This window comes from Felis catus, chromosome A3 (assembly GCF_018350175.1).
Source record: "Felis catus isolate Fca126 chromosome A3, F.catus_Fca126_mat1.0, whole genome shotgun sequence".
In the NCBI taxonomy this organism is placed as follows: Eukaryota; Metazoa; Chordata; class Mammalia; order Carnivora; family Felidae; genus Felis; species Felis catus.
The window spans coordinates 137,665,520-137,800,510 of NC_058370.1; the positions used below are offsets into that span (position 1 = coordinate 137,665,520).

General features: G+C 44.1%; 5 long non-coding RNA genes and 1 pseudogene across 7 annotated transcripts; 1 reads left to right on the forward strand and 5 right to left on the reverse strand.

The window, feature by feature from the left end:
* Window positions 1–36,478: 36,478 nt before the first annotated feature.
* On the reverse strand, window positions 36,479–45,030 carry LOC123384644. Its single transcript, XR_006596067.1, has 4 exons — window positions 44,972–45,030; window positions 43,017–43,105; window positions 40,417–42,050; window positions 36,479–39,858 (listed from the first exon to the last, which is right to left on the reverse strand). It is a non-coding gene; the product is annotated as an uncharacterized LOC123384644 (long non-coding RNA).
* Window positions 45,031–45,417: 387 nt separating this feature from the next.
* Window positions 45,418–46,748, reverse strand: LOC109498457. 2 transcript variants are annotated; one of them, XR_002155313.3, is made up of 2 exons: window positions 46,392–46,748; window positions 45,418–45,849 (listed from the first exon to the last, which is right to left on the reverse strand). It is a non-coding gene; the product is annotated as an uncharacterized LOC109498457 (long non-coding RNA). The 2 variants fall into 2 exon arrangements; XR_006596069.1 differs by having other exon boundaries at window positions 46,164–46,748.
* A 9,748-nt stretch (window positions 46,749–56,496) lies between these two features.
* Window positions 56,497–79,096, reverse strand: LOC123384645. The gene is made up of 3 exons (XR_006596070.1): window positions 78,699–79,096; window positions 71,340–71,386; window positions 56,497–59,057 (listed from the first exon to the last, which is right to left on the reverse strand). It is a non-coding gene; the product is annotated as an uncharacterized LOC123384645 (long non-coding RNA).
* Window positions 79,097–81,675: 2,579 nt separating this feature from the next.
* LOC111559985 lies at window positions 81,676–81,852 on the reverse strand (annotated as a pseudogene).
* A 25,389-nt stretch (window positions 81,853–107,241) lies between these two features.
* Window positions 107,242–110,754, reverse strand: LOC123384646. Its single transcript, XR_006596071.1, has 2 exons — window positions 110,643–110,754; window positions 107,242–108,740 (listed from the first exon to the last, which is right to left on the reverse strand). It is a non-coding gene; the product is annotated as an uncharacterized LOC123384646 (long non-coding RNA).
* Window positions 110,755–111,281: 527 nt separating this feature from the next.
* On the forward strand, window positions 111,282–131,559 carry LOC109498458. 2 transcript variants are annotated; one of them, XR_002155315.3, is made up of 4 exons: window positions 111,282–111,412; window positions 119,277–119,352; window positions 130,888–130,997; window positions 131,235–131,559. It is a non-coding gene; the product is annotated as an uncharacterized LOC109498458 (long non-coding RNA). The 2 variants fall into 2 exon arrangements; XR_002155316.3 differs by having other exon boundaries at window positions 130,891–130,997.
* Window positions 131,560–134,991: the final 3,432 nt, after the last annotated feature.

Consider the following 134,991-nt stretch of genomic DNA (forward strand, 5'->3'; position numbering starts at 1 on the left):
TCAGAACAAGTTACCCACATGCCCATCTGCCCCCTGGGGCTCCAGCTGGAGAGACTCCCAGCGGTAGTTCCTGGTTCATCGGAGAAACCGGTAACGAGGGTCGGATGCATCTGGGATAAAACCCCACCAGGACGACAAGGGAGAGATGGAACACAGAGCCTCAAGGGCGAGGTCCAAGAACCTAAGGAAGGCCGGTGTGGTGGAACATGGTGGGTGAGGGGGAGGGCGGAATGAGGTAATTCCAGGGAAAGACTCAGGTCCTCGAGGATCTTACAGGACATGAGAAGCACTTTCCTTTTGCTTCATTCTTAGTGCCCAGGAGGCGGCTGGAAAAGCTCCAGCAGAAAGGCGAACTAACACGCCTTAGGAATGGCAGCAGGAGCGGACGGGAAGCCGGCGAATTTGGAACCCACCGTGGGAGTCCAAAGAAGTGGCTTGTCTGTTACGAAAGGGGTGAAGGTATGGTGTATATTTTAAAGGAAAGAAAAAGGACTGAACGACGGATCAGAGGCAGCTGGGTGGCTCAGTTGGTTAAGCGTCCGACTTCGGCTCAGGTCATGATCTTGTGGTTCGTGAGTTCGAGCCCCGCGTCGGGCTCTGTGCTGATGGCTCGGAGCCTGGAGCCTGCTTCAGATTCTGTGTCTCCCTCTCTCTCTGCCTCTCCCCCACTCACGTTCTCTCTCTCTCTCTCTCAAAAATAAATAAACATTAAAAACATTTTTTTTGAATGACGGATCAGATGTCATGGAAGCTGTGAGCAACGCTCACAGTCTCTGCTTCCGGCTGTTGTCCCGTGAAGGTCCTGGGTCTGACACTGTGTTGTCGTGCTTCCGTATCAAATCACCCAGTCTCTCGCTGGTACAGAAATGGGTGGAATTGGCTCTAATTCAATACGGTACATAATTAGATTACAGAATTAGAACATATAATTAGAACATATTCCAATATTCCTTCTCCTTACAAATTTTCAGTGACTAAATGTTGGCTGAATAAATTGAGTCGATTAAAATGCATGGAACCCAGAATTTTGGATGAAACAACTAGATGGTTGGGATGCCTTGTTAAGCATCCAACTCTTGGTTTGGGCTGAGGTCATGATCTCATGGTTTCATGAGTTCAAACCCTGCATCAGGCTCTGTCCTGACGAGCGTGGAACCTGCTTGGGATTCTCTCTCTCCCCCTCTCTGTCTCCCCCTCCCCAACTCATGCTGTCTCTGTTTCTCTCAAAATAAATAACCTTGAAAAAAAAGAAGCAACTAAATGATTGAATGATGGAACCATTTACTGTTGGGAAAGACTGAGAGATGAACAGGTATGAACTGGGAACGTCTTCACAGATGTTCTGACTTGGACATATTGTTTCAGATTCCCATTACGCATCCCTAGTGGATTCCAAATGGAGATAGTAGGTAAGCAATTACACATGAGAATCGAGGACTCAGGGAAAAGGTTTGGGTTAAACCCTTACACTTCGGAGTTTGTAGCTTACAGATAATATGGAGAACTCTTTGGGTTTTCTAAAGCAAAATAACTCCACGAGGTGATACATAAATACCGATCGGGAAAAATTATTGCGCCTCAGTTTATTCACAGTGGGAAAGAAGAAAAAAAATGTCTTGCCATCTAAAAGTAAGCAACTAAAAATAATGGCAGAGCCATGCGGCGGAATCATGTGCAATCGTTTAAAAGCATATTTATAAGCGTCCGTAATATTTAGAGGAAATGGTGATAATATAAAATTACATAGAAATCTTATGTGTAAACAGTTTTTACGTGCTTTTTTAAGTTTATTTATTTATTCGGAGGGGTGGGGAAGGGGCAGACAGAGAGACTCCCAAGCAGGCTCCACACTGTCGGTGCTGAGCCTGATGTGGGGCTCGAACTCGCGACCCATGAGGTCATGACCTGAGCTGAGGTCGAGGGTCAGACACCTAACGAACTGAGCCACCCAGGTGCTCCAAACAGTTTGAATTCAGTTATAAAATTTTAAAAGTCTACAAAAAAAAAAATACTAGAAAGAGCTCTAAGAAAATAACAGAAATTCCCTCATCATGATGGAAACATGGGTGAATAAAACATAAGTTCTCCATATATTTTGAGTGTTCAAGATATACTCCACTGAATATTTGTTAGTTTTATGTTAGAAATTATTTTGGAGGAAGAAAAAGACAGCTTCTGGTTACCTATTATAAACAGCGCAAGATGAGCTCCTAATAGCGTTGCTTTGGCACCTGCTAAGGGAAAGCAATAAGACAAATTGTGCAGCTCGTGAGAAAAAATGTAATAAATAGAAAACGCTGCTGATGGATGGCATCGATTGTGTTTTATTGCAATGAGGTTTCCAGAGCCCAATTGACCAATGTGTAATCAGCTCCATCTTCATTTCGATGTTAATAAATATTTGACTTCTCCACTCTGGACACTGCCCCAACGGTCTCACTGCAGCATTGACCTTGCAGGCAGACACGGAGACCCTTGACCTTTGTCATCGATCGCTTCTCGTGCGGATCGGCCAGACTCACGTGAAAGCCAGCACCATTTCTTTTTGTTTAAAAAAAGCTGCACTCAGTTTAAATCAATAATGCAAGCGTGACCAGCGTGAAGGAATCTCATGAAAAGATTCATTGATTAAAGGAATTGCAGAGAATTGTTGCTTCTCTGATGTTGTGAACTCACATGTGCCGCAGGAGGAGGGCCGTGTCCTGTGAGGGTTGCAGCAAACAACACGTGATGACATTAGGAGGAATTAAGGAACCGTGTCTCATTAGAAACCACCACTATCGTTGGGCATATTGTGACTCTGGAGTGACAGCGTCTAGAGCTCGTGTCTCTCATGAGAATGTGATGACCTATTTGGAAAAACATGGCACCCAGTCTGCCTACAGCAGATGACAGTGACTTCCATTTTATCTCCATATTTTCCAGATCCTCCTTCCAGTCCTCTAGAAAGTTTTTAAAAAGAAATAAATTTTAAAAAATAATAACTTGCCCTGGGGCACCCGAGTGGCTCAGTCGGTTAAGCAGCTGACATCAGCTCAGCTCATGATCTCACAGTTGGTGAGTTCAAGCCCCAAGTCGGGCTCTGTGCTGACAGCTCGGGGCCTGGAGCCTGCCTCGGATTCTGTGTCTCCCTCTCTCTGTGCCCCTCCCCTGCTCGCTCTCTCCGTCCCTCTCAAAAATAAATAAACATTAAAAAAAATAAAAATAATAATAATAAGCTGCCCTTTTGATCCCTTCCTTCAAACTATTTCCCCATTTGAATTTTCTATGTCAGTATGTCTATTCTAACAATTGCTCACATCGAAAACTCACTTTGTAGCCAACGCGTCAGCAAGTATTTTGGCCTCCGCCTTTAAAATGCATCTGTAATCCAACCTTTCTTCGTTGGTTATTGGACCATCACCATATTCTGGTCCAAAACCCCATCGTCTCTCCCCTGGATGACTGAAAGCTCTGATGCTGCTGCTGCTTCCTCCTCTGGCTTCCCTTCTTTCCCTAAAGGGACAGCAGCTGGAGTGATCTTGATAAACCACAAGTCAGATCACTCCACTCCCATTTCCAGAACTCTCCTGTGTCTTACCACCACACACCAGGTAAAAGCCCAAAGCCCCTGGGGTCGCCCATAAGGCAGACTTTGGTCCCAAATGTCTGCCTCACTTCTGGGCGGCACATGAACTCTGGCGACCATCTCTTTCAACACCGAAGCATTACGGGGAAGCAGGAAGCCTATTAAAGAACAAGGAAGAAAAGAAGGCGACGGGAGAAAAAAGAAGAAGTGGGAAGCTAGCCTGACACTCCTATGTCTGTTCTTGAGGCATTCTCTCCTTTCCCCGGGCTCACACAAGGCTTGTACAACAGCCTCTGCGTGGCTTTAGAGCTCTGGAGTGAGAGCAAGCTTCTCGATGCCCCTTTCAGGAACCAAGCCAGCTGACGAAGAACACACTGAGTTCTCCTGAGCGGCTCAAGTGTGAAAGACTTTCTCTCTGATAGAAGAAAGATCACTCCAAACAGAAAGATCTGAGGAGTTAACACACTGCTCCATTTGGGAAGGTTACTCAATGTTACAGAAAGCGTGTGTGTGTGTGTGTGTGTGCACGCATGCGTACTGTATTCTAGCTATGACCACCCGTGTTATCTAACCTGGGTGACAAGGAGGGCTGTGGCAGAAATGGCTGCCATACCGAAGCCTCATTGCATTTCTGAACGATGACAAGAGATCGCGTGGGTATCCGTAGACCCTTCCAGAGCATGGATACTTTGGAGTGTATTTCTGAAGAGCAGCCTGGATTTGGTGACACTTTATGATTGTGTAAACATGTCCAACCACTGAGACCAAGAGATAGCCTATTACAGCAATCCAGAAGTTTCTTTTATCAGTCCAAATCCCTTTCCCAAAGGTAACTACTATTCTGAATTTTATCACCACTCATTAATTTTACTTGCTTTTGAATTGTACATGAAAGAAATCATATCCCATATATTCTTGTATGTCTGGGTTTGCTCTTTCAAATCTATTACTGTGAAATTCATGTATGTTGTTCATATGGAAGTTTGTTCTTTTTATTTAAAAAAAAAAATCCCATGGGGCGCCGGGGTGGCTCAGTTGGTTAAGCGTCCGACTTCAGGTCATGATCTCACAGCTCATGGGTTCAAGCCCCGCGTCAGGCTCTGTGCTGACAGCTCGGAGCCTGGAGCCTGCTTCGGATTCCGTGTCTCCCTCTCTCTCTGCCCCTCCCGTGCTTACACTGTCTCTGTCTCTCTCTCAAAAATAAATAAAAACATTAAAAAAAATAAAAATAAAAAAATAAGAAAACTTTTTAAAATCCCATAATTTATTTATACATTTTGATGGTGATAGACATGTTGGCTGTTTTCAGTGTGGTCTTTTATAAAGCTGCTGCAAACATTCGCATACATTGCTGGTTTGCATGTTTTTAGTCATTGCAGTTAAGTATATGCCCAACTGAATTGCCAGATTATGGAGGTAGAATGTGTTCAGCTCAATAAAGACCAAAAAATGTTTTCTGGGATGCCTGTACCAATTTCGTCTATCGTCAGCAATGTATGAGTATTCTAACTCTTCCAGATCCACATGTGCTATTTTCAGATTTCCTGTTTCTTTGTGCTTTTCTTTCTTTGGTATTTTTCTTCCTTTTTAATGTATTCATCTGGTGGGTGGTGGGTATATTAGTATCTCATGTTTTTATTTGGTTTGTCTCTGATGATTAATGATGTAATAAATATTGACATATGCAATTTTGTTTATATAAACATACTTTTGCCTATTTGTAAAAAACAAATCCATCATTACTAGGTTGGCTATCATTTTCTGGACGGTATTAGATGTTCTTATAATTTGAATAAAGCTTTTGTTGAGGAATTATATTCTGCATAGCTTCTATTCTCTGACTTGCCTTTTCCTTCTTCTCATTTAATCTTTTGATTAAAAAAGGTTTTAATTTTAATGAAATACATTATTTCAATAATTCTCATTAGTACTCCTTGTGTTCTGTTTAAAAAATTTTGCCTATTCCAATGTCATGAAAATATTTTTGTCTTTTATTAGCTTGATTATTTTGCCTTTCAAATGTAAATATATTCATTCTGGTTTTGTTCCTATAGCTTTTTGAATCTATGGCGTAATGCATTTTTTTCAGTTTGTAAAATATTGCTTCTTCCCTATTCCTCTTCTTCTTTCCTTCCTGAACTTGAATTACATACAAATTACAACTCTCACCATGCCCCATGGGTCCACTACCCTATTCTGTTGCATTTCAAAACCACTTTTCCCCTTGTATGCTTCAATCTGGACATTTCTTCTGGCTGATATTTATGTCCCTTAATTTTTGTTTTCTTCATTTTGGTCATGCAGTTTTCAGTTCTAGAATTTTCATTTGATTCTTTACAATAGATTCAAGCTTCCAGGTGACATTTTTCATTTTTTCTCCTTTTAATATATCGACCATTATACTTTGAAGTCTTTTTCTAAAGAACTCTTGGATCTGTTTTTGTTTAGTTGATTTTCTTGTTCTTGCTCTTCGTTTTTAGTTATTTGGTCTTGTCTTTTTGTGGGTCTGGTAATTAATTTTCTGAGTTTCAGATGCTTTATATGAAAAATTGTATAGGCACTGAATACTGCTCTTTTTTCTGAAAAAAAAATCCTTTACAGACAAATAACTTGCAGATCACGTTGATTCAGTAGAGGTGGAACTTCAGGTTTACTGTCTTTTTTTGTTTATTTGTTTGTTTGTTTGTTTGTTTTCTGCAGAACTCTTACTCCCATGCTATACCTTTCTCCCCGGTAGGATTTTCAGGTTTTCAGTCGATTGACTAGAGCGTTTATTGAGACCTCTCCATTATAACATTCCTTGAAGTCCAAACTTTACTACTTAGCATTGAGAGACTGTAAATCTTCGTTTATGATCTTATGCCCCCAGATAGTTTTTCCTGTTACAATTATTGTTATTTATTAAATGAGTTTTACTCTGTACATAGCTAGATTTGAAGTCATCAGTACATCTAGATCACACCTGACTTCACTTATCTTTGTTTCTTTAACCTATACCTCGATTTTCCAACTCTTAGACAAACTCAGAATAAAACTCTCCCTAGCTGAGCAAGACTTCTGTAAACTCCTGGATGATGGTTTTAGTTTGTTTCTATTCCATGTAAGGCAAATTGTCTCTGGTCCTAACAAGTGAAAACAAACAAACAAAAAAACAAACAAACAAAAAAAAAACAACACAGAGTGTGGGCAATTTTATAGGATGTTTATTTCTCTCTGACATTTGATCCTTTGTGCCCACTCTTCTTTCTTTGTACTTTAGTATTTCAAAATAGCTACTCTATGTATTTCATCTAACCTAGGCAGGAAGATTAGATAAATACAAGCCACTGTGTAATGGACAGAAGAGAAAGCCTGCTTCTCCCATTATTTGATTTTGCACTGAGGGAAAAATAGCTTTTAATAAATTACATCATAATCTTCCAGCAAATATGCATGTTTATGAAACTTCTGTAATAGATTTGATGCTTTTACTCAATAATTATATGTTCATATGAATTTACATATAAAATATTTATTTTAAAAATCTTTTTCTGAAACAACCATGAAATAAAAATAAAATAAATACAATAAAAATCTTTTTTTTTGAGTGCCAACTGTGTGCCAGGTTTTGAATTCTCCAGAAACTCTAAGATAAATAGGAAATAAACTCAACCTTAAGGAGTCTAAAATTTATTGAAGGAAGCACGTTAGCATTACAAATGGGTGAACAAGTTGCTGTGGTGACCAGAAGGAATGGACCTAGCCACCGAAGAGGGCTTCCTGGAGGAAGTGGCATTGCAATAAATTCTAAAGTTTAATTCGTAGTCACATAAGGGTATGTATGAGTTTGGCAGCAAGGCTTAAGCCTGTGGGTTTGTACACGAGGGACTTCCAAACGATAGGAGTAGCATTTGCAAAACACTGGATGTGAGAGAAAGCATAGATCATTTTGAGAGACGTCCAAATGGTATGGAAAGTCAGAGTACAAAAGGGAAGGTTAAGAATGAGCCTGCATCAGACTGTGGGGAATTTTTTATGTCATGGCGGGGAGTTGGGACTACAGTCTGACTGCTATAGCTATCAGTTAAGGATTTCAGACAGTGACATAATTAGATAGAGATATTATTCTGGAAGTATTGGTGAATTGGGAAAAATCGTGACAAACCAGTTCAGAGCCTGTGGCTGTAATCTAGGCGTCAGCTAATTGGGTCTTGAACCAAGGTTGTGAATGTATGATTAGAAAGAAGTGAAAAGTCAGTACATCAATTTTTTTCAGCTTTTTATCATCATATGCTTGAAAAAGTCAAATTAATTATGTGTTCATAGAATTAAATCAATGCACATCTCCAAGACAACAGAATCCAAGTTAATTAAAGCTGTGGGAGCATATGGAATGCTGTATAGCCTATTTAAACTTACTGTCACTTCAACAATGACATTCTTGATTAGTGCCCAGAATAATGGTTACACGGGTCTAAGGAATATTAAATTTTTTTATTCCTTCAGTAGGCCAGTATGATTAGATTAATGTAATGATAGAAACAACCATCTAAATATTATAAGAACTAAAAGGGAAAACATGATAGTAAAATTAATTTAAATCAACACCATCTGAGACAGAACCGTAAGTGTAAGAATGATATAGGCTATGTTTTAAACAGCCAGGTAATCATGCGTTTTCCGTGGTTCATTGGTTCTTGGCGGCAAAGGAGTTCATCTCACTTAGGGAGCTTTTACAACCAAGCAACACTACTCACCCACCTACTCACCCGCCACGGACACACTCACATGTTTACTGCACTTAACAGTCACTTACAGCATGTAGTAACATGTATATGCCAAGACCCTATTTATGGAATTCTGAATTCCATAGTTATGGGAAAGGACAAGAACTGCGCATTTTTAAGAAACATCTCAGTATTTTGATACTCATGGTTTTCCAGATCATCCTTTCAATGTTTCATTTATTTTTGAGACAGAGAGAGACAGCACGAACGGGAAAGGGTCAGAGAGAGAGGGAGACACAGAATCCGAAGCAGGCTCTAGGCTCTGAGCTGTCAGCACAGAGCCCTACGCAGGGCTCGAACTCACGAACCCACGAGATCATGATCTGAGCCAAAGTCGGACGCTTAACAGATTGAGCCACCCAGGCGCTCCCAAATCGTCCTTTCAAAGACACTATTCTAGGAAGTGAAGTCTTGTGTTTATGTAATGTAACAAAAGGTAAGTTTCAGAGAACGAACAAACCTAGGTATTTCCAAACTAGTAACACATAAAAGTTATTTTGAAAAATGAACCGGGGGATGGGGGAGGCGCCTGGGTGTCTCAGTTGGATAAACCTGCGACTTTGGCTCAGGTCGTAATCTCATGGCTCGTCGAGCTCCGCATGGGGCTCTGGGCTGACAGTTCAGCGCCTGGAGCCTGCTTCGGATTCTGTGTCTCCCTATCTTTGTGCCCCTCCCCTGCTAGCACTCTGTCTCTCCCTGTCTCTCAAAAATAAAATCAAAATTGTTACTAAAAAAATAAAAATAAGTAAAAAAAATCAAACCAGGAAATGTTCAAGGGCAATGTATGTGTATATTTAATTGATCTGTAGATGGAGAGCTATTTCCTAAACCTGAGCTAACTCATAGGGTTAGATTTGATAGAAGTTAGACAGATTTGACTATATAAAATTTTTAAATATTTGGGAATTGCAAACATTAGAAACAAACTTAGCATGCAAGCAAACTAGAAAAAAGTTGTAGGTATCTAAAGTGTCCATATAGTTTAATGAGAAAAACCAATAGAAATAATAAGCCAATAGAAAAATAAACCAATCAAAAAATGGACAAAATATATTAACAAGTAAGATATAGAAGAAAAAATAGAAAATTGGAAAATATGTTAAATGTCCAATTTCGCTATTGAAGAAAACAAGGTTAATGGTAAAAATGGGGTAGAATTTTCTTCCTTTCAATTTTGCTAATTTTTATTTTAATGATAATACTTAACGGAAGAAAAGATGTCAGAACCATGGTTGTAAATTATATTAAGTTTTCTGCTTCTGAGCAAGCAATCAGGCAGGCATAGACTTTTATGGAAAATTTGGAAAGACAGTCAAGACGTCGTTATATGTAACATTAAATTGGATATCTCACAGTATTGAACAGTGACGTCTAACGCATAAGAAATTACAGCAGACTGACAGAAGAACGGTAAGAATCTTAAGAACAAAGCAGCGACAAAACAAAACAAGCAAAACTCTTGTTCAGTTTTTTTAGGAGTGTTAAAAATTCAGATCTCTGAGGGACGCCTGTGTGGCTCAATCGGTTGAGCGTCCGACTTCGACTCAGGTCATGATCTCACGGTTTGGTTTGTGAGTTCGAGCCCCGCGTCGGGCTCTGGGCTGACCGCTCAGAGCCTGGAGCCTGCTTCGGATTCTGTGTCTCCCTGTCTCTCTGTCCCTCCCCCCGCTTGCACTCTGTTTCTCTCTCTTTCTCTCCAAAAATGAAACAAACATTAAATTTTTTTTTTTTAATTCAGAGCTCCGAGGGACTGGGCCTACTTCAAATCCACAGAATCATAATTTCTGGGCACTGAACCTACATATCGACAATCCTATTAAGAGGACTATCCATTCGTTTGTTCGTTTGTTTCAAGATATTACAAACAGAGAGTCCTTGTAGGAAACTACTTTATTTTCTGTACTTAGCGGCTGTAGTTACTTCTTAGGAAGCATCTACTACGATGTTCATGCTCTGTAATCCAGTTGAAACGCGGGCTGTAGGACCTTAATTGCAGTGAGTCTATCTGATTTCACTTCACAGTCCCTGGCAGGGTCTCTCTTGCAAGTGACCTTTTGGTGCAAAGAAAATAGAATCCAGGGAATCTTCTTCTTTGTCTGCTAAGTCACGATCTAAGCCACATCAAACCTCTTACAGAACGAAGCCTGGCATTTATTTTCAAAAAGAAAGTCTTCGTCTGAGCCTGGGTGGGGACAGTTCAGACTTGTTTGTGGTATCCACATCCCTTATTAATGCATCAAGAAAGAATTCTGATATTGAGCCTTCAGTGGCGTTCTGGGCATGGAGGGACTTGCTAAGCATTTCACACTGTCCAGCGACAATTTGCTTCGGGGCACACTTAGAGCTTCGTACTGTCACGTTAGCCCATCTGCTTTAGGGTGGTGACGTATCAGATGTGATGTTCCTAAATTATCACTTACATCTGAATGAAACAGTGGAAGCTTGTGGTCAGAAGAAATGACATGTGACAACCTAAGTGGCAAGTAACCGTGGCCGAACTCTGATGTGGAGACGGATGTAGGACTATTTAATTTTATTTGGGTGAATGTATTACAATAAAAATTATGCCCCCAGATTTGCCCTTACAAAAGCAATCTACGCAAATCCTTAACCAAAGATTCTCGGTCCCTTTGTCCCCTAGAAAGTAAATTGTTGAATATTGTTGTGTTCATCATTTGAAATGTTCTAAAAGATGCCCTGTTGTAAGTCAGATGAAAGTTCAGGGTTACTTCACTCCAACAGTTTCTGTCTATGCTGAAAGCGGAAAGACTAAGACAATGTAACCCGTACCATTTGGAGAAACTGTCACTTTTTCTCTCCACGTCCATCGCCCAATGTGTGTACTTTTCCAGCTAAGCTCATGATGTGTCTCTGGGACAGGAGTCTTCACGATCAGGGATTAGCAGTGGTGAAGAGCCCAGGCTATCCGGACTCGGTATAATCTTCCCAGGTATCGAAGCAAACGTTTAGCCCTATGTATTGAGTAAAAAGGAGTCTGGAGAGACAACGTGGTAATATAATTAAGGAAGCGGCCGGCCACCCTTAATGGAGATGCCCAACGTGTATTGTGACGTGTTAGGAAAGCCAGATCGTTTGTGCAACCCGTCTGCCGTTGGAATAAGCACGCAGACACGTTTCATCGTGCCTGGAGCTTTGTTCTGAGGACGACTTTGTTCACACGAAAGGTTTTTGGTGCTTCAGAGACCTCCAGATTTTGCCACAAAAGTGGTATTGGTGGATCCGGGAAAGGAGCTACCACACGCGTCTGGCTTGTAGTATTGGGGAGTGTGGGCTATCGTGGGGAAGAGCAGTAAGGATTGGTAAAATGTCAGGTGAGACTGACCACCGGGTCTACGTACAAAAGCCACAATCCCTCATCACATTCAAGTAAAGGTCTTTTTCTGAAAGTATCTCTGGAAGAGAAAGGGCAATATTTTGTCCCAGCTTCGGAAACTTACAAGATGTGTACAGGGAAAACAGACAGTACACAACAGGCCTGACATTGTCTACGTAGGAGAAAGCTAGAAGAAGCCATGAACCTGAGAATCGGAAACGCACAAAGACATGGTTATAGTGACACTGACCTCCTGTGATGGGCAAAGACTGCGTAGACGGTCGCTGAGCTGGGCACCCCGGGCTTCCCTCACGATGCAGCGTGTGGAGCCAGAAGCCTCAAACATCGGTGGAGTATTAGTTACCTAAACACGCTGGCTGATGGGAAGAAAACTCCAAGAGCCAACAAGATGACACTCCCTGAAATGAGGTTTCTGAAACGAAAGGCTAGATTATTAGGCTAGGACTAAGATTGGTCTAAAATTAAAATGATTTTCTTTAATATTTAAATCTTTTTATTTATTTTTGAGCAAGAGAGAGAGAGAGAGAGAGAGGGCACTAGCGGGGGAGGGTCAGAGAGCGACTGAAAGAGAGGGAGACACAGAATCCGAAGCAGGATCCAGGCTCCGAGCTGTCAGCTCAGAGCCCGACTCGGGGCTCGAACTCACAAACCACGAGATCATGACGTGAGCCGAAGTCAGACACTTAACTAACTGAGCCGCCAGGTGCCCTGAATTATTTTTTTTTTATATATTTTTTTCAACGTTTTTATTTATTTCTGGGACAGAGAGAGACAGAGCATGAACGGGGGAGGGGCAGAGAGAGAGGGAGACACAGAATCGGAAACAGGCTCCAGGCTCTGAGCCATCAGCCCAGAGCCTGACGCGGGGCTCGAACTCACGGACCGCGAGATCGTGACCTGGCTGAAGTCGGACGCTTAACCGACTGCGCCACCCAGGCGCCCTGATTTTTTTTTAATTATACATCTATGACCTATGAAGTGAGGAGAAGTAAATCGCTAAGAAAATGAGTGTAGAACAGATGAGAATTCAGCCCCCAGCCACGTGTCACTCTTGAGGAGAAACAAGAAACAGAAACTGAGCCGCAGCAGCTAGTTAAACAATGGCTGTAAGGGGCCCGTGAGATGACCGGAAACCCTGGAGTCTGGGGTGCCCCGGAATTGGAGTGAAAAATCACAAGGGAAAGCTGGTGTTGACTGTGCCAAACGCTGCTCGTGGACCAAGTCAGATAAGGGTAGTCAACCGTTGAATTTAGCAGGGGAGAAGTCATTTATGGAGACGGGTGTCCCCTTGGATTGTCGGGAAGGAGAACGGAGAAATGGACAGGCACCAGAAGCCGATGGGAAGAGGGTTTGGCTTTGTTATGGTTGCTGTTTTGTTCAAGCTGGAAGGTCACGGCCGTGCTGATAACGGGAGTCATGCAGGAAGGAGGGGGGAAGAGAAGCAGAGAAGACCGAACACTCCGTTGCAGGTGCACCGTTCTCCAGGAGGGTAGAACAGGCGGATTCCTCGCACGAAGGGAGGGGCTGGGCCGGGGAAGAGGGGGGCGGCTCTGCAACTGGAAGGGAGGTGGCCGCTGGGAAGCAGCAACCCCGGGGGAAAGTGTGCACCTTTTCTTCTATTGCTTCCGTCTTCTCTGTGAGTCGGGGAGCAAATCGTCTGCTGAGACTGAGGGTAGACGCGGAGGAGGAAGAGGTTTCTGGAGCGACAAGAGAGGTTGAAACGGCCTTCTGAATCAGGAGAGTGACGGGTCGAATGGACTCAGGAGTCCGCGAGCGTTTCTAGGTGACGCTGGAGGCTGGCTTGACGCGGAGGGTCATCCGTGTATGAGGTAAAACCGCCATCGGGGCTTTGCGTTTTCTTCAAGGACACGTGAAAGCAACTGTGAGGTTGCGTCCTTATTCTTAAAGAAAGAAAAGCCAGGACCGCATTGCTGCCCTGGCTGTGGCCACCGTGGTTGCGGTTCCGCCGGAAAATGACTACGACCGAGCGTTAGCAGCAGTGAGCGGTTTCCTCATCTGCTACCCCCAGTGAGAGAGGCTCTGTGGGGTACGTTCCAGCTCCGGAAAAACATCCAGAGACGCCTCTGTAACGAATCACCTCTGACAGGTGGAAGTTTTAGGATCAAACTGAGGACCCGACACAAGAAACTAGACCTACAACGAATTAGCTCTGTTTCCTGCGAAGGCTGAGAGTGAACCCTGTCCTGGATGCTGCTCTGCATACATACGCAGAAGTCCTGGGATGAGATTCAGTGCAGTTTCTGAAGAGTAAATCTTCCAAAACATTTAATTACGCCTCTGGTCCCTGGTCCATAAAAAGCCCGTACACACCATAGATCGTGTCTATGTGGACTTCGCTAGATATTTTGTCGACTAGAATAAGCTTAAAGCTGAGTCCGTTTCTTTGCTAAAAATTCACTTTCCTTTTCTCTCCTGTGATGGCAATAATAATTTATACAGCTTTTTTGACATTTAAATAATGTATGTAAGGCACCTACTGTGGTGCCTGAAGCGTATCAGGTACTCAATCTTTGTGACTCTGTGTTTCAATGGATTGGCTTCATTGTGGATTAAGGAAGATAAGCTGCCATTGACTGAATGTGTGTGCGCCAAATTCCTGCGTTGAAACCCTAACCCCCAATGTCATGGTGCTTTGGAGCTGGGGTGTCCGGGAGGGGATTAGGTCCCGAGGCTGGAGCTCAGTGATCTTCTTATGAGACATGAGAGAGCTTGCTTTCTCTGCTTTCTGCCATTTGAAGAAACCAGGAAAAGGGCCTTCCCCAGAACCCACCCAAAACGGCACCTTCATCTCAGACCTATAGCCTCCAGAAACTGAGAAATTAATGTTTTGCTATTTAAGCTGTCAGTCCACGCTATTCTGTTTATAGCAGCTGCAGTGGAGACACAAAGGAACCTATAGTAATTCTCTGAACTGAGGTCCCATTGTCGTAGCACCTCACAGTCTCAGAACTGGACAGGACCAGAATAGAGCAGGAGCCAACCGCAGGTAAGATTCTTAGATGGCCACCAGTGTAGTTTCCCAGTCCCTGCTTTTTCCGTTTGCAGTTTCTGCAGGACCGAGGATAAGATTCTTCCCTTTGCAAAGGGGTGATAGGGAACGTCAGGAGAGGCGTGAGGTTGGTGGCGAGAAGGGAACGAGGAGGCGTGCAGATATGGCACTCTTGGGACATTGGTCTCGACCCCAAGAGTACAGAGCCGAAGACAGGGACGCAGGTACGTAAAATACTGTGGAAACACATTTTCATGCACACTCACAGGTGCGTGGTTTCAGAGTCATGAACCAGACAAAAGGAGACAAAAATTTCTACTAAATGAAAGAAAGAAATGGTGCCTGTCAAGCCAATGTGCGACAGAAGCAACCTGAGACCGTGGACACACCCCCCACGTCTGCCAATGTAAAGGTCAATTCCCCTTAGTTTGAAAAATCATTTTGTCTCTAGAAATTTACGACCAATCTGTTCTCATCCTTTTCTTCAGTGAAATGAAGTAGACCACAATCTTTTTACCGAGGAAAGACTCAAGGTACATCCGAAGCCATATGCGCTTTTTGGAATTAGTATCATGAACTCTGGCTTTGTCCCACAGTCAGTGACCACTTCCTTCAGAATCATATCACCTTGGGTATCATTCTTGAGCATCAAAGCAAAATTTATAGAATTGTACAGAGATAATAGAATCATTCAGAGTGTTTCAGGCTGATCCATTACCCCTACGCGTTCCTTAATATGTTCCCAGGAATATTTTTAAACTTCGTACAAAAGTTGTTTTCACATACAAATGTACCTTTCTGAAATAAGAAATCTTCATTAATCACACTCAAAGTCCCTTTAGTTATCCCTACTAAAGCTTGCTATTTGAGGTTCCCAAACCAAAGGAAATGTGATTCTCATTCACTAATTCAACAAGCATTTATCAAATACACTCAGTATGTTTTGGACTGTGCTAAATGATCGGGAAGACACAAAAAAAATCTATAGAAACAGGATCTACACCATCACGGCTCCTAAAATCAAAGATACCGGGAGACATAAAAAATAGCGTCATTCAGTTAAAAGGCAGAAAATGTAGTCCTCACTTCAGTAGCTCTGTGATACCCACGAATCACAACACTCTGCCTCAATTTTCACAAACTCAAAAAGTGAACTCCAATGTGGAGAACTTTTTCTTCTTGAACAATTAGAGACAAATCAAACTAACAAATGTGGATTGAAACCACGTTGTACCACACGAGTCCACTTCTGTGTTGGGCTGATTTTACAAAGGGGCACCGCACATCTCTCCACATCTCCACATCTGCACCCGCGCGAGACGTGCTTCACTCAGTGTCCACACGAAAGTCTCTGCTCCGTTTGTCGTGATTTAGTCCAGCAGCCGCTGCACCGGTCTTTTGCTTCGTTTCTTACGAAACGTCTGTTTCCACGTGTCGGGAGCTTGGGAATCACCACTCTGTCCTAACATCGAAGTACAACGCTGAACAGACCAAAAATCAACAACTCCGGTCAGACCCATAGGAGACGGGTCCTCCTGCCCCCAAGACTGGAGAGACACATGTCAATACAGAGACCTGTGGCTTCCCAGAGCTGACCTGCCAGCAGGCACCACGGCCAGTGCCAGGGAGGGAAAGTGAAGTTGCAGAATTTCTGGAGTGTCAGTGTGGACAACTCTGAGAGTTGAAAACTCCGAGAGGACCCAGTCACGGTGGCTCCATAACACTGTAAAATTCACCCCTAGGAGCTCCCCAGGTGCTCACGGTAAATACTGAAGAAAAATCTCTTGTGTTTCTGGCGGGGGAAGGGGGAGAGAAACCATTCCAAAATACCCCCCACCCCCAGCGCTCTGTTCTTAGCAAAGCCTGCCCTCGGGGGAATCCACCTAAGCAGAACCTCCCCTGACAGAGTGAGGTGATGATCAAAGCCCAGCTGGCCCGAGGGAGGGAAATACCCAACTCCAGCCCCTCCAGCCAGCCATCTTGTTGCACCTACGGGGAAAGAAAAACCAGAGAAGCACTTGTGAAGCCCACAGGCCAGAGGCACAGCCTCCCTGGAGGACTGAGTGAGGCCTGATCTCAGGACCGTAGAACACTGTCCCATCCCCACGTCTCACCACCACATCATCAAAGGCCTGTTTACAGCACGTCCTTTACCGGAACATCCTGTTTGGCTGTCAAGAAAAAAACTACAAGGTATACTAGCAGACAAAAAATGCAATTTGGAAAGACAGAGCATCAGACCCAGACACGGCAGGGATGCTGGAACCGCCAGACCAGGAATGTGGAGCAACCATGATGAGCAAGCTCAGGACTGTAATCGACGAGGTGGGCAGCACGCGAGAGCAGACGGACAACGTGAGCAGAGAGTGGAAGTTCTGAGAAAAGACAACGGCAAACACACGGTAACAGAAATGGAGAACGCCCTTGACAGAAGCATCAGTCATCAGTAGGCTGGACAGAGCTCAGGAATCTCTGAGAACGTCTCGTTAGAAACCCTCATGGCTGACAAGCAAAGAGAACAAAGGCCAAATAGAATAGAAAAGGAGATCCAAGGCCTGTGGGACAACTATACGTAGACATGTGTGGAATGGGAATGGGAAAGGAAAAGGAAGAGAGAAAGTAGCAGAAGAAATATTTGAAACAACAAGGACTGAGAACGTCCCCCAAATTAATGTCAGACACCAAACCACATATCCAAAAAAAGCAAGGAGAACATCAAACAGGTTCAATGCAAACGAAACAAAACTGCACCTCGATATATCATTTTCAAAGTACGGGGGGAAAAAAATAACAAAATCCTAAAAGAAGACAGGAGGGGAAAAAATGCTTTACTTATGGAGGAACAAAGGTAAGAATCGTATTCAACTTCTCCTCGGAAACCACGCGAGCAGAAAGACAATGGACTGAAATATTTCCACTGTGAGGGGAAAAAAAAAAATCACCAACCTAGAATTGTTCTCAATTATCTTTCAAAAGTGAAAGAGAAGACTTTCTCAAACAGTCCTGAGGGAATCTGTTCCAGTAGCCCTGCCTTGCAAAAAATGTTAAGAGAAGTTCTCTAAAGAGAAGGGAAATAATATATGTCTGAAATTTAGATCTACATAAAGAAAGGAAGATCAGCCCGGGGCACCTGGGTGGCTCAGTGGGTTGAGCATCCGACTCTTGATTTTGGCTCAGGTCACGATCTCAAAGTTCATGTGTTAGAGCCCCACATCGAGCTGGCTCTGTGCTGATGGCGCGGAGCCTACTTGGGATTCTCTCTCTTTCTCTCTCTCTCTCTCATTCTCTCTCAAAACACATAAACATTACCAAAAAAAAGAAAGAAAGGAAGGAAGAGCATCAAAGAAGGAGCAAGTAAGATAAATAAAGTTTTACTTTTTTATTCTTACTTGATCTAGCATGTCACAGTTTGTTCAAGACAATAAGGACTACAATGTATTTGATTACAAATGCCTACATTATATATCTCAGGTGTGTGACATATAAGTACATATACGTGCGGATGCAGGCTTACATGTACATGAGATAAATGGCAGCAATGACACAGGGACAGGAGGATCAGGATTGTTTTGTCATTATTAGACATTCACGCCACCCATGAAGTGGTCAGAGCTATTTAAAAGTGAACTTGGGGGCGCCTGGGTGGCGCAGTCGGTTAAGCGTCTGACTTCAGCCAGGTCACGATCTCACGGTCCGTGAGTTTGAGCCCCGCGTCAGGCTCTGGGCTGATGGCTCGGAGCCTGGAGCCTGTTTCCGATTCCGTGTCTCCCTCTCTCTCTGCCCCTCGCCCGTTCATGCTCTGTCTCTCTCTGTCCCAAAAATAAATAAAAAAAAAAACGTTGAAAAAAAAATTTTTTTAAAAATAAAAGTGAACTTGGATTAGATGTAAACAGACATTGCAAATTCTAGGGCGGCCAGTTAAAAAAGGTTAAAAAACCAGTTAGTTGGTACACTAGGCAAGAAAGAAACAGAATCATATGAAATGCTCAGTTCAAAACCACCAAAGATAGCAAAAGAGTAGAAGACGAAAAAAAATGGGAACAAAGAACAAGGGAAATGAAGAGAAAATGGTGACAAATATGGTAATTATTAATCCGACTATGTCAATAATCACCTTGAATGTCAGTGGTCTAAACGCCCCCATTAAAAGACAAGAATGGTCAGGGTGGATAGAAAACAAGAACCAGCAATACGCTGTCTACAAGAAACCCACTTTACATACAGAGACACACACAGATTTAGGGTAACCGGACGGAGAAAGCTGTGCCATGCTAACCCTAACCAAGAGAAAGCAGCTCTGGCCGTGTGAACTTCAGACATGAAACAACGATAGACCAATGCGGACGCCAAGGAATGTGAAGAAAACTTAACGTCCGAATTTCGCCTTATTTATCCAAATAGCAAGTTAGGTAAAAAAAAAAACACATATTCACGTAAGCATTCCATTTCATCTCTGTGACAGCCCAGACCCAAGAGACAGCCCGGGGGTCAGGGACACCGAGTTTTCAATTTGCCCTCACGGGGAGTCCCCGTTTCCGCACACAGGTAGAGGGGCAGGCTCTGGGCCAGAAGAGATTTGGAGCAGCTCTGAAGCCCGTTTGGGGAATCGTTCTCATTTTCCATCTCAGGTGCGCGGTCACATAGAACATTTCACCAGGCTCACGGCTGCAACACAGCCACGGCTGAAGGAGAGAGAGCATGAGAATGAGTTACCTGCCTCTTTTTTAAAAAACATTTATTCATTTTGAGAGAGAGAGAGAGAGAGAGCAGGGGAGGGACAGAGACAGGGAGACACAGCATCCGAAGCAGCTCCAGGCTCTGAGCTGTCAGCACAGAGCCCGACGCGGGGCTCGAACTCACGAGGGGTGAGATCCTGACCTGAGCCGGAGTCAGACGCTTAACCGACCCAGCCCCCCAGCCGCCCCCACAATTTTACAATTCTAAATGTAAAGTGTGCGATACAATGTTTTAAATGTATACATAAGGGCGCTCAGTCAATTGGGCATCCAAATCTGGATTTCAGCTCAGGTCATGATCGCACTATAGGATCGAGCCCTGTGTCAGGCTTTGTGCTGAGTGCATAGGCTGCTTAAGATTCTCTCTCCGCCCCTCCCCTACTTGCATGGTCTCTCCCTCCCTCCCTCTCTCTTTCTCTCTCTCTGTCAAAAAAGTGAGAAAAACGGGAAAAAATGAATTTCCATTAATAAAGAATTAGCATAGAAAACTGAGATACCTTCATATAATATGCCCTAGGTTCTAATAAAATTGGTGATTATTTTACCGACAAATGCAGAGTTCCACAGCTTGTTGTTAGGTGAAAAGTAAGAGTTATGGAAAAGTAATCATTACACGACCCGCTTATAAAACGTGAGAATGCGCAGGGAAGCAGTTCAAGGTTTGGTCATCGGAACGTTACAGAAGTTTTCTCTAGACGATTGTGTGATTTTTAGATGTTTTTTCCTTTCCTCATATTTTCTTATCTTACATTTTTCAAAGAGCACATATTACGTTTCCAAAACAAAAAGCAATCATAAAATAAATAACATTTTTCTCACTGGGAACATATATCCTTAGTAGAAATTTTAGAAAATGAAGCAAGCTCAGGGAAGAAAAATTAGAAATCACATAAATCCTACCATCCTGAGAGATCGCCTCTTTCTTTTGCTTATCCATCTACATATTTATATACATGTTTTTAAATAAAAAGAGAAAAATGGTATACCTATTCGTAACGACTTCATTGTTTCATCTTACAAATGGTCATACGCGAATTTTAATGTTAGTGAATATTCTCGTGAAATGTACTTTTTAATGGCTACACACTGTAAAATATACATAATTCATGTAACCAACTACCTATTACTGGACAATTAGGAGGAGAGCTGTGTGTTAAAGCAGCCATTAGGAGTTAATGAGCTAGGTTTGCGTTCTTTCCAAAACAATACAAGCTCATAAAAAGACACAGCCTTTGTGCATGCTGTATTCTGTTAAAACACCTAACACGTCAGTGATCAGACAAAACAAGGTGATTCCAATCCAGCCAAGATCCAACACGCTCACGGACACGGTGGAGATCTGGTGCCATTACAGCTAGGGAAAATGAAACACTTTTCCCCATTCTAGACATTTCGAAGCACCCTGAGATCAGCTAAGATTGACGTCAGGCACGTGGCTATATTTAGGAAGTGAAAAGTTGTGTGCACAGCACAGAGGGTTCTGAGCCAAGGAGCTGGGAGCCGGATTTCTTTTAAGCCCCTCTAATAGCTCGAAAATCTTGGACAGGGTATCCTACCTTCCATCTCGTAAGGGCATCTAGAGGATAAGCTTAAGTGATGCTTTAAGTCCCAGGTACGTGGTTGGCTCTCAGCATATGGCTCTTGTCACTACATACTGGGGCTGACGATACTAAGAATAACTAGCACAGCAAGGAACACGCTTGGATAGTTGACTATTATTATATATACACCTTTTCCAAATAAGCGGTTAAATGTTTCACTTCGAAAGTAAAGTGAGCCTTGCTGTTCATTTCCTAAAACACCGCTTCGCAGAGTTGTTAGGACATTTCTGATGTGCTGTATCTTCCGGGAAGATGATTGCTACCATACTGTGGAGGGCTAAGCTGAGCCGCAGTTCCTTGCAGCTGTGTGATACCCAAACCCAAAGACAAATCTGCGCCCCGTGCATCCAAGGTGCCATGGCGGAGAAGGAGCAGGAAGGATAGGGACGTTAAAACGGGCGTTGGGGAGGGGGCGCCGAAACCAGCGCTCTCCGGTCCTTAGCAACGAGGAAAGGCCGGTGGAGAGAGAGAGCCCCCACCCCGCGGAGCTCCTCTGAAGGCCCAAGGTTCTCCGCGGACGTGGACGTGCAACCACAGCCCGGCCCTCCAGGGGGCGCCTCTGAGCGGCTCGTGTCCAGGTAGCTTTTGGACTCCAGGGACTCTACCTTCCACAGGCTATTGCAGACCAGACTTCGATTTTTCTCAAACTCTGGTAAGTTTCCAATTCATTTGCTTTCAATTACATGATGAGTAACAAAGCCCTACGTACGTCCTCCCCTAAGCAGACTGTCACATCTTAGGTTCCATACATTTCCTAGTACCAAATTCTCTATCTCTGATGACACTCCATGGACGTTTCTCTCTCCCTGAACACAGTCCGTGTGTCCGAGACCCAGGGCCGGTGTGCAGGTGCTCAGAGACAGGAAGGACATGGGGGCAGAGCTGCCTCATTATTCTAGGGACTCATTTCCTAAACGGGGAGACGGCATACAACATAGGCAACTACACGTTTGCACCATGCGCATCGTGAATTCTCATATTTTGGATGGTAGCCTGAGCTGTTTTTCCAGAAAGCTCCTTTCCCATCAATTTATAAAAATGCAGCCCTGTTGCAAAACCAGAACTTTTCAGAGAAATCCATGAAGGAAAGAGAAACTAATAAAAGTCAGGTTTTTTTCCCATAAGCCGAGATCCACTTAAATTGTTAGATTTGGGGGCTTTCGATTCTCTAAAGCTACTATATTAAATATTAAATAACCTTGTATCTCGCAAGAGTATTTTGAGTTGGTAACATGAAGAAAATCCTATTTTGTTCTTCCAAGAAGATCGTTTGGGAAGTTGATTTTAAAATATCATAATGTCTTAGGGTCAAAATTCTTTCTAGAGGAGCATATTTCAAATTCTTATGAAAGCCGCACGTGACCTCGGGATTTCAAAACTAGAAATCTGCTTTACAGAAACTCTGCAGAAAATGATTCCACAAAATTTACATGTCCTGCATTTTAAGAGCATAACTTATAAATAAATCCTCTGGAGTTTCCCAAGACTCAATGAGAGTTTAGATTATATCAAAATAACACTACAACCTAGACCTCACTGTTTCCCACCTACATAATTCAATTCTTAAAGCTTCACAGGAAGCTCACATTCATTTTGTAAATTGACATTTGTGTGGCCACTGACTTTCTTATATGTATATAACCGGTCCCTTCGTTACAATGCACAAAAATTTCACATTTTATTTTTGTAACTGGCACAAAATTACACAAGTTAAATTCCTCTTAGTTAATGTAGCAAATTACCCACGTCTCAGACGTTCACATCTACCAACAATGTTGTGTTTTAATTACAGAGGCCATTTCTTTAATCTGTTTGTCATATGCAGTATTTACAGAGTAAATAGGAAAAAGACAGAAATAGCTGTTTTTCTTTTTAAATGCCTATTCTTTCCCTTTCTAAACAGTGCAAACTTACTCATCAAAGTATAGCTGGAAAGCATAGGGAATCAGAAAAAACAAGCCGCCTGTATGAAAACAACTAATTACGACCACTTTTCACATTTCAATGCATGCTCTTCCAGTTTCACAGTTATAAACATATGGCCCGCCTGCTTAGGACGATATGTTATCGATGAGCATTTTGTCTTCAGCGTAATCTTAATGGGGCCTCCGTATTTCAAGAAGGACATGCACCGTGCGGTTTTTCACAATTGTAAATAAAATTGCATTATTTAGGATTTATAATTTTGTCAACACATATAGCTGGAAGGTGTGATATATGAGCACTCACCACTTGTAATAGACGCACAGTTATCCTCACCGAGCCCGCCCTCGGGAGACAAATACTCAGACGAGTAGTTTGAATACAATGTGCCAAATGACCTTAGATCACAGGGGCCCCAGACCCCAATATCTTTTGTTTGCTAAGCTTTGTTTCTAAGTTTGAGATAATTTCCTTTGAATAAAGTTCCTTCTGGAAGTGTCGTGGGTAAACCAATGGGTGAGACAATTTTTTAAGTTTTTTTGTTTTTTTTTTAACAAACTGGTCAGCATCTCCAGATCGACGTGAATTAAAACATGGTGGTAATCAACACCCTGATTTTGAGTCCATTCTTGCCAGCCGGGCCTAGGTTGCACTGCAGTTAAGTAGAAGGGACACTACAGTTAGAGGTCGATATAGTTTATTACACTAAAGAAGTGCATTTTCTTTTACTAAGATGATAGACGGTGAGTTTTAAACTTTGTGGAAATTCTTTTCCATATGTTTTGAAACGAGCGTTCAACTGTTCTTATCCGACTTATTGATGGCCTCAGTTACTGCATCTGTGAGTGTACTCTTGAATCGTATTTGGTAATGTTTTAATATTGATTTATGTTCATAAGTGACGTTTGTCTCATTTCCTTTTTGTACCATTGTTTTTCTTCTTACGCGCTCTCAGGGCTATTTGTTTTCTTTCTGGAAGAAATGGAGTTATTTTCCAATTTTTTTTCTACCCGTTTATTAGATGGAGTAACCCAGTTAAGGTATCTTAATTTACCCTCTCTTCATCCGCAAGACGTTTATAATTATAATCTCTGAATCCCTACCTAATAGGATTATTCTACAGTCCAAGCGTAAAGCATAGGACAGTACCTGGGATACTTGGAATATATACCACTTGAATGCTACAAACATGTTAATTATTATTCTCTAACATCAAAAATATAACTTGAATAACCGTTTCATCCAAGTGTGAAATAAATCACCAATAAGTGTGGGTAAATTCATAGGTACTTTTTCATTGGGGAGCCAGACATTTAAGGTCATGTATATCTGATAATACTTCAAATTCTTTTGGGGGCTGGCTCGCTTACTTCTTGACCTCTAATACAATGCAGGTTGGGTTTTTTTAATTTGTCTTGCCTAGAATTTCACTATTTATATTCTATTTTGCAATATATTTATTGTAATGCTATTTTTCCGTTCTTTTAAATCATGCCATGATGTTTAGCATATTGTTCCGTGAATTTCAACAAATGAATATAGTAACATCACCATCATAATCTGAATACAGCTACGTTTTAGTGCACCAAAAAAATTACCCAGTGCCCTTCTACAGTGAACCTCTTTCTTTACCCCTAGACAAGAGATACGCTTTTCATTCCTAGTTTTTCCTTTTCCAGAATGCAATATAAAGAAAATCATACAGAATGCAAACTTTTGCACGATTCTGGCTTCTCTTCCTTAGTGTAATGCATCTAAGATTCACTCATGTTGTTCCCTTACTACTGAATAGTAGGTTGTCGCACTAATGTACCTTAGTTTATTTATTATCAGTCCCCTGGTTAAAAAAAAATTAGGTCATTTCCAAATGTTGAAGTTAATGAAGAAGCTGTTACCAATATTTGCATATCGGTCTATCCGTGAACACAGGTTTTTATTTCCGTTAAATGTCCAGGAGCAGGAGTGATGAGTCATTTGATAATTGTAGGTTTATCTTTAAAAGAAACCGTCGGGGCTCCTGGCTGGCTCAGTCGGTTAAGCCTCCGACTTCGGCTCAGGTCGTGATCTCGCGGTCCGTGAGTTTGAGCCCCGCGTCGGGCTCTGTGCTGACAGCTCAGAGCCTGGAGCCTGTTTCAGATTCTGTGTCTCCCTCTCCCTGACCCTCCCCCATTCATGCTCTGTCTCTCTCTGTCTCAAAAATAAATAAAGGTTAAAAAAAATTTTTTTAATAAATAAAAAAATTAATAAAAGAAACCGTCAAACTCTTACCTAAAGAGGCTACAAAGCGTCAACTTCTGGTTAGAAGGTAATGATAAGGATTCGATCTCTTCTTATGCCTGAAACAATTAAAAAGTCGGACAAAATGTATGAAACGATTGTCTTCAAGAAGTGAGACATCAGGCAGTGGAGCACAGTGGTCCCGGAGAGAAGGAAAACCACGAGGGAAACCATAGGATTGCCACAGTTAAGTGCTGGGACGAGAAAAGATGCACCGTACAAACACCATACAAAAGAAAACTGCACTAACTCTACTAATATCAGATGAGGTGGATTTCAGAGCAGAATATGACAAGGGACATTATTTCCTAATGAAAAAGGAGTCAGATCATCGGGAGGATAAAAAAAAAATTGTAAATGTTTGTGTGAGTAGCAACCAATATTAAAATATAAGAAGTAAGCCTTCAGGGGCACCTGGGTGGCTCAGTCGGCTGAGTGTCCGACTTTGACTTTGGCTCAGGTCATGATCTCATGGCTGGTGAGTCCGAGCCCCACGTTGAGTCTGTGCTGACAGCTCAGAGCCTGGAGCCTGCTTTGGATTCTGTGTCTCCCTCTCTCTCTGCCTCTCCCCCGCTCACATTCTGTCTCTCAAAAATAAATAAACATTAAAAAAAAGAAGTAAGCCTTCATGACAGTACCCCCACCATCTTTATTTCTACCAATAATCTGTCCACGACAATGTAGGTATCCCTACAACAGTACGATTTTCTCCACATGCTCCTCACTTCCTTCTCGGTCCTCTCCATCAAGATCTTTAAAGGCCATGTTTCTATTCACAGTCTGCTCAAGGCATTCTAGCCATTTTCTATCATTCTCCTCAAAATTCTTCCAGCCTGTTCACTGGCCAGTTGCAGGGCTTCTGCCCCAGTTCTAGGCATCTGTTACAGCAGTGCCCTGCCTACAGGTGTCCAAAGTGGGACCCGTCTTGTACCGCTTCCATAACAAATTACCACAAACCTGTTGGCTTCATGCAACAAAAATTTATTTTCGTACAATTCCGTAGGTTAGCAGCCCCACATGAGTCTCACTGGGCTAACATCAGGTGTCAAAAGGGCTGTGTTCCTTCCTAGTTGGTCTAGGGGGTAATCAGTTCATCTGCCCTTTCCAACCTCTTTCCGCCATAAGAGGGCTTGTGCCCTCTTCCTCTCTCTTTAAAGCCAGCAACATTGTGTTTCTCTTCTCATTCTTCAACCGCCACATCGCCTTCTGCCCCCAACCTCAGCTGGCAAAGAGCTCGCGTAATTAGACCAGACTCGCTTGGATAATCCAGGATAACTTCTTCACTACCCTCAAGGTCATAGTCTTAATCACATCCTCAAAGTTCATTTTGCCACATAAGGTAACATTACTCACAACTTGCAAGAATCAGGATGTGAATACCTGTGGGGTGCCATGATTCTACTATAGTATTTGAAATGTTTCTAATATCATTGAATAATAGAACACACTTAAAATTACCTAACGATTGTCTTCTGATTGGTGAACACCCTCCTTCCATCCCTTGATTTGATATTCTGTTTTGTTGGGGGATAGCAAATTTTCACAGACATCTCCCTGTCCTTGAGAACCGTGGTCAATATCAATTATTTAGAGAGTGGGATAATTCCTGCATATTTCCATGCATGTACAGATTGTCATGAAGACAAGCAATGGCAGTAATCCCAAATGGAAGAGGTTGGTCATTTTCGCTCCACTTAGACTTTCGCTAGAAAGTCCCACCAGATGCCAGTGCCCGTTCAGTCCACATCATCGCCACTGTGATGGCTAAGTCAAAGAACTTGTGTTTTTCCTTATAAAACAATGTGAAGGGAATCTTTCCCAATGTCTTGGAATTTCGGCTAAGGCCTTAGAGCTGAGAGCAATGGGTCCTAAGTGCCTTATGTTTTAAAGAGAAGAACTGGTACAATCCTAGCGGATATTCTCTAAGGTAGCGAGACTGAAATAGGAAACAATACTCCAGAGTCTATATCATATAATGAATTCTAGGGTGATACTGGAGAGATTTGCTTGAAGGGAATTTATAGGGATAGAGGATGCTATGTTGTAGGCGGGGAGAGGAGGAGGAGTGTGTTCCTTGGACCCAAATAAGGAAACCTGAAGAAACCATACAACACATCATCATCATCAATTTTAAATATTCACCATGTTCTTGATGCTCTTCCAAGTGCTGTACCTGAATTGATTCAATCTTCACAACTTTATGAAGCGGATTTTCTTATCTTCCCCATTTTAAAGCTGGTAAATTGAGATTCACAGATGTTATGTAATGTCTTCTAGTAACATGGATCCGTGGCAGAGCTGTGAAAATGTATAGTTGCACCCAGAGCTATGGAAGGGACTTCTCAGGAGAGCGTGGCATCTGTCCTTTGAAGTTTGGGAGCACAAGTGACTTTCCAGAGCAACCCACAATGTCCGAGTGAGGAGAGAAAGGAGCAGTGAGAAGAACTCGTGATTCTCAGAAGACATATGAGCTTTCCAAGACCTGATGCTATACCGTGAAAGAGGGCTAAATTTTAGTAGCGGTAAAGGAGACATTTCCAAGAAGGAGGCCTTCCAAGACGGGGGGATTCCAGACAGGGATATATTGCCAGGGGCGGGAGCTGATGGGAGTTTGTGAGAGGTCAGCCAGAGCAGACATCACCTGAATCAGACAAAGATTTAGCAAGGAGGTCCTAGCAGAGATCGGTGAGGAGCCTACAAACACGCACCAGGAGACAGTCAGTATTTGGATGCCTTCCCAAGAGTCAGCATTCAACAGCCAAGAAAGAACCACACATAGCACAAGCAAACTAGATGTTCTGCCATTGACCTGCAGTTTCTATAGCTTCTTGGAATCCACTCAACTTTCGTGAGCCCCAAAATCCTTGCTCGTGAAAACAGGGGCAATAGGGCTACCTTGTGCGGAAGCTGTGAGGAGCAGAACTGATGAAGAGCCCTTGGCGTGCCTCCTGACACGTGAATCAGCTTGATGATCGCCAATGCCATAGAGCCAAGGTGACCTGCTTCCCATGTACATCTGAAGGCATTTCAGAAGGCTGCACTGTATTTTTTTCTTGAAGACACTGCCTCATAAAACTGGAAGTGATGCTTTTACTTAGCGAAAAGATAGTATTTTTATGTATACTTCTGAATTGAAAACGTACATATGTAAAAGCAGTACTCACAATTGAAGGACTGGAAACGTATTAGTTATTCCTTCACTTTCTTCTATTTATAAAACAGCGGGCAACTGGGGCCCCTGGGTGGCTCGGTTGGTTGAGCACCCAAGTCTTGATTTGGGCTCAGGTCATGGCATCGAGCCCCGTGTCAGGCTCTGCCCTGACAATGCGGAGCCTCCTTGGGATTCTCTCTTTTCCTCTCTCTGTGCCCCTCTCCCCTGCTCACTCTCTGTCTCTGCCTCAAAATAAAGAAATAAACATTTGAAAACCGTGGGCAGCTAATTCAATTCAAAGTTTTCCTAGAACCTAGCTTGTGCAAGACAAATGTAAAGTGGCCTGAGGAGTGACATCAGCAAGTAATGGACAAGACGCCATTCCTGACATTCAGAGACTCACGATCACAAGAGGGAAATAAGCAATGAAAATACAGGCAAATGAAAGAACTTGGAAATGTATAAATAGGTTAATACTTTGTTACTACCTCAAATTGCAGAGAGGGGGCAGACAGCATGTAAGAGAAACTAACACCAGAGTCACAGAGGAGGAGAGAAAATGAAGAGTGACCAGGGATCCGAAGGGTGCCAGAGAGTCTGACTTTGAGCCTCCTCTTTCCTCAGGCAAGTAGGAGTCATAGCATGGAAGATACCAAGCGCCGTGTCGAAAAAGTCTAGCTGCAGTGGGAATTTCCGGAAGATTCTCAAAGACAAAAATGCATGAGGATAATACCGATTTATGGAGAAAGATTTGTACTGTTCAGGAGAGACTGAACAAAGTACGGAATAGAGGCCGAGAGATATAATAAGAAAGCGTTGTGGAAATACTTACTGGCAAGAGGAAACGAAATCATGAACACAGACTGTAGAGTTAAGAACAAAATAAGACAGAACACATGAGGGACTTGTTAAGATGTAATGGCCAACATTTATAATACTATTTGGAGAGATTCAATAATGGAAAATACAATGAATACCTAAAACAACTTTCAAAAAAAACCAATTTCACCATATAATTGAGAAGCCAAAGGATTGGTGTAATGGGAGTCATTAGCAAGAAAATAATGAAGAGCCAGATTTGTTTCTGTATTAACTAACCGAACAATATGGAAACTTCGAGAGGCTATCAAAAATGGAATATAAATGAAGCAAGGGGACCATAAAGCACAAACATTAGCATCAGAGACAGCCCAACTTTGGTATTTCTGGAAAAACAAAAAAATTCACAATATTGTCATGACTAGCTATCTTAAAAAATTGACCAATAAATTGTATCCTAAAGGAAATAACTTTACATAGTTCTGGAGAGGAAAATTTCACTTCTATACCCATAAGAAAGTCCAACTTCACAGTAGAAAGGTAAAAGGAAAATTGGCTCATATTTGAAATTATTTCCCTATTCTTCCTGGTCCCAAGATGTTGCAAATGGAGTAATTTATTTGTCAATTGTGTTTCAATAAGGCTGGGACAAAATGGAGTTAGTCAGGTCACCAATCACAAGTCACAAGTCCAATGATTTGTTCACTTACGTAAAGAAGAATTTTTACTTCTGATAGGAATGCATTCACTTGCTCACCAGCTTAACCATAAATGAACACCAGATATGCAATAAAATTGCATTTGATTTATAAAGAGCTGTAATCTAAAAAGATGGGAAACATGTGTCTTACACAGAGATAAATATAAAGTCAAACACAGTTTGTTTTAATGTTCACCCGTGGACAAAAGATAAAAATACTACAGTGAATTACAGTAGCTATGCAGTCAGCTCAGATTGCGAGGCGTAATTGATGGAAAGTAGGCGACCACCATTCATAATGGAAATAAGAATTTTCAGTTGGAGGAGAAGGGAAGTAAAAACTAGGAGTAAACATTTTCAATTCACGTTTATTGTTTGACATTTCAGTATAGAAATGCCTTATACCCAGCATCTGGTTTATATTTTATCTTCTCCTTCCGGTAAAAAAAAAAAATCAAAACTATCGTTTACCTTTTAGAAGATACGGCAGCAAATATTTCCTATGGTAAATTTCGTGAATAAATGTGAGTGTGTTACGTTCTCGTACACATACTTGAGCAAAGCAAGTCCGTTTCAGAATGGAACTGGGTAGATTTAGCCCATATAAATTGGGTTCTATTCAAAATCTTAGGATCCTAAAATTCATGGGTTAAGTAATTTAAAACACAAATATACTCCTTCACATTTTATTTTTAAAATATCAGTTCTGGAGTGCCTGGGTGGCTCAGTCAGTTAAGTGTCCGACTTCGGCTCAGGTCATGATCTCACTGTTGGTGAGTTGGAGCCCCGCGTCGGGCTCTGTGCCGACCACTTGGAGCCTGGAACCTGCTTCAAACTCTGTGTCTGCTTCTCTCTCTGCCCCTCCCCTGCCACTCTCTCTCTCTCTCTCTCAAAACTAAAACAAACATTATTTTTTTTAATATCAGCCCTAAATAATCTCATTTGAACAATTAATTTCAGTTTAGGGAAGTTGCCTCGTTTATTGATGGTAATAAAACCACAGATTTGTTAAAATATATAGACGGGCTGTTCCAAGTTTCGTTACCAGTTCTGTGCACACATTCATACAGTGTGATGTGGCAAATATTCAAGTGCTCTTTACAGGAACAGATGGTTAGACACAATTAATAAGGAGCCTTGAGTTATTTGCATATTCATTAGATAATATCAGTTATTCCTCAGCAAGAACAAAGAATTACACAAATGGTGTTCATGTTTCCTCCCATTAACACATTATTAAAAGCGAAATGTCTGTGTTAAAAATGAGACAGATAGTGATCCTTGACTGTAGAGCAACCTAGCATTATCCATTTGGGTTTTTAACATGATAATAAAAGCGTGTTGCCCTTCCGTAATTTATTCTCGCTTTTATAACAGAGAGAGCACAAAGATGCACTATGTTTTCCGTGTTTTGTGCTGTGTCCCCCACCCCCACTCCACTCTGCTTTGTCTTCCTGTATAGATGGCTTCCGGGAGAGAGGTCAGGTCGGGGAAAATTAAATAAGTTTTTATTTTACTTACAAAAAAAAAATTATCCGGAGAACCAGACAGAGAAGTAAAACAATAAAAAAATCCTTACTGACTTTGGAACCCATATAAAAGCCCTTTCTGATGATCTTGTTGATAAATATGGAAAATGTGCAGATAAGAAATCAAGTTATAATTTAAACATAGAAGATCGACTAGTTAATTTTTAATCTGTTTTCTAATTTAAACAAGTTCAAATAAAATTACTTTGTCTTCAGGCTATGGATTTTTCCCATCACTTCCTTTGTCATCAGTATACAAGAATGCCTGAAAAGTTGCTGGAAATAAAAAAATAAGTGACCTTTGCTTAATCAAAAAAAATTAAAGCCATTTCTACACAAAGCCCTGGTTTGGGGAGGATAAATAAAAACACATCTGAGAAAAAGATACAAAGCAGTGATGGTATTGATGCCGACATTTTGCCCTGGACGTGAGTGATGGGAATTTACTTCTTTCTAGAACCACGCTGGCTAGGGGCACCTGGGTGGCTCAGTCGGTTAAGCATCCGACTTCAGCTCAGGTCACGATCTCGCGATCTCGCGGTCCGTGAGTTCAAGCCCTGCGTCGGGCTCTGGGCTGACAGCTCAGAGCCTGAAGCCTGCTTCCGATTCTGTGTCTCCCTCTCTCTCTGCTCCTCCCCTGTTCATGCTCTGTCTCTGTCTCAAAAATAAATAAACGTTAAAAAAAAATTTTTTTAGAACCACGCTGTCCAATATGGTCAGCGCCTGTCATGCTTGGCTTTCTGAATTTGTATTTTGGCTTCAATTAAAAAAAAACTTTAAAATGCAGTTTTTCAGCCACACTGGCCGCATTTTGGGTGTTCCAAAAGCACATGTGCCTGCTGGACTGGACAGCATAGCTACACATGTTCCTCACTGCAGAAAGTCATACTGGACGGCACTTTTCTAGAAGTTTCTACTCAAGATGGCCAACAAAGGTCTCCGCAGAACCGGACATGACTTGTAGACAGTAAAGAAATAATAAATTGCTACGATAGCAAATATTGAGTAGAAAATGGTATTAGAAGAAGTTAAAAGGCAGGACGCCTGGGTGGCACAGTCGGTTAAGCATCAGACTTCAGCCAGGTCACGATCTCGCGGTCCGGGAGTTCGAGCCCCGCGTCAGGCTCTGGGCTGATGGCTCGGAGCCTGGAGCCTGTTTCCGATTCCGTGTCTCCCTCTCTCTCTGCCCCTCCCCCGTTCATGCTCTGTCTCTCTCTGTCCCAAAAATAAATAAAAAACGTTGAAAAAAAATTTAAAAAAAAAAAGAAGTTAAAAGGGGAAATAACTGAATGAATGATACAGCAAAGGAAAAATGTGTCCTTGGGGGCAGTGCAGAATCATTAATGAGAGAATTTCAAAATCGAGACCAAATAAATGGGGCATTCTATCTAGTAATGTATTTAATATTGTTTACGATTATTACATAATGAAGAATAATTTTGCAGAGAGTTGCAAAGACAATAGTTTGTACCAGACTGGACTACTTAAGATCTGACATGGAAAAGAACCAAAAACTTAACATACACAATCTGGCATTCATTCAGCAAGCATTCATCGAGCTTAGTTTATTTCAAGAATCACTACCTTTTGGGCGCCTGGGTGGCTCAGTCAGTTAAACGTCCAAGTACCACTCAGGTCATGATCTTGCGGTTTGTGAGTTCAAGTCCGGCATCAGGCTCTGCGCTGACAGCTCAGAGACTGGAGCCCGCTTCCGATTCTGTGTCTCCCTCTCTCTCTCTGTTCCTCTGCCGCTCACACTCTGTCTCTCCCTCTCAAAAATAAATAAACATCAAAAAATAAAAAAATTAAAAAAAAAGAATCACTACCTTTAACGTGATACAAGACGTTTGCCTGGAGAGCTGAAGACATAGTTACGTGTAAATAGGCCATTTAAAATATATAGTGGGGAGCTTGTACAAAGTATCAGTATATAACAGACATACATTGATATGACATATCATGGAGCAATAATGTGGCTGAGGAGATCTGTTTTACAAGGAAGAGAAGCCAAGTGGAGATAAAGACACTGAGAAGAAAATCCAAGAGACAAATGCACGTTGGAGAAGGTGTGGAGAGAGGTAGAGACAAAAGAAGGAAGAAGCCACAGATTGTCTATGTTGTGAGGACCTCAGAAGAGCAGAGACAGACCACAGAGAGAGAAGTGATAGAACAGCGGGTCCACTGAGCGCCACTGGTCAGAGTCCACACCCCAGCGCCTCCTCAGCGGGCGCCACCATTTTCTGTGCCGCATCCCTGAGAAAACCCCCGACCACATGTGAGAATTGGCATTGCAGCCGGTCGTCCATGGCACCAAGTGTCGGTTCCTGGGGAGAGGCTCTGGGCAGGAACACCGAGTGGTGCCGTGCAGTGGGATGGCAGGATGCCTCATGGAGGGGGATAGTTGAGCTGGATACCGCAGGGCTAACGAGAGCCGTGAGCAGAAGGGGCTTCACGTGCTGCACCCCACTGCCCAGTCCAGGTGGCGTGGGGGAGGCTTCCTGCCGCTGCATCATCACCGCCTCACCCACTCTTCAGCTGTATTTGCGGCTTAAACGCCAGGCAGTGGTAGAGAAAACATTAAGGTAATCTCCCCTGAAAGTGTTTTATGATATAGCTCAGCCTGATGTAAAGTTGATCAGAGACCATGGGTAATCATCCTAAATTGTTAAGATTCTATTAACGATGCATGTTGAACCAGACCCTCAAAGACTTGCAGGAATGACAGGCTCACGTCAAGCGTAAGTGCTTTTGCTGTTTGATTTCCTTTCCGTAAAGTCGCTCACTTTGGTGGACGGTTTGACTCAGCCCATCGTTCTCCAGAATTTCCCAGACCCTGGTACCTTTCCCCAATCCGGCAGAAGTGACCGATGGTATCCCATTCGGGGAGTAGAGTTGGCCCCTCCTGTAAAGCTGCCCCTTACACCTGGGTCTGCCGGGGGGAGCAGCACATCTCTGGTCCTGCTCATACAAGGTGCCCAATCACCTTTTTATCAAGACTACTCTCTCCACTTTTTTTCTTAGTTAATTCTCACAAGTACTCTGTAACATCGAATGCAAAAATCCTCAACTTTATTTCTAAGTTAAAATGACACTGCCTGTCTTGCAGGGCTTATGTCATGATTAACGATTATGAGTGAAGAAACGGACACTCAGAGAAGTCATACAGCATGGGAGGTTTAGACGCTTAGTAAATAGTTGAGGCAGGATTTAAACCATTTCTGCTGAGAACAGCCCTGCTCCTGCCACACGGAATAGTGTCCTTTATGTTGTAATTGTGTATAAGCTTCTAGGAGAGATTTTCTCATTTGAGGGGAATAGATTTTCTCTAAATAGTGCCCACAGAATATGGCAAATAATCATGAAATATGAAGACGTCTCTTGCACTTGATATGTTACCAAGATCAAAACTTGAGCCTTGATAGATGCTTTCGAAGAAAAACACGGTACAGGAACAATAACCATGATGTGCATGTGTGTCGATGAGGATATCCTGTCTTATTTCCCAAGGGGTTCCAAGAAATGCAACGCGGGATATAAATTGACATATAGAACCAAAAATAAATGTTTTAAAATACTCAAATTTGGGGCGCCTGGGTGGCTCAGTCGGTTGAGCATCCGACTTCGGCTCAGGTCACGGTCTCACAGTTCGTGAGTTGGAGCCCCGCCTTGGGCTCTGTGCTAATGGTTCAGAGCCTGGAGCCTGCTTCGGATTCTGTGTCTTGCTCTCTCTCTGCCCCTCCCCTGCTCATGCTCTGCCTCTGTCTCTCAAAAATAAATAAATGTTAAAAAAAATTCTAAATACTCAAATTTGCTGGCTTATGGTTTTATAACAATTTAACCTATATGCAATGATTAGCTACTGGATATGTATTTTCTTTTTTTTTTTTTTTTAATTTTTTTTTCAACGTTTATTTATTTTTGGGACAGAGAGAGACAGAGCATGAACGGGGGAGGGCCAGAGAGAGAGGGAGACACAGAATCGGAAACAGGCTCCAGGCTCTGAGCCATCAGCCCAGAGCCTGACGCGGGGCTCAAACTCGCGGACCGCGAGATCGTGACCTGGCTGAAGTCGGACGCTTAACCGACTGCGCCACCCAGGCGCCCCTGGATATGTATTTTCTAATAGACATTAAAGACAAATCAATTAGAATCTTCCCTAGATTCTCTAGAAAGAGAGACATATACTAAAAACAAAACTATAATTTAAGATGGTATGTAGTGCGTGTTAGAAGTATAAAAGTATTTTAGTAGTTTGCAGAATGAATATGCAAGAAAATTCAACGTTTCATTTGTCAGTTAAAAACTGTAAAATTTGAATTGTTGCAAACATTTCTTAGAGTTGTGTTTTCTGTTTGTTTGTTTTGGGGTTTTTTGATTTGTTTGTTTTTTTACTACCTATGTGAGCAAATCTTCACATTGATGTGACTACCAAAAATAAGAAGAGATGATTGGAAGTCTTAGGAAATTGGATGTACCCACTTCAAACATAAAATAGGATATAAAATATTATGTTCCTGGAAACAAGCTCAAATTTCTCACTCAAACTCCCGAGAGTATTTTATTGGGAAATTTTATACAAATCCTATATTCAAATGGCTTTTTTTTCCTATACTTTAATGTAAGGAATTTTTCCATCTACTCTCAATACGCATCCTCAAACATCCATTCAATATTGGTTAGTAATAGTCATTCTTTTCAATGACTGGAAATACTATTCTGGGTTTTCATTTCTCTTTGATTTTCCTCTTCCAATTACACAGAAAAAAAAATCCATGGGTAAAAATTTTAGATGATTTCTTTCAGAATAAGTATGTTTCTTCAAAACAAGGAGTTAGAATCTCTTTTAGCAAATCGTATCATCAAACACTCATTCTAATTCAGTCAGTCTGCATCTTATTTCATCCATAAAATGTGTAATTTTCTACCTCGTATTAAAAGATAAAATCACATGCTAGGTGGTGGACCAATTAAGGTTTTACTATCTTTCATCTCTCTTTTACATTAAAGGTGCAAGAAAAGTTTCATCATGTTGCCTCATGAAATCCATAGACTTAGTTATGAATTTTTAAAATTTAAGGTCATTTAACAATATCCAAAATCTGAACACCGTTACTTCGTACACACACATGCGCCTTTATCAAAGAATATCGTGCATTTATCTCATTCTTTCCTTTTATTAACAGTTAAAATTATAGCTACAGAGTATATTTCACAATTAAAAATTAAGCAAAGAATAACTGCATGGACTCTTCTTTTAAGGACTCCTTTAAAACATAAATCAATCATGTTACGTGTAGAAAATTTAAATACTGGCTTGTTTTGTAATTTATCTAACGAGCTGTAGTTGGTGATGCGTACTGAAGACATTTTCCTAAATTGAAAAATGAGAATCGGACTTTTATTCACAGAACGACACTCACTTTGCTGATTGAGATGGACACGGAAACAGGCTTGACTAAAAGGAAGGCGGGCAGCTGATGGAAGTAGCCAATACGAACAGTCCGTGAGGACATGTTATGAAGAAGTCGTGGCAAAATGTGTTGAAATTAACACTTTTATCACTCATAGTTTTTATCAGTTACAGGCTGTTGTGTGTGACAAACCAGCCCAAATGTCAGGGTCATATCAACACCCATTTACAGCTGCTCACCAGTCAACTGGCAGCTGGATGGCTCTGCCGACCTGAGCCGGGACGGGTCTATCTGGTCTGCCCTGGTGGACGCATCCGCATCCGGCTGGCCGTGCCGGCGGGGCTCTGAGAGGCGCGCTGTCTTGCCTGGTGATGGCTTTGCTGGCCGCCGGGTCACGGGCACCCAACAGGGGAGACTAGCCTCCGATCACATGGCAGGGGGGTTCCTGGAGTACCAGGGCGAGCACGTCCCCATGCGAAGGACATTTCAAGTCTCTCTTGTGTCACATTTGCTATTGTCCTGTTGGCCAAGACAAGTCACGTGCCAAGCTCACGGTCGGCATAGAGGAGGCGGTGACCCAAGGGCTTGGATTATAAGAGTGATGCAGGAATTGACACCCTCAGGACAACTGCCCGCCAGGCCAATATTTAGATGTTTGCAAGCCCTGCAGACACTTTTGGATTAAATGAGGTGCCTTTAACCATCATACAACAACAACAGTTGTTTGATTAATCTTGGGGAAAAACATCTTTTTCGTAACTACACCTTTCAGATTTTGAAAAAGGGAAGAACTTTTATGAATGAGTGATACCTCTTTTCACTGAGTCACAGCCAGATTTCAGTCTTTGTTTTTGATAAATCCAAATTGTAATGCATCTGTCAGCTGATTTGCATCGTTAACAACACATTCTGATGATAATACGATATGTTGGAATCTTCGAAAGTTCTGAGAAAAAAGCAACATCACCATCCTGGACTCCTCACAACTCTGCCTTCTTATTCATGAGTTGAGAGCAATGAATCCGAGGTCTTGCATCTGTGAAAATTGAAAAAAATATTGAATAGACTTTATATGAACCTTGGCTAAGGACAACAGAAAGTAGATGTATAAAACTAACTGGCAAAGAGTTCCGTCTGTTTCATGAAAAGACTGCTTTCCAGTAGCACTTGATATTTTGTCATAGGATCATCAAACTCCTAATGTATTTATATTTTGATGAATTGCGTATTAATAATAAATCAATACATACATGGGTTCGAAGACAAGTATTGCTACTTAAAGTCCTATGGTCACAGGAAATCACTGAATTTCTATACGGACAAACGTGTATATTATGTACTAATTGATCATTTCAAACAGAAACATAGCTTAGGATGAAATTCTGTGGAACTGAAGTGTTAAGTCAAGGGAAAAATGAAAGTGTATAAAAATGTCCCCGTGTTAAAGCAGAATTCGCTCGGACACATATAGACACACCTGCATAGGTACATATAAGAACACTCACGCGTGTGCTAACATACATGTCTGATGCTTCACTGTACCCCGAGACTCGTAACGGCTCATGTATTTTTAAATAGATAATGGTTAGCATAAAGTCGCTGCAGTTAGAAGCTCCTGGATGTATGTCAAAAAGTTCGGTATCGATTTTATTATTACGATGTCACCAGTTCCAATATGCCCAAAATTACGTGTTTTGTAGCTATTTAAAATTTCAGTGAAAAATGTCGGATGTCAACTTAACACGTCTGATGGGGGACATGACTGTGTTTGGCGCGGAGGAAGGAGTTGAGCATGAAGAGTCAGAAGATCACCTGACAGTAGGTGAGTTGACGGCACCCCCTCTGAGAGCAGCCCCCCAGCATGTCTGCAGGCCACCAGGGTTCTGTCCGGCTCCTACCGTCGCCTGTGTAGACGGCACTCTGACGCTGGCCTCATGTGGCTGCAAGTCCAGGATGACTGTGCCTCGAATAGACCGCCTCCAATGCAGACCCCCAGGCGTGAAGGTGACAGCTGAATTCTAACTGACTCTTTTGACTGTCTTTTAACTCATCCCACACCATAGAGGAAAAGAGGGGCATTACTTACTGAGATCACACGAATCCCGTAAGTTAGGAAGCGTGTTGTTAGAAAAAATTTGCATTTCCAATTCTACCCTCCTCTCAAATGTAATTTGAGGAGAAAAGGAAGACTTCAGGGAAAAATGTGTATCTTACCAAGCAAAGTTCATCATCTAATAACACGGAACAAAGGAAAGGGGCCTCTGTTACGTGGAATCGCATTCATTTTACAATATCTGGTTCTCACTGGAGTATGATATTAACAAATAACCACAAATAACAAACATCATATTAACAAGTAAATAACTACCGCCGATTAGTTCAATTAATGACTATTATTGTTGGCCCCGTACCGTGCCCAAGTGACGTGGAGAATAAAATACAGTTCCTGACCCCAAAATCGTTGCAACACAATAAACCCAGACAAACATAATCAGGTAGATGTGACGAATTACCGGAGTGTTGTGAAAAAATGAACAGGGTAATGTGGGCTACAAAGGAGAAGGTGGGGACTTCCTGCCTGGGCGAAGGTTTGGACAGCCAGGGTCCTCAGCTTGGCCGGGGTCGTCAGCCGGCACCCGCTTCTTAATTCCCTGCCAGGCTCACTCCGATCCGGCCGGACTCTGGTTAGCCTGAGGGGCAGAGACCCAGGAAACCAGAGATCGTCTGGCAAGTGCCCCTTGTGTCTGCTTGAGACTGGGGGTGGGGGTGGGGAGGAAGAAAAGCCAAGTCACGTGCGCTGAGTCTAAGGTCGTAGAATAGACAAGATCTGCAGCTTTGCTCTAGGACTGCTGGTTCCATTGCACTGGGAAGAGTTCTTCGTTTCTGTGTCTCCCAGGCTGGTGCAGCAAAGGCGGGCAAGACTCCCAGCTGGGGCCTCGTTCCCAAGGGAAGGAACGAGACCAGTCGTTGGAAGTAGACCAACCCTGCAGTTCCACGTGTGTTGTTTCTAATCTGGAAGGAGAGAAAAGTCACGTGGTGCGGTATGGGTTTGTTTTGGTCTTGTGTTTTAAATATTTTTAATATTTCTTTATTTTGGGGAGAGACAGAGCATGGTGGGTGGGGGAGCCCGGGGGAGAGGGAGAGTGGCGCAAAGAGAGGTAGGGAGACATAGAATCTGAAGCAGGCTCCAGGCTCTGAGCTGTCAGCACAGAGCCCGGCTCGGGGCTCGAACTCATGAACCGGGAGATCATGACCTGAGCTGAAGTCGGAGGCTTAACCAGCTGAGCCACCCAGGCGCCCCTGTGTTTTGTTTTTTAAATGCTGTCTTGACCCAATTCTGAGGACCGACTAGGGCCAGGCCAGGTGCCCCGTTAAGCAGTCGGTTGGGTCCACGGCCCACCCACTTGCCCTACAGGGTCCACCTACTCCCGGCCCTCTTTTCTTAATGTGAATTTTGCCGTAAAAGTGAAGTCGATATCCTAGTGTGTGAAATACAGTACTAAAAGTGAGACCACCCACAAAATACACATACTAATTCATTAAGGGTTTTAATAAATATACAAAACTTACGGAAACAAGAATTATCTCCGAGGCGGCATTTCCGAGGGAGGAAAACGCACGCAAAGTGGAGCTGCAAGGAAAGTAGGGGATCAAAACTCCAGGCGTTTTACGTAAAAGAGCCCATAAAAACGCAACAGAACTACAACAACCGGTTGTATTTCAGACTTGGAAAGAGAGTCTAAGGTTGAGAGAAGCGTGGACTTAGGTCGTGGGAGTGGCAGGCACTGGTGATGCGTCTGCCGTGGCCGTCGCCTCTGAAGAAGGTCACATATGGCACACGAACTGGGGACGCACAGCCCCTGCACAGACGAGCCATGGGGACAGTACGGGGACAGCGCGCCGGGAGGCACGGCCGAGACCCGGCGCCCAGGGAGGGTGAGAGCTACCGACACGCGGTGGAACTGCCTGATCGGTGTTCACGTTTCTCCCGCAGTCGTCACTTGCTGACGGTTCTGTTAGAAGCGCGGGAGACAAGAGGACAGGGAGAAAGAAATAGAAACACACGCGGATACCGCCTCGAGGGCTTCGTTCCAAAGACATCAAGGAAAAGGGTGCCCTCCTGCCTTTTTCACTTGGTGCCCGTTTTCCGTGACAGGGACTTCTCTACCTGGCGATAAATTGTGCTGGCACTTGCCCGAAGTGGTGGGCAGCCAAGGTAATTGCGGCCCGCCCCCCATTTGGAGCAAAAACCCCCAGCCATCACCTCCGGCTTACCGACTCTGTTAAAAGCTCTGTACGATGCATTCTGTTTTGTGTCTTGAATAATGACTTCCTAATGGGATCTATGGCGTTTGTAAGAGGCTTTAGCAAATTTTGTCAAATTAATATCTAGCCTAGCAATGGAAAAACTATCAGAAGGAAATTGGGTTAAAGAAATTATATGAATAACAAGGAGAAATACATAAAACCACATCATTAATCATTGGAATGAAAATGCCGGTTCTTATAGGAAGTGACAAATATTCCCAGTGATTTAGTAGAAAAATGTAGCAAACTAATATAAAACTATGGAAACAGATATGAAATCACTTGAAAAGGTTTAAAGTGCTATGTAAATGCTAAATTTTTTATTATGAAGCATTGAGATGGCACGAGGAAAGCCGGGCTTGTTTATTTATTCATACCCGTGTCAGAAACGGCGGTTTCTCTTCTCCATATCCCTTCTTTCCTCCTTCTTAACTAACGGAAGACTGATTTTATTTGGGTGGCCATGTGTCCACCATAAAACAAACCTACTGGCAGAAAGTCCTCTAGAAATGGTCCTGTCACAGTTCTCGCCAGTCACCTGGGAGTGAGTCATTGGCTGGGGCCTCTGAGAAATCCCATTAAAAACACTCAGGCTCGTGACTCAACTGGTGATTCTTTCTGTCCTGTCTGTTCTCCTCCGTGTCTGGAAGTAGGTTCAATGCTCCCTGTGTCTGTAACCATAGATGCCCAAGGAGAAAAGACCGGGAAAAGTGCAGGAAACTCAACGCCGGCGTTCGCGGGCCCCTGGACCAACCTCCAGCATCCCCCTCGCAATCATCAGATGATGATGGATGAAATCAGATTAATGTAATCAATTGCATTAGCTTCTTGAAACCATCGCTTTTGGATTCGCTGATGTTCCACGTGCACTCGATATCTAGCTGACACAATAGCCCCTGTTGACGGGAAAAGAGATTCACGATACGTCGTAATACGTGTAACATAAAGAACATGAATGAGGAGAGCAAAGTGCTAGGGAAATCGGAGTAGGAAAGGTGGCGAAGCTGCCGTGGTAGGTTCGTGGAAATCAGTGACCCGTGGCGCTTCGTAATAGGGCAAAATGGGCCACACAGAGGCAGCTCTGAGCTTCCCGACCACCGAAACAAAGTGAACTGCGGAACCAAGAAAGACATTCGCAGAACCCATGACGTAAGACTGTATGAAGTGTTCATGACAGGCTCACTGTCCCGGGTTTTGCAACGAGAGGGTAAGCTCTCCTACAGGTCTTTGAAAGGGGGACGGTACAACTTTAAGGCCTCTCTTCGTGTCACGTGCTGCCGTAAGCCCCCAGGAAGAGAAATCCCCAGGGTGCAGACCCAGCCTGCTGTCCGAAGACGGGACAAAGTCCGGACGTCGCAACCGCGGGGCCCTGGCGGTAGGTTGGCAGGCTGCTACTTCTGTTTGTTGACTCTCTCCCTCTAGAACAGAAGCAAGGATCCTGACTCTTTTGTAACCCTGCTCCTGTCTCCTGGAACTGAGAGCGGTGCTCAGTACCCTCCACACAGGCGGTGCTTGGTCAACACTGTTGAAACTAACGAGTGCTCTGTAGAAGTCGGGCCTGCAATCCACAGACAGCGACAGCCAACGGGCCAGACTCCCAACAGCTCCCAACTGTCAGAGAGAAAATGTCGCACCCCTTAAAATCCCAGGAGTCCCAAATAGTAGGTGTGATGTGGCCAGGATCAGGGTGGGGGTGTTGGAGCACATTGCCCTACGATCACCACAATGGGGCCTCAGCTACAGTAGGTAATTCGCCTAAGGTCTCACAACCGGGAAATGTAATAGAGACACGATCTAAACACAAATGAACCAAACTCTTGGGTCCTTTCTCCATCATACTTTACTGATGGGTAATTTCTCACCTGTTAGGCAATTCGAGACTTCTGCCCGCCTGAGGCTGGTCTGGCTGAGCAGCCACGGGTCACCCCTGGAGCAGACCTGACCAAAAACACTAAGAACACCGTCAGAATGAGCACAAGGCCAGGGTCCAGCAGCCCCTCGGCTGGCAGAGCAGATGTCACATCAGCAATGGCTCCGAGGCCCACGGGCTCGCACACCAGGCAGGAATTCGAGCACGAGGGAAGCATGCTGGACCCGTGTTTTGGGGGAACGACCCGGGCTCTCCAGTCTTGAGACACATGCTCCAACTTCCAGCTTCCACGTGTTATGTACCAACTTAATTGAATTCCCTCTCTCGACCCTGGTTTTTAAAAACGAATCCTACAAGTTTTAAGTTCAATACATTAGAGGGGCACCTGGATGGCTCAGTCGGTCGAGCATCCGACTTCAAGCTCAGGTCATGACCTCGTGGTTCATGGGTTCGAGCCCCACGTCGGGCTCTGTGCTGACAGCTTGGAGCCTGGAGCCTGCTTTGGATTCTGTGTCTCCCTCTCTGTCTCTGACCCTCCTCCACTCATCCTCTGCTTCTCTCTCTCTCAAAAATAAGTAAACATTAAAAAAAATTTTTTTTAATTCAATACATTAGATGTGAGCCAAGTTTTTTGTCTTCTTTTTGTGGAGGAGGACTTATTTTATTCGTATTCGTTTGTTCTGAACTCCTAGCTTTAAAATTCATTAGTCATTTAATCCATCCCGGTCTACACACGCAAAGAACAACCTGGGAGTGCCTTGTTAAATCTTTTTTTAAAAAAAAAAAAACACTTATTTATTTTGAGAGACAGAGATAGAGCATGAGGGGGGAAGGGCAGAGAGAAAGACACACACACAGAATCTGAAGCAGGCTCTAGGCTCTGAGCACAGAGCCTGACGCAGGGCTCAATCCCACGAACTGTGAGATCATGACCCGGACCGAAGTCGGACGCTTACTCAACTGAGCCCCCCAGGCACCCCACCTTATTAAATCTTAATTCAGAAATTACCATGCAGAAGTCAGGAGTGGAGGTGAGGAGGCCCATAACACCAGCCTTTTAACCGTGATGGCTTCTGAGCTACAAGGAGCTCAGCTGAAGGCAGGAAGCTGGATTCTTTCTGCCTTCACATGTCTGCCCCCTCCACTCTCTCCCCAGACATTTCTACCAACCTTCCTAATCAAGGAGATTGCTACCAGGAAGAACGCAGAAAGGACAGCTGCGGGCAGTTCTAGAACTTCTGATGGCTCAGTACCCCTGCATGTTTTCAGAAATATTGTCATTTCCAGGAAAAGTATACAATTTCCAAATGTCCCCTAATAGACTGTGTCTCTGGGTTTGCAATTCCCAAGAGCTCAATTACCTTTTATAGTAAGACAGCATGAATTGTGCTGATTTTAAAGAACATGTTTTAAGTAAAACACAACCTTTTACAGATCAATATATTTTGCTTTTTAAAAAGAAAATAAAATTTCAATCCAATTACCTGTTTCAGAACACCTTTAAAGAAGAAAAAAGCTATGGCTTATGGCAAACTCCGTTGACAGCATTTTTCTTTAGCAGAAAATCATTTCCAGTCCCCTTCATTGTACAGGCAAATGTGAAGTCTTCAGAGGGAAGCGGGGAAATCAACCACAATTATTGTGAAATGTTCACAAATTGGCCAGCATTCGTGAAGCCAGGAATAAATTTAGAAACGTGCAAATTGGAACTTGTGTCTCTGAAAATTGGAAACTGAGTTATTAAAATACTGCTGTTCTTGGGGCACTTGGGTGGCTTAGTTGTTAAGCATCCGACTCTTGGTTTCAACTCAGGTCCATTATCTCATGGTCATGGGATCAAGCCCTACTTCAGGCTCTGTGCTGACAGTGCAGAGCCTGCTTGGGATTCTCTCTCTCTCTCTCTCTCAAAATAAATAAATAAAACATTTAAAATAAAATATGGAGCACCTGGGGGGCTCAGTTGGTTAAGCGTTCGACTTCAACTCAGGTCACGATCTCGTGGTTTGTGAGTTCAAGCCCCACGTCTGGCTCTGTGCTGACAGGTCAGAGTCTGGAGCCTGCTTCGGATTCTGCGTCTCCCTCTCTCTCTCTGTCCCTTCTCTGCTTGGGCTCTGTCTCTCTGTGTCTCAAACATAAATAAACATTTAAAAAAAGTGTAAAAAAATAAATTAAAATATAAAATACAGCTGTTCAGTTCCACACGACAAGGAAAAATGGACCCCACCGTATCACAGCACAGAGCACTTTAAAAACACCAGCTATCTACTTGTTGACTTTCAGGAGAAAAGGTAACTAGTGACAGTTTGCCTAAACACCGCTTTCCTTGGAAGCAGCACCATTCAAGTTCCATCATGCGATGGCCGTTACGTTACACACAACTGTTTTCAGACAGCTCACTGCTCAAGACTATAATTCCCTTCCCTGATTTGTTTTTACACCTTTGACTGCGGCCAAATGAATGAAGCTCCACTTGGGTAGTGATTAGAGTCCCAATTAACGTCTAATAAAGGGAGACCCGCCAACCCCCCAGAATCCTGCTGTCCGGGTCCATTTTAGGACCCCCGAATGCTCACGCCTAGAAATGGTGGAGGAGGTCACAAGGAGGGTGGACGTCTTGAGGCCGAAGGTTGGTAAACTGCAATGACAGTTGAATGTGACGCTCTCGGGTGTAGCGACCTGACAAAGGTGACCCGGCCACGCCCGTGGCGACGGTATCGATCAATCTGGCAGCGGGTTGCCAGTGACCACACCGCTCCGTCCAGAACACTTTCGGGCCTCCCCCCCGACACTTCTCCTTTTATTCAGACGGTGAGATGGTCCGGGACCTGTCGAAACACAGCAGGTTCTCAAAATGCACTTCAGAGTCTGGTTTCAAGGAAGTGCTGGGGATAATTACATTTTCTATGGTCGTTAGAGATGAAAACAGGCAGTAGGCACCTATTATCATGTGTCTTATTGCAAAATAAGGTGTTTTCTGACTTTTATAAGCACCTGAACATTTTAGTCCACAGCTAAATGAGAAAGTTGCGGGAATTTCTGTTCAAATATTTATGACCTCTTTCTTTTGAGATGAATTGGGGACATGCCCGGGGGTCAGGCAGCCCCTCCGAGCAGGCGGCCGCTACGTTGCGAGTCTCACCTCCGTACACGTGGCTGGTCAGGAAACAAAGGGCCTCGGCGGCCACGTGGACCACATGAGCTTCGTGTCCACAGCGGTTCCTCTTCCCCCCCCCCAGGGGGAAGCAGAAGCAGTTCAGGTGGGTATGCCGTGTCGTAGCCGAGAAAGTTGTGATGAGGAGACCCTGACCTTGGGGGGGCTGCCTCCGCCCCAGCCCCTCCCGCCTCCAGAGAGACACGTCTCCTTTACCGCCAAGGCTTCTCCGGGGAGGGCAGCCGATGTGTCTGGCTTCGTTGCCCTGGAATGTCTGCCCGCAGCGATGTCTCTAGAGAGAGACTATTTTCACCTTCCCAAGGCTGCCTGTTGTGAGAACGTTCTTGAACAAAGCTCTCAATACTTAGAAGATATGCAGAAACACCAGGTCTATGGAGAATTATCTCCCAGCAAGGTATTTTTATATCTGCTTTCAGGCCACACCTGCAGACAGGCTTGTGTTTGCCAGAAGTTTTCGGTTTCAAAGTCCCAAGCACCTGTGTGTTTTGGAGTCTTCTCCTTATGTGACCTTTAGAAAGGCGATTCAGACGTCACCGTATGGGAGTGTCAGAGTGCAGTGATGTCACAAAGGGCCTTTTCCGTGTTCCACGTTTCTCCTTCTACAGTCATTTCATAGATGATTATTTCCCCCACGGAAAATCCATTTGTAGTTTTTAGTACACTTCAATACATTTCAAAATCGGAAGACCATAGTTTAAGGTATGATGGTTAGGCCCATCGAAGGCGTTCACACATCACGGAGTCCTGGAGACGATGGGCCCCACCCTCTTGAAACCCCATCCCCCCTCCCCGACACGTGCTACTGAGGTTAACTTATGCGCACAGTGTCTTGATGGATGAGGACTGTGTCAACCAAGAGAAGGGGTAGAGGAACAAAGTCAGGAAAAAACAGGATTTCCGCCACACAAAACGTTAGAAAAGGAAGTGACGAGTTCTGTCCCAGAGCTACAAGTCTCCGATCTCGAGGAAACAGCGTCCCGGGAAGAAGACCTCGAGTTGACATGAACCCGCTGTGGCTCTTAACCCAAAGGATGCATCGTAAGGAAACAGGCTCACGTATGTATCTCCTTTGGATGGAATATGATTTAATTGAGACACGAAGCCCCTAGTAGCCTCAGTTCGCATAAAAATCCAATTCTATTCAATTTAGTGCGATTACGAGGGCAGGAAGGCGGACTCCACCCTTAGACAGAGTTTTCATTGGGTATCAAAATTGTGACTAAGCTAGAAAGTTTAATTCAGTAGGAAAATGTTACTTTATTATCATCATTATAATTTGATATTTACTATGTGTCCGTACGGTGCCGAACATTTATGGCTTCGACTACAAACCCCCAATACTAGGGCAGAACTCCTGGCTGTGAGCCTCGCTGCCTATATTTGTGCATCTTGAAGCCACGGTTATGAGGTGAAGGGAGCCTGTGATAGGGTCAGGCTCCCAAGAACAAATCTGTAGATCTCCCACCCACAGAGCAAGAGAGGCCCACCCTCCGTGTGAACGTCACCCTGGGGGACACAGTCCGATTAGGAAGCGATGTCTCCCTAAGTCCCAGAAAGAAAAATTGAATACATCATGTCTTATAGAGTTTGTTTTATTTTAACTTTTAATGTTTTATTTATTTTTGAAAGAGAGAGTGAGAGCATGAGTGGGGGAGGGGCAGAGAGAGAGGGAGACACAGAATCCGAAGCAGGCGCTGGGCTCTGAGCTGTCAGCACAGAGTCTCATGCGGGGCTTGAACTCACGGACCATGACATCATGACCTGAGCTGAAGTCTGAGCTACCCAGGAGCCCCATCATGTCTCTTATAGAGTTTAAACCAACACACATGTTGAACGTGTAAAAATAGATAGATAGATAGATAGATAGATAGATAGATAGATAGATAGATGATAGATAGATATGAGCAAATCCCACTTTTATTTCAGTAACATACATAATAAACAGCCTAGGGGTTCTGAGGAATATACAGCAAGTAATGGCTGGAAGGCCCTGAGACTTCGAAAATGCTAAACAACAAAGAAAAGCTGGCACCCCACCGTGATTCAGTGTGTGGTCAGTTCCACGGGAGGGACACGCTCAGAAGCGCCAGGCGGCGTCCCAGGCATTCCTGGTGGCAGAACAGATCGGAGTTGCGCGTTCCATCTGGTACAATGGCTTTTACAACAGGCGGTCATTAATGACTATTTCTGAAGGTCGTGTCCCACGTTCTGACGTCCCTTCTGTAGTTTTCACGTGGAGAGAGTATCTGATAAATACGCGTGTGGGCAAGGTTTTCCTTTTCTGCAAGGCAGAAGGGGAGACTCCGTTTCCGGCTCTGATGAGCTCGGTCATTCCGTCTCGTAAGAAGTAACCATGCCGGACAAAAGACTGTCTTTTAAAGTTTATTTATTTATTTTGAGAGAGACAGAGACCGAGAGAGAGCGCGAGTGGGGGAGGGACAGAGAGAGAGGGCGAGAGGATCCCAAGCAGGCTGCACGCTGTCAGCGTGGGGTCCAAAGCGGGGCTTGAACTCACGAGACCGCGAGAGCATGACCTGAACTGCAACCAGGGGTCGGACACTTAACTAACTGGGCCACCCAGGTGCCCTTGGACAGAGTACTTCTGAAAGGCCCGCAAAATACGAAACAGTCGGAGAGACGGTAAGAGACGATCCAAGGGAAAGCCCAGCACAGGAACACGTGCTTGTACCCGGGGATCATTTGCAGATGGCGGTGGCTGTGTGGCATTCGCTCTGACACCGTGTTAGAGCAGGGACTGCGCAAGTCAAGGCTCAGGGCCTGCGCAGGGCAGGGGCCTTACTGACAGACCCTGCTCCACGACGCGGGTGGGGGGGGCCATAAGGGAAACCCTTGAGGCAAATGAAAACCCACAGTAATTCTTACCTCCCCAGGGGACCCCAGGAAAGGTGCTTTGGCATCAAGAGGACCAGGGCGGAAAGAAAAGGAGAAGAAACAAGACAAAACCCGGCCACGAAGCTGTGGGTTGGCAGAGGGATTCCGCAGAGAGAATTTCAAGCTGAGACCTCGTTGGATTTGAGGTTCTGAAATGTCACCGCCAAAGCCCTTGGCAGAGATTAACGCGAATCTTCTCTGGAGAAACACACTTATCCTCGCCTCAACGAACACTCACAGCCAGTTTTCAAAGACCACACGCCAGGGGCGCCTGGTGGCTCAGTCGGTTCGGTGTCTGGCTTCGCTTCAGCTCAGGTCATGATCTCACCGTTCGTGGGTTTGGAGCCCGCCCTGGGTTCTGTGCTGACAGCATGGAGCCTGCTGAAGATTCTCTCTCTCTCTCTCTCTCTCTCTCTCTCTCTCTCTCTCTCCCCCCCTCTCTCTCCGCCCCTCCCCTGCTCTCTTGCTCTCTTTCTCTCAAAGTAAATAAATAAAGAATTCTTAAGACCACAAGTTATAAAATAGCTAAAAATGAGTACACATGCAGAACCGTACCATGAGAAAACTTCAGATACTGTAAGTATCAATATACACACATTTAAAAACAATGATGGGGACGCCTGGGTGGCACAGTCGGTTAAGCGTCCGACTTCAGCCAGGTCACGATCTCGCCGGTCCGTGAGTTCGAGCCCCGCATCGGGCTCTGTGCTGACCGCTCGGAGCCTGGAGCCCGCTTCCGATTCTGTGTCTCCCTCTCTCTCTCTGCCCCTCCCCCGCTCATGCTCTGTCTCTCTCTCTCTCTCTCTCTCTGTCAAAAATAAATAAACGTTAAAAAAAATTAAAACAAAAAACAATTATGTTTCCTGGTTTCAAAGAAATGCAAGATTGAAAATACCTCCAGGTGCTCAGAAACTATAGAAAGTGTGATAAAAGAACCAAATAAACCTTCTTGAAATGAAAACAGCAATGACCAAAATAAAGAAATCAATGAATGTCTTTTAACAGCCAGGAAGAAATACCTGAGGAGAATATAAATAAGCTGAAAGGTCAAAAGAAACGGTCCAGATTGTTGCACAGGAGGAATTTCTTAAGCCGATGAGAGAGATACCAGCGAACGACTCAGAGAACGGAAAGTCAACACACGTCCTCAGCATCCGAGAAAAAGACAAGGGGAGAATGGACAGTGGCAGCATTTGAAAAGGCGTGCCGAGAGACACGAGCCACACGTGTGTGCAAGAGGGCAACGTACATCAAATATCATGCCAATGAAAATATATCTCCTGCTAGACCGATGTTTGTAAAATCACACACGAGCACGCGCAAAGAGAAAATCTTCAGATAGCCGAAAGAAAACGATTACTTCAAAAGGCTGAGAAAGCAGTTGACAGACAGCTTCTCCACTTCGATCGGAGAAGCCACGGGCAGTGAAATGGGATCTTCCATTTCACTTCCTTTCACTTCGCTGGCAGGGGCTTCTTGGACCCAGGTTCTCAGAGTGGGTCCTGGGGGGCGGGGGTGGACGGTGAGGGAGGGGAGGAAGTACAGGGGACAGGGCAAGGGTGACTGGCACCAATGACCCCGTGCCGTCCGAACGTTCCCTAGTTCTCGGAAGGAAGGGAGGGCGGAAAAGACTGAATAACCTTCTATTTTCATCAGTTAAGTAAACGTGTTCTAATTTCTGGATTACTCACCAGAAGAAGAGAAACAAAACATAGGCATCTAAACTAAGGAAGGGAAAAAACGAGATTAGGAATTCTCTAGGAGTTGACAAAACAGAAGGGAAATTTAGAAATCCTAGAACCAGTAGGGCAAACAGAAGCACAAATCGAGTGACAGGTTAAAGCAGAACAAACGATTAGGTGTCAGTAGATAAAATGCTACATTAAAAAGAAAACCAAGTGGGATGCCCGGGCGGCTCCGTGGGTTAAGCGTCCGACTCTTGGTTTCGTCTCGGGTCATGATCTCACGGTTCATGAGATAGAGCGCAGAGTTAAGCATCCGACTTCGGCTCAGGTCATGATCTCCCAGTTTGTGAGTTCGAGCCCCGCCTCAGGCTCTGCACTGACAGCATGGAGCCTGCTTGGGATTCTCTCTCTCCCTCTTTCTCTCTCTCTCTCTCTCTCTCTCTCTCTCTCTCTGCCCCTCCCACACTCACACACTCTCCCCCAAAATAAGTAAATATTAAAAAAAATATATTTCCAGAATTGATATACCTATCCAGCAAAATTCCATTTACAAAAACATTACCTAAAAAGAAGAATGTGCAAAGACTGAAACTAAAAGATAGGCAAAGAAACTTATAAAATAAGCAAACACTATCAAATACAGTTTATGTGGCTATTTTAACATAAAAAACAGACTTTAAAGAGAAAACTATTAATAATAACTGGCAAGGGTAACTTGAGAATGACAGGAATATTCATAAAGGAGATAAAATAGCTTTAAATTTGGGGGGCGTGGGTGGCTCAGTCGGTTAAGCGTCCAACCCTTGGTCTCGGTTCAGGTCACGATCTTGCAGTGAGTCACTATCTTGTGAGTGGCAAATGTCTTCTCCCCACACCGTTAACCAAATGATCAAATATGAGCTAATGTGCATTTGGGAGTCTCCTGGTGTAATGCAATATTGAGTGTCCAACATCACAGACAAAGTCTGTGTCAAAGCAGTGAAAATGAATCTAACAAAGCCATTACACCCGACTCTCATATACAGAAAACGCAAGTCGAAGCAACAAGATACATCTCACCAGAAGGAAGCAATCAAACAAATTCAGAATTCACAACATTTTACAAGGTTTTATATATATGCACATAATATATGTATATATGTGTATATATAATGTATATATGTAATTATATACATATATTGTATATATGTATATACACATTATATATATATATATATATAATGTATATATATATTTGCCTTTGTTGATAGGGTGGGTTATAGCAATTGGTTATTTAATGTTACATTAATTTTGAACTTTAGGATGAACATAATTTGGTCATGATATATTACTGGGTTTTTTTGGTCTATATTCTGGATTTAGTCAGCATTTTCCTTAGCATTGTTGCATAGATATATCTGTTCATTTATTCTTTAATTTTACCTTCTCGTATTGTCCTTAAGTAATTTTGGTATCATTGTCACTGCAACTGCATAAAATTGAGGATTTTTCCTCATTTCTCTTACTATCTCAAATATCTCGTATAACTTGGAATGATTTCTTCCCTGACCATTCAGGAGAAGTCACGAATGGAACTAACTATCCAGGCCTGGAAGTAAGTTTTGGGGATGCAGGTTTTGACTTCTGATTCACTTTTGTTAATTTTTATATAGTTTTTCAGATTTTCGATTCCTTTCTTGAATCTGTTTTGAATGTTATATTTTCCTAGAAATTTCTCTATGTCCTTAAAATTTTTTTAAAGTTTCTTTATTTGTTTTGAGCGAGTGAGAGAGCACATGTGAGCAGGGGAGGGGCAGACAGAGAGGGAGACAGAGAATCCCAAGCAGGGTCCACACCCAGCGTAGATCCCGACGTGGGGCACGATCTCACAACCAAGAGATTGTGACCTGAGCCAAAACCAAGAGTCGGTGCTTAACCGACTGAGCCACCCAGGTGCCCCCATTAAATTTTTTAAAATTACCTGCATCAACTGTCCATAATAATGTCTTATTGTCTTTGCAGTGTCTGTAGCATAGAAGAGATACTCTCTTCTTTTTAATAACTCCTGACATTTGAATTCTGGGTTTCTACTTCCTTTAAATTTTAAAAATTATTTTATTAGAGGTAGTAAATTTTATTTGCCACTCACGTAACCAACAAAAGAAATGGCATCTGTGATGAAGAAATAAGGTTATGTGTCAATATTTCAAAAAAAGACATCTGACTTTGGCTCAGGTCACGATCTCGCGGTCCGTGGGTTCAAGCCCCGCGTCGGGCTCTGGGCTGACGGCTCAGAGCCTGGAGCCTGCTTCTGATTCTGTGTCTCCCTCTCTCTCTGCCCCTCCCCCGCTAGCCCTCTATCTCGCTTTTTCTCAAAAATAAATAAACATTAAAAAAAAATTAAAGTAATCCCTTATAAAAATGCACATATGATTTAAATGACACTTCACAACACAGGATATCCAAATGCCAAATTACCAAAAAGCACGTGAAATCGGCTAATTCTGACTCCTCACTGTACACCCGCATCAACGGATAAGATTTAAAAGACCAACACACGTGGACGGGAAGGCAGAGTATCCAGAATTCTCACACTGCTCCTGGGACCGTGAATTAGCTGCACTTATGGTAGGTAACAGTTTGTCCTTTCTAGAAAATTTTTGAATATGTACTTCCTAATATCCAGAAAATCTCTCTCTCTCTCTCTCTCTCTCTCTCTCTCTCTCCCCGTGTGTGTGCGCGCGCGCCCGCAAATCAAGTCCAAGGCACAAGTCAGTACAAATTCATCCAGAACACGGCGTTGTAACCGGCTTTGCAGCCTCACCAAAGTTGGATTTTGCCAAGCCCAAACCTCGATGGCTTATCGATGGCTCCTTTCGTTCTCCTTCTGCCGGGCCCCGGGGGTCGTGGCGGGTTGGCTGCAGACCGCGTGGGCCACTGTTCCGCCCAAGGCCTTGGCCTCGGGGTCCACCTGCAGAAGCAGCGCCCCTGGGCGCCTGGCTGCTTCGCTGGCTCAGGAAAGAGGAAAGACCGGGAGCGGGGCCCGGCCAACCTGGGGCTCAGAGCGCCGTTCAGACCCACGCGGCAGGTGGGCTCCTGGGCCACGAACCCAGCGGTCAGATGCCCCAGCCCCGGGGACGCGGACACAGAACCTACCCTAAGGGGCGCTGCGAGCTCCGTGCGCGGGACGTGATGTGTCATTCCCTACGAAAGGGGAACAAATGTTTGCCATCTTTCTGGCCCTGTGCCCACGAAAGCGTCCCAGGACCGAGAGCGGGCCCTCCCCCTGAAGCCCGGACTGGGGTCGCCACGGTGCACCTGCTGTCCCCGCCCACCACTGAGAGGAAGACAAACGTCAGAGCGGGGAGGCCTGAGGACGCCTCCTGCACCCCACCCCCCAGTGGTGCCAGCGAGGGGGTCCCCGCTGGCCGCCACGCCAGGGCTGAGGCTGGCACGGGCCAGCACAGGGGGCCGCTGGGGGTGGGGGGAGAGAACAGGGGCGGGGGGGTTGGAAAGGAGCACCGGAGGGAGCAGAACAGGACTGAAGCCGAGGGGCAGGGCCGCGTGGAGCCAGAGGGGAGAAACGCCCGCGCTGGGCACCCGTGCGCCTGGAGCGCGCCCCCGTACGCACCTGCTGCCTCTGGCACCGCCGGGCTGGGGCCAGCACCCACGGGGGCCGTGGAGCTGCCGCGGCCTCTCTGAACGTGAGGAAGGGCAGTCACCTGTCAGAGTGCGAGTGCAAGCCCGGGAGAGACGGGTGTGTGCCGCCCGTGCAGGGAGGGGTCCCGCCCCGTCCCTCTGGGAGCCCCAGGGGAGCCCCGGGAAGGGCCGCCCGCGGGAGGGGTGCGTGCGGGGCGCCCGCCCTTCCCGAAGCCGCAGGGTGCACGCTGGTCAGTCTTGTACACAAGGGGCAGACCTGTGGGTGGCTTTCCTGAGCCGAGCTCCCCGCTCGCCTCGGCCCCGCAGTCCCCATCACACTAGGACTAAGACAGGTTAAGGGTACCATGCCCTCGGGCTGCCACCTGCTGAACCTGGGCCCTTGGAGGCTCGGCTCCTAGGCTCGGGGAGCTGCCTCACCGCCAGGCCACCTCCCCCTGCCCCCACGGCCCTCCCCCACCGCCCACTGCCCCTGTCCCATGGCCGCGGCCCCCACCACCCCCCACCCACCCCTGCACCAGCCCCCGCGCTCCCCACCGTCCCGCCCCCACCAAACCCTGTTACCCTCCCCCACCCCCCACTGCCCCTGCCCCACTGTCCCCGCCCTCACCGCCCTCCACCTACCCGTGCCCCCCACCTCCCCCTGCCCCCACGGCCCTCCCCCACCGCCCCTGCCCCATGGTCCCAGCCCCCAGCATCCCCCCCCTACTCCTGCACCAGCCCCCACACCCCACACCCCTGCCCCACTGGCCCTCTCCTCCTGAATGCCTCTGAAAGCACAGGACGCACTGACTCACCTGCGCAAGGATTTGCCGCTGTTTGCTTTCTTGGAAACTAAAAATAACAAGGTCGACATGAGCAAACAGAAAGGCATAAAAGTAACCAAACCCCGTCAATGAAAAAGAGGAAGCACTGTTCCCCAGAAACCCCCTCCGTCAGAGGCTGTCTTTAAAAGCAGCTTTGGTTTCCACACAACGCTAAAAAAGAAAAAAAAAAAGAACGAAAAATGTGTCTTAAATGATCCAGAAACTCCGACATCTCATAAATAACTCTCCTGTGGTTATTCCCGACGTACAATAGCACATATCTTTGTAATTCCGTGCAAAGGAAGGTGCCTAAAATAAGGGGCTTAGCTACGCTGGTGTCCAACCTCCAGGTCCCCAGGGAGCATCTGAAGCCAGCCTGGACACAGAGGTCAGGGAGACACCAGAGAAAGAGGGAGGCGCTCCACATGGGGGCAGGTGTCCTAAGCAAGGGAACTGCCCTGCGGACCTGTCCTGATGCCTGCACCTGCCAGAATCCTAACGGTGTATACAGAGGCCTTAACCGGTCCCAGGCATGTGTACCATCCGGATGGTCTCCCACCGTGTGGCTCTCTCAAGGCTGTGTCCTTGAAAGCGGCCCCCGGCTTTGGGAAGGGTGGGCAGGGTGCACATTCCAGGGACAGGGCTGGGGGGGTAGGAGCCTCCCGGGGTCAGGGGCCAGCTCTGATCGTGCCCTCTCCATGACCTCCTCCAACCGCATGTAAGGAACGTATGGCCTGAGAGAACGGGTACTTGAAGAATAATCCTTCCTGAAGTTGTCTTTTCCGTAAATTGTAAATGCATACCCTTCGATGTCATATTCCCAGATTCCACCCTTCGCTGTCAAACTTCGCCAAGAAGGGTAAGGCTCGTATCATTTTTCTGAACTTAATATTCACTGTATATCCATGGTACCATTAAAGCTTCAATGTAATGGAACAGGGAAATAAATTATTCTTATTTACAGACCTAAGCTAACAAAATCTTAACTTTTTTAATGTTTATTTATTTTTGAGAGAGAGAGAAAGCATGAGCCGGGGAGGGCAGAGAGAGAGAGAGAGGGAGACACAGAATCTGAAGCAGCTCCAGGCTCCAAACTGTCCGCACAGAGCCCGACCAGGGGCTCAAACTCACCAACTGAGAGATTGTGACCTAAGCCGAAGTCAAGAGCCGGAGGCCTAACTGACTGAGCCAACCAGGTGCCAGTTGTGCTGACAGGGAGGGGCCTGCTTGGGATTCTCTCTCCCTCTCTCTCTGTCCCTCCCCCACTGGAGCGCTCTCTTTCTTTCAAAATAAATAAATAAACTTAAAAAAAAAAAAAGCTGTGCATTTTCATGACATATTCTTGCCTAACTCATGGAGCTCTTCAAATCTGGTAGGATCAGAATAACACACATTGTGGCGATTTCATAAAGACACGGAGTATCAGTCTTTTCTCCTGCCGTAGAGGACACACCCTACTCTCCCTCCAAACTTTTCATCAAAACCCAAGTTTACAGGGAGAAAACGTCCCAGGCATTTCTTTTCCAGTAGGTCAATATAGCTGCTTGCTGTACATTCGTTGCTTCCTGCACCCCCACACGATGGTTGTTTCCACCCTTGGTGGTGGTGGTTGTTTTTGTATTATTCTTGGCCGTCTGGACTGATCACGATGTAATAGTTCTTTTGCTCATGTTTACATAAAAACTTTATGGAGTCCCAGAAAAATACACTCAGAAGGACATCGCAAAGGTGTGTTTTTCCAAGCTCGGGGCGTTTGGATGCTGGTAAGGTGGGGGTGCCACAGCCAGGGTGGAGCTGGCCCCTCCGCACCCCTCTACCGGTTGGTGAATCGTCAAACCTGATTAGTGAAGGTGTGGGCACCGGGAGAGGGTGGGAGCAGGTGGGAGTGAGACGGAATCTTGGTAATAGGGCTCCGTGGTGGTGACACAGGCAGACAGTTCAGGTCTTGGGCATACAAAAAGTAACTGACAATAAATTACTAAAGATCACAGTTGGATACTGAAATGACCGAACGCCTCTCAAACTCAGAATGTTGCGTTGTACTCCTTAACTGAAGAAACGATGGCGTAGAAGCAGGCTTTGCCGTGGGAATGTGCGTCCGGTAAGTCTCTTACTCTATGTATCACACTTCTCAATTCTGAACTTTCCGTTTGGTTCTCCTTCGTACCTTCCGTTTCTTTGCTGGCACTTTCTGATGTCTCGAGCTGGTTTTAAATCCTTTTCAGGTAATCCCGACACCTGTGTCGTCCCATTATTGACATCTGTTGCTGTCTTTTCTCACTCATGTTGGCATTTCCCTGGTTCGCAGTATCATGAGTGATGTTCACTTATATCCTGGACGTTTGGGGTGTTAAGTAAGGAGATTCTGGATCGTGTTTACATCTCTGTCTTGGCAGGTGTCCCGTGACACTCCGTGGCAGGGGAAGGAGATGTGGTGCCTCAATACCGCCACGGTGGGGGTGTCCACGTTCCCCACCAAGCCTCTGTGGCCACCTGGGGGCGAGGGGCACCTCATTACCGCTCCCCTCGTGGTCTCCACTAGTCCTGTGGAGGTGTCACCTTACCAGCTGCTACAGATGGGAGGAAGTCCGGCCCCCGACTCAGGCTTCTCTGGTAGGACCCCAGCACGGAGGAGCTGTGTCATAACGGCCAGGTGAGGGTGGCAGGTCTAGGATCCCCATTTAACCTTTACTACGGGGGTGCAGATAGGGCTGCGTGTTTCCTGGGGTGTCGGTCTAGAATAGGGTGGTTATTGTCTAAAAGTTTTCTGCCTTGCCAGTCTGCCCCTTTCCTCGTCCTTTGTCTATAGAGAGCAGGGTTTTTGTGGGGCTCTTTCAATTTTTTTTATTTGGGGGGGGCCTCAGCCCCTTGGTGTTCCTGGGTTGCTGGCTTTCTCAGCACCTCTTCTGGGGTACATGAGGCACATAGAAAACCCACGGAACTCACGGCTGTGTCACTCCTGGTACAACTGTAGTTTTGAAAGGGTAGAGAGGGTAACGAGACACCAATTACTCACAAGGACTCAGGGCAAAGAACAGTGGTATTAGTCAAAATGTCACTCAAGTTTTGAGAATGCCTTCCAGCTCCGACTGAAGCAGATGAAGTGACGTGAATGTCCTTCGTAGCCATTAAAGGGCTCCCCTAACGCGAAATGACAATTTAGGAGTATTTTTGTAAGAACGGTACCACGTACGTTGACCCTTGAACAGTGCGGGGGTTCGGGGTGAGTCACAAATCCACATGTAACTTTGGTTCCCCCAAAACTTAACTCCTCGTAGCCTACTGTGGACTGGGAACCTTAATGATAACACAAACAGGTGGCCAACACATATCTTGAATGTTGTATGGATTAGCTGTATTTTTACAATAAAGGTAGAGAAAAGATGTTACTAGAAAAAGTCATAAAGAAGGAAAAATACACTTACAGCACTGGACTGTATTTATGGGGAAAAGTCTGCATAGAATTGGACCCATGCAGTTCAAACCCCTGTTCAAGGGTCAACTGTAAGTTTTCGTACAAAAAGTTAGTCCTTGTGTCTAGTGCCCACACGAATGTATTTACTCAATGATAACTACAATTTACCATATAAAAGTTGGAACATTTTATGCAAAGGGCAGAAGCGATTGAAACATAGTACCAAGAGAGACAAGAGGGAACTTAGGATAAAGATACGTAGCCAAATTGTGCTGTTCACCCTGAGAAGTTGTTTCCGTTTAAGTTTCGTAGAACAAAGTGTGGAATAAAAGTCCTTGCGGGAACATAGTCCCAGAATCCAAATAAGTTCTTCTCAGTCTGAACTCTGGCGCACCTTCATAATCCTTGACAGTTCTAGCAGATTCCACTAATTTGGAAAAATAAATACAAACGAAAATTTAATTTCTTTGTAGAGAGTGTAAGCAAAACACACACTATCATTTGGTCTAAACTTCTAACACAGTTGTTTTTCTGTGTGTCCATGAAGCCTGTTAAATCCATATAATCTTCATTTGATTTATTGACAACCTTGCTACCTGCTTTCACAACAGAATGCTGCTTTACAAAGAATTATAGGTTAGATCAAGTACACCGACATAAAACATTCAGTGTTTCAGCTTTCAAAAAACATCTCAGCCCGTTTAAACCTTTAAATACACATAATTGTCCTTTACATTGACAATGTCACTTCAGGTTGAAGGAATGTGGTCGGAGACAGACCTTTCTCTGTTCTTGCGGTCTCGCTAAAGAAAGACTACTTGTTGACGGAGGGCAAATAGTGAGGACAAATGGATGAGGAGTTGAAGACATTATAATTCAAATGCCTGGGGCCAGGGTGACACCTGGGGTCCATTTGTGTCCCTCCCTTCTATTTCTCCCTCAACGTAATCTCAATACGACAAAAAAAGGGACTGTGGGACTCTGTATAACCATTCACCGCAGGGAGCACGCGTTCGTGCTTATGCACCAACAGTGTAGCAGAACAGTATTAGACGGATTTTTCCCTAACTGTTCGCTGGTTTTCATTAAGTGAGCGTGTCGCTCTCATTTTTCCGAATATCCATATAAATACTGCCTTTTCAAGTGTGTACTTACCTGTGGAATGGCCCTTTCCTCGTCTACATGGCCTTCCTTATGCATGGAGGGACAGAGCTGTGTTCCCTGAGGGCTGGTTCTTGAGAACACAGTGTGAATAAAATCTTACCTGGTTATCAGTGGGGGCTACGCATGAACCTGAAAAACTAACAGAAACGCTTGCTCTAAAATTGAGTGGGGGTCATGCACTCTCCAGGCCAATATTTAACTCAATCAAAATGAACACCTTCATAAGAGCGATTGTCTTGGTGAGATCCCAGCCCCCAGTTGGTTTGTAATCGGCAAGCAAGACAAGGAAGTTGCTACCTCGTGTTTTCATGTAACTGTATGAGAACAAACTTAAATGTGAAGGAAACCGTCCCTTCCTGGTAAGAACCAAATATCTTATCAAAAGTATCTGAGACACCGGTAATTTTCACTGTGAGACTGCACTGTATGCAAAGTAACAAAAGTGGGTCCTGAGTTCTGGCCCGGAGGGACTTGACCAACCCACACACTGACTTAAGCAGTGTCTCGTCTGCTGTAGAAACCCTATAATGTGTTATGTATTGCATTTCCCCCTTAGGACTTCACATGTCCATTAAACTGCATTATTTTCCATCTTTTAGAATTTGAGGCCATTTCCGATTTCCAGGCTGCATTATATTTTAATAACAACTTACTCACTGACCTAACAAGAATTCTGAAGACTTATTAGGCGCCACGCACTGCTCCAAGGGTATGAAAAGAGTAAGGTATTTTCCTCCTTTTAAGGACAAGAGAAGATAATCCCAGACAAGTCTGCAGCCGGGAGTAAGAGAGTTACCAAAAAAAAGAGAGATGATAACACACATATGCAAACCGTTCTCTCTCTGAGGGTGAAGACGTAACATCGGAAATGGATTCTCCTCCCGCACTCTGTGGGCCAATTCATGCCCTGCCCTTCCGCAAAATGAATGAGTGTGAATAAAGGTCGTTAATGGGAAAGTATCTCTGCATCGAGCGTCATGGACGATGGTGGTCCTTTTTTCTAAACCATTTTAAAATTAAAAACAAAAAAAAATCAGGCCCTCCTTCTACGTCTACCCCGGGCACAAGCCGCTTGCCTCTCAAACCAAATTCAGTTAATCCGTGAATAAAGAATACCCAATCCACCTGACTACACACACCTGAAAAGTCTCTGTGACCATCTAGGTAGTTTCTGATCGAGAACGTGCTTCATTCAGCAGCTTTCCAAAGCATGGGTCCTAGTAGTTATCATAGGAGAATCTTTTTTTTTTTTTAAGGTAGAAGGAAGCATTTCAACCAGTGATGATATACATTAAAATTTGTTTTAAAGAAGTAGAAAAAGAGTTGCCTGGCCGACCATGAACACAGTGCACATGCTGTGATGGTTATCTTATCAGCTTAAGAGAACAGTTCACTTCATCTCTGTTGAATCAGATCTAAAAAAAAAAAAATCAATTTTCCAGCATGTATAGGAGCTTCTTTTCAGATAGCCAGTTAAAATATTTATCTTCTCGTAACAAGTTATCAAAAAATTGTGTATTGCTGATTACAGAAACGATGGCTATCTCTATGGACTCAAAAGCAGCTCAGACATGACATATTGGGATTGATATTGCCAATAAAATACATCTATTTATCTCACATGGCACAGATATTGGCCAAAGCGACGTTTTCCAAGTCATGGAAATAAGGCAATAGCAAAGCAGTGTGAAGAACACAAAAGCCTGGCAGCTTCTGAAGGCCATGACCATGCAATTCTCTCTTCATTTTGCAGCTGGGAAATATCGATCGTTTATATTCCAGGCCTACCTGTGTCCAGTCTCTTTATGTTTTTGTGGATTGTGATGACATTCAGTGGCAGAGTCCTCAGTGGGCATCCTCTGCTAAATTCAATTTGCTTGTCTACACCAAGCCCACAAAACACATTCAAGAAAAGTGGATTTATGAAGACTGTCTCCTACTTCGTGTTACAACAGATGATATAATGATAACGCTTTGTCAAGTGGAAATCGCTCTGTAACACAAGGCATTATCCCAGGTCATCACAGAACTGAAAGGAAGAGTGCAAGTACACAAAGGGACAGGCGTCATCTGTGGGAAGTATGTGGACGTTATCAGTGCTTTGCCCATAGCCCCTTGCATTCATCCTGTCGCTGCTGCTTCAGACACAAGCCAGGGGCTGACTTGGCCACTGGAGCCTGCTGGGTCGGGGTGAGGTAGACTGGAAATGCTTGGGGGTCAGTACCTCTGGGGGCAGCTTCTGTTGACAACTCAGAGTGGCTGGTGGTGAATATGGCGGCTGTGTCACCTCTTGGATGGGAGAGCCATGGGATATATTTCACATTGTCCCCCAGGCTCCAGATAGGATCGAGTCTTGCCATCCACAGCAGTGATCTGATGTCTTTCCTTGTCTTCCCTACTCTCCAATCAGTGCTTCCTCAAGTGACCTCCCAAGCTAATCATCGTGCCAGAATCCTTGTCTCAGAGTTTATTTCTGAAGGCACCCGCCCAAGACAGAAAGATTGAGCATTACACTAGAAAAACCACGCACTTCAGCATAAAGATGTACTCGTGAAGCCCAATTCTATTCATGAGTGAGATGGGGATTGGGTTGTACCAACTCAGGGTGGGTTCAGAGGACAGATACTTCTTTCAAAACTTTAGTGGAGCATCATTGAAGAAAAGAGTTTAAAATACCAAGTTTAGGTACAAATATGAGTATTTATTCTGAATGACAAAGATCACAACAAAGTAAAAATTTTCAAACGTTGACAAATAAAACAAATACAACTTAGAGAGAAAAAATTCTTTGTATTAATTCAGTGCCTGGCTCACCTTTATAATTCTTTTACCCCTATACATTTTGGCTGGATAGTTTTCCAATGCCTTTTCACATGAAAATAAGCTTATAGTGTTTTCAATAGCTATGTTCCGTAAAACAAATAAAGGTATAATTCCGTCTATGTTACCTGGTAGATAATTAAGTCTTTTCAGATTGATCGGTTAAGTTTTTGGTTTATAGTTTTGTAACACTTCCTCCTGATGCACATTTCATTTTACTTAATGCCCTGAAAGTTTTAGGATCTCGATCCAATCTAGGCGACATATCAAAATTCTTTCCATGTGTATTGCCACACATGCTTATGCCCTATAAACATAAGAATTCTGACAAATTCTATTTTACACAATTCTCATTAGAGCAATATGCATTTCAAATTGCATATGGTGTGTTATAAAGTACATTTCTTTTTTTTTTTTTTGAGGGACCTATATTTTATTTATTTTTATTTATTTTTATTTTTTTTATTTTTCAATATATGAAATTTATTGTCAAATTGGTTTCCATACAACACCCAGTGTTCATCCCAAAAGGTGCCCTCCTCAATACACATCACCCCCCCCTCCCTCCTACCCCCCATCAACCCTCAGTTTGTTCTGTTTTTAAGAGTCTCTTATGCTTTGGCTCTCTCCCACTCCAACTTCTTTTTTTTCACCCCCTTCCCCTCCTCCATGGGATTCTGTTAAGTTTCTCAGGATCCACATAAGAGTGAAAACATATGGTATCTGTCTTTCTCTGTATGGCTTATTTCACTTAGCATCATACTCTCCAGTTCCATCCACGTTGCTACAAAGGGCCATATTTCGTTCTTTCTCATTGCCACGTAGTACTCCATTGTGTATATAAACCACAATTTTTTTATCCATTCATCAGTTGATGGACATTTAGGCTGTTTCCATAATTTGGCTATTGTTGAGAGTGCTGCTATAAACATTGGGGTACAAGTGCCCCTATGCATCAGTACTCCTGTATACCTTGGGTAAATTCCTAGCAGTGCTATTGCTGGGTCATAGGGCAGGTCTATTTTTAATTTTTTGAGGAACCCCCACACTGTTTTCCAGAGTGGCTGCACCAATTTGCATTCCCACCAACAGTTCAAGAGGGTTCCCATTTCTCCACATCCTCTCCAGCATCTATAGTCTCCTGATTTGTTCATTTTGGCCACTCTGACTGGCGTGAGGTGATATCTGAGTGTGGTTTTGATTTGTATTTCCCTGAGGAGGAGCGACATTGAGCATCTTTTCATGTGCCTGTTGGCCATCCGGATGTCTTCTTTAGAGAAGTGTCTATTCATGTTTTCTGCCCATTTCTTCACTGGGTTATTTGTTTTTCGGGTGTGGAGTTTGGTGAGCTCTTTATAGATTTTGGATACTAGCCCTTTGTCCGATATGTCATTTGCAAATATCTTTTCCCATTCCGTTGGTTGCCTTTTAGTTTTGTTGGTTGTTTCCTTTGCTGTGCAGAAGCTTTTTATCTTCATAAGGTCTCAGTAATTCAGTTTTGCTTTTAATTCCCTTGCCTTTGGGGATGTGTCGAGTAAGAGATTGCTACGGCTGAGGTCAGAGAGGTCTTTTCCTGCATTCTCCTCTAGGGTTTTGATGGTTTCCTGTCTCACATTCAGGTCCTTTATCCATTTTGAGTTTATTTTTGTGAATGGTGTGAGAAAGTGGTCTAGTTTCAACCTTCTGCATGTTGCTGTCCAGTTCTCCCAGCACCATTTGTTAAAGAGACTGTCTTTTTTCCATTGGATGTTCTGTCCTGCTTTGTCAAAGATGAGTTGGCCATACGTTTGTGGGTCTAGTTCTGGGGTTTCTATTCTATTCCATTGGTCTATGTGTCTGTTTTTGTGCCAATACCATGCTGTCTTGATGATGACAGCTTTGTAGTAGAGGCTAAAGTCTGGGATTGTGATGCCTCCTGCTTTGGTCTTCTTCTTCAAAATTACTTTGGCTATTCGGGGCCTTTTGTGGTTCCATATGAATTTGAGGATTGCTTGTTCTAGTTTCGAGAAGAATGCTGGTGCAATTTTGATTGGGATTGCATTGAATGTGTAGATAGCTTTGGGTAGTATTGACATTTTGACAATATTTATTCTTCTAATCCATGAGCATGGAATGTTTTTCCATTTCTTTATACCTTCTTCAATTTCCTTCATAACCTTTCTATAGTTTTCAGCACACAGATCTTTTACATCTTTGGTTAGATTTATTCCTAGGTATTTTATGCTTCTTGGTGCAATTGTGAATGGGATCAGTTTCTTTATTTGTCTTTCTGTTGCTTCATTATTAGTGTATAAGAATGCAACTGATTTTCTGTACATTGATTTTGTATCCTGCAACTTTGCTGAATTCATGGATCAGTTCTAGCAGACTTTTGGTGGAGTCTATTGGATTTTCCATGTATAGTATCATGTCATCTGCAAAAAGTGAAAGCTTGACTTCATCTTTGCCAATTTTGATGCCTTTGATTTCCTTTTGTTGTCTGATTGCTGATTCTAGAACTTCCAACACTATGTTAAACAACAGCGGTGAGAGTGGGCATCCCTGTAGTGTTCCTGATCTCAGGGAAAAAGCTCTCAGTTTTTCCCATTGAGGATGATGTTAACTGTGGGCTTTTCATAAATGGCTTTTATGATCTTTAAGTATGTTCCTTCTATCCCGACTTTCTGAAGGGTTTTTATTAAGAAAGGGTGCTGAATTTTGTCAAATGCCTTTTCTGCATCGATTGACAGGATCATATGGTTCTTGTCTTTTCTTTTATTAATGTGATGTATCACATTGATTGATTTGCGAATGTTGAACCAGCCCTGCATCCCAGGAATGAATCCCACTCGATCATGGTGAATAATTCTTTTTATATGCTGTTGAATTTGATTTGCTAGTATCTTATTGAGAATTTTTGCATCCATATTCATCAGGGATATTGGCCTGTAGTTCTCTTTTTTTACTGGGTCTCTGGTTTAGGAATCAAAGTAATACTGGCTTCATAAAATGAGTCTGGGAGTTTTCCTTCCCTTTCTATTTCTTGGAATAGCTTGAGAAGGATAGGTATTATCTCTGCTTTAAACGTCTGGTAGAACTCCCCTGGGAAGCCATCTGGTCCTGGACTCTTATTTGTTGGGAGATTTTTGATGACTAATTCAATTTCTTCGCTGGTTATGGGTCTGTTCAAGCTTTCTATTTCCTCCTGATTGAGTTTTGGAAGCATGTGGGTGTTTAGGATTTTGTCCATTTCTTCCAGATTGTCCAGTTTGTTGGCATCTAATTTTTCATAATATTCCCTGATAATTGTTTGTGTCTCTGAGGGATTGGTTGTAATAATTCCATTTTCATTCATGATTTTATCTATTTGGGTCATCTCCCTTTTCTTTTTGAGAAGCCTGGCTAGAGGTTTATCAATTTTGTTTATTTTTTCAAAAAACCAACTCTTGGTTTCATTGATCTGCTCTGCAGTTTTTTTAGATTCTATATTGTTTATTTCTGTTCTGATCTTTATTATTTCTCTTCTTCTGCTGGGTTTAGGCTGCCTTTGCTGTTCTGCTTCTATTTCCTTTAGGTGTGCTGTTAGATTTTGTATTTGGGATTTTTCTTGTTTATTGAGATAGGCCTGGATTGCAATGTATTTTCCTCTCAGGACTGCCTTCGCTGCATCCCAAAGCGTTTGGATCGTTGTATTTTCATTTTCGTTTGTTTCCATACATTTTTAAATTTCTTCTCTAATTGCCTGGTTGACACACTCATTCTTTAGCCTCCATGCTTTTGGAAGTTTTCCAGACTTTTTCCTGTGGTTGATTTCAAGCTTCATAGCATTGTGGTCTGAAAGTATGCATGGTATGATTTCAATTCTTGTATACTTATGAAGGGCTGTTTTGTGACCCAGTATGTGATCTATCTTGGAGAATGTTCCATGTGCACTCGAGAAGAAAGTATATTCTGTTGCTTTGGGATGCAGAGTTCTAAATATATCTGTCAAGTCCATCTGATCCAATGTGTCATTCATGGCCCTTGTTTCTTTATTGACCATGTGTCTAGATGATCTATCCATTTCTGTAAGTGGAGTGTTAAAGTCCCCTGCAATTACCACATTCTTATCCATAAGGTTGCTTATGTTTGTGAGTAATTGTTTTATATATTTGGGGGCTCCCGTATTCGGCGCATAGACATTTATAATTGTTAGCTCTTCCTGATGGATAGACCCTGTAATTATTATATAACGCCCTTCTTCATCTCTTGTTACAGCCTTTAATTTAAAGTCCAGTTTGTCTGAAATAAGTATGGCTACTCCAGCTTTCTTTTGGCTTCCAGTAGCATGATAAATAGTTTCCATCTCCTCACTCTCAATCTGAAGGTGTCCTCAGGTCTAAAATGAGTCTCTTGTAGACAGCAATTAGATGGGTCTTGTTTTTTTATCCATTCTGATACCCTATGTCTTTTGGTTGGCGCATTTAGTCCATTTACATTGTGTTATTATAGAAAGATATGGGTTTAGAGTCATTGTGATGTCCGTAGGTTTCATGCTTGTAGCGATGTCTCTGGTACTTTGTCTCACAGGATCATCCTTAGGATCTCTTGTAGGGCTGGTTTAGTGGTGACAAATTCCTTCAGTTTTTGTTTGTTTGGGAAGACCTTTATCTCTCCTTCTATTCTAAATGACAGACTTGCTGGATAAAGGATTCTCGGCTGCATATTTTTCCTGTTCATCACATTGAAGATCTCCTGCCATTCCTTTCTGACCTGCCTAGTTTCAGAAGAGAGATCGGTCACGAGTCTTATAGGTCTCCCTTTATATGTTAGGGCACGTTTATCCCTCGCTGCTTTCAGAATTTTCTCTTTATCCTTGTATTTTGCCAGTTTCACTATGATATGTCATGCAGAAGATCGATTCAAGTTACGTCTGAATGGAGTTCTCTGTGCCTCTTGGATTTCAATGCCTTATAAAGTACATTTCTAAGGAACCAAGCACTTCCATTTCATCTAGGAGCCATTAAGCTGCAAAGCTTCTTACAGTTTTCACAACCGATTCTTAGAAGTTTCCACAGGGTTATCTGTTTTCCAACGAAGACATCCAGGTGGCCAACAGACACATGAAACAATGCTCAACATCACTCATCATCAGGGAAATAAAAATAAAAACCACACTGAGATACCACCTCATGCCAGTCAGAGTGGCTAAAACGAACAAATCAGGAGACTATAGATGCTGGAGAGGATGTGGAGAAACGGGAGCCCTCATGCACTGTTGGTGGGAATGCAAACTGCTGCAGCTGGGCTGGAAAAGTGTGGAAGTTCCTCAAAAAATTAAGAATAGATCTACCCTATGACCCAGCAATAGCACTGCTAGGAAGTTACCCAAGGGATACAGGAGTACTGATGCAGAGGGGCACTTGCACCCCAGTGTTTATAGCAGCACTTTCAACAATAGCCAAATTATGGAAAGAGCCTAAATGTCCATCAACTGACGAATGGATAAAGAAGATGTGGTTCATATATACAATGGAATACTACTTGGCAATGAGAAAGAATGAAATCCTGTCATTTGCAGCAATGTGGATGGAACTGGAGGGTATTATGCTGAGTGAAATAAGTCAGTCGGAGAAAGATACCATGTGTTTTCATTCATATGTGGATCTTGAGAAACTTAACAGAAGACCATGGGGGAGGGGAAAGGGAAAGAGATAGTTACAAACAGGGAGGGAGGAGGGAGGCAAACCATAAGAGACTCTTAAATACAGAGAACAAACTGAGGATTGATGGGCATCAGGGAGAGGGGCGAATGGGTGATGGGCATTGAGGAGGGCACCTGTTGGGATGAGCACTGGGTGTTGCATGGAAACCAATTTGACAATAAATTATATTAGAAGAAAAAGAAAGAAGTTTCCACAGACATGGTTATGATTTTGTTAATTTCACACCTTGTTTCCCCTCTGCCAGCCTTATGTGTCTGGGGCCTTATGGCTTGGGACACATTATTTCAAGGAAACCACTGTATTATTTGAAGCAAGATGTATGAGTTGAGCCTTTCTAGAAGGTATTCCTACCCTGGGATGGCCGAATTGTCAGCACAGAGCCCAACACAGGGCTCAAACTCACAGACCACAAGATCATGACCTGAGCCGAAGTCAGACGCTTACTCGACTGAACCACCCAGGTGCCCCTAACTTAATTCTTAATTCTCCTACATGGCAGTGAATGCCACCACATAAACACATCTCACTAAACTCAAGTTAAATGTATTTCCAGTGCAACTCCCAGGGAGCCAAATCTCAGAAATGTCCGTAGCCATTGGAACACAAGCCAATCCAAGGAGAAGTGTGACAGGGAAGTGTGAGTGCAGAGACAAGTCACCTGGAAGGCATATCGTCTTTGCAAATTTCCTGAGAGCATGTGCCAGTGAAAACCCATAGGGGGTCGTTACGAGAGCCTTGGAAGGGTTCCATATAAATGAGGGGTCCTGAAGCTTCACTTCCATGGTAAATCCTTGGATAGCCATCTGTAAACTGAAATGGCCATGTTGTATCCTCAGGATTCTGAAGACAGCAGGGTACCTACGGAGGCATTTTTCTGATAATGAGGAGACCAGGGCAGAATGTCTATAACAGAGGGACTTGGCACTGAGCTATGGCAGAGACACATGAACAGTACTTGGTACTAAGGGCTTGCCAAGAGTGCAAAGTCCGACAGGACGAGGAGAGGGGCGAGAATTCAGCCAGCCAAGGGGACCAACCTGATGCACTCCATAGAGGCCCCCCTCCTGGGACAAGGAGCAGGGATGAGCAGGACAGAGGGGGAAATGAAACGGTATGAAATCCTTTCAAAAAGAAAAAAGTGGACACCTGGTGGTTCCCTCAGTTAAGCCCCTGACTCTTGATTTTGGCTCAGGTCATGATCTCACAGTTCATGGGATCAAGCCCCACATCGGGCTCTGTGCTGGTGGTACAGAGCCTACCTGGGATTCTCTCTCTCCCTCTCTCTGCCCCTCCCCTGCTCTTTCACTCTCTGTCTCTCTCAAAAATAAATAAACTTTATTGAAAACTATTCAATAAACTTTATTGAAAAGAGTAACTTCACATGATTGCAGCAAACATCAGATTAGATATAACATATATACATATGCATCTATCCCAGAGGCAGGACCACATGATGATACCAGTTCTGTTACTTCTGGGATAAGACACCAAAGTCTGAGTTCTTCAGTGACTTTAGAGGAAAAGCCAAAAAAAAAAAAAGAAAGAAAGAAAGAAATCACAGCATTTGATGGTGGGGGACTCCTAATGATACCATGCCAGAAGTCAAGCAAGACATTTTTCTAATTACTGCTATCTTCTGCAAAACTCTTCTCAATGTCACATTTGCTGGTAAATAGTAAAATTCACATAAGCACTAAAGCATTCTCCAGCTCCTGAATTCTCTTCATAGAAGTTTTAGAACCGACCTTCTCTAAAGGACTGGTGCAGATTGGAGGATGATCTGGGAATTGGGCAGGAAGACCACCTCCAGGCCAGGGTACCTGAGAGCCACCTGCACAGCGGAGTGGAAAGGCCCTCACAACCCGTGACACAGGGTGGTACACGGCAGAGCATGCCTCCTGTCTCGGCGGTCGTACCCCCGTCTGGGAAACGTGGGGTTGGGACCATGGCAATGGATTCCAAAGTGAGCCTGGGACAACTCACGAGGTCCCGTCAGACAACTCAGAGCCGCTCTCCTTTCTCCAGAAATGTGGACTTCACAAGAAAGAGTCTACAGTTGACAGAAAATGTTTGACACCATTCAGGAGCTCAAAGATTCCTTCTTACCTCATAAAATAGAATGTCAAGATTCAAACTCTTTTAAAGACCTGTTTTTGTTAAAGGCCCAACATTTGGGGGCACCCAGGTGGCTCAGTCGGTTAAGTATAGACGCTTGATTTCAGCTCAGGTCTTGGTCCCACAGTTTGTGAGATCGTGCCCTGCGTCAGCCTCTATGCCAATAGTGTGGAGGCTGCTTGGGATTTTCTCTCTGGTCTCTCTCAGAATAAATAAATAAACTTAAAAAAAAAAAGGCTCAACATTCTATCTCGAGCTACCCTGCATCTAAGTCATAGCAGAAAGCTTATCTTTATTTCAGATCAACAGATATTTATTATGTGTTTGCACTCTGCAAGGCACAGGTATAAAGAAAGGACGCCTTTGATTCCAGTTTAAAATGCAAAGGAGGCACCTGGGTGGCTCAGTCGGTTAAGCATCTGACTCTGATTTCGGCTCAGGTCGTGATCTCACAGATTCTTTCTCTCCCTCTCTCAGGCCCTTCCCTGCATGTGCACATGTGTGGGCACATGCTCGCTCTCTCTCTCTCTCTCTCAATATAAATAAATAAACCTAAAAATATCTAAAATGCAAAGGAAGAAAGATACACATAGAAATTCTAAATTCCATGAAGACATAAAAATAATTCATAAGCCTTAGAATATTTTTCATATATAGAAAAATAAATACACCTAGCATTATTATTTCAAACTTGTGGAGGGATGAACTGGTTCGGTGGAGGTAGAATGACAGAATATGCCATTTTTTTGTGAAATCCTGAGCAAATAACCATCTTCTTTCTCAGCGAGGAGCCAGCTACACCTCATACTATGTAATTAAAATAAGCACTTGTTCAAACACGGCCCAGTTGACCTTGTTAATCCCTGTGCTGAGCAATGTTGTCCAGAAAATGGTAACATAATGAACCAAGAAGATATAGGACTCACCCACAGGCTGGCTTTTGGTTTCAAGAAAAACTTTCAGCAACAAAACCCTGGAAAAAAAAAAAACAGTAGTTATAAAATATTCTTGAAATACATCTGACTCAGTATTAATTACTTAAACGAAGTATGTGTCAAATTGTTCTGTGCAAAACTGACTTGTATTTTGTAAAGGCCTGGAAGAAAAAAAAATCAGCCATTATCAAGAAAAGTGATGTATCGGGGCGCCTAGGTGGCTCAGTCAGTTGAGGGTCCGACTTCGGCTCAGGTCACGATCTCACAGTTCATGGGTTCGAGCACCGCGTCGGGCTCTGGGTTGACGGGTCACAGTCTGGAGCCTGCTTCGGATTCTGTGTCTCCCTCCCTCCTTCTCTGCCCCTCCCCCACTCGTGTTCTGTCTTTCTCTGCCTCTCAAAAATAAAGAAACATAATAAAAAAAAAGAAAAAAGAAAAGTGATGTATCAAAAAGTAACCAAATACAATCATCAAGCCTAAAGGCAAGAGCACAAGTTGTTGTCAAATAACATCTGACAGAAACAGCTTCTAAACCCCAGGATGGCATTAACTTGTTCTTCGTGAAGGCCCGAGCCAACCCCAACATCTACTTCTTGGTCTCCTAAACTGTGTAGGATTGAATGGGAAGGGTGCATCAAACTCTTTTTCCATGTTAGTCATCAAGGTTGTGGCACAAAAGACTCCTGGAGGGTTTCGGATTTAACCATTGCTGTTTCGTTCTATCTGTAAGCAAATACAATTTACCCAAAAACCTTCCGATTTAGGGGCACCTGGGTGGCGCAGTCGGTTAAGCGTCCGACTTCAGCCAGGTCACTATCTCACGGTCCGTGAGTTCGAGCCCCGCGTCAGGCTCTGGGCTGATGGCTCAGAGCCTGGAGCCTGTTTCCGATTCTGTGTCTCCCTCTCTCTCTGACCCTCCCCCGTTCATGCTCTGTCTCTCTCTGTCCCAAAAATAAATAAACGTTGAAAAAAAAAATTAAAAAAAAAAAAACCTTCCGATTCTGTCATACTGGGGCAATGGGGAAATTGTATTTGTAACTATTTACTAAATGCTGGAGGCATAACCCTGTCCTTTTGCACAGACTATCAATCATTACCGGTAGGAGTATTAATATTCATTGTGTGTAGAGGTCAGAGGTCAATTTTACCTTTAATTTTTCTCTCCCTCGACACAGGAGGTAAATAGCTTGGAGAAGTCACCGACCTGGCCTCGGGTCACACACCAATGGTGAGTGACAAGCTTGCTCAAATCTAAGCCGTTCGAGTTAAAATATCTGTGTGTTTTCTGTTAGTAAAACAACCCGTGTAGAATTTCAAGCAGGCGACAATAAAAGACGTGTGGTTCATACTTTTACACCACCAAACTACTTAAAATATTACCACTGTGGCAGCTTTTCCCAGCCAAAGCATTCATGTTATATCCCTAAACGTGGCAAAGTGTGTGAATGATACAGAGGAGCCCCAAAAGGCAGCGAGATCGAAATATCCCTGGCTTTGTATTCTAGCCATTTGCGAACAGCTCTGGTAAGAGGCCATAGGACGTCACTTGTAGTAAGAGGCTATTCCTAGCAGAGGTACATTTTAAGTATAAACTTAATGAAAACCATTCCGTCCAATCTCTCTGAACACAGATCTCCTGCTGGCTATTGGACCCTGGGGGGGGGAGGGGGGGGTGGGGTAAAATGCTATTTCTGTTGATATGACTGGGTAGGCCCTTACAGTGGAGTATCTTTGAAATGCAGCATATGTTGAAGTACTTGACTGTTTGGAAGACGTGGCTTTGTTCAAATAGACACTCCTCAACTCCACTAGCTGTGAATTGTCTTAGAGCTGATGCTGTTGTCTGTGAATCGAGGGAACAACCAGAGGCAGCTCCCATGGAAAGGAACTGATATGGAAAGTCATTACCAGAGTACCTGGCACAAGCAGTTACAGAAACGGTCAGCAGGACATCTGCTCTCTGACCTAGACCTCTGCTGACCTTGCTTCCATTGTGGCTTCTGCCCTCGGCAGACGTACGTGGCCTCAGAGGTCCTGCCTCACACACTATCCCTTCTACTCTCAAATTTTCTCCCATTCAACTTTTGTAGTTACCTGAGTCTGAGTTCTCACCCTGATTCCCTGAGATACCCAACTGTCTGATAGACCCACCTCTAAGATCTCGGGAAGATCCCTCGATGAAGTGGCCAAGGCCCCCAATCAAATAGGCTTTTTTGAAAAACACCTCGAACGTGTATTTAAGATTGATTTATTAGATGCCAAAAGAAAAAAAGACATTTCACCTTGAGCTGAGAATCAGTCGGTCACTGTTTGCCTGGCTAAAAGTCTGCACCTGGATTTGAATCACTTCATTATCTTCGAATCTAAGGACTCCGTAATACCGTCCTTGAAGATCACTTTGCGGTCTCCCCCGTGCCCAGAGCCGGCCAAGCTCAATACAAGTTGAAAATGTGGGCCACATACGGTGTAGACGGTAGGTACTGGGCAGAGGAACACGACCAGATGGCTCCCAGAGACGAAAAGGGGTGTCTGTCAGCACTTCACTCCTTCCCTGAGGGAGTGCTCCGGTGATGTGGCGGGAATGTCCCCGCAATGGGACAGCGAGTCATTTTGCTAGCAACTACGGGAATAGCTCCTGTACCGTCAGCCCCTTTTCATTTCCAAAGTTCCTACCAGAGAAGGTGGCTGAGACGGACGTAAAGCAGACAGGGACAGATGGCTCCTGTGGGTAACGATTTGGGTCACATTTGGGTCACGATGTTCCTAAAATGCTTTCCAGAAACAGAGTAAAAGAGTATTTCACTGCTCATTAAAACTCTCTCCATATTTCCACATCAAACGGAAGTGAGCGCACGGAGGCATCCCTCTGAGGCCACCTCTGTCTTGCTCTGGTCGGGCTTTCTTCACCCAGCAGGACCGCAAGCCCTCTTCCAGAGCAACTCTTTCCAGACCCCTGCCTCATTGAGTCTGAGCAGGGCTCAGGATGGGCTCAGGGGACTGTGTCACCCTGCATGAGGGTTAATTCACAAAAGGCCAGCTCAATCCTGAAGAGCTGGACATCATGGGGGCAGGTTTGTGGGAGCCATCCTGCTGGGAAAGACAGAGAGCCTGGGCAAAGACACCCAAATCCCAATGCCAGTCCCGCCTGCTTTGTGCCCACTCACAGTTAAGGACCTCAGCTCCTCAGGATAAAATGGTCTGCCCCGCCTGCCTCAGAGACGTACGTACTAATGCCCTAATGTCATACATGAAAAACACTTCTGAAAAGTATAAAGTTATAGTTGTTACCACCATTAACGCAATCGTTGTTCTGTCTTTACTAAGTGAGTGCCTATTAAAACATTACACGGAGACTGCAATCAAATATATTGCAAACATCAGCTCTGATAGCTGCACGGAGGTCGCATGTCTATTACTCTCAAATTCAAGCAGTGAGCCATTTTTCCAGGCACATGTTATTCTAACAATAGGAATATCTGCATGTGGCGTGCCGTGATTGTGAGACGCCTGACAGCCTACACCAGAAATAGCATAATTGCCGTATCGAGGACTTCAACTCGTGTGAAAACGTATCACCACTTTTGCCTCCTCTGAATAGGTACGTAGCTGTGGTGAGTGGACTTTGGTTCCAAACGCATGTTTTTATAGAATAAGAAGGTTCACGTAATGTATTGCTATCAACTTATGTTCAGGCAGCCGTAATTCTTTTTAATTCGGGACCTAGACAGAGATATAACTACAGAAGTCGTTTGCTAGAGAAAGAACCAATAGCACTGACATAAATAACTTAAAGTAGCCAAACGTATAGAGTCCAGAAAGACTTCCTGTATCCCAGGCGAAGTATGCGACAACCGTCATTCCTGCCATGAAAACACAAGCTAACTATGGTGCTGGGAGAGAATACGGAAGAAACTCACAGAACCGCAAGATCGGGAGGACCCATTAGAGTCCAACACCACTATCCTCTAAACGCTCACCACAAAACACCCCAAACTGCGTGCACAACTCCAACAAGAGAAAATGTATCCTGCCCAGAGATGCTGCATTTTGTTTTCTCAGAGGTCTGAGATTCCTCATAGACCTGAGATCTTAGATCTCAAGTCTGTCTCCTTCCAGCATCTTCTAACCATCCGAAGCAAAACACACACAAAAGTCAAACCTGTCTGCCACATGGAAACCTTTCTACTGTTGGTAAGCGGGCATTCACAGTTCCTGGATTACCTCTCCTCACAGCCAACATCTCTGCTGCCTACAGGCAGTTCTTAGACAGTCTCAAATGAACCCCTTCTGCCCCCTGGTCACTTCTCTCTGAGTGATTTTTTTTTTTTACATCTCACTTAAACATAAGGACTTGGAAGGAACGCATGCTTTCTTGTTGGTGTCACAGGTCCAAGTAGGCAAACAGTCCCACCAATACAGAAAAAGGTAATACATTATGGTTTACAAAATAACGATTTCAAGACACTTTGAGGTCTATGAAAACAACAAGGAATTGATGGGTTAAAATTTCCAGGATGGGAGGCCCATTCACAGATGAGCTCATGACACCCAGCACTTTTCTCGGGAAGACATCCGCCAGTTTTGAGCATGGGCTCAAGTTGGGCCCAGACAGGAGTCTAGCCTCGGTGGAGAGAGAAACCAATGAACAGTTCCAAGTCCAGAACAACAAACTAGAAGGCCTCAAATATTCATCTGGTTCTCACTAAAGACATTCGCAGAATCCTGACTCTGTGTGTGGGATAAACGGCCCGGTGAGAGGTTCTGAAACTCAGAATTTCCTGCTCCCTCACGGTGCTGGGGACTCCTTGACATCCCAGGAGAACAGTCCTGAAAAGAAAACATGCATGAGGGAGGCCCCCTAGAGGGGCAAATTAACACCAAAGATCAACAACAAAGACTGACAAGGGGCACCTATGGATTGCGGATATCCAGGTGACGGGGATTCAGGTTTGGCTCCTGGGAGAGGCCATTTCCGGAGGACAGAGAAACCAGGCAAGAACTTGGAACTCCTTTGAAAATAGACATGCCGCCCTAGCAAGACATCAAACTAGAAAGTCTTTGAAGACAAGCATCACCACTCTCCCTAGGTCTTTAACACATTGTCCAGCACATAACTAAAATTGACCGAGCACACAAAGAGGAAAGACTATACGATAAATAAGAACGAGAAAGGAAACTACAAAAGAAACAGACCCCAGCATGATCCAGGTACAGGAATTAATGAAACGGAAGACCTGGGCATAGTATGTTCAAAAATATGGCAAAAGATGAAGCAGAGATGTAATAGGCCCTAAGTTGTTACCACATAGATTCCATTCAGAAAGAGTATCTAAATGATACTGTGGATCTAAAGTGTGTAAGACATGAATTGTACAACCTCGACGAATGAATGGAAAAGTATACAATGTGCAAAAAGCCAATGTAATGTAGAACAGGTAAGTGGCAGGTCCCCCACTGTTCTGGCAAACAGAATGAAATCACAGAAGCCAAAGAAAGCACTCGGCAGAGGGTGTAATGAAAATATGGGACACAGTCAATATTGCGATCTCTTTCTCAGTTTGCGGCGACATAGTGGTATTTATTGTGGATTCTTAACAAGAGTGACAATTGCATACTAAGTATCCGGAGACACCAGTAGACCACTTTTTGTCTTACCTGTCGGGCATTTGAGTAATGGAATTATTAGAAACGCTGGCCAGCGTTTCGTAAAGCTGTGGTCACGCACAGAAAAATAACTTAAAGTCACAAAAACAATTGGAGATGACGATGGTATTTTAACCATTTGCCGCTTAAGGAAACCCTTCCTGTCTGGTGTTACCTTTGACTATTTTTTTTTTTTCTGCATGGCGAGGCAGGACAGGACCCAACGATAATCTGCTGATGGTGGAGAGTTTCAAGGAAGGTACACTGAGAATATTCACTAGTTATGCTCATAGCCAAGACTATCGTGATAATCTTCAGAAGGAGAGAGTAATTTTTCCCAGCAAGCACCCAGGTGCTAAAATGATGTTTGCAGCATGTGTAAATCAGCTCAACGTAGCTTTGCTTACCCCTTACTGGCACATTAGAACAGTGGCTTAAGGAAAGAACCATTTCTATAAAGACTGGATCATAAGCTTAAAACAAAAATGCTATCGCAAAGGTGGTTTAGGCTTAAAGTCAGGAAAATTATTTCCTCCCCCAAACCATACAGGAAATCATTTAAGAAACCAACTGATCCCTAAAGTAAAGAATGGGACGTAGCATCAGCTGACTCCTGCCATAGTAAATTAACCTTCCCTCTTCTATAAGCTTGGGACTCTCTTCTACATGTTAATAAATTATTTCTCTTGTCATGCCAATTATAAAAGATCTATTTCCACGCTTCTAAGTTCATTGTGAGAAATGAGTTCTAACTTTCAAAGTTATCTACCTCTTCAGTTATCTGTAATAATTTTCAAACTGTTTTGTTAGAGGAATTTTTTTAATTTTCATCTAAGTTTAGCTGGCACTTAATTATGCTCAGACGAATTGTTTCAGGTTTAGTCTCGGATTCAACTTTCACTTTTTAATGACCACCGTGTGTTGTGCATTCCACGAGTCCTACTGTGTTCTTGAAGGCTCCTGACATTATTTTTTTTTAATTTTTTAATGTTTATTTATTTTTGAGACAGAGAGAGACACAGCATGAATGGTGGAGGGTCAGAGAGAGAGGGAGACACAGAATCTGAAGCAGGCTCCAGGCTCTGAGCTGTCAGCACAGAGCCCGACGCGGGGCTCGAACTCACGGACTGCAAGATCATGCCCTGAGCCGAAGTCGGATGCTCAACCGACTGAGCCACCCAGGCGCCCCGACTCCTGACATTATTAATGCTGATTCTATGAGAAGAGTATCTGAGATCCCAAAAGAAAAAAATCTCTTCCCGTGAAAAGTATTTTATATATTGAAGGGAGATGACTATATAAATTACTGTAACAGTAAAAGATTGGGTAGTGATAAAAGCCACAACAGCTCCAAATGTTAGGAGCACGAAGCAATGAGCCTTTCAGTGGGATTCTCTTAAAAAATACCCTTTAAATTTTGCTGCCAGATTCTAGTCCATAATTAAACTGAGGGATGTCTATATTTATCTTGCTCTGTCTTTAAATAATTCATCAACATATTTATTTTAGTTGGCATCTTATGAATGTCCCTGATAACCCTTAGAACCGCAGTACTTTCTGTGGAAGTCCTTACATCTCTGACCGTTGCTTTAATAATTCAAGCCACTCTTTACCATCTAGATTATTCACCATTATGTAAGATCCACCCTACCAGCTAACCCAGTAATTTTTAACTTTTTCCTCAAGATTCAATTAGACCGTATATACCTTAGGAACAAAGTTCATGCTTCGCTTGACTTCATCCTCCGTTGCACCAGATACGGCACCCTGAAAATAATAGGCTTTTTTTATTTAATAAACTTAACTTGGTTGAAAAGCATTGACACTTTTGCTTCAGACTGTGATCACAGGCTCATACTTTAAAATTGGTGTGTTTATGTCAAAATAAAACGCTTTGTCGGAGACAAGTAATAAAATGATATTGAGAAAGAAATGAAAATAGCATTTAGTGTTTAGTGTCCCAAGCACTGGAACAGATCCATGCACATGCTGTATCATACCGTCTTTATAAGAAATTTGAGAGTGGATAATATGATCTCCCTTCCACGTATGGGAGACTGAGGTTCAAAATGCTAAGTGCTTTGCCGAAGGCTGCATGCTGTAGGCAACTCCTGCATAGTCTCACTTCAAAGTGGATATTTCTTTTCATGGCAAAAACTTGTATTGTTTTGCAATGCAAGTGCAGATTTAGGAAGGAAGGAAGGAAGGAAGGAGGGAAGGAAGGAAGGAAGGAAGGAGGGAGGGGAAGGGAGGAAGGAAGGGAGGGAGGGGGAGGGAGGAAGGAAGGGAGGGAGGGAGGGAGGGAGGGAAGGCAGGAAGGTGAGAAGGAAGGAGGGAGGGAGGAAGGAAGGAAGGGAGGGAGGAAGGTCTGTTTAGAAAGCACAGTGAAAATGTGGCTCCTGGTGCCCCATGAGAAAATAATGAAATATTTGCAAGGCTCCCATCAGTATCTTTCTGTGGTTTTCAACCCTACCTGGTCTTCAAGAAGACAGGCTGCCGCTGATGAGTCAGGACGAAGCACTCGCCTCCCTAGACCGCACACCTGGGTATTCTGTACTGCCTCTAGTGCTCTAAGGTAATCATCACAGACTATTAGGAAAATTCAAGTATTTCAGTGAAATTTTCCTTGTGACAAGTGAACAAACCAAAAGGGAAAAGAAGGAAAATAAAATGAAAATGTTCCGATTTGAGAAAAACAATGCAGTAAGTATTGTATGTCTTTTAGGAAGGAAGGAAAATGAAAATGGTGTCTCTTTCAAACTGCTTTCTCATTTCAGAATTCGTAATCAGGCAACAATTTTGTAACAAAATAGGAAACTCAAGCCTGACAGGATTTAATCTATGTAGTGCTATCCCTACCTATCAACAGCTTCCCAAATATTTTTTTCCTTTTTCTTTTCTTCTTTTCTTTTTCCCTTTCCTTTCCTTTCCTTTCTTTTCTTTCCTTCTTTCTCCTTCTCTCCTCTTTTTCCTTCACTGTTTTAGTAATCACCAGAGCATCACATTCTCTGAATCATTAAGAACCCCCCACAAATTTTTTCTGAGAGTTTTTTGTTTGTTTTTCTTACACTCTATTCACTCAACACTTACTCTTTTGGGAATCGTGAGCCGAATACTTCGTTCAATCTTTGGTTTCTCATTTGCAAAACACAAGGTACCAACAATAATGGCCAGTGACACCCTCTATTTCACAGAGCTGGGATGAAAATGAAATAGGGGGTATAAATCCCCCCCCCCATATGGGATGTACACTAATAACTCTTCTATAAATACATGAGAACAGGCAAAAAAAGGAGAAATACCCTTAAAATAATTTTTAGATGGATAATTTCAAAAATCATCGTATAAGTCGATACACGTGTTAAATGTTGCTTAATGCTTCACATGGCACCTTCTTAAGACCAAAGTTAGTAACTAGCAAGGTCTGCACAGAAGCTTCAAAATTTTATTTTCCCAAAAGTTTTGACTACGAGCTCAGCATTCCAGTCGAGCTAGACATGGTTAGCATTGATAGCTGCTTAGAGCTACATATTTGGACCTCGGTTGATAAAGGGAAAGCCTAATAAAGCCCGAAGAGTGGTCAGTTACCATGATGGTGGGGGGAACTTATTTCCTTGGTGAAAATAAACTCATGCAAAGACCAGGCTGATGAAAACCACAGTCCCAGGTAGCATCGATGGTCATTCTGTGAGGGTCCCTATCAGAGTCAGAAATTACCTCCACACACATCACACATCGGCAGAGAGCAAATGATTTCCTACAGCCTCATGGCTTTACAGGCTTTTTAAAATATCGAATTTCAACAAAGTATGCAATAAAGATCCCTTTTTTTTTAAGCCATTATACTCTTTTATTATTATCTTATGTAGCAACATAGACTGAACACAGTCCTATGGTAACTAAACCAGAATCCCCGAATGGTAATAACCAACTCTATTGATAAATTTCCAATTAAAGGATAAACTGTGTGTTATTTATCTCTAAATAAAAGCAGTTCATTCGGAGGTATCAGTTCATTTTTCTACTTTAAGAGAGGAAGAAAAATCCAGAACTGTGGTACAGAAACTTTATAAACTGATACATAAAGAGATTTGCATGCTAACACAACCCAACCATATTCATCAATACACATTCATCTGAAGCTTTTACAAGAGGCCACTGGTAGTGGAGAGTTATCCAGCTAGGTCTGGAAAGTCAAAATTGACCCAAATTTATCATCTGGAACCACAAATCCAGCTCCACAATTTCTCACTGCAATATTATTCTCTGCTATATTAAGAATACTCTTTTTTTGTTTCTTTGGTTGGTTGGTTTCTGGCATGTGGGGTTTAACGTATTGGGTGGTCAATCCCCACTTGGAGGCAAAAAGGAATCCTGCAGGCAAATTTTCCCACACTAAAATCCAAATACAGGAAAAGATCAAAGCATGTGAGAACTATCCCTTGGAATGTTCCAGGTGTAAGTTCAATGATAACTAAGTACTATTTAAGAAAGCTATGCTTCTGTACATTTGAGATTTGCCCAACTGACATCCAGATGGGAAGGAAACTCGTTTTTTAGTAGAGTTGGCACACAATGTTATATTCATTTCTGGTGTACAACATAGTGATGTAATTGGTCTATACTGTATGCTGTACTCACCCCAAGCGTACCTGCCATCTGTCCCCACACTAGAACAGTAGCAAAAGATGATTAGTTAGAAGCCACCATGAGGTGGCAGTGCCTTGATCATATGCATGCAGTCAGGTGGGGGCAGGGGGTGGGGGATGAAGGGGGGGGATTGGTGGGGGGGGGGTTGGGGGAGGGATCTCTCCCATCCTTGGCAAGGGGAGTGCTAACCCACTCTCCTTTCATACAACACAAGAAACTTTATTTTTTTAATAAGAAAAGTTCTTAGAAATCTACCTGTGTAAACCAAAAGTACCCTCTAACTGATGGCCTCTGCCCAGTTTCGCATTTGGAGATGGAAATATGGAATTTGAAAGAGAAGGATGGAAAACTGATATGGGCTGTGGGCTTTTGCCGTCGCGGGCACTGAACACGTAGATTCTCTTGTATCTAACATAATCCTCCCAATAAAACAGGGGTGCTGGTCCGATTAGCCTCACCTGAGAGGAAGAAGCCCGAGTTCTAGAGAGCGTGGATAATTTCCTCAGAACAAACTCCTAAGAAATAACTGCAAATGCACAACTCATTCTGCTTGATATTTACATGGACTTTCTTTTCTTTCTTTTTCAGGTCATGAATCCTCACTTTCTTGACACATGTCAATGACGAACTTTTTAAAGTTTATTTATTTATTTTGAGAGAGACAGAGATAACACCAGCAGGGGAGGGGCAGAGAGAGAGAGGGAGAGAGAGAGAGAATCTCAAGCAGGCTCCGCACTGTCAGCACAGAGCCCAATGTGGGGCTGGAACTTACGAACTGTGAGATTACAACCCGAGTGGAAATCAAAAGTCGGATGCTTAACCGACTGAGCCACCCAGGTGCCCCCAAACAACCAAGTTTTCTAGCAACATTTATTCTATTGAAATGGTGGCCTTTGTGGTGTCACAATTCCATGTATGCATTGGTCTGTGGTGTAGGCTGAGTTGTGTGTCCCTAAACTATGTTCAAAACCTAATCCCCAGAGGTTGTGTGTGTGACTTGTTTGGAAATAGGGTCTTTGCAGGTATAATCACGTTAAGATGAAATCGTGGAACCCAATCCAACATAAGAGGGAAACATGGACATGGGGACGCAGGGTAGAGGTCCATACAACAGTGAAGGCAGAGGTTGCCAGGATGCACCTGCCAGCCTAGGACCCACGGATCACAGGCAATGCCAGAAGCCAAGTGAGACAAGAAATATTCTTCCCCAGAGCCTCAAGAGAAAGCATGGTCCTGTGGATGCCTTGACTGTGGACTTCTAGATCCCGGAACTGAGAGAACACACTTCTGTTGTTCAAGCCCCCCAGCATGTGGTGTTTTGGAATAATAGTCCTAGGACACCAATACCGTCTGCTTCTGGGCTCTTCGTGATGCACATTGCTTTCTGCATCTATTTCCCTGATAATATAACACCGCCTTAATCGCTATGGATTTATATTAAATCACGGTATTTGGGAGGACAAATTCCTCAACCTTGTAATTCGTCAGGCTTTTCTAACTACCCCTGGCCACCTGTTCTCCCCTCGCAATTTTATGATAAGTCAGTGCAGGTCTGTGAAAAACCTGCGTTAGATATTGGTCAGAAGTTAGCAAAACTGGAAGAGTAATTTGGGAAGTATTCACGTGTTTAAGATAAAGTATTTTCTAGCTATGAAAGGGAAGTGTATCTCCATTTATTCAAATATTCAGTAATGCTTCATAATTTTCCCTATAAAGATTTTACACATATTCAGTTTATTCCCAGAGCCCTAGAAACACTGTAGAAATCGTGAATGCTATCTTTGTTACAACGGTTATGACTAGCGTATAAAAGTGCTGTTGGTTTTTGTACGTTGACCTCATTCTCAGCAAACGTGCTCAATTCCCATATTATTTCAGGACAACGGATTATTTTGGATTTGTCCACAGCAACCTTATCGCCTGCAAATAAAGACATGTTAATCTCTCCCTATCCAATGTTTAAAATTCCTTTTTGTCTTTTCTTTAGACTTCAGTAGACACAGTGATAGCAGTCATCTTTATATTATTTCTGACTTTGGATAAATCTAAATCACCATCATTAATTATGAAGTTTTGTACAGGCTTTAAAAAAGATGAATATCTACTCATAGATAATAGAGTACTATCTGTTAGAAAAGTCTCTTCCTATTAAGAGCTTGTTAAGAGCATTTTTTAAACATTATGAACATATAAACAAACAGGTAATGTCCAATCATTCTGAAATTCCTAGAAAAATATAAAATTCTGTAAGTTTTCTTTATAGATACAATTTTTCAGTCTTTCAGTAAAACTTAAGACCTCTGAGGCACACTGAAGTCCTGCCCTTTTCTAATTTCTAATTCTTTCGATGAGAGGTTCTATTTTAAAAAAAATAATAAGCAGGGGCGCCTGGGTGGCTCAGCTCAGGTCATGATCTTGTGGTTCACAGGTTCGAGCCCAGCATCGGGCTCTGCTGTCTATGCAGAGCCACTTCGGATCCTCTGTCCCCCCCCACCATCCCTCACCCACTTGCACTCTTTCTCTCTTCTCCCAAAAATAAATATTTAATAAAAAAACAAGCAAACAAATATCTAAAGCAATATTTGGCTATGCGAAACCAGGAATGTATGTCTCAGGAAACGCATGCACATCTCGGATATTCCCAGTGGAATAAAAATACACTTCACGTCGCATTGTTGGTCTGTGTGAAGTTGAAGGGGAACAACACACAGGCATTTCCCTGAGAAATCCACGAAGCTGTGTGCAGCCCGCATGGGCACCTTCCTTTCAAAGGACTCAGAAGGGCTGCTCGGATTGAAATGGCCACAAGAACCGTAAAAGGTGTTTTCACTTCATTTGAAACAATGAGTCCATCCGATTAAAATTTCTTTTGCGTTCCACAGCTTCGTAAAATACCATATGTTTCACTTCGGTAAAGAGCATCAGAGCAGGGCCACCGGCCTTTCCTGGCACCTGCCCCACGGGAGCCACATGGACAAGGGGCAGACACAGGAAGCTTCCTCCGTGTGCTCAGAACGCTAGGAACAGAACGGGCTTTTTAGTGATAAAAAAGTGCTGAGTACTCAGAACTGTAGGAACTCGGTTAAAAAAACTACGTAGTTGTGTCCAAGGAAAGGTGGGGAAGGGTGGTGCTCCTGACATCCGGACAAGCGGAAGCCTGAGGGAGGAGAGGGGTCTGGATGGGAGGGAACACGCCTGGGAGGAAGCAACCCAAGCACTGGCCAGACGGACGGGCACATCGGGAAATGCCACCAACAGTGACAGTGACGCCCCCAACACTCAGAAACACCACCTGCATCCTGCACTCGTGATACTGTATTTCTTCCTTTCTTTCTTTTATTTAATTTTTTTAAGTTCATTTATTTTGAGAGAAAGAGAGTGAGGAGGGGAGGGGCAGAGAGAGAGAGGGAGCGAGAGGTCCCAAGCAGGCTCTGAGCTGTCAGTGTGGAACCTGAGGCCGGGCTCGAACGCACAAATAGTGAGATCATGACCTGAGCCAAAACCAAGAGTCCGAGCCTTAACCAACTGAGCCACCCCAGCGCTCCGCATTTATTTCTAATAAGTAAATGTGTCGTGTGGTCATTTACTTCCAGATGGTTTGTACCCTCTTGGCTGATGCCATCCAAGGCCCAACCACAACATAGAAATGTCAGCCCAATAATTGGCACTTGGTGGGCTCTCAAAAACCTATTTACCTACTAGAATGATGAAAGAATAAAGAAGCTTGCATTTTGGAAAAGAATTTCCCTAATTCCGTCAGCTCTGGAAAGACTTGCCTGGGGGCGTCTGAGTGGCTCAGTCGGTGAAGCGTCAGACTCTTGATGTAGGCTCAGGTCATGATCTCACTGTTGGTGAGTTGGATCCCCACCTCTGACTCCACACAGACAACATGGAGCCTGCTTGGATCCCCTCTCTCCCCCTCTCTGCCCCTCTTCCACTTTCTCTGAAAATTAATAAACATGAAAGAAAGAAGGAAAGAAAGAAATAAACAAAGAGAAAAAGAAATAAAGAAAGAAGGAAGGAAAGAAAAAAGAAAGAGAAAGAAAGAAGGAAAGAGAAAGAAAGAAGGAAATAAAGAAAAGAGAAAGAAGAAAGAAGGAAAGAAAGAAAGGAGGGAAAGAAAGAAGGATATAAAGAAAGAAGGAGAAAGAAAGAAAGAAAGAAAGAAAGAAAGAAAGAAAGAGAAAGAAGGAAAGAAAGAAGGAAAGAAATAAAGAAAAAAGGAAAGAGAAAGAAAGAAGGAAAGAAATAAAGAAAGAAGGAAAGAAAGAAAGAAAAAGAAACAAAGAAGGAAGGAAGGAAAGAAAGAAAAAAGGAAGGAAAGAAAGAAAGAAGGAAAGAGAAAGAAGGAAGGAAAGAAAGAGAAAGAAGGAAAGAAAGAAAGAGAAAGAAAGAAGTAAAGAAAGGGAAAGAAATAAAGAAGGAAAGAGAAAAAGAAAGAAAGAGAAGAAGAAAGAAAGAAAGAGAAAGAAAAAGAAAGAAAGGAAAGAAAGAGAGAGAGAAAGAGAAAGAAAGAAAGAAAGAAAGAAAGAAAGAAAGAAGAAAGAAAGAAAGAAAGAAAGAAAGAAAGAAAGAAAGAAAGAAAAGGAAGGAAGGAAGGAAGGAAAAGAAGGAAAGAAAGACAGACTTGCCTAGTGGTATGCAAACCCGGGATAAAAGGAAAACCCAGAACCGGACAACTAGCCGGAAGCTTCCGCAAGTAACATCAACGTGGTTGAGAAGAGGAGGGGCTGGCATAGCAGCTGGAAGGCTGGAGAAGCAGGGATGAAACGAAGCCACACTGCAGAGGCCACGCTGTGGCTCACAGGGGAGGGGACACACAGTGGAGGGGGGCTGACCCAGCTCGGCGGCCTCAACAGGAGTGGGGACGCCGAGCAGGACCCGGGAAGGGGGAGAGGCCCGTGGCACCCTGTCGCAGGGTCTCCCGGCGGCACGACCCACCGCCCCAAGCCCCGTGCCTCCAGACACGGGCCGCTCCATCACAGCTTCCGCGGGCCTTGAAGGCCAGGCCACGCAGCGCAGCACTGACTCAGCCTCTCCTCGGGGCCTCACCCGCGGCCACCAGCTGGCAAGAGAAGAAAGCGAAATCACCCGCTCCTTCTTGTCGGTGGCCCAGCAGTGCCAGCCAAGCCCAGGAGAGCCAGGGAGGCGGACAGGCCCGCCAGCACGTGGCTCGGACGGTCGGGGAGCGCGGAAGGTGGCTCGTTTGTTTCCAGAGACGGACACCTGTCCCCTTCGCCACCGGCCCTGAGCCACAAGGCCCGGCACAGCCTGCCTCCACAGCAACCATTAAGTGTTAGAGACAAACCGTGGCCTTCGACACTGTTTTTTGAATTCTTGTCAAGCGTCGGGCTCTGTGTTCAGTCCGCCGGCACATTCCCGACACTGAGCTCCTTCTCCAGCCCCACGCCCCGCTCCCCACGGCCTCCCCCATCACGCAGGTGCACGGGCGGGCGACGCCTGCCGGGGCCCAGGCCACACCGGCCCGGGTCTTCCTCACTTCCTCGTCCCCAGGACGCTTCTTCCCTCACCTGCCACGAACTGGTGCCGCCTCAGCCCCAAACTCCTTCCAAAAGGCAGCCGCGTCTCTCCGACTTCCCGCTAACACCCACCCCTCTCCCCCGGATTAATGGGGCAGTCCTCGTTTCCGCCCTGATCCTGGAATGTCCGTTCTCGAAACAGCCCCAGAGCCAGCCCCTCAAACAGGACCTATGGCACGTTACCCAGGGCGCCGCTAAGTGCCGAGATCGTAAGGAAGGCCCCGCCCCCCTGGCTTCTTGGGTCTCCGCGATGACTTCCCTCCTCCTTCAGCCGCACTGGCCTTTGTGCCGCTCCCACCCTGAGACCCTCATGAGCACTGGTGTTCCTCGCCTCTCCATGAGCCCACAGTCTCCCCTCCCTCTGGCCTGGGCTTGGACGCCAGCTCTTGATGAGGTCTAACCGGCACCCCCATTTAAAACTGCTGTTAGCTTCCCCCCCCAATACCCCCAATCCATATACTCTGTTCCATTTCCCCGTATTGCCCTACTGCTCTTGACTTTCCAGAATATCTGCTTCCTCATCATGTTCATCTGTATTGTTTATTTTCCTTTCCTTCCCATCCCCAGTCTCCAGGCAGAATACACATTTGGGAAGGGAGCGAGGAATTTGGTTTTGCTCCACTGATGTCTTCCAAGCGCCCAGAACCGCATCAGCATCGGATAGGTATACAATAAATATTTGCCGAGTAAATAAATAAAAGTACTTTCCATGAATTAGCCGGTGAATTCTTACGACAACCTAATGAGACGGGCACTGTCAGAGCGCACATTCTGTAGAAGCAAAAGCTGAACCCAGAGAATGAACTGTGTTGCCACCAAAAGTACAGGGCTGCTTAGTAACAAAACAGAAGCCCAAAAGGGGCCCGTGGGCCTCCAGGGTTCAGCCGGGGCTTCCCACACTGGCAAAGGTCTCTGAGGTGTAGCAACAGAGCAGAAATGTGCAGGACAGCAGAACACGGGATTCGTCAGACTCTTTTCTTTCTAATTTCGTCAAAAAACATGTAACAAAGCATCAGTCTCTGAGCATCGGTAAACACTCATCGAATCAAGTCAATAAATTAATATATGGGATGGACACAGAGGCCGGACGGGGAACAGCACCAGCAAGTTCCTAACCCCTGCCGTGCAGAGAGACCAGCTCTGCGTTGGCTTCTTGGATTAGCAGCTTTATAGCCAACGAGGCAACTAGCCAGATGGGGAGACCCTGGGATCACAGCACCATGGAAATACCTGTTTGTGGCTAAGAAAAGAAAAGAAGGAAGGAAGGAAGGAAGGAAGGAAGGAAGGAAGGAAGGGGAAGGGAAGAAAGGAAAAGGAAAGGAAAGAAAAGAGAGAAGAGAAGACAAAAAAGAAAAGAAAGGAAGAGAAGAGAAAAGAACAGAAGAGAAGAGAAGAAAGGAAAGGAAAGGAAAGGAAAGGAAAGGAAAGGAAAGGAAAGGAAAGGAGACAAAACAGTGCGATGCTGTTTCACGGAACATAAACAAAAATACGTAGTTCTCCTATTTCTAAATTAATATGACTGCTTTCTGTAGACTCTATTGTTTAAAAATAGAAGTGCTCACGGTAATTTAATTGAAAGACCGGTGTGGCATCTGGGCCAATATCCTTCGATGGATTCCGTTGCACAGATAGGAAATACGAAACATATTCAAGCCGGAGGCACTTTCCAGAGCTCCCTGAAAACATACATATTTTTTCTATTAAAAACAGAGGAAGTTTTGTTATTATTTGAATAGAGCTAATTTATGAAAACCAGCTGAAATATCCAGTATGGATTTGTAGAGTCCGTATTTAATTAGGGTAAAAGTCCGTATTTAATTAGGCCATTGTAAGTTCAGGTGTGTACAAATCAAGCCGCTGTAAAGCTATCATTCATTTCCACACAGGAAATACCGTTGTCAATGGTTATGTCCAAACATCAAACCATCTTTTAAAAGCGTACCATGATATATTAATATTCACTAATTTCAGCTCGAGGAAAGAGGACATTTTCATCTCTTTAAAGCGAGGAAAAGGGATTTAGACAAATCTCCAAATGCATCGGATCATTAACTTGCTTCCAGCAACGCAAAATTGCAAGCTCGCCCACAAGAGCACTTGCTTTAGAAATCACTCCCGACGGCTGTTTCGCTGACCGGGAAAAAGCAAGCCACCCCTGGGCACTAGGCATGTTGTCCTCAGAGCACCCGGAGGAGTCTTCTGTGCCTCCTCCCTGCCCGTGCTCCAACAAGAGCCAGTCAGAACGGGATGGGGACCCCGGGGCACACCAGGGCACTGGGTTCCCAGCAAGTTCTCAGGGCTCCTACCTCGGACCCAACTTTCCAAACTTCCTCAACACGAGGACACTGTTGAAGCATCAACGACCGTGACGAGTTCTGCGAAACACCTGTGTTACTGGGGCTTCCTGACTGAGAGGACGATAAAGTGTTAGTAAGAGTTAAGTAATAATGCTGCGTGGCTTTATATTTCTTCATTATAACCAGACCCATAGACATTTAAAGAAAGTAGAGGCACAGGGACAAGACTCTGTCCTCCTGTAGACAACGTCTACTGCACGCACAGGTCTGTCTCTCAGACTCCCACAGGCCCTCACCACCCACAGCCCCCCCCCCAGAGGGACCCCAAGCACACGGGGAAGCCACATCGCAGGAAGGAAACCGGGGACCGAGGAACCCAAGTGGAGTTGGGTGGTGTTTCTTTCCTCAAGTCCTGGCACGTTTTGTTAGCAGCACCTGCCCTGTGTGAGCAGGACGAGACGTCTCCCGTGCTGGGGACACACGCTACAGACAAACCTGTGTAAGCAGGATTTCCTTGTCCCCTCTGTGGACTAAGATTATTCCTGAGCCAAAAGGAATGATTAGTGTTGGGATATCCAGCCACTTTGGGAGACTTGCAGAAGACGTGATCTGACTAGACTCTTCTAGTTACTACAGACACCAGCTTCTTCCACACGAGGTGACCATCGTCTTTAATAAGATCCTTTCTCCCTCTTCTGAAGCCCAGTGTGTGGAGGAATGAGTACAAATCTGGATACAGGGACACTGGTGCCCCATTTGCTCATGACTGCATACAAGACCAAGGAAATTATTGGTGACCAATAGCAGGCATCTTCTAGGTGAAATAAAAACTCTATTCCTAGAAATACACTCTAGAAAAAGAATTTAATGTTTATTTATGTAGGGAAACATGTTGAAAATTAAGCTATTTTCCACGGATTTCCTGATTGTACAGATGAGAGGGAACTCTAAATAGTCAACATTGTGATATTCATTACAGGTAAAAAAAGAAAAAACGTTATCAGTATAAACAATGTCTTCATCAATCACGGTGCAGAGCTATTCCTGAATTAATGGTACATATCCTTGTGCCAAAAAAGAAGGTAACAACAAATAAAACATGGCAGGCTTTCTTAGGCAATAGTACCCCAAAGACCATAATCAGGATAGTTCGATGTTGATTTGTTGGTGGAAAAACCATAGACCTGGATTATGTGACTTTTTAACCAGGAAGGTAAAGACAACTTAGGTGTGTCAAAATGAAACAGACAATATTTGGTTTCACAAGATCTGTCTGGTAAACTTTCCCATTCACTCAGTATACCTTCCTTTTTCTTTTCCTCTTCATTATTTTCCTTCAAAAGTCAGCTCTTTAGAACAAAAGACACTCAAACTATCATTTAGAATGTTTTGAAATGCAGTGGGAAGGAGGGGTTTGTGCGTGTGTGTGTGTGTGTGTGTGTGTGTGTGCGTGTATGGGAGAGAGAGAGAGAGAGAAAGAGAGAGAGAGAGAGTTTCAGAGTGGAGAAAATCAAAAGCAAGAGAATAGTCTTGAAAAGGTTCTCCTGAATACTCTTGGCTGTATTCACAGCAATTCTGAGCTGTCTCCAGACCACAGAGCAATTAGGCTAATGCCATCATTCTGTTGTCCCTTTTGTTCCTGAAGCCTATTCTTTAATATGTGTCTAAATAATTTAATTTTCGGATGGGATGTGGACAAGGTTCAGTGAAAGAGGGGCAGAAATCCTATGAATCTTAATGTCTGTCACTTTCCTGCAAGTGCTTCTACATTAATAAGAGAGATTCCTCAGTCCTTTTTTAAAAGACCCACAGAAGTCAGTAGCCTACAGTTCTGATAATAGCTACATTCGTTTGCATTAAATGCTTCCATAAATGATGTGCGAAAGTGCTATTATTTCTGAATATCTGAAGACAATTGTGAATAGCATTAACTCCACTAAAACAAAGAGGAACAGACATTTTCATTTACATTATGATTTCACAGTGAATAAAGTTGAACCAGCTGGAAACACCGAAAAGAAAAAACCTTCCATGATTGTTAAATGTGGTTTTCATCATTAGAATTTCTTCTTTAAAAGAACTGACATTTTATCAGGCCAGTGTCCTCATCCATTTATTAGAAAAAGCACTGGAAAATAAAAAGTGATTTCATTTCTAAAAAAAAAAAAAAGAAAAAACACACAAGTGTATTGTGCACCTACGTGGGCCAGTGGTTGTGGAAGCAACATGGGGCGGGGGGCGGGGGGGGAAGGTTTAAACATGGATGGAGGCTGAGAAGAGTCCAGTGAAGGTGGCGAGACTATATTGACAGTGAAATGGAGTTTTTTTAAGTTTATTTATTTGCTTTGAGAGAGACAGAGAGAGAGAGAGGGACTGTGTGTGTGTGTGTGTGTGTGTGTGTGTATGCGTGTGCACACATGCAGAATCAGAGATGCAAGTGGGTGAGGGGCAGAGGGAGAGAGAGAGAGAGAGAGAGAGAGAGAGAGAGAGAGAGAGAGAGAGCCCCAAGCAGACTCCATGCTGTCAGCCTGGAGCCCGACGCAGGGCTGGATCTCATGAACCATGAGATCACAACCTGAGTCAAAATCAAGAGTTCGATGCTTAACTGACTGAGACTCCCAGGTGCCCCAGAAATGGAGCATTGAACTAAACTATGTATTAACAGTATAGAATAGCTGCTTGCTATCATTAGATAAACATACAGTAAAATCTCAATCAGAACACTTAAGGAATTTTTTTCTAATTGAATAAAGATAGACCTTAAGATAATTGTTTTAACTCATACTAAGGAAGGGAAAATATGCATTGATCAGTTTTCCTGACCAAATATAATTTTAAAAATTCATTTAGGGGCACCTGGATGGCTCAGTCCATTGAGCGTCCGACTTCGGCCCAGGTCATGATCTCACAGCCTGTGCGTTCAAGCCCTGCGTCGGGCTCTGTGCTGACAGCTCGGAGCCTGGAGCCTGCTTCGGATTCTGTGTCTCCCTCTCTCTCTCTGCCCCTCTCTTTCTCATGCTCTGTCTCTCTCTGTCTCAAAAATGAAGAAAAACATTTTAAAAAATTATTAAAAAAATTCATTTATATTTGATAATAGAAGAACGTTGTCTCAAACATCAAATTTTTTCTAGAATATAAAAACTATTAGAGATTAAACACGTCTAGGGCAGATCCTTTAAGGAAAGCCTTGAAAAAAATCCATGTTATCAATTCATTACGTTAGGATTTGTTTCTCTGATTTGTACGTGTTGTATCTGTTCTCTTTTGTTTTATTTTAAGAAAGGAAGTAGAATGGAAGGAAATGAAAGGAAGAAAAAAAGAAAATGAGAAATAGAAGAAAAAAATCAAAAGCTTAATTAGGAATTCTAAGATGATGGAGGTGAAGTATTTCTGAATCTCCCCAAATCACCATACGAAAGCAGACAAGTACTAGGATAATAACATTCAAGACATTTACAGTAAAATTGGGTAACAAGGCTCCCCCATGAAGCCCTAGGTAGCAGCAGATGGGGCAAATCACAACAGCCACATCACCCGTCAGAAGCCGCAGCAGGAAACCGAGGGAGGCAAAGTCAGCCGCCCCGGTAAAGAACATCAGAAGGGACCAAGAGTGGGCTCTGTGGACTCCACTTCCTACGCTGGGAGGTGCTCCTGAGACTAGAATCCTTACTGAACAGAACAAAGACAATACAGAAAAAGGAGCAGCTAAAGTAAAAGAAAATTAGGGGCTCTTGGGTGGCTCTGAAAGTGAGGTGGCCGCCTTCAGCTCAGGTCATGATCTTGGGGTTCGTGAGTTCATGGGTTCAAGCCCCGCATCAGGCTCTGTGCTGATGGCTCAGAGCCTGGAGCCTGCTTCGGTTTATTTGTCTCCCTCTCTCTCTGCCCCTCCCCTACTAGTGCTCTGTCTGTCTCTCCCTCTCTCTCTCTTTCTCAATCAACCAATCAATAAGTCATAAGAGTGGAATCATACAATATTTATTCTTCTTTGACTGGCTTCTTTCAATTATCCTAATGTCCTCAAGGTCCATCCATTTTGTTAACGTGTGCCAGGTTTTCCTTCCTTTCTTAAGGCTGAATAATATTTGTGTATGTGTGTGCATACCATATTTCATTTACCCATTCAACCAAACCATATGTCCCAGCAATTCCATTTCTAGGTAGATACCCAAAAGAATTGCAAGCAGGATCTTGAAGAGATATTTCCACACCCATGTTCATAACAGCATTATTCCCAAAAGCCAAAAAGTGGAGCAACCCAGGAGGCCAGCAGACTTTTTATCACTTCACGAAAACAAAAGGAGAGGGAGGTCCAGCAATAGCAAGCTAGACAAGGTATCTTGGACCAACTTCTCCCTCTTAAAAGGACATCATTCCCTTCCAACAACTTGATCATATAAAAATGCAGAAAAGGGAGCAAAAAAAAAAAAAAAATCCCTACAACACACTATAAGATATGCCCACAAAATAGGTAAAAATACTAACTTCATATTTCTAAATTAACTAAAAGACATTTTTAAAAAAGACATTTTTAAAGCCAGAGCCTATAAAAATTGCATAAGTAATATTAGGAAAAAATGAGATGATTGGAGAGAAAAAGGTTTGAGAAGAAAGGTAGAGCACTGAGGAAAGAATAAAAGTAGAATTTTCTCTGAAAATGTAGGCTACAATAGAAGTAACACAAGAATAAATAAACATACTTTATATGCATTACAATTTAGGAGATAAGAGAAAAAGTTATGGCCTAAAGAAGTTAAAACATTGTTTTTAAGTTGACGGAAAGTAACAGCTATAGAAAAGAAGCAAAGAAGGTACAACATGCTTGCAGTAAGAGTCAATGAAGGAAACCAAAGCAATGGAACAGAAGAAATAAAATAAAGTGTTTCTAACTTTTTTTTTAAGGCCGAAACTACATATTAAAAGGGAGAGCACTGCCATGTACCTGGGAAAATCAATCAATAAAGGATATCACTGAGAAATATTCCAGTAAAAATACTGTGGGTTTGTTGTTGTTGTTGTTTTGTTTTGTTTTGTTTGTTTGTGAGAGAGAGAGAGAGAGAGAGAGAGAGCGAGCATGAGTCAGGGAGAGGGGCAGAGGGAGAGAAGAGAGAATCTCAAGCAGACTCAACACTCAGTGTTTAGCCCAACATAGGGGTCAATCCCACTACCCTGGGACCATGACATGAGCCAAAATCAAGATTCGGATGCTTAACCAACAGAGCCACACAGGTGTCCCAAAGCAACTGTGTTTTAATGAAAAAGAAATCTTAAGGACATCTAAGGAATGGACCAAGTCACTATAAGAGGAAAATTAAAATTGCAATCAGACTTTTCAACAGGATTACTTAATGATGGAAAGCAATGGAGTAAGATAGCTAACAACCCAAGAAAAGAACATAGGACCCATGGGCGCCTGGGTGGCTCAGTCAGTTGAGCATCCGACTTAGACTCAGGTCAGATCTCACAGTCTGTGAGTTCGAGCCCTGCATTAGGCTCTGTGCTGACAGCTCAGAGCCTGAAGCCTGCTTCGGATTCGATGTCTCCCCCTCTTTCTGCCCCTCCCTGCTCATGCCCTGTCTTTCTCTGTCTCTCAAAACTAAAATTTAGAAAGTTAAAAAAATAATAAAAAAATAAGAATATAGGAGCCAGAGTTTATATCTGGTCAAATAGACTTTACATATAAAGGAGGCAGACAAACCAACACGACCATGCAAAAACTCAAAAACCACTATTTCCAGGGGCGCCTGGGTGGCTCAGTTGGTTAGGCAACCAACTTCGGCTCAGGTCATGATCTCACAGTTTGTGGGTTCGAGCCCCACGTCAGGCTCTGTGATGACAGCTCAGAGCCTGGAACCTGCTTCAGATTCTGTGTCTCCCCCTCTCTCTACCCCTCCCCTGCTCACGCTCTGTGTCTGTCTCTCAATAATAAATAAATGTTAAAAAATTAAAAAAAAAACTACCATTTCCAAGAGCTTCCAGTGCGTAACCTTCTAGAGAATGAGATTTAAGCAACACAAGGAAAGATCTGTAACTGCGAAGGCCTCATAGTGAGTGGTAACTTTGCAATTACCTGTATAAAAATTAAGTGATGATTATACATTATACTAGATAGCATATCAAGGCTTTGTTCTCTGACAAGATAGACACAATCTGGGGAGAAGAGATTATGAGATGACTGCATTGTTGTTCACAGTAGGAAGCAAACACAAAATAGACAAACAAGACGGACCTAGAGTCTTCCATAAAGATATTATTGTAGAGATAACTACTTGGCAAAAAAATGCAAGCATGTCTAAGTGGTAAATGCATACAGAAAAAAGACAGAAAAGGGAAACCCACTAGACGAGCATATAGTGTCCAAATATATGAATAAAATAAATAAAATATACTAATACATATTCAACATACAATGATATGACAGAGCTAAAGCAAATGTAGTAAGTATATACTATTTGGGTTTAATTTATTTTCTGGAAGATGGAAAAGGAAAATTGTTACATCAGATCACAAAAGACTATAATTTTGATGGCGGTTTGGGGCCACAGAATCATCTCTAATGTCCTTTTAAGCTAAAGACACTAATGACTTTTCTAAACTCCAACAGTAGGTGATGAATTTTAAAAACTGTAGGGGCGCCTGGGTGGCTCAGTCAGTTAAGTGTCCGACTTCAGCTCAGGTCATGATCTCACAGTTCGTGAGTTCAAGCCCCGCATCGGGCTCTGTGCTGACAGCTTGGAGCCTGGAGCCTATTTCAGATTCTGTGTCTCCCCCTCTCTCTGCCTCTCCCATGCTTATGCTCTGTCTCTCTCTGTCTCTCAATAATAAATAAATGTTAAAAAAAAAATTTAAAAACAACTCTATTCCTTGCCATGTTGTTATAGATGAATTATTGCTTTAGAAGGAACTTGATGGAAGCTAAGTTCTTTCTTCAAGCATATATCACTAGTGTGTAAAAACATTCAGCCCTCCCGATCCTAGTTCTGCACACAGCTGTACCCAGGCAATGATTTATCTCTCCTCTTAGACTCTTTGCTTTCAGGTAACTTTCTACTGAGTTCTGGAACCTTCTCACAGTGAACGCTTCTTGGCATTCAAGGCTTTTTAGACCATGTCCTTCTTGCCTTTGAACACTCCCCAACCTGAGCTCTGGATGGATAAACCCACACTTCATTAAAAATTCAACAGTCCTGTAGACTACTGACTCTGGGGCAACATTTAGCTTATAAGGAAGGTATGAGTGAGTGTGTTTTCTGTGATATTCATGCATATATAGCACATCTATTAGGAATAAAACTTAGTCTAGCACTGTGATGATGTTAGCCCTAAAATATGAGACTTATTTCTATATCCTTTATAGCCAACATCACCATAATGTTTGAATAGAAAAATAATTTATACTATCGTTAGAATTTATAAGATTATGGTAGAAAACAAAGTTAAGAAATTTCTGCAACAGAAATCCAGTCAAAACTAAGAGAGTATTGGGGCGCCTGGGTGGCGCAGTCGGTTAAGCGTCTGACTTCAGCCAGGTCACGATCTCACGGTCCGTGAGTTCGAGCCCCGCATCAGGCTCTGGGCTGATGGCTCGGAGCCTGGAGCCTGCTTCTGATTCTGTGTCTCCCTCTCTCTCTGCCCCTCCCCCATTCATGCTCTGTCTCTCTCTGTCCCAAAAATAAATAAAAAACGTTGAAAAAAAAATTAAAAAAAAAAAAAAAAAAAACCTAAGAGAGTATAAATCAAGAACCTCTTCCCCTTAGTTATGTGATAGCCTAAAACTCTGATGCGTAACGTAGAATCAATTACATTCAAAGGATGCACTTTATATGTCATTATGAATCACTTAGTAATACAGATGTTTAATTATATAATTAGATTTTGAACTCAAGTGCCATTGAGGATTCACTTAATTGCAAAGTAAAATTATAAAAAGAAAAAGAAATCAATTCTCCAAGGGTAAACTTACATTTTAGGATCATGAAAGACGCTTTTCAAATAATGTGTGAAATGATATTGAGCATTTCAAATAAAACTAAACACAGATTAATAGCAAAAATGGTTTAAAAATACAGTCATACATCCAATTTGTAGATAATGTTTTGCTTAATAGAGAACACTAATTATGTAGAATTGTATTACTGTCTAGAACAGGCCATTTAAAAAGTAGAACATAATGTTGAGATGGTTGGGTGGCTTAGTCAGTTAAGTGTCTGACTCTTCATTTCAGCTCAGGTCATGATCTCACAGTTCGTAAGTTCAAGCCCCACACTGGGCTCTGTGCTGAAAGCATGGAGCCTGCTTGGGGTTCTCTCTCCTTCTCTGTCTACTTCTCTCTCTCTCTCTCCCTCTCTCTCTCAAAACAAAAAAATAAACTTTTTAAAAAAAGTATGACATAATGCTATAAAATATTAAACCAAAACAAATAGGGGGTAAAATTCAAATGGGCAAAATAAAAGTTACAATTGTGACATTTTGTGATGATTCCCAAACACAGAATTTACATGAAAATTAAATTGCTTCATCCTGCTATTTTTTTGTTTTGTTGTTTTTTTTTTTTGAGAGAGAGAGTGTGTGGGTGTGGGTGTGTGTGTGTGTGCGCACACACATGCCTGCATGGGCGGGCAGAGGGTGGGTGTGGACAGAGGGACAGAGAGTGAGAATCCCAAGCAGGCTCCACACCGAGCACCGAGCCCAACATGGGGCTCAATCTTACGAGTGTGAGATCGTGACCTGAGAGTCAGGAGTTGGCTGCTTAACTGACTGAGCCACCCCAGTGCCCCTCATCTTGCATTTGCCGCCTTAACATAAATCCAAATCCAGCCTTAAACCAAAGATGTGCACAAACCTTGTTGGCACACGTGATTCATCACGTTCTTTAAAGTCAACATTTTCCATAATACCACACTTCCCAATCTTCTTGTGGATATTCCTCCTAGCATGATAAAAAAATAATAATGATAAGGGAAATAAACAATAGAATGTTGTTTTGAAGTTATACGTTCTACATCCAAAAAACAAAAAGTAGCTAAAAACTAAATAGGCATAGAATTTGGTAAAGCAGTCAGCTATAAGGCAAATACACACTTTTTTCTTTGTCTCCGCTATAACTCAATGGAAAATTAGAACTGCTGTCATTTGTGCTATTTAGTGATATATACACATATGTACAAACATGTATTTATATGAGAAGTATTTGTATAAAGATGTATATACACATATATGTATATTGGAATAAAGTTATATACAGACAGCTATGTATAAATATGTATGCATATATATGCATGTATCTGTGTATATCCAGATACACACACACGTACATGCACATATCGGAGTAACCTTAATGAAAAGTGTGTGAGCTCATATAAAGCTACATAATCTAATTAGTAGGTTCAAAATAAAACTATGAATATTGAGAGTTACAACACGTTTCTCAATAGGATGGCTTCTGAAAAATCATGTGTTTTTCCAAAATAAATGACATCTGTAAAATATACTAACGAGGTTCCCACCAAAATTTTGTTTCATATATCTGCCATTTTAGAGGGAATTAACAATAATAATTCTAAAATATAGAGAGGTAAATGAAGAATCTTTTTTATGTCAAAAATGAATTGTAGCTAAGATACCTATAATCTTTTGCCTCAGCCAATGTGACACTAAATTCAACAAAGAAATGGATTTATTTAATGCCTATTATGTGTCAGAATCTTTGCAATCGCATTTCTAATTCTAATGTGTATATATGTGTATATATGTATATATGGGTATATATGCACGTGTTACACGTACGTAAATACTTAATACATACATTGACGACATCATCCAAAACTAGCATGAAGATAATTGGAAGCATTCTGGAAAGCATAACTTAGACTATATACCCAACAAATTCTAGAATAGGGACGTTCCTCAGTTTCAAATCCACCGCAAATGGTGGAAGCTAACAAAAACCACAGGTTATTTCTGCACAAAAAGACAAAGTACCAACAAACTCTGGAACGAACTAATGTCCCGCAGAATGAGCATTTACATATGTGATGCATTTCTTATAAAACTCATTCCCATTCATAAGAAAAGTAATTTTAAAAATACCCAACAGATAAAATATCCACATAAGGAAGAACTGAATGCCAGGAAAAAAAAAATGCGTAGACAAACCAACACAACCACAAATGTACCCTAAATGCGCCCGTTTACACAAATAACCTCGTAATAACCAAGTCCATGATGCTCTCTCATCCGGCTTCCTCCTCACCTACAGCTGGCTTTGCTTCCTCCCCTCCCTTCCTCCCCACTCACTGAGGAAGAACCACAGTCCTGGCACACATACACCTGTCCCCTGTCATGCCTCCAACTCTCACCAGCTTAGCTTTGGTCTACATGCTTAGTTGTTTCCGTTCTCCACCTGTTTACGTCCATTTGATTTCTTATTCTAATTATACAATTGATAAAATTGCGCACAACCCAAAGAGCTAGAACCACGAAAAGAGTTACTTATGTGAGAAACAGGTGAATGTTTCATAAAGTCTCAATTTAGTGTCTACAAAGCAAGGGGGAAAAATAAATCACTGTAAATTGGGAAGTCCGAAGGAAAAACTCAGATTTCTTCCCAAAACTCCGTAATTTCTCACTCCACTTCAAAGGAAAATCATTGGCTATCACAGACAACACATATGAGTGTAGTTTAAGGAGGAAAAGGAGCCAAAATGGTCAATTATCGGTACCATAATTTAAAAAGGTGGTTTTGGGGCGCCTGGGTGGCGCAGTCGGTTAAGCGTCCGACTTCAGCCAGGTCACGATCTCGCGGTCCGGGAGTTCGAGCCCCGCGTCGGGCTCTGGGCTGATGGCTCAGAGCCTGGAGCCTGTTTCCGATTCCGTGTCTCCCTCTCTCTCTGCCCCTCCCCCGTTCATGCTCTGTCTCTCTCTGTCCCAAAAAAAATAAATAAACGTTGAAAAAATTTAAAAAAAAAAAAAGGTGGTTTTGACTCTATATCAAGGGATTAGTTAATGATATAATTTATATGATTTAAAATGGAATAAAATGTTCAACAGATTTATAGTTTTCACGAATTTTATTAATTCCCATGGAAATCATGATTTATAATTTTCTCAATCTATTATTTGTTTTTAAAAACATTGGTAATATGTTCTGGTTTTTATTTCCTTTACCGTAGTTTTTTTTTTTTTTGAGCTTATACTATGTACTGACACAGTGTTAAACATGCTATGTAATGTCACATTAGTTTGCTAAGGTTGTCATAACAACGCACTACAACACAAGTGGCTCAAATAGAATTGTATCGTCACAGCTCTGGAGACTGGGAGTCCAAGATCGAGGTTATCTCAAGGTTGGGCCTTTCTGAGGCCATGAGAGAGAATGTGCTCCAGTCTCTCTCCCTGGCTTGCAGACAGCCATCTTCTCCTGTTCCTCACATCATCCTACCCCAGGCATGGCCCTATGTCCAAATTCCCCCTTCTTATAAGGACACATTGGATTATATAGACTTTACATAAGTCGCGTTGGACTGGAGCCCACCCTGATGACCTCATGTTAACTTGATTATCTCCAAATAAGGTCACATTTTGAGGTATGGAGGGCTAGGGCTTTGACCTTTTATGTGGCACACGATTCAACCCATAACAAATGTCTTTTAATTCTTGGGTCAATCTTAAAGATAAGTAGTAGAATTCACCAGATGAAGGAACTGATGAATCAGAGCATTTTATCTAGAAAATTTAGGGTTAGGCTAAGTAGAGAAGCAAACTCAAAATACCCATTAAGGACCAGCTTCTTGGTCATGACAGGACACAGCACAGCCTTCCACTCGAAAAAGGCTTCAATAGGGAAACGTGCACACACACACACATACACACACATGGAGGCTCACGCCATGCCCTTGAATCACGGAGACCTTAAATGGACTTTCTGAAGCAGGGGATATCTGAGTGGGGAAAATTGACTTAAACGTTTCATTTCGGTTATTCTTTTGATCCTGTGGTGTTCATCTTTAACTCCTCATGAGGATTCTCTACAGAGCACTCAACATTTACCAATGTCCAGAACCCCTGGAAGACCAAATGGTTTGTTAAACTCCTTAGGTGTTTCTCATATTCAGCCAGGGTTGAAAGCACCATATTACTAGTAAAAAATGTGAGGATATTTTTTTCAGATTGAATATAAAGAATTACCAAAAAAAAAAAAAAAAATTTGTGACCTTTGTGAATAAAAAACACTCTCCACTGAGGGGAGAAAATTTCATTACTGAGCACATCGTACATGTCGACTTCCATGCTAAGCACACTGCCATTCCTTTCTTTCATAAGGGGAAAACATTATTTGGTGGCAATTAAATGCGCTTCTCTAACAACTCTGTGACAAATTAGCCATGTGACCTGGAGCCATTCCATAAACACTGATTCTTTGGTTTCTCATCAGTGCAAGGAAATTATAAAATCAGCCATTTCTCTCTGTCAGGAATATATGAAGGATGGTCAGGAGACGAAAAGGACAGCACGTTATAGGTACCAAGCACTCTTCAAGAAGATTATTAACAACTAGGATTATGGTTGTTGCCACGCACAGGACCTGCTGCATCACATAACACTAGCCGAGTGCCTACGTGCTCCCCAACTTTGCAAGCCAGCATCATTTTAAAAAACTGGAGAAGGAAGACAGTGATGACCCTATGGTATTCATACTTCCAAATGAAACTAGAAAATAGACCCACTTTCTTTTCTCTAATCCATGTGATTGGGTGAAACACTTTATATTTGTTACACCTCAAAATCTACCGGGGAAAGATGAAAGAATTGAGCTCCTGATGAAAAAAAAAATGCAGAATCAGAGAGAAAAAGAGGTAAGGTTGCAGGAAGACAGAAGTGTGCCCCCTCCCCAAAAAAAGAGAGAAAATCAGGAAAGAAATGGATATTCACCAAGTTCTAACAGGGCAGTACTGTCCTGGACACCTAACATTTCATCATCCAGTAAATGTAAAATGCCTTAAGTTTCCTCCTTTTCCATGGCCTCTTCAAAGATTTGAAGACCTCGGGCTCATAAATGAGCTCCCAGGGTTCTTCTGCATGATGCCGGGAGCCTGCATGGTAGCTGGCAACGAAATTCCACAAACCAAAAGCTCTTTGCTTCCAGAGCCCAGCCTACTGTGGTCCGGGGGCAGCATGGCCAATCAAGGAAAGACTGTTTGGGAGACCGCAAACCTCCCCATGACAGCATGCATCTCACTCTGCTCGCTCTAATGCTTTTTGCACAGCTCTGCGAGTATCTGCATTCCTGACGAATGCTCCAGGGCTCCATGGACATCACTGCGGTTCTCTTGATATTGGAAACCTAAAGAAGAGGCGATGGGCTGAAACAGCTATGCGACTACATGACTCCCTCTGCCATGGTCACCTTGGTAGCAAATCAGATCCAGAAAACCTTGGTGAGTAGCACAAATAACTCTTTTTCTTTTTTAATTTTTGATGTTTATTTTTAGAGAGAGAGAGAGAGAGACAGAGCATGAGCAGGGGAGGGGCAGAGAGAGAGGGAGACACAGAATCGGAAGCGGGCTCCAGGCTCTGAGCTGTCAGCACAGAGCCTGACATGGGGCTCAAACTCATGAACTGTGAGATCATGACCTGAGCTGAAGTCGGACGTTCAACCGACTGAGCCACCCAGGCGCCCAGGTTGAGCATCCAGCTCTTGATCTCAGCTAAGGTCTTGATCTCACAGTCATGAGAGCCCTGCCTTGGGCTCCACATGGGGCATGGAGGCTACTTTAAAAAAAAATAAAAAAGAGAAGAGAAGAGAAGAGAAAGGAAAGGGGAAAGGAGATGGGGAAAGGGGAAGGAGAAAGGGGAAAGGGAAGGGGGAGGGGGAGGGGGAGGGGGGAGGGGGATGGGAGGGGAGGGGAGGGGAGGGGAGGAGAGGAGAGGAGAGGAGAGGAGAGGAGAGGAGAGGAGAGGAGAGGAGAGGAAAGGAAAGGAAAGGAAAGACAATATTTTACAAGCAACATATGGGAATTCATTGACCCCCTAAAGCACACCCGTGGTAGATAATGCTTGCTGCCTGTCCATATTCTCTTTTCTCCATTTCAAAGAGCACCAACTGTACCTGGGGTATAATATGCCCAACTAAAAGATGACATTCCCATGCTGCTCTTACGACTGAAGCAGGACAATGAGATGGAAGAGAAAGCCATTGAGTGAGACTTTGGGAAAGTTGCACAAAAAAAGCTAGACTCTTGTGTTTGTCTTTTACTTCCTTCCCTTCCTGTCTGGGAAAGCCTTCTCAGATATGGTGACACCAGCATGACACTAGAGAATCCTTAGGAAAGAGTCACAGGCTGAGGGAAGGTGTGGGGTCATCTGTGCTCGGCACACTTGAGGAGCAAGCAGACCCGTGTGGTTAGAGCTACATGGGTGAAGAAGACAATCGGCAAAGGGGTCAGGGTGGGAGCCAGGGTACATGATCAGAGAGGCTTCACGGGCCACGAGAAGCACTTTGGGTTTCGTTCAGAATGAGATGTGAAGCCAATGCAGGGTCCCAAGCAGCAATGTGACATGACCTTGTGTTTTAAAGGATCGCTCTGTTTCTTGTGTAGTTAAGAAATCATAAAATGGCAAGAGAGAGCTCCATTTTGAGACAATGACATAAAGTTTCAAACTTTAAAATGAATCACCCTACACATAAGCACACATACTCAAGAGCAAAACCTATTTGAAGATGGACAGAATCCTTAGAAATCTAAGTTGAGACCCCAGCTCCACCTTGCTCCCTGATTTCCAGGTAAGGGTTGGCTGAGGAAGAGATTGAGTGGATGGGTCTAGAACTGGAACTAGGATTACAAACTGTTGACCTAAGGAAAATGGTAGGAGTCTGTTCCCAAGGTACAATCAATGTGCTGAAACAGTGCTTCTAAATGTTCATATGTAAACTCTCTGAGGCAGGAAATGTACCTCAATTTACGAGAAGGTCCACTAGTCCCTAAAATCTCAGGTGACTAGATCAATAAATGGGTGGATGAGAGAGAGAGAGAGAGAGAGAGAGAGAGAGAGAGAGAGAGAGAAGAGAGGTGGATAGATGAGATGGACAGACAGATAGCTGGAGAGATGAGAGTCAAAGAGAGAGATTAGAGAACTTGTCCCTGGTCTCTATATCTGAATACCTAAGTCCCATGATATCAAAACCTTTCCTTTCAATGGCAACAACTACTTTCCTTCAACCCATAACCTTAGCCAAAGTTCAACCCCATCTCCTACACCCATGACATCCTAACACAAAGTTCTTCAACCTCTGCTTGATTATCTTCATAAACAAGGGGTTCACGATGGACTGGACCATAAGTCCATTTTTAGACCATTCTAGATGATTGAAAATAACTCTACTATTGAGCCGGTATCTACTCCCTGTAACTTTCACTCCATCCTCTTACTTCTACACTCCAAAGCAATACACCTGAGCTCCGCTCCCAGTGACATCCCTTCGGATATTTGAAGACAGCAAGCCCCTCCCTCGTCTTCTCTGTTTCGCAATCAATATGTTCCACTTTCACAAACATCCCCCACATAACTTTATGTTACGCTTTTCTATATACTAGGTATCCCCTCATAACGGGTCACAGGTTTTCCAGTGACGTTGGCCATATGCTTCTTAGAATGTAACTTTGCCACCTGTACAGTAGAGGGGAACTATTCATTTAGTTCAACAAATATTTAGAGTTCTACGTCTATCAAGTTCTTACTGGGAAATACATGGCATACTCGTAGTTATTTGAGGAGAGTTTAATAAAGGGACCGTTTCACAGGTTAATGCAAGGGCTGGTAAACGTAATAAGAAGTCCCACAGTGCCCCCAAGGCGAGCAACAGAGAGAAGTGAGGACTGTCTCTTGGCCTGAGGGATCTCCGAGAAGGCAGCCGTGTAAGAACACAGCCTCACAGGAGTAGTGACAGCCAGCAGAAGTGGACACGGGTGAATGAATGATCCTACTTCACTCACTCCCTGCTCTCTGACCTTCCATTGCCTGCACCTAACTGGGCAGCAGGTACCAAGAGAGTAGGATGATGCAGAACATATGGCCACACTCACTGAGCACAGAGGAGAAGAAGGGGGTGGGGGTGGGGGGCATGAAAGCTATAAGATACAAACTCCCATTAATTGCTAGAATGGTGGGGTATGAAGGTAATCCTTCATTGTGGGCTCTGGGGAGACACTCCCAAGAATGGACAGAAGATAGTATTCTGCTCTCTGGGTAGTAAACAATGAGTATGGGCTTGCACACATTGACTTTGGGATGCCTTTGATCAATTCAGACAAAGTGGTCAAACGGGCAGCTCCAATTCTGCAGCCCAAGGAAGAAACCCAGAAGGACACAAACCTACAGAATATAAATGAAGGTCTGGCACACATGAATTTGCCAAAGAAGAAATTTTGTCATCGGAAACCCAGCGGGGCGTAAGGATTCCATCTTGAGGGTTTTTGCCTGTAGTGGCTTCATGGTGTAGGCTGACCCTGAAAAGGAACCTGGGATAGAACAGCCATAAACGTAGGAGAACAATCAGGAAGCCATGCAGAGAAGGTCTCCAGAATGAGGGGGTGGCTAGGCCCTGTCAGGTGCCAGTAGGGTATGAGATAACATGGGGACTGGAAAAAATCGCTGCTAGATCTAGCAATGTGGCAGGAGAGACGGGCTGCAGAGAAGGGGCGGTAAGAGGAAAAGAGTTTGAGTAATGGGGTGGTCAAGGTAACGTGACCATGCTCAAACACTGACGTGAGGACACCCTTGACAGGGAAGGCTGATGAGCCACAAGGTAGAGGGTACGAGTGTAATGTTCACTGGAGGCCAACAGGAGCGTGATCTAATCTACAGTTGGAGGGAATAACTCTGAATAGAGTAGAATTACTTCCTTTAGTACATCAGCAGGAAAACATGAAGGGAAAAGAAAAAAAGGCTGCCTGTGGCAGTAAATTGTAGTAGCTGGCAGTTAATGACCTGAATTTCCTCTGAGAAGTTGCACGTTTCATGCTGGAAGTACAGGAAACCAGGAGGATGGGGCTTTTGAAGGTCATTGTATGGATTAGAAAGCGGGTCGACCACAAACCGGGAGCAAAGACCGTTTGGCCCCCAACTCCCCACCCTGAGGTGTGCGGGTGTGAGAGAACAGTTAGTACCTGGGAGGCACAGAGGGAATCCTAAGGGGAGGCTGGGTTTTGTCTAGGATAAGAAAGTGGAGGACATTTGGAAAAGAGTTAAAGAATACAAGGAGTTTTGCCAAGTGAGAAGCATTTCTGGATGGCAGAGGGACCAGTTAGGAGTAGGAAACCATTAACAGTCGGGTCAGGGGATGAAGTAGGGAGCACTAGGTGAAGGGACTGGTTCCCCTGGGGCTCACCTGTTGGCTTCTGACTGATGAAATCACCGGCACAAGGCGTGGTTGATTCCGTCTTGGTAGCTTCTTTGAAAAGTCTCAAAGTTGTCTACTCACCTGTTCTGAGGTAGGATAGTGGCAAATGCGCATAAACGGAACATCCCATTAGATCCTCAGCTCCCTGAGGGCAGGCCCCAGATCCTTGCTTGTGCCTTACTATATCCCGAACACCAGCAGAGTCTAGGCATATGGAAGTCATTTAGGGGTGTCTGGGCAGATCAGTCAGTTGAGTGTCTCCCTCTCTCTCTCAAAATAAATAAATCAATAAAACATTCCCAAAAAAGTCATTTTAGATGTTTCTCAAGGAAAAAACAACACAAAAACGTGTCTTTGACTCTACTGCGTATGACTTGAATCTTTGTCAATTTATTTTAAAATCTTACAAAATTTCAACATCATGGCAAGGGACGTCAATCACTATTGCAAAAAAAAATGTCATATGATACAAAGTTTATCTTCTCAAATAAGGAAAAGGATGGGTATTGTGAATATAAAATTATAGGGGCGCCTGGGTGGCTCAGTCAGTTAAGTGTCCAGTTCTCAGTTTCGGCTCAGGTCACGATCTCACGGTTGGGGAGTTTGAGCCCCACATCGGGCGGTGCTGGCAGTGCGGATCCTGCTGGGCATTCTTTCTCTCCCTCTTTCTCTGCCCCTCCCCCATTCTCTTGCTCACTGTCTCTCAAAATAAATAAACTTTAGAAAAAAGAATATAAAATTATAAATTTAAATTCTGCTTCTGAAAAAACATCAGAAACTCTCCCAATCCACCAAAATCAAGTTGTCTAACAAGACTTATCATACTAACTTAATCTCCTATGTGCGAACAATTGGATTAATGCATAAAAAATCAATAAATACAACCTCTATGACTTTAGCAAAGCTTTTGGCTGAGCTGTTCCTAGAAAAAAAAAAATCAAAACACTGAAAATGTGGTCAAGGTACAACTTTATGTACAACCCTGTACTCCCAGCTACACCCCTGCTACCCTCTACTTTGCAAATATTCTCTCTCCGTGAATGAGGGTGCTCACAGCTCAGAAGCAGGAAATGAGATGAAAATACAAAAAGTGATAACAGATTATAATTGCCTCTTTAGAGTTACCAAGAATGTGCCATGGCGGCTTGAACGAGGCAAGGTTACTAAGGGCTCATCACAACACAAGGCTTGAGCAAGGAAGTCGTCTCAGGTGGTGCTCATTGCAAAGATTAAATAAGATTATACTCTTGAGAGCTAAAAACAGTGATTTGCACAAATTAATAGCTTTAAAAAAAAACATAGCTGTTACGAGGATTCTGGTGATGACAATGATGTTTGGGGACCAGTGTCCTATAATTAGGCTACAGAAACAGAAAAACAGGTGGGGGCAAGTTCAAGGTCTTGACGGGTGGTTGGGTGCATCGTTCTAGAGTTAGTCATCAGAGGGCGGCACGCACGGTTTCTGAGGGGGGCTGAGGCGGGAGCGCACCGGGCTCGCACGCACGCAGGGTCGAGGCCCCGCAGGACGGCTGCAGGAGCAGAGCCAGGAGCAGGCCGGACAGGAGGCCGCCACAGGCTGGACTCCGGTGGTGCCCCCGAGGAGACCAGGGAAGCCACAGTGCGAGGTGGTATAGACACAGGACACAGCGGCTTTCGTTGCTGTGTGTGGAAAGGACGAGAGAAAGGGTCCCAGGGCGATTCTGTGGTCTCAAGGCTGGGCGACTGAGAGAAAGAAGGTGCCAGTCACAGACGTTACGATGAGGAAATAAATGGCTTGCGAAGGGCTCAGAGGTAGGGCCTGTGCCTGCCTCATTACCTTCAGTTGTAGCTGATCCTCACCCGAAAGGCCTCGCGCCCACCGGCACACCTAGAAGAAAGCCAGATGAACAAACGGATAAATGAATGAATAGATCCTGCGTCGGTCCCCAGGATGCCCAGAAGTAATCAGTGAGTCTGCAGCCCTGTCTTTGAAACCCAGGATTGTTGTTCCTTCTGCACCTGCCCTTTATCAACAACCACTGCCCCCCCACAACACACACACCCCACCCCCTTTGCTTGGAGGGAAGCGTTCGCTTCAAAGACATCTCTGAAAAGCAGTGCAAACCAATATATCTTCATCAGGCTTCCGAATCACTTTCTATATACTTGTTCAGAGGCTAGGAGGCTTCAGAGGTACTAAAAGCACTAACTGGTTCCCATGCCTACACAGTTTCTAAGCCTCCTGTAAAGGAGAGGCTCCTGAAATTACTAATTAGCAGCAAGTGTTGGGAACATGGTTAAAAGCTGAGACACCCAAGAGAAGAGACGGAACGGCAAGGTCTGCTGGAGGGAGAGCTGGGCTGGGACACATGTTATTTCAAGCTCGCTAATTAACTGGCTGCATGACCTTGGTACAAATCTCCTGACCCTTCCCCATGTGTGGTCCTCCCACCGTCAGAAGGAAGGCTAAGGGTATTTACCAACTACCTGCCTCCCCAGAGTATAGCCAAGATTAACAAGACTCAATCTATAAAGTGCCTTGAGCCCTATTTCTGTAACATGCTTCCCTGTGTAAATAAATCCGCGCATATCCTATCGTGCGGTTTGCACGATGGTACCTATATCTCTGGCTTTACACAAGATGCTCATGTGCACGCATGGGTAGTTGATCCATTAAATCCCTTCTTCCCCCACCAACTGTGATTTCTCCGCTCTGCTTAATTAGCTAAACCCCCATGAATGAATGCATCATTCTCAGGCTCTTTTCTTCTTTATTAAACATGCTGACATAAATGGTTTCCCTACAAGTTAAAAAAAAAAAAAAACAGCCTAAACGTGGAAAAAACATTAAGAACGGAATAAAAGCTGTTTGAAATAAAATGCCCTTTTTCCCCATTGCTCAATACTTTATGTATCTGAAACTCGCATTTGACTTTAATTGGCAAACGGCTGCTGCAGTTCGTGCGGATTAGACAGAAACCCCAGCTTCCCGCTCACCACAGTTCTTTCTTTCTCACCTCTTTTTATTTCTAATACACTGTGCTACAAAGATTTGTATAGCAGAAAGGAACTGCTTTTTCCCAAGTTTTTCTCAACAAGGGAGTAAAAATGTCACCCAATGGCGAGAAGTAACTTACAAAAGACAGTCTGCCATTGAAGTCATCAAAAGCTAAATTGTAATGAAAAGCACAAAGGAAGGAAGGGAGGGAAGGAGGGAAGGAAGGGAGGGAAGGAGGGAGGGAAGGAGGGAAGGAAGGGAGGGAGGGAAGGAGGGAAGGAAGGGAGGGAGGGAGGGAAGGAGGGAAGGAAGGGAGGGAGGGAGGGAAGGAGGGAAGGAAGGGAGGGAGGGAGGGAAGGAAGGGAGGGAAGGAGGGAAGGAAGGGAGGGAGGGAGGGAAGTAGGGGAGGGAGGGAGGGAAGGAAGGAAGGAAGGAAGGAAGGAAGGAAGGAAGGAGGGAGAGAGGGAGGGAGAGAGGGAGGGAGAGAAGGGGTAGGGAGAGGGGGAGGGAGGGAGGCAGAGAGAAAGAAAGAAGCAATGTTTATTTGATTAGAACATGCATTCAAGCCCTATGATTTCTCCCAGGAGCAAATGCCAGCACAGTTCAGACGTTAGAAACCTCAGCAGTTGGCACAGACTTCCCTTTGCCTAGAGGGCACCTCCACGGGACCTCAACATTCTTGCTGTCAAATAAAAGAAACTGAGAGCTCGCGGCCAGAACTTGGCTGAGCTGGCGTGTGCTGAGAACAGCCCAGCTGCCTCTGTTTGCTATAATTGAAGCTATTATAACCACCTGCGAGTCTGTTATCGCTGTCCTTTGTCCAGGGCCACGGCGGCGCTGGCCACGCACAAATGCTCCCTGCTGAACCAGGAAATTGGGTCCCCAGGACGGATTCTGACAAGGAGTTGAAAGACAGATCAGGTCAATTTAAATGATCCCCCTCTCATCAGAAAATTAGATTACCATCGAAAATGAGTGCTGTGAAGATGACGATTTAAGGAGACCACCTCGTTTGGGAAACGTCCTTCGTGTGCGCATGTGTCCGCGGTGCCCCCCAACACACTCCTCCCGCGGCGCGGCAGCATGAACACCCATCGTGGGCTGAGAGGGGGAGGGGCACAGAGAGGGAAAAGTCTGCACCTCCGAATGTTCGGTCTTGGACGTTTTCCAAGCATTTCAAGATGACTCGGTCCAGCTCTCACACGGCTGTGTAAGTCAGGGTTAAAACCACAGCCGCACATACTCCCAGCTTTAGCTCTGCCGTCCGAGTTCAGATGAAACCAGGACAGGAAGTGAAATAAGGTGGCTTTTGTCTCAAACTCCTGCCGATTTCTTGTTCACACCTGAGGGAAGTTAAGATGGGTTTATGCCGACGGAATGGGAGGGGCTCCCACGGCACGTCAGCCCACGAGTTCAGCTCTTCCTCCATCACGTGCGTTCTAGAAGTCACGGCACTTGCAAAGAGAGAAGCATCCGCCTAGGACTGTTGCCGCCTCCCACCGTAAAAAGAAAAATAACATAGAAGGAAGTTTCAGAAACAATTAGAGGACACCAGATAAAAGGTACTGTAGCATTCTTATATCATCTTTTTCTCTAGAGTAACTTTTGCATTTTGACTTTTTTTGTATCTAGAACATCCATACTAACATGCTTTATAAAAACAGATAGGGGCGCCTAGGTGGCTCAGTCGGTTGAGCGTCCGACTTCAGCTTGGGTCATGATCTCACGGTCTGTGAGTTCGAGCCCCGTGTCGGGCTCTGTGCTGACAGCTCAGAGCCTGGGGCCTGTTTCAGATTCTGTGTCTCCCTCTCTCTCTGACCCTCCCCCGTTCATGCTCTGTCTCTCTCTGTCTCAAAAATAAATAAAACGTTAAAAAAATTAAAAAAAATAAAAATAAAAATAAAAACAGATAAAATGTGGGAACAGACCTGCAGTGCCATCAAAGTGAAAAGGTCAGCAAACCCTCTTCCTGGTAAAACAAATATTAAACTGAACAAAAATATCAAACGCAACCATTTTAAGAGCTCTGAATATTGACCCAAAACAAACAAACAAACAAACAAAAAACACATGGAGAAGTGTTTACTCATGAAAAATGATTGAATTTCGGATTTCAGCCACTGGAGCCTCCTTTACCTGGGGGCTCCTTTCACCCTACCTGCCGGCTCAGGAGAGCCCAGTAGAGCTTAGAAAGACAAAGGTCACCTAAGCGTTGCCCATGTTCCTCAGCCTGTGCACACGGACCCATCAGCAGAGGGAGGAAACTTCATTGGCACAAGAGTTGGAGCCCAAACTGTAAGCAATGACCGGCTGAAAAATAACCTGTAGAGACTCAAGAGTGACTCCTAGTGAGCCAGACCAAAAACTAAAATTAAAAATTGAAAACAAAGTGAGCAAAGGTCTTCCCAGATCCCCATCATAGGGGAGACAGAGACAGGAGATTGAGGTGAGGCAAGTTGCTATCAATAAAACAAAACAAAAAAGAATAACCACGATCGCCCTTGGAGAAAAAATTCAGAGTTGCAACAATTTATTATCTAAACGTCCAGTCTTCAGTAAGAACTTATGAGGCTCGCATAAACAAGGATGTGTGACCCATATTCGGGAGGAGAGAAGGAAGCGGTCGGTAGAAACCGCGAGTGGGCCCAAATGTTGAATTTAGCAGACAAAAATGCAAAGCGGCTAAAGATACTCAAAGGATGATGGAAGCTGTGTTTGAAGAATTAAATAAAAATATGATGAAAATGGCTCCACAAGTAGGGAATCTCAATAAAGACACAGGAAGAATAACAAATAGCCAGTGGAAATTCTGAAGTCATAAAGTGCAATAACTGAAATGGAAGCTTTACTGGGAGGCTCGACAAGCAGACAGGAGCTGGTAAAGGAAACAATCCGTGAACGTGAAGAAGGATCTGTAGAAAGAATCCAATCTGAACAACAGAGTAAAAGTGTGAAGAATAAAGAAAACTGGATTGAAGAGAGAGGCCTAAGGGGCACCATCAAGCAAATCTGCACCTGTGACAGGAGTTCCAGTAGGAGTCGAGAGTGAGAGAAAGGAAGAAAAATAATGAGACAAGGCTGGAATCCTCCCACATTTAGTGAAACACACTAATAGGCAGATCCGAGAGGTTCGTTGCATCCCACGTAGTAAAACACAGAGATCCACGTCTACACGCATCTCTAACCACGGAGAGCGACAACAAAGAGAAAATCTCAAAAGCACAGAGAAAAAGGCTTCATCACATACACAGAAATACTGATACACGTACTGACTGATTGGTCAACTGAGGCAAGGCAGGCCAGAATGTAATGGAGAGACGTCTCCAAAGTGCTGAAGAACAAATATTAACCAAGAATTCAATACTGAGTGAAACTATCCTTTCAAAAACGAAAGTGAAATAAAGACATTCCCAAACAAAGATTGAAAATATGGCAGACATGCCTTGGAGGAAATACTGAAGGCAGCTTTCTGGCTGAAGAGCAATGACATAGATGGTAACTTAAATCCACTGGAAAAAAAATTAAAAGAATTAGGAATTATAAATAGGAGGTTTCATAAAAAAGACTACAAAAGTATATCTTCTCTTCTTCAAAAGACATAAGATTGGTTAAAAAGTTATAACAGGGTAGTATTGGTTATATAATATATATAATATTATATATAATATTATTATAATATAATAATACATATATAATATAATTATATATTATATATATTATATAATATGCACCGATATAATATTTATGACAATAACAGCACAAAGGAGGGGTAGAGAATGCAGTGACATGGGAGTAGAATTCTACATTTAAGGTGCCATTAATCTGAATTGTCCTACTATATGACGTATATTGTAATCCTAAAGCAATCATTAGAAAACAACTTTAAAATATAGCAAAAAAAATGAATAAAAATGGTGTACTAAAAAATATGTGCTTAACACAAATAAGGTAGCAGTAAATGAGGATCAGAGCAAAAAAAAAAGAGAGAAAGAAAGAATACAGAAAACAAATAGCAAATGGCAGATGTAAATATAACTATATCAACAGTTAGATAAAATGAGAACAGACTAAACACCTCAACCAAAAGGCAGAGGTTGGCAGACTGGTTTAAAAAGCAAGATGCAGGGGCACCTGGGTGGCTCAGTCGGTTAAGCACCAGACTTTGGCTCAGGTCATGATCTCACGGTTTGTGGGTTTGAACCCCGTGTCAGGCTCTGCGTGCCTGGAGCCTGCTTCAGTTTCTGTGTGTCTCTCTCTCTGCGCCTCTCCTACACGCCTCTCTCTCTCTCTCTCTCTCTCTCTCTCTCTCTCTCTCTGTCTCTCAAAAATAAACTATTAAAGGGGCGCCTGGGTGGCGCAGTCGGTTAAGCGGCCGACTTCAGCCAGGTCATGATCTCGCGCTCCGTGAGTTCGAGCCCCGCGTCAGGCTCTGGGCTGATGGCTCAGAGCCTGGAGCCTGTTTCCAATTCTGTGTCTCCCTCTCTCTCTGCCCCCCCCCGTTCATGCTCTGTCTCTCTCTGTCCCAAAAATAAATAAACGTTGAAAAAAAAATTTAAAAAAATAAAATATTAAAAAAACAAAAAAGATGCAACTATATTCCATCTACACGAGGCAAATTTTAGTTTCAAAAACACAGAGTCTGAAAGTAAAAAGGTGGAAAAATATATGCCATGTAAACCTTAACCATAAGAGATACAGTTATATCAGACAAAACAAAATTTAAGGCAAGAAATATAACTAGAAAGAAAAAGGAAATCCCTTAATGGCCGAGTCATTATATTAAAAGATAGAAAACTTATAAATGCATATGCACCTACCAATACAACGCCAAAATACATTAAACCAAAATTGACAGAATTGAATGAAGAATTAAATAACTCAGCAATTGCACTTGCAGTTTACATCTCTTTTAAAAAATTGATAGGACAAATTGTGAATGACAGTTATTCTGTCTTCTTCCTCTCAAGGAAAAGACCACAAAAAGAAACACACACACACACACAATGAGCACCACCACACGCTCAACCAGAATGGCTTTCATCAAAAAGACTGGGAGTATGAAATGGTACAGGAACTTTGAAAAACAGTTCACCAATTTCTTTTCTTTTTAATGTCTGTTTACTTTTGAGAGACAGAGAGAGACCAAGTGCCAGCAGGAGAGGGGCAGAGAGAGAGGGAGACACAGAATCGGAAGCCGGCTCCAGGCTCCGAGCCGTCAGCACGGAGCCCGACGTGGGGCTCAAACTCAGGAACCGTGAGATCATGACCTGAGCTGAAGTCGGACGCTCAATTGACTGAGCCACCCAAGGCGCTCCCACCAATTTTTTAACAAAACAAACAGAAATTTACCATAAGGCAGCAATTCACTCCTAGGTACTTACCCAAGAGAAATGAAAACATGCATCTACAAAAAGACACATTTGCAAATGTTCATGGTAGAATGTCCACACACCCAAAGACTGGAATCCAACCAAACACCCACAACTTGTGAGTAATGAACAATTACAGGGATAAGCCTAAAAATGAGCTAGACTCAAAGTACTACATCTTGTACTACATACAATCGGACTACATATAATTCTATGTGCGTGAATTTTTTTTTTTTTTTTTGAAAAGTATGTCTCTAGAGACACAGGATAAAGGATCCCCTGGCCTGGGAGCAGGGGTTAAATGGTAACAAGATGATGGCACCTTCACTGTGGGATGGAACTATTCCAAAAGTAGACAATGGCAGTGGTGGTTACACAGCTTTTTAAATTCACAAAAAAAATCATTGAATTGGGTGCCGACAGTTGGTAAGATTGTGCATGTAAATTATACCTCAAAGCTGCTTAAAAAGTTAATATAAGTCATCAGTACCAAAAAAGCTACTCATGTAAGAATCTCATAACAACTCACTTATGTAAATAGCATTGAACTAGGAGCCAGAAATCTTTCCATTCATTACCTAGAATGAATCTTTGACAAAGTCATTTGATATTTTAAATCTTTTCTTTCCCCAGCTGTATGCAAATCAGACCTAGCAACCACCACAGTGCTTATTGCAAAGGGTTGTTCGTCGGTTCACGGAGTTAGTCAGGTATCTGTCCCTTCAGCAAATACCCGCTATGAATGTCCATCACTCTGCAAGGGGCAGGAGATAAACCTGGAAGCCTAAGACATTTAGGAGAATGTAAATACGCCTACAGACCTACGAGGAGCAAACGAGATGGGGAAAACCCTGTACAAATGGAAGAGATTATTACTGTCAAGGGCTCGTGTTGGAAAGAACCATGGAACAGGGCACTGCTAGAACAGCCTGGAAATGCTATTCACCTTAGAACCGTGGGACAGGGCACTGTTAGAACAGCCTGGAAGCTATATTTGCCTTCAGATGCAGGAACGTCCAAACCTTGCCTCAGTGGACAACTGCCTCTACGCAAGACCCCAAGGGAAAGAAATATTCCTAAAAAGACAGTGACAGTGGAAAGCAAAATGCTATTTTGTTATCAGATGGGGTCTCTGACACTCCACACAGGGTTCCGGTTTGCTGGCCAGGAACCCACAGAGTGATGCGTGCCCACGGGTGTCCCTTCTCTCTGAGGTCCAGGCTTTCATCTTTTGGCTGCTCTCCTAGTCGGAAGAGACCAGAAGGAAGACAGTGTCAGAGAAGACACTGTCAGTGTCTCCCTTAAGCCACACAGGGAGAAAGAAAAAAAAATAGGGTCACCCTAAAATGCATGACTTCTTGTGTGCAAAGGCCACATGCGTTCGGCCAGAATGCCCTAATCCTGTTCTTTCCGACATGTTTCTCCTCTGAGACAACAGCTGTAGGTTCTGAGAGGAGCTCCGTCACCCATGTGCCCCTTGAAAAAGTTATTCACCCTGCCTGGACTTTATCCTGCCTCATTCATCAAACCTTAAGATGTGGCTAACTTCATCTGTCCCGCTTATTTGTCCCGGGGAGGGGGGACTCAGGGAGAGAGAGCTCTAAGCGGCATTCGAACTTCATAGTCTCCCTTTCTCCTGTCGATGAATAAATACACGTTCACCCTTGAGCTGATTTCTTCAGCAGCCCGTCACTTAGTCAACAAATACTCAGTGAGAATCCTCAATATCCAGAGCACCAAAAATAAACGATTACACTTGCTCCCATGGAGGAAACAGACAACTGTGGGAGACAGAGGCACTCATCAAAGATTCACTCTCGTGGAGGCTTCATTACAAAGCAAGATGGGCATTCCAAAAGGAGGAATACCCAGCTCTCCAAGAGCACGACAGAAAGGAAGTAGGTCCAGCCTGGGAAAGGGGGGTGGGGGGGCTCCTCCCTAAGAGGTGAGTGATCTGAGCTGCGTCCTGAGGGGTCGTGGGAGGAGCAGGCGGGAGGATGAGGGACAGGTCTGGGTGCAGGGAGAGCGCATTTGCACAGAGGGGCCAGGGTGTGTTTGCAGGTACAACAGGAGAGAGCAGGAGTCTGTCTGGAACCGTTACCAGCTAGTGTGCAGGGCTGCAGGGTGGAGGGCGGGCAGGTGCAGAGCAGAAGGGGTGAAGAGGTAGAGGGAGCAGGTCTTGTCCACCATTCAGGTCTCAGAAAGCATCTGATCTTCATTCTGGGCACAACAGGGGAGAAAAAGTCTCCTCCAGATCAAATGTACTAACCACCTTGCACACTTACGTTCACCCAAGGCGAACCGTCACTATTTTGTATTCATATTGTTTGAATCGCAGAGAGAGAAAACAAGATAAAACATTCTCTGCAAACGACTCACCACACAGACGAGGAAACGAAGCAGGGGAGCGCACCGTCTCCACGGTCCGCAGAATCCAGGACGCCTGGGTTCTGAGCCGTGCTCTTTCTGCTCAAACAGCCCTCTTGGGGGCATCTCTTCTCTTAGAGCCTCAGATAACGTTATGGGGATTCAACCTCCTTTCAACGACAAACCTCATCTTTAATACAATCATTCATCTATTTAATAAATATTTATTGAGCATGTGGGGGCCAGTGTCTGTGCTTAATAAATTATTAAATTTCCATCACGGTGTGCGTGGACAAGTGCCCCGGACCCGGGGGCAGATAACACCTTCCTTTGCTACTTGAATTGATATTAGGCAGCCATTGTAAAATTACTTATTGTAGCCAGTTGTTCCAATTAGTGCGCTGCTCTTGAATGGTCTTACAGACAGGAAATATTCTGTCAAACCCAAGCCTAAAAAATATTTAAAGATCTTTCATAAAGGAATTACCTCCACCCCTAGTTTCCAAAACTAACATTCTCTCGTTCTAAAAATTTATTTAAAGATACAAAAATATAAAGAACAGAAATTACACTCTCAATCCTACCACACAAAGGCAAGCACTAATAAATACACTGGTGTCTTTTTCTAGATTTGTGGCCCCTGTGGATAGATTTTTTTCAGATGATAACTGAAGACTTACCTGTCCTTTTCAACTTAGTGTTTCAAAATAGCTTTTCCCAGCGCTATTAAAAAGTCATCGTCAACATCATTTTGCCTTCTAAATATCAAGGAAATGAAATGGTTGAATCTCTCTAGATGCCTTATTTTTCATTTTTGCCATCAGAAATAGTACAGCAATATGTGCTTTGTTCATAAAGGTTTTTGCCCAAATGCAATAGCTAATAACATCTATCATGCGTTTACGGCACGCCCCGCACCATGGTTACCACTCCTCGTTTTATTTAATCCCCACAATAATTTTACTAGGTAAACACGGTTGTTATTCATATTCTCCAAATAAGGAAATCAAGGCAAAGAGAGAGGACCAAGGGACACCTGGGGGGCTCAGTCGGTTGAGCGTCCGACTTCGGCTCCAGTCATGATCTCGCGGGTCGTGGGTTCGAGCCCCGTGTCGGGCTCTGTGCTGACAGCTCGGAGCCTGCAGCCTGCTTCGGATTCTGTGTCTTCCCCTCTCTCTGCCCCTCCCCGGCTTGTGCTCTCTCTCTCTCTCTCTCAAAAATAAATAAACATTTTAAAAATTAAAAAGGAGAGAGATGTCAAGGAAGAGCATCCAACATTTACTGAGCACCTACTGCATCCAATCCCCATACTCTGTGTGTGACATGCTCTCATCTGCTCCATGAGACTGTCGTCATTCTTGCTGCTCCCATTTTAGAGAGGAGGAAACTGAGGCAGGACTTCACTAAGCGGCTTTCCCAGGTCTGCCCACGTCACCCTTGCTGGAGCTGCGATCTGAGCGCGGTCTGGCTTGGGGGACTGGCCCCCAGCCGGTCTTGGGCTTGGACAGCTAGCAAATTGGAGGCATTTAGACTACTCCCTCGGGGTATGTTCCCAGAAGTCAAATTACTGCTCTTGAAACATACAACTAAACCACTTTACAACGTCAACCGAGTTACACTCTAATTAGGGAAGTGTGATAGTGCCCCATTTATGCAACAGGCTTTCTGTTTGTGTGTTTTCACCCTGCAGACATGAAAGACACACATTCTTACGAGGCGAGCAAGATCGGGCTCTGCGACACAGACCGCTCAGCCGATGTTTCAAGGTAAAGGCTCGTACTTGGCCCCAATCCCATCCGGGCACAGGCGCTGTCACTGGGCGTGGGCCCTCACCCGGGGGCTCCGGGCCGCCTTTTCAGCTCCCACCATCAGACCTGGAGTCCCAGAGCCGGAGCGGCTTTCGGTGGGGGGGACAGAAAGAGGAGCCAAGTGGAAGGGGAGGGGAGAAGATGAGGCAGAAGGGAACACAGGAAGTCCCCTCTAACAGGAGGAAAAGTAAGCAAATCGGAGGCCTGAATATGTGACACGGCAGCCAGGAACAGCGTCCCACCGAACAGCCCCGCGGGCCGGCTCTGTGGGAACGAGGAAGTGGCCGAGCGGGGGGCACGGTGTCCCTGGGGCGGCTCTCCAGGTGGACCGAATGTGTGTCCAGTCCAAATGCACAGCCCTGATCCCCGGTGACCCCCCAGCCCTCGGGGTGGGGTTCACTGGCCTTTGGAACGTGGCGGAACTGCGTTCACAGAGAACAAAAGCAGGGGCAGTTCATAACCTCGCTCAAGTTTAAGGAAATCAAACAGAACTCACGCAAAACACTAGTGATTCCCGGGTGACTGAATCTAAAACAGCGATACGGTTTCTCCTAAAATGTACATGCATCTTAAAAAACAGAACAAAAGATGTCTTGGGCATAACACGTTGTGGTTTTCACTTGAATCTCAAAAAAAAGAAAAAAGAAAAAGAAAAAGAAAAGAAAAAAGAAAAGAAAAGAAAAGAAAGAAAAGAAAAGAAAAGAAAAGAAAAGAAAAAAGAAAGAAAAGAAAAGAAAAGAAAAGAAAAGAAAAGAGAAAAGAAAAGAAAAGAAAAGAAAAGAAAAGAAAAGAAAAGAAAAGAAAAAAGAAAAGAAAGAAAAGAAAAGAAAAGAGAAAAGAAAAGAAAAGAAAAGAAAAGAAAAGAAAAGAAAAGAAAAGAAAAGGAAAGGAAAGGAAAGGAAAGAAAAAGACAACTGTGTGTATCACAGCAGCCTCTGGGTAGAAACACAAAAAGAGAGAGCCAGGGACCGAGTCAGTGGCAGAACCCCACTGTGCCCAAGGCTCAAGACCCCCATTCTTGTACTTCACTTGTTGGAGTAGCCACTCTGGGTTCAAGATTGAACAGCCCTGAACCCCAGCTCACTCGCTGGCCAACGGCGCTGTCCTTGTGGGTGTGCAGTGTGGGTCCAGCCGCACAGGTAGGCTGTCTCCCGCGCTGATGGCAGCATCTCACTGCGCACTGTCTTTCCAGACCATTCCAACCAGGGTTGGCACAGGGTCAGGATCCAAAAGCAAAATGAAACAAAAGCGAGAGGCCTTAATTCCGGCAACTGGGCACGTGGCTTGTTCTAGGCACCCGGTAGATGTTTGCTGTAAATGACAGGGGTGCGGGCGTTAGCCAGACAAAAGGGACCGAACGTGCGGGGACAGAGACCATCCCCACTCCCCTCTTATAACCAATCTGCACAACAATCGTGCTTCCTCTGAAAGGAACCGTTTGGACCCTCTAGGACTGTTGCAAGGGCGCAGGTGCGGCCGGCCAGGACTGGCGAATATGCCTAAAATTGCACCTGCCTGACCCCAGTGCCTTCGTCGGTAACCCTTGGAGAATACTCCCACTATTGTTTAGACCGACTTGTTACTTGATGTCCCCGGTGCAGAGAAGCCTGAGGCCAGAGAACCAGGCCTGTGTTTCTAGCTCCTGGCTGGATGGAAGCAACAGAAGAGGTACTCGTCCCTTCAGTATCTCCGAATTCCCTCTCTGCACCTGTCCTAGGAGAGACAGGTACACTCATCGATAGCCCAGGAGGGGAAAAACATCCTCTTGTCTCTTTGGCAGCTTCTTTCATATTTTCTATTCTGCTCTTCTTCTCTATGCCTTAATTTTGTTAGATGCCAAGTTTTAAAAATTTTCCTACTTACACTGATGGCCGCATTCCTATGTCCAACATTTCCTGAAAACTTTTCTCCTACAGTCTCTTCAAAGCTCCTTTTATCCAAAAGAATCTTACCCTTCTTTCTAGAATGCCCGAAGTGACTTAGATCTCCACAAAAATTACTAAGTCAATAATGAAACTAACTTCACACGCTCTGCCGGGATGGCCACGGTCAGTCTGATAATCATGTCGGTAATACACCGACATGTTGCACTTTAATATACATGATATACTGGTAAACGTGTACATTAAAACAAATGACCAGGAGATAGATATACACCAAAAAGGGTACACAATGTGTTAAGTCATTTAAAAATAAGAAACTCCGAAACAAATGTTTGAAAAGTGCCAAGAAACAGCCTGGGTGGTTCAGTCCGTTAAGAATCCGACTTCAGCTCAGGTCATGATCTCACGGTTCGTGGGTTTGAGCCCCACGTTGGGCTCCATGCTGAGAGCTGGGAGCCTGGATCCTGCTTTGGACTCTGTGTCTCCCTCTCTCTCTGACCCTCCCCTGCTTGTGCACTCTCTCTCAAAAATAAATAAACATTAAAAAAAATTTTAATTAAAAATAAAAATAGGGGTGCCCAGGTGGCTCAGTCGGTTGAGCATCTGACTTTGGGTTGGGTCATGATCTCATGGTTGGTGGGTTTGAGCCCCAGGTCAGGCTCTGTACTGACAGCTCAGAGCCTGGAGCCTGCTTCGTATTCTGTGTCTCCCTCTCTCTCTGCCCCTCCCCTGTTTGAGCTCTGTCTCTCTCTCTGTCTGTCTCTCTCTCTCTCTCTCAAAAGTAAATAAACATTAAAAAAAAAATTGTTTTTAAGTGCCAAGAAACAGAAGCATTGGTGCTCAGATGGTACATCTCCACTCTTGATTCAGCAAATTGTGCTGGGTGCTACTCTATGCCATGAGCTCTGCCAACCGCCCCAAGTAGTCTCAGTCATCAAGACATAAAACTCAGGAAGCCCCTCCGGCCAGCCCCACGGGGTCATCGTCCCCTCCCCCAACCATACCTGTCCTGGCTGCGCACTTGTCCTCCGTCAGACCCCCCCCCCCAGTCTCCCCAGTCAGCACCGTCGAGCCGGCTGCTCTGAATCCCACCCGGTACAACATGCTGGGAGCAGGTACAGAAACATCACGCACATAACCACCTCTGCCTTTTCAGAGTCCTCAAACAGTCCCCGTGTCCCTATTCCAGTCCCCTTACGGTGCGCCCTCACCATGTTCTTGCACGTCCGCAGGGGCGTGGGTAGCTGCACGTGCATCCGTGGCTTTTACAGGGGATCCTACCTCGTTGCCCTCGAAAGGGCTGGGCCCCTGAAGCTGCCACCCCAGGAGGCTGAAGGGGCAGGCCGGCCCCCCGCAAGGCAGGGGCCCAGAAGGGAACGGGACAGGGATGCAGGTAAGTGCCAGCTACCTGCCGTCAGCGCCCCTCAAAGGGACATCTGCAGAGCCAGGCTGGGGGTGTGGGTGCCAGTGGTGGGTGGGGCTGGGCGTGGGGGTAAGGTGGGAGGTACAGGTGTTCTGGACCAAGAGGAAGAAGCCCAGAGCCGCTGGAGACTTTCCCAGGGCGTTGGGGCCCTTCTAGAACAAGCACGTCCCCCACCTTCTCCCTTCACGGTACTTCACGCACACCCAAGTCTGAGGTCCTCTGGGCCCGGCCGGCAGGTGGGTGAAGGAAGGTTCCCACCGCACCGCGGGGATGTGGTGTTGGACTGTAAGCACACTGGTGTGTGAAATGGGACCGCGGTACAGGAGTCGAAATTTCTCTGGTGCAAACAGCATTTCTTTAGGAAACAATAAAGATCTATGTAGGACAAGGGTTTATTCTAAAGGAAACCATGGCAGTTTACAAATTCCGTCACTTACCCAGATGAACGTCACCTGTTTGCACGGCGTCCGCACAGAAACAGTTGTCACCGGGTCAACAGACTCAGAGCCCAGCAGCGCTTGGGGCCAGCTCCCCCCCCCCCACCCCCGACCCTGAGCCAGGCCTCTGCCAGGCTTTTTTCTAACCACAAAGCACTTTTGGGGGGCTGGGACCTCTTGTGTATGACCTCTCTCTCCTCCTTTTCCACACTCATTTATTTTTCTAATTGGTTAACATACCTTAGATACAGCTCAGATAACGTGGGCTCACAGGCTGTGGAAATTGTTTTTTCGGAGGACCGTGAACCCCAGATAAGCCCCAGATGCAGAGGAGTGGAGAGAGAGGCCTGGGACGGGCAGCCAGGGGTCAGGTGGAGACAAAGGTGGACAAGGGAGGCACCCACTTTCCAAACTCCCAACGCAAAGATGCCAATTAAGGAAACACCTCTGCACAAGAGATTCTGTACCAAATGGAGACGAGACATCCTAACAACTCAGACCCTGCTGCGGAGCGGCGGGAGAGGGAATCAGAAAGGCGCGGTGCACAGAAAAACGGCCACTGGAGCGGTGACTGTCCTTTGAAAGCAGCTGCCGGGAATTACAAGACTCAGAAGAAATGAGGAGGCAGCTATAAATGTACAGGACGAGAGCAAACACCCCTCGGAATTTAAGGGCGCACGGGGCCTGCTCTGCAAAGACCTCAGCCGCACAATTAATCTTCAGGCCCCGGTTCCACGGAGGACTGAGGACGGCTGTGCAATTTGTCAACCGGGGAGAAGATGTGTGCTTGATGAAGCAGTTTTCTCAGGTTATTTTACAAGGGGCTGTCGTTAGGACCGACTTCAGGGGGACAGAAAAATCACTGAATGATTCGTGTAGCAACTTCATAAACAGGGGATCAAAGACCTACTATGTAACGTAGGCGTTGAAAAACCAGCACTGCATGGCTTGGACCCTGCACTCCAAGAGCTCACAGCCTGGCGAAGGTCAACGTGTGACGTGATTCCGCTACGTATCTCTTGGGCTTCCCAAGCGGTCAGTGAAAAGGCTGAACCCGAGTTCCCTGGTCAGCGGTAATTAACCTTTCTAGAAAGACATTGTGTGGTGGTGGTACCATGGATTTGAGTCCGGTCTCTGCTACATAGTGGATGTACGCCCCTTAACAGGGTTTCTCGGCCTCAACACTAGGGGCGTTGGGGTGAATCGTTCTTTTGTGTGGAGGCTGTCTTGTGCAAAGTAGGATGTGCAGCAGTCTCCCTGGCCTCCGCCCACTAGACACCGTGACACCTCTTCCGTCGTGACAACCAAAACCATCTCCAGACGTTATGAGATGCCCCTTCTCCCCATTGAGAATTGCACTAGTGCACAAGATTAAAAATTCAGGAAACCAACTTATGCTGCCATTTACTCCCTGTGGCCCTCTGGAAAAAAGAAGAGCTTGAACCAAATTACTATAGCAGTCCCTAGTTCTGAAACTTTAAAAGTAGTGCATTGTACTGATAAGATTTAGGCTTTAAAATCTGGTCTGGCTTTAGATCCTAGTCCCATCAACTTCTGGTTGTTATCTTTGGGGAAAGCCATTACTCATTTTGAGCCTTGGGCTCCTGTCCAAATATTTACCTTCTAGGGATGATACAGGAATATAAAAGATGTATGTTAGAGTGTCATACGGGAGTTCCCTCCCTAATTCGTAGCTACGTTTTGATCCTCAAAAACTAGCCTTTCTGTCTCCATTTAACGACGGCGTGATTTCCTAGCTAAAAACATGAGTGGATAAGAGCGGCTGCCCTAATGGTCCCAGAGCGTCAATGGCAGAACACAATTTAAGTCCTCTTGTTAGAGAGAGTCCAGCACAGATCCCCTGGCAGACTCCGCTCCAAGGAGTGACTCCAGAGTCCAGACCCCTCCATCACTAACACCCCAGGTGAGGAGCGGTCTCCGTGGTCACCACAAACGGGGAAGACAACACACACTGCCCACCATGGCCCGCAACAGACACATTACTTCTTCCCACGTTCCACTGGCGAGAACTAGTCATCGGATACCTAGCCTGTGACCCTGGAGGGCAGCTCTTTCTGCCAGTTAGACCCTAAAATATTCTAGCACTGAGCTTATTACAAATAGTTCATAACATAAAGGGAAACTCAAGGCGAAAGAGTCCAAGATAGAAATACTAACTGGTTTATAAGCTTCCACTAATCATTAACCCTTAGGAGGAGACGTAAAATCATTACCAGCAGCAATAGAGCAGGTAGGGACATTGAGGATGGTGAACACAGCTTCTTCGGGGGCTCCCTCGCTCTCCTTACTAGGGGCATCGCTTCTCAAAACCGTCGTTGTCACCCCTTATTGCTCTCCAAGAGTTAAGCCTAAATGCGCAATGGAGTCATTTTCAGTAAGAGACCGATATGAATATACAAAAAGTAGTGACGATATAGAAGTAAGTCTCTGACGAGTTGCTTTAAGCATATTGTACCTGGGAAGGTCCATGTGCCTGTTTCCTTTTTATAAAATGAAAGTTACAACAAAATCGTTTCGGGAGGCATGAGTTTGCTAGAGCTGCCGTAACACATGATAACATACGTAATGGCTCAAAACAACAGAAATTTGTTTCCTTACAGTTTGGGAGGCCAGAAGTTCAAAATGGGCCTCTCTAGGCCAACATCAAAGTCCACAAGGCTGCAGAAGGGATGTACTGCCCTGCCTTTTCTAGCTTCTAAAGGCTGCCTGCATTCCTTGGCTCATGGCTCCTTCCTCCGGCTTCAGAGTCAGAAAGATCACATTCTGTTTCCAACTCTGTTTCCCTTGGCTTCATCATCAAATGACCCTCTCCCCACTCCGACCCTCCTGCCTCCTCTTATAAGAACCCTCGCAACCACATCGGGCCCACCTGGACAGTCCAAGGAAATCTCCCCATCTTGAGATCCTTAACCGAATCATAGCTAGAAAGTCTCTTTCACCGTGTAAGACGACATATTCATACATTCTGGGGATTTGGACGTCTTACTAGACACCTTTGAAAGCCTTTTCCGGCTGACCACAGTGGGGCAAGTATGTGATGCTCTTACTGCTACAGCTGATTATGTATTCAACATGGAGCCTCACACAATCCTTCTGAGTGTAGCTAAATAACAAATGTTAAAAAAAATGTTAACGATGACGATGTTGACAGTGATGACGATCGTACCTTTAGAATCATGTAGGATGAATACTGTCATATGAAAAATTTAATCTTCAAACACTCTCAGAAGGAAGGGCCAGCTTTCAGTAGCAGTGAAGACTAGAGTCCTTGGACCTACGCTCAGAGAACAATTATAAAACTTGGACAAAATATTTCAGAAGCAGGCAGGAACCAGAGGAGATCTGCACTGGAAACATGGGAAAGCAACGGTGACATTTATGAATTTGCACCTTTTTTTCTGAAGGGCACTATCCCACCTGCATGAGGCCCAAGGCAGGGCATCTGGAAAGTTAAAGTGAATCCTGGAAGAGAGGGAGCCACTGGGGAGTGAACACGAAATCTGCACATAAATTCTGCCCAAGCTGTTGGGGGGATTGCTAGATACACGTACGCAGGTGGATGGCCCAGAGGGCCCCGCAAAACACACCGCAGCTGAAGCAGAAGGAACTGAATTGCATCTCAGCTGCTGCCAGCTACAGACAAGACACAAGTTGGCTTGAATTCAGACACGGGCACTGCCTCCTGGAGCAAATTCAGATCGCTACCATGGAGCACAAACACGGAGTCTCCGTGTTGTTTCATTCTTAATGTTCAGATTACAGTAAACAATGTCAGTAGGCATGTAAACAAATAGAAAAATGAGACCCAAAATCAAAACCAAAAGAGGTCAACAGAGGGGTGTCTGGGCAGCTCAGTCTGCTAAGTGTCTGACTTTTGATTTAGGCTCAGGTCATCATCTCGTGGTTGAGATCAAGCCCCACGTCTGGGCTCTGGGCCGATAGCATGGAGCCTGCTTGGGATTTTGTCTGTCTCCCTCTCTCTCTGTCCCTCCCCTGATTGCTTGCTCTCTCTCTCTCTCTCTCTCTCTCTCTCAAAATAAATAAATAGCCTTAAAAAAAAAAAACAAAGGTCAACAGAAACTAAATTCAAGATGTCCCAGACTTTGACAAGAGCAGATGAGAACTCCAGAGCTGCTCTTATAAATGTATTGAAGGACTTAAAGGAAAATGTGCTCATAGGGAATGAATGAACGAATGAATGGGGAAACCAAATGGAAGCTCGAAAGTGACGAACCCAGTATCCGAGATGAGGTGTTAACCAGCAGGCTTACTGACAAACTGAAGGCAGCAGAATAAAGGTCAACAGGAATAATACAATCTAAACAAGAGAGAGAAGCAAGGCTGATGTAAAGCTAGTGCAGCCTTAGTAAACGGTGGGAGAACGCCCAGCATCCTAACATATGTGCAACTGTAGTCCAAGACTGAGGAGGGGAAAACAATAATGGGGCAGAAAATATTTGAAGAAATAATGACTGAGAATTTCCAAATATGGTGATAAATACCAGTAACGGATCCAAGAAACTCAATGAAACCCAGGCAAGATAAACAAGAAGAAAACCCTAATTAAGCCCATCATAAACCTTGCTAACCATAAATTTGCTAAAATCCTAAGTTAAAGAGAAAATCTCGTATGCACCTAGAGGAAAACAACGTAGCGCACATAGAGGGGTGAAGAAAAATGACAGAAACGTCAGCTGATGTCTCGTCAGAAACAACAGAAGCCAAGAGACAACAAAACTATATTTTCAGGGGCTAAAAGAAAAAAGGCAACCAAGAAATCTATACCCAGTAAAAAATATCCTTGGAAAATGAGAATTAAAAAAAAAACATATCAGATTTAAAAACTGAGATTTTTTCATCAACAGACCTGACCTATAAAAATGCTAAGGGGAATGGGGCACGTGGATGGCTCAGTCACTTAAGGTCGGACTCTTGGTTTTGGCTCAGGTCATGATTTCACGGTTGGTGAGTTCAAGCCCCACATCAGTCTCTGGGCTGACAGTGTGGAGCACGCTTGGGATTCTCTCTCCCTCTCTTTGCCCCTTTCCCGCTGTGCTCTCTCCGTCTTTCTCTGTCTCTCTCTCTCTCCCTCTCTCTCTCTCTCTCAATAAATAAAAATAAATATTAAAGCAATTGTTTCAAAATGCTAGGGGAAGTTCTTCAAGCCTAAAGTTCACAGACCTACTGAAGGAATAAAGAGCTCCAATCAGAACTGGCAGATATTTCAGCAAATATAAAAGATTGTAAATATGTTTTCTTTTCTCATAATTTATTTAGAAGGCATATTACTGCTTAAGGCAAAAATTAAAACAGTATTTTAAAGGTAATAATGTTTATAGCCACACTACGTATTCTAGCACTAACACAGGAGCTGTACTGGAGATTCCTGGCTAATGAAATAAGGAAAGAAAAATAAGTAACACATGGAAAGAGAGAACTCACACCATCTTTATTCATGGCTGCTGTGATCATCTAGAAAAAGAATCTTCAGAACAACTACAAGGAATAAGGCCACAGATATGAGGTCACTACACAAAATGAAATATTATTTCTCATTCTATCAACTAAAAATGGAAAATTAAATTTGAAAAAAAATTCATTTACCCTGTGCTTAAAATAGTAAAATCCTTAAATATAAATTTGACAAAAATGAGCAGCTTTCTGTATGTAAGTAAAGTAACTTAACGTTAAATCTCAGTAGACAGTGTTCAAGGTTGTAACCCAGAAAGAAAACACTAAAATAACATGAACAGTTCTTGAAAACATAAATTTAAATGAATTTCAAGTGGAATGCAAAATATATCTGATTATCTGAAAAGACAGTGGGAGAAAAACTAGCAGGGGGACAAAACTCAGATGAGGCATCCCCCCTGAAAATAAAACCCCAATGCCACTGGCATGGAACAAACGAAACCGCATCGACGACCACATCAGGTACAGACACACACTAGCTCAAATGGAATCAAAGAAGAATAGAAATGGATGGAACCAAGTTTACAATCAAATCAGGGGTCCAAATTAACCAACTTGGTGAACATGGAGGCAGCACAGAAATTCACGTGGACAAAATTATTTTACGTAGCATCCACGTGGCAAAGACACTTTCATTAAATAGCATAAATAACACGGTAACTTGCCAAGCCCAGACAAGCATTCAGAATCTGGGGTTTTCGTTGTGGGTTCCGTCCATTGCTTACCTGACAACAGGGCACGGGAAAGGGTTTACTCTCTCCTCCTTCATTCACAACTGTAAATCCCAGGTGTCAGTGGGGCGAGAGCAGAGCCAGCCTCCGGAGCACAGAGTCAGTATGACCACGGTGACAGGGGTCCACCTCACCCCCTCCAGGGGTCGCCAACCTCCCGTTTAAACCAGAAAGGCCGTTGCCCATCTTGGGAAAGGAAAGGAGACCCAGGAAACGGCAGATGCAGCATGAGACAACGCGTCTATGCTAGAATCCTAAAGAATAGTAAGTGTGAGAAGACAAACTTTTAGTCCTGATAATTGCCTCCGAATATTGGAGAAGGAGAAAAGTTACCCAGTGACTGACTCCCTGCCTCTCTTTCTCTCTGACATTTTGAAAAGTTCAGTAGGTTCACGAAGGACTGAAGAGAGCAAAATCACAGGCCCATTATTTTTAAAAGGGCAAAGCCACCAACCAAGAGCCTCCAGCCAGCAAGTTCAACACTAGATGCCAGAGAACCTGGGGAAGTCTGTGACGGGAGGCGGGGGCAGAACCCTTGCACAGCCAAGTTGGATTCGGGCGGTTGGGCGGGAGGGTCATGCTGCCAGAGCCTGGAGGCGCCTTTGAGGTCATTATGGCTACAAAGAATGAAAACACGGCCTTTCCAAGAAGCGCTCGACAACCTCTACTGCTCTGACTCCGAGGTGAGCAGTGCGAGATCGGATGACTGAGTTCAAGGCTCTAAGGGTAGCCACGGGAACCCCCCATAACTAGAATTTAAGGAAACGTGCATTTTCCGGGTTTATCGTAGGGTCAGAAACACGGCTGAGAGACAGGAACATTTCCCGGTGACCTAATACTGTTCAAGGTAAAGATCACTTCAAGCGGAGAAAAGGGAACCAACACCACCAAGTGCTTCTGCCTTGTTCTTCAGATGCTGCCAACTACCCGGGAAGGCGGCACCGTGGCCTCCAGGCCGGGAGGTAAAGAGCCGGGAGATCAACTACACCCCGAGCCCCATACACCCCTGCCTCTTGCCCACGGCGTCCCTCCAGCCTCCACCACCCCACACTCCTACAATCTCCTTTACTCCCACCCGCCAGCACGGCGAGCTTCCCTCGGGCTTACACTTGGCTACACTAGGTGTCAGCTGTCAGCGTTGTCACTTCAGTCCAATTTGTAATTGCATTTAGGGGACAAGTCACATTTCACGGGGTGCTGCCCTCACTAAGCGTGCAGATCTGTGGTCGGGGACTTTCCTCCTCTACTTCCCCGTGGTCACCACGTTGCCACCCTTGGGGCCATCTGGAACACACCCCTGTCTAAACTGCACAATCTACGGCCTGAGTTCTGTTCTCCGTTCCGTATAATACGGACCGCGGCCGACTGCACACGTCCTGTGCATCACGACTTCACACAGCGACTCGCGTCATACGTCGCACAATCCCCGGAATGGCGTTATTACCTTTGTAAATACTCAGACGCTGAGCTGCCAAGCGATGCAGACTCGTGCACGAGGCATTCTAATTTTACTCTGATTTATTCAGCAGTAATCACCGCGTCTATGCGAAGCACTGGGTTCAACTCTGGATCTACCGAGACAAACAGATCAAGCAACTGAACTCCTGAAACTGACAACCGGAAGAAAATACAGAAGGTAAGAAGGCACCACTTTTCAATGTCCCTGTGCCTCCTTTCTTCCTCTCTGGAAAGAAGAACGATAACAAAAATATTAGTAACTACCTCTTAAATGTGAAAAGGTTAAATAAGCCAATACGTAAAGTACTGAGACAGCGTCTGTTCTTTGATGGCCAATGAGTAGTAGAAAGTAGTGAAAATAGCAGTGGTGTGAGAAAGCAGTACTTGTGGCTGAATTTTTTTTTTAAATCTGCAGGTGCGGTTATGAAAACAGTCTCTGCTCTGGCGCTCCCTGGATTTTTGTCTCTCCCGGCCGTTCCAGCTCTGCGTGGCCATCCCCACCACTCCACACTCGTCTTGAACCCCTTTCCTGCGTCTGGACCAATTTTTACTTCCAAGAAGAAGTCTCGCTGTGGGTGCTGAGTCTGTGCCAGAAAATTCCTAAGGAAAGTTTGCTTCTCTTCAGTGAGGTTCTCAAAGTGCCCGCCCCTATTCACCTGTCCCTCAGGGCCTTCCTTCTTCCTCACTGCGCTCGTCCTGACGGGGTTCTCCCACGTCATATAAATGCTTCGGACTTTGTACCACTGGCCTTTGCCTCTCTGTGTCCTGAGCTGCCTGGATCACTCTAGCAGAGGGTGATAGATGGACGGAGGTTGTCCTGCTAACTCTCCCTCAATAGTTGGGACAGGGTCTGGAATTAAAAGAATTCTCTTTCTCTGTTCTGTGTGTCGCTATTCTCTAGGATTTCCTCATCTTTCTACTGTTCCCTGTACACACACACACACACACACACACACACACACACACAGAGCCTGGAGACAAACATGGACCATTTGTAAATTGTCATTCACCATTCTCTCTGGCTGTAACAGCCCCAGAGGGGTACTTCTTACCCCAAAGCCATGCCAGCTATGTTAGCATTGAACTAGAACCTCAAGTGGGCTGTAAAGACCAGACCCCTGATACTTCTTAACTTTGCCAACATGATTTTACAAATGAAAAACAATTCCTATTAAAGAAAACACAGCATGGTTTTGACTGGGCAAAACAAAATAGGCATCAGGACTATGTCACTGTCTTGAAAAGTCACTATCTTAAAAAATGTCACTGGGCCACATTATCGTGAAGAAGGTGTATCAGTTTTAATAGTTACTTCGTGGGGCGCCTGGGTGGCTCAGCGGGTTAAGCGTCCAACTTCAGCTCAGGTCATGATCTCACAGTTCATGGGTTCGAGCCCCGCGTTGGGCTCTGTGCTGACAGCTCGGAGCCTGGAGCCTGCTTCCCATTCTGTGTCTTCCTCTCTCTGTCCCTCCCCCACTCGTGTTCTGTCTCTCTCTCTCAAAAAAGCAAAACAAAACTTTTTTTTAATGTAATAGTCACTTCATGTTCCTAACTAATATCGATCACTCTCTTTAACTCTCCAGCAGGTAAACGTGGGTATCTAGATTTACGCTCCAAATCCTTACCAGATTTCCGGTCATGACAGGTCAATACATTTCTAATCTGAAGCAAGGAAAACTAGCCAAGTGAATTTTTCTCCAGTTTTCCAAATTTATTCTGGACATTTACCTGCTGTCTCTCCTCTGCTCGATCCAGACCCGTTATCCATTGACACTCATCGTGTAGTGAACACCACTGCCTAGAACCCTTTGTGAAATTGTCATAAACGCGGCAAGCATCTTTCATGTGTTGGGTACTGCTCTGAGGCTGTGGGTGTTTTCACTCACCCAACTCGCCGGGTGTCACCGGGGGGATCAGGGAGGGCTATCGACATCCCCATGTTACAGGTGAGGAAACAGAACAGCGAGAGACTAAGTAACTCGTCTCCCACGCTGGTAGGGAGTGCTGGGAGCTGGCAAATGGACGTGGACGTCCATGTGCTGAGTCTCAGCACTGTAGTGCCTGTCCTCAATCCGATGGGCTCTTTTAACTGTGTTATTTATGAGAGAGAGAGAGAGAGAGAGAGAGAGAGAGAGAATTAATAGGAATCATAAATAATTTCAGAGATGAGCCTGATTCCATCTGTTGGCTCAGTCGTGGACCCTCTTGGCCAGCAGCGTCGGAGAAAAGTCAGGCATGAGGCTAAAATCGCAGTGCAGTCAGGAAGCAGCGGGGTATTACATCCTCTGAGAGAAGGTGGGACAGAGAGGGCAGGAACACAAGGAGCAGAGGATTACAAAAGGAACCACAGTGCCTTCCTCGACAGTTAGGGCTGAAAATGAGCATCCCCCAACGCTCCCCTCGGTAAACAACACAGTTTCACAAAACCAAGTAAGATGTCTTGTGAGAGAGCCGGCATCTGCTTGGCTTTGGCCCAACTCAGAAGAAGGTGCTTAGGGAAACTTACAGTTAGAACCAGAAAATGCCACCAAGAAAAGTATTATTTTAATTGACTTGGCCAAAAGAAATCTAACTTTTATAAGAAATTAACAACTTCTTCTCGTGAGTTGTGAAATGAATACTTTTCATACGGTTGTAAAGGATATTTTTCTTGGGATCTCTTGGTATGTTCCCACCTGCTCTACCTTATTTTATAGCTCACCACTTCACGAAGCCCGGAAGCTGAGGCCCTGCCTTATCATCTGTGACCTGTAAATAGCATCCTGTGTCACCAACCTCTTGGAAAAAGGAAATAGAGCAATGGCAATAGAGGGGCTGAACACTGATTTATCTGCTACCCGCTCACTGTGCGTTTACTTGTTCTTTCGCTCATTTGCTCCCAGGTTACAGGTAGAGCCGCTAGGGCTTAACCAGGTGAACAACTTGCCAAGGCTTCCATAGCTATTTTTTTCAATCCTTCATTCACTGGAGCGACCACGTGACCCGAAAGTCCTACCTCACATTTGGGCGAAGTAGGTTGTATTCTCTCCTGGCAAGACAGAGGCAAAATTACTTGGACCAAACATTTACAACCCAAGAGGTCCTTTTGCGAATAAAAATGATTGCACGGGGCACCTGGGTGGCTCAGTCGGTTGAGCATCTGACTTTGGCTCAGGTCATGATCTCAGGGTTCGTGGGGTCGAGCCCCACGTCGGGCTCTGTGCTGACAGCTCAGAGCCAGGAGCCTGATTCGGATTCTGTGTCTCCCCCTCTCTCTACCCCTCCCCTGCTCATGCTCTGTCTCTGTCTCTCAAAAATAAATAAACATTAAACAGAATTTTTAAATGATTGCTCAAAGGATGGTTTGGTCGGGTGCATTTGGAAGACTTGAAATCGCACCTCGCATCGACAAGCAGGTGGATAATGATTGAAATTAATCTTTTTGCTTATTTAAAGAAAATTAGAACACGTACTGTTGTTGAATTCTGTGAAGCAGCACTCAGTTTCCATCACGGACGTGACAAAGCCTCCCCAAAATGGCTGCGCTCTCTGGCTCGCAGTTCCTTACGAAGTTTTATCTTGCACAGACAGCACGATATAAAACTGTTAGGATCATTATTTACTCCAAAATCTTTCAGTTGAAAAGAAGAGAGACCACACATCTCCATTTTCAGAATTCTCATCCTAGGGCAGAATGAGAATCACGACATCCAAGACTCTTAATTTCACATACAACTTCTGATACAGGACATTTGAAAAATAATTATCAACACATCCGCTATTCAGACAATAAGATTTCAAAGTCTTCACAATACATGTCCCAGGGTCCTCTTGCCACACAAAAAATCACCATTCCTACCCAAAACTGTGCACATGCTTCTTAGGACACACGAGTGGCTCAAATCTGAGCACAGCAAATATCAATTTGCATCCAGCTCTTGAATTTGAAAACACAGATGATATATCGATGTATGTCTCTTATAACACCTGGAATTAGTACGTCTGCGGTGGTTGATGTTCTGTTCAAAGTCAGATTCGTTTACTCGTTCATTTATAAACCCCTTTGGCTGCACATGGCCCGTGGCAGGGCTGGCAGACTGCGGTCTGAAGGCCAGATCTGGCCCGCTGCCCATGTTTGTATGATCCTGAGCTAAAAATGGTTTTCCATTTTTATAGGATTGTAAAAAAATAAA